General features: G+C 38.7%; 1 protein-coding gene across 2 annotated transcripts; it reads right to left on the bottom strand.

Annotated features, from left to right (window-relative positions):
* Positions 1–276: 276 nt before the first annotated feature.
* On the bottom strand, positions 277–78,532 carry wscd2 (WSC domain sialate O sulfotransferase 2). 2 transcript variants are annotated; one of them, XM_088617933.1, is made up of 9 exons: positions 77,808–78,532; positions 40,715–41,696; positions 31,208–31,322; positions 28,699–28,883; positions 23,850–23,971; positions 22,487–22,661; positions 16,754–16,918; positions 14,898–15,098; positions 277–7,956 (listed from the first exon to the last, which is right to left on the bottom strand). In XM_088617933.1, exons 2-9 carry the CDS (start codon positions 41,079–41,081, stop codon positions 7,604–7,606), a joined length of 1,683 nt encoding a protein of 560 aa, XP_088474059.1. In that variant the 5' UTR covers positions 41,082–41,696; positions 77,808–78,532; the 3' UTR covers positions 277–7,603. The 2 variants fall into 2 exon arrangements, with proteins under 2 accessions (XP_088474059.1, XP_088474060.1); XM_088617934.1 differs by lacking the exon at positions 77,808–78,532 and adding an exon at positions 68,042–68,112.
* Positions 78,533–122,996: the final 44,464 nt, after the last annotated feature.

Here is a 122,996-nt window from a genome sequence, read left to right on the forward strand (position 1 = left end):
CTACACCTTTTTTGCTACACTGTGGCCTTGACGTTCCACATTGTCTAGGAGAGCAGAGGGAGAATTTAGGAACATCAGGACATCTTAATGTAGCAGTAAAGTATATGTCTTCAGTTCATAGTCACAACATTCTGACTGAATCTGTATTATAGTCAACTATGCTCATAGCACTTGCTGTACTTGTAAGTTTAGAATAAATAAAGAAGATGACTCTTCACAGAATGCTAACATCAATTTAAAGTTCTGGTGTGCTTCAAAAGGACACAAAACACTCGATTGGAAGATTAGGAAACATTTAATTACAGGTACAACCTGAGGATAATCCAGGCAAGTGCAATACCTTAACATTATATAAAAATTGAACAGATAATTTATTTCCTTTCTCAGGAAATGAACATGTGCATTTGGTCAAGCATGTCAGAAACATAATCTGCAAGACTGCGCAACATATCCCATTAGCATACTTCTGGGGTTTTATTTCTTTGTTTTGCTTAACGTTTTTGGTAAAAACATATTACATTCATTCCATACAAAATACATTCAATGAAATACCCCCCAGTATAGTACCAAGCCAAGATCAGTGGTAGCATGACACATTCAAAAGTAGCCCATGTCAAAAAAATAAGTTACAACTCTGAAAATCCCCATTTATTTTGGTTCTATAAATCTTTTTAAATCCTTTATTGAATGATCCATACAAAAATATACAGATTTATTTTTTATTTTATATGTCCTTTTTTGTTGGAGTGTAATATTAAATGGAAGGCTCTGTAACGTAAGGATAAAGAAGAAATATTTGTAGTCTGCAGTTGCTCACAATGAAATGCCTTCTGTAACATAAATGCAGACACAGAGGGCTGATCAACATTCGTAACAGTTGCTAAACTTACAGTATATCGGAAAGCCTCGTGCACCTTTATTTATGCATCTGAAGGTAATTTGGGGGGTTTCTGTTCTCACTGAATTTAGATAATCCCATATAGATTGGATTATGCAAATATCCTGTAGTTGTCAACACAGTGTATTGTGTAACCCACATATAGAAGAATATGAAAAGAGAAATGGTGACCACATCCATGATCACAAAATGTGATACATGACATGTCACTTCACTCTCTTTAAGAAAGCAGGGTGCATGTACAACCAAGCCATATCTAAAGAATCTCAAATTGTGAAAATATCAGAGTCGATTATTAGGGAAGCTTGTATTTAATGATAGGGAGGTATTTTATGCAAATGTAAAAGCAGTTTCATCAAAACAGCAAGAGAAGAGTTGTTTTTTTCTGTTACTATAGCTGTGGTATCTGAAGTGAGGGATCAATTCCATATACAGATGTTCCTTTCTAAAATTCATAAACATAATAAAATTGCAATGCATGGATCGATTTATCTTTTTTAGTGTTAGATTTTACTGAGAGAAACTGACTTACTGCAATAAACCAATGAGAGATACAGGTAGATGTGGAAAGAGACTCAAAATATAGTTTTTAGAATATGCTGTATCCTTCTCACTGCAGTCATTTCAGGGGGGGTATTTTTGATTTAACAGGAAATTTGTAAAGGAAAAGTCCCGTCATTTCACTTTGTTTTTATGTAACCAAGAATTAATAGTTTACACATTGAGCTGCCATATTACATCTGACAGAAACCCTGGCTAGTCTTGAAAAATGGTAGTAAAGAACATGCAAGTAAGAACCTAAACATTAATGGCTCAAACAACTTGTTTGGGTTTTAGTAGCGAGTTGATGAGAGAAGCTCACACTTCATGAAATAAGCCAGGGTATTGGCTTCAACAGCATGGCTGGTTTTCTGCTTCCACTCAACCCCACAAAAGCTTTGAATATACAGTACAGTGCATTCTCAGCACCGTAGTGCATAGAGCCAAAAAAAGAAAGAATATCAGATGCCAATTTTGTCCAAGCCCTCAAACATTTTGAGAATAACAGGATCTGTTGTTGGTAACAAAAGCTAATTTTAACTAAAGCGACATAAAAAACCAACATAACCTGCATAACCTGAGTCAGGACTACTGAAAGGAACACAATTCTTCAATAGTGACAAACTGTATCAGCTCAACATACTGTATGAATAGTCCCAACAGTGTGTGTTTATTTGAATTTTTTTGTCACTATTTTCAGTGTAAAAGATTACCCGAGAGGTTACTCAGCTCCGGTCATGAGGATGGAGAGCAATTTGTCACCATTACTGTCTTTGTGGATGTGTGAGGCTAAGCAAGTACATCCCTGTTAAAAAAAAAAACATCTCTTAGCAACTGTGACCTCTGCAGAGCTGGTTGTTAAAATTCAATATTAACAAAATAGCAATTCTCCACCAGTTATTTTTAATTCCACTTACTTTACCTCAGAAAGAAATATGAGTAAAACACAAAGAATAGGGAATGTTCCTAGACCTTCAGTGACGCCCTCAAATTCTACACCAGATGAATTACTCTGATTTGTATCATGCCAGAAATACCTAATTCAAAATCCAGAACCTTCCTTTTCTGTAGGCTCACAAGACTCATTGCTCAGAGGGGAATCAACCAGAGATTTATTTTCTCCCTTTGGGAGTTTTTCTTTTTCTCGTTTCCATGCCCACTGGCCTACTTTACCTGTACCTGTGTTGCAACTTGTCGCAAAAGCACCTACTGTACATGCTATTAGAAAGAGATTGATACAGCAGAAGTATTATCCAGTGTCTCCTTGAGTCACAGGTTCTTTTCTGGTTTTTCTGGTTAGAAAGGTATAAATATTGGAGCAAAGGCTACATAGATTGAATTTGTATGTTGAATAACATTTTAGGAGTGACACGAACTGAAGCACTTTCAGAAGCAAAAAAACACAAGTATTTTTTTTTCTGTGTGGAAATGGGAATCTCTTGAAAGAACTACTGGGAATTGTATCTCCTTATCTAGTAAAATGGATTCTCAATTCAAGTGTTATGAGCTGTGCTAGGGTAACCGCTGGGACTGCTGGTGTGCATTTTACTGCTGTTGTACCTAAACTGTTTTATCACTTACTGCAGGTCAGCTCACAACACGTCTTACCACAGTGAGGTTTTGGCAGATTTCTATAAAGGCCATCTAAAATAAACTGGGATTCAGCTGTAAGATCCTGGGTTGTGTTTTTGTACTTTTAATCTTTTACAATTTTTCAATTCTTTTTTCAATTAAAAAAATGAAATCTTACACGACTCAAGTTCAAGAAGGTACTGAAAAGGAAGCCATAAGGGAAACACTTCGTATTTTGTTTTTAGTTCGAATGCTGGAGTGTGCTGGGCTGCATTTTCCTTCTAATAATGAAATGTTGAGCTCATACAATGTCACCCCCTCTTATTCAGCTTCACCAGTTTTCAGTTTAAGATTAAACTCAGGTCAGTTTCAGTTTTCAACATGATTGTTTTATCTGATTCTCTATATTCCTCCTGGCAGTACCTGAATACATGGCTATTTAAATTTCTTACAAACATAGAATAACTTCAAATTAGAGTTTTGATACTAATGGAAAGTACCTAAAATCTATTCTGCACGAGGCACTAAAATTTGCAAAGAAACATGAATCTAATTACAAATTGCTATTTAATTCTAGAGACAAAGAGGTCTAAAATTGTGAAAATATCTGCATAATTGCTGGGTAATTGCACAATCAATTCAACATACACTGTGCAAGTCAATACAGTTGGCAAGCTGGGGCCTTAATTACTCTGTCAGATGTTAAGGAAACTGTCTGAAGAAGATTAGATAAATCAATAAAATGAAACTTATGTAAGGCAAACCAAAACATAATTCTAGTTTTCAAATGTCATCACAGCAATGTGTTTTCTTTTTGTTGCAGTATCACATTGATTGAATTTAGTCTGACTTCACTATTCTAGACAATGACATTCATTGCTACAAGAATAATCATTTCTTGCATTTATGTAGCACCTTTTGTCCTAAACATTTTCAATTCACTTTGGCATGTGCCAAAAAGTATCTACTTCAAAAATTGGGTTTTCAGTAGCTGGGTTAGATCCTAATGAACGCAAAACAAGAGGTCATTTAGGCGACTCACTTAGCTGAGGGAATTGCTACTGTAGTCACAATCTCCCCCTCACTGTTGCAAAACTGATCTAGGGAGCAGCTACTAGGCTGCAGATGGGGTAGTGAGAGATGTGTGAAAGGAAGTCCCAGGTGTAAAATAAATACATATACTGTATGTAGAAGAGAAGAAGTGGACAAAAATTAGGAAATTTGAGAAAAGCCAGATTGTATAAGCCTGGAGTAGAATTCAACCAGGACACTCCTGTTAACTCTTCTGCTCTTGGGTCTTATTCAGGGGACAGCTACTAAGGACAGTGCAAAATATATGTGCAAAAATGAAGGGGTACTGTGCAATTACAGGGGCTCAGGGGAATTGTGGGGGACTAAACATACAGGTTCAAGTGGATTCCTATAGGTGAGAAAAGAATTAGTCACTCTGCAAGCACCTCACAGGAGAGTTGGCAACAACTGGAGGGTTGATGCATCTCTCACTGTTGTCACTGCAACCCTGCAGGTTCCCAATAAGTTTCAGGAATAGGCTTTGTATCGAGAATTACGTAAGTGGAACCTGACCGACTTGGCTTCATGTCCATTGAAGCACAGTTGGAATTCCAGTCACAGTATGCTAGTGACGTGACTCAGGCTCAGGCTAGCTACGTTTGAGCCACAGGGCTTGAACTGTCATCTGTACAAGTACTATTACTAATTGAACCAATCTGGAGCCCCGTTCACTTTTTTTGCAGTTTCACTGCAATGCTCATACTTGTGAATACAAAGTAAAATTCCGCAGTGCAGACATAGAGGCAACACAGTAATTTGTAGCGTGGAAGAAGAACGCAGCACAAAGGTTTTCTAGTTTTCAGTTCCTCATTTTTGTTCCGGCGTTCATATGGGACTTGCCGTATTGCACTCCACAGGAAATTGCTTTTTGCGTTGTCCCCAGTTTTTGGAATTTACTCATTTTAAATGAAATAAGCAATATCACGGTTATGGGGTCTTGTGTCAGTGAGGGTGTCCTGAGACTTGCCAGGTACTGAGCTTACAGTGATGTCAGTGGGAACTGCATCTCACTCACAACTGGGGCAGCTCAATAGTGGGCACATCACATGACAGTGTGCAGACAACATACAATAGTTGTTTATCAACTGGCAATTTACCATCACTAATAAATATAGATCTATCTGGCCAAAGCTTTTAAGCAAAAAAATCACAGAGGTATTTATTATATCTATTACTAGTCATCTAAGATATCTAATTTTCCAACCACTAATCACTGCTCCGAGCTGCCCACCATTGGGTGGGGATAAAACAATAATAAAATTATATATTTTTAAAAACGTACAATCTTAACCCATGAAAAAGCTGGCATTTAAAATATTGCTTTATGAAAAACAAGAACTTCTTTGTTTTATGTTTTCTTTTAGTTTCCTGCTGGAGTGTAAAAATGAATATTAAGAATTAATGTGCAGCTCCATACTGTGGGCTTTATGAAATAAAAAAACGTAACACATAAGTGCTGTTGTAAGATCAGCCCTTCAGATTACATTAACACACCACAAAAGTCAGGGAAAAGTGACCTAAGGAAGCCTTTGGTTGAAAACATCTTCCACTACAATATTAACAAGAAAACATAACCTGACAACACACTAATGCCCCAGAAGAATTTAGAAATCAATAATCTTTTCTATTGCAGCAGGATAGTGACATCCAGATTATACATTTCTAACAGGGAATTAGAAAGATAAGGAATTAATAATGGAAGAAGATGAACTAAGAACAGAATGCCTGTAGAAACCTACAGAAGTTCTAATAATTATTAATAATAATAATAATAATTGCTTACACTTATATAGCGCTTTTCTGGACACTCCACTCAAAGCGCTTTACAGGTAATGGGGACTCCCCTCCACCACCACCATTGGTAAGGTGGATACATTGGTTTAAAAATGGTGATGAGAGAGTGGGATGTATTGTGATGTAATCACTGTTATAGAAGTAAAAGCAATAGTGGAAAAAGTATTTTTTCTTAGCGAACTATGTTTGCTGATCTTACTGTTCTTTGAAAGAGAAGGAAGCAGAGCAGAAATGTGTAAGTATGACTTAGTCACCCACTCAGCCGTCCAGAAAGTCTTGCTTCATACCTTTCTCTTAGTCACAGTCTGTACCTTAGTCACAGACTGGTAATGGGTCAAATTGAAAGTGAGCCACCCATACTGAAAACATACATATTGTGGAAAATAAGTATATTTGGGAAAGTACCATTTTTACCATGAATTTGACCAAATTTAACAGTGTATCATTGCTTGATCTATTTCATAAGACATGTACAGTATGTTGAATTTTGCAATCGGAAAGCGTACAGTAAATGGTCTGTGTACATACTTTAGTTTGTATTCAGAATATTTTAAATATATATTTAGAAAAGAGCAAATATGTTCTATGTATGGGTAATAGCAGCACAGAAACATATATATATATATTCAAATAACTTTTTTTTTCTATTTTCCACCCACTGAGTGGAAAAAAAACTTCAGCTGGAATTAAATCAGCCATAAATTGTTATGTGGACATACTTCCGAATACTGATACTTTAATAACATTAGAGTAGTTACAGATTTCTAATACTTAAGGCATGATCTTAACACAACCTGACACTGAGGAGGAATTAAATGTTGACGTTACATCCTTTGTGCAACGTTGTGAGATCATTTAACTGATTGGTATGGAGTTCTTTACTGACACTGCTGCACAGTGGGATATACAGTAGGAGGCTTTAATCAATGCTATAATCGATATCAATATATCAATGCTACAGTAAGGGATTAAAGTAAATTGTTTGATTGGGATTCTTGGATCATTAGATCCAGGTGCTAGACTTGTCAAAAGCCAACTCTTCTCATATTTTTTCTATTATATGTTTTTGTATCCTCAATTATAGGAGTCAGTGTGCTGGAATTATACGTCATAGTGTAACACTGTTACACTGGGCAACAACATGACAATTTTGAGAAACACCATCACATGACAATATTAAAAAATGATGGAATAGCTAGTCCAGAGAAATAGTGGTTTCATCCTTAACTGAGTCCCACTGATTTCTACCTACAGCACTTCTCTATCTTGAGCCCAAGTGGCCATTGTATTTAAGATCTTCATTTTTAAATGTATTCAATAATTCAAAATGTTGTTTATTTTTTATTTGTCCTCTGCATTGCTTATTAATTCTAAATTGTTACGTGGAGCAGGCTGGGTGTCTGCTCTTGACAGATTACAACGTCAGTTGCTAGGGCACTGAGAAGTAGTTTGAAAGGGAAATATAGGCAGAATATGGTCGCGAGGCCTAAAGCATGCCAGCAGCTTGTCCTGTGCTATAAGTGAGCCTCAAGGACCTAACATGAGAAAAAGTGCTTCCTGTTCTTAACCATCATTTCCCCTTCATAGAGCATGGTGTTAACTGCATGTTACTGGTATTGCAAACTTGTAACAACAGTTCATTATTAGCGTATCAGTATTTTGAAGTGTGTCCACCTATTAAGCTTTCTTCGTGAAGAAGTCGGGTGGAGAGCGAAAGACGGAGCTGTATCATCTCGGGCGGTAGTCCTCCGGCACTCCGGGCAGCCGCCTCTCCTTCAGGGCCGCATCGACAGTCTTGATGAAACCGTTGATCAGGTTCTTCATCTCTGGGGTGTAGGGGTCGTACTCCAGCTTGCGTAGCCCCGAGCGCTTGAAGTTGCCATCTTTCTGTCCTTCCACACATAGCAGCCGGTCCTCAGACACCTCCAGTCCCAGGAAAGTCACCATCCCCTTCAGCTGGTTGAAGAGGGCCTTCTTGAGGTCTTCAAAGTGGACCACGTGCACGTTTTTCCCATACTTCAACCAATCCAAAGTATGGGAAGCCCACCATGGGGCGTAGTTTTTCACAAATTCTGGCCACTCTAGGGAAAAACAAACAAAAAATATAAACTGAGTTGAACATGGCACTGTACGTGATATTTTAGATACCCTCTGTATACTATAGGTTCAGTTGATTGTACATGCAACTGAGAGAGTTACAGTAGTGATTGTTATATCGGGAAGGCAGTGATCTGTCAGTCCCCCTGTGTGCCACGACGTATTTCATACATCAGAAAGACCACCGAAACTAAAATTATTCTGCAGCTACACTAGGATCACACATTCTCCCTTCTCTTAACGACAGACTACTGTTCTTTTAAATTTTCTCCATTCATTGGAAGTTTCATTTCACACCTCTCTGCACCCATTCTGACTTCACACCTCTTGATTGGCCTCTCTTTCTGTCCCCTGCTCCCGCCTCTCACTCCTCCTCCCTCCCAACCTTTGTTCTCCATTTATTTGTTCATCTCTAGCATCTCAGTAATGGTAACAGCTCTGGCTGTAACTACAGTAGGTGATCACAAGCAGAAAACAGTTTGATGACACTCATACACATCAGACACTTTAGTAAAAAAAAAGGCATATGTTATTGCCAATTTGAAGGAAAAAATAAATAATAAATACAGTTAAAAAAAAAACAGAAGAGAACATGAGACCTGCAGTCTGCTGCAGTCTCACTAATATCAATCCTACTGTACCTGACTTCCTCATCAGGTCTCTGTGTGGTGGCCCGATCACTGGGTCATGTGTAAAACTAGTCAAATCCCTGAAGAATCATCAAGCACTGAATTTATTTCATTAAACAGATACTACACAAATCACCTAATGTAATCACAGCACATAAAGCTTAACTTTGAAACGGCCCAACAGAGATTAAATTAATGACGTGGAACAAAGTATTTTTTAAGAGATACCTTAAGCATGAATTAACACAAAATTTATTGCAGGGGACTGGTATAGTTAGAGGGTCTCTAGGCTTTTTTATCCCTTTGATTTTGCACTTTCTAAGCTGCTGAAGATAAATAATCATTTCAATTTTTTGAGTTACGGGACTATTGATATACAGATATGCCCTTTAACGTGTATGTGTATGATTCTGTTAAGGTCAGAAAGATCACAGTTAAAGAGAAAAAATTAAACTGAAAGAGAAATTGCTGCTGGTATGTTCCCACTGGTTAATGCACGTATTTGCATGTGGTAGATACTTCAAATTGGTTGAAGGAGGCTCACATTTGGAGTCGTCCAGTTAAGGTTAATTTCTTGGTTAGTGTTTCCAGTAAGTTAATAGTTAAGATCAGTCTCTCTGCTGCAAGCGATTTTAGATGGGTAGGTTTTGAATTAGAAAGATTTCATATCCCCTTAGGAACCAGTGAAGCTCAGGGTGAAACTGAAGGCTGGGAATCCAGTCCTGGAGCAGCAAAGGCCCACAAAAATCCAGTTGCAAGAAAAAAAGACATTTTCAAACTTGTGTAGCTATGAAACATCAAGTTTTGGGTTGTGAGTCACAGATAGAAGGTGGCCATGGCGCTCACAGTGGTAACAAGTGGAGACTGTTAAACTACCACATTACTTCTTCTCAATGATAAATCCTCCATGGAACAATCATCCTTGATGGAAACCACAACATTCCGCCCTGCAACACTTGATTCTGGTGACCACCCCTGATGAAAAGTCCTCACCCCAACAATTCGTCACTGGGGTGAACACCACACGCTGATGAACTAGAGACCGATATCTTTTTAACATGCGGACTGTTTCACAAATACTTAACTTCTCTTCTAGTTCCTAATAAACTGCAATGGATAACTCTCCTGCTTTTGTTGGCATGTAAAATAGCACGTGTTCAGATGTTGGAGCCCACAGTAAAAGGTTTGTCACCTAATGAAGTTTGTTTTATTCCATGCATTATTAATTTTGTTTACTCAATGTTAATTTAATGTATACATGTGCCATACAGGGCCACTGTATATAGGGGTGGCAGCACTGTGAGGATTATGTTTTTTGATGTCTCCGGTGCTTTTAACACTTTTAACACTATCCAGCCCTTATTGCTAGGAAGGAAACTGGAAGAGACGCAAGTGGGTGCCTCCATGATCTGACAGGCAGGCCACAGTTTGTGAGACTGCAGAACTATTTGTCTGAGCAGGTGGTGAGTGATACAGGTGCTCCTCAGGGGACGGTTCTACTCCGTTCTTCTTCACCCTCTATACTTTGGATTTTAAGTTCGACTCGAAGTTGTGCCACCTGGAGAAGTTCTTAGATGACTCTGCGACTCTGCGACTCTGCGATGACTGCATCAGCTACAGTCCTGTGAGTGTGCGGGCTTTACATTAGTTTCTGTCTCAATCAGATTTCTACTTTCCAATTCATCAGATTTAAAAAAGTGGCCACATATGGCAGGCACAATCACATCCCGGAGCAATGCTCATGTAGGTCCTTTTCCCTGGAGGTGTTGCACAGCTTTGCAAAACAAGACAAAAGCTGTGCACGGCACAGTGCATTATAGTGTCCTATAAAATTGACATGAAAAAGCGAAGTATTCCCAGTTGTCACTGGGTTTAGTGTGTGGGTGATTTGACAGAATCGGCTCTTGGATCCTGTTTCTGAGTCACGATACCGATAGCTGAAAAACATCTGGTGCACCAACGTGTTGTGCATTCCAAGGGCATCTACCCGCTTGATGGATTTTTTTTTTTTATCATAATACTCTTGAATACCTTCCAAAGGCATAGATCACAGACATTCTGCTGATTGTTTGACAAATCACAAACTGGCACTCGCAAACATGAATTTCCAGCCTTATAACTCCTAGGCCACTCCCTCGGCGTTGATTTGCACACACAGGAGACACAAGCAGAGATCAGAAAGTCAGTATCTTGCACAGATCACACTGACGACATTATTAACATTAACGTAAAATCGAGAGGCACCTGCACTTCAAAGATGATATCACATTACTGTGTACTATTTGTTGTAGCTGCGTAAGATGGTTAGGATAAGTCAGAGGTGTGTGACTATAACCTACAGTATATGTCCTGCTGTGTAATTACATATGGACAGCATTAAACAAGCCCAATTACTGATGTTGTGATTGACATTTTAACTCCTCAGAAATGCACTGGTGTTGTTTCTATGACAGCAGAGGCAGTTTGCAACGGTTTGTTGCAGCAGTCCACTTCAAACTATACTGTATGTCAATGTTATCTGAACATTTTTTTCCTGACATATACAGTACTGTATGGCCCTATACAGTACATTGTCCTGAAGGGGACTTTTGTCTAATTTGCCCTAAAATCAAAAGTTTGGAAGAAATTGATGACACTAATCAAAGCTCTTGCATTTTGTATTTAATGTACATGTATTTTTTAGAAATGAAACCATAATTTATTAGGTATTCCTGCCTTTTACCGTAGCTAAACCTGATACCAGGCTCAGTGAGAACACCATTCAACACAAAAGTTCCGATTAACAGTATAGTATCTGAAACTTGATTATTTCATCACTGGGCAATCAAAGTGTCCCATACAAAGCGTTTTCTTGAATATTTTGTTGTTCAACTTGTCTTCTTAAATACTGCAGCACTAACAATATTTAGATCTATATCCATGTTCTCTGCATGTTGGGTTCAAGGAGTCTGAGACTCTGTCCTTCTTGAATGCTGTCCTTTCTCATCCTTTTACTTGCAAATACTGTATGTGTGAAATACAAAAACTGAATAATGTGTTAAGAAATCAGCTAAGTGTTTTCTGGCTTTTTGGTGCAGCATATAAGCTATCTGACTCATGATATTTTAAAGCAAATGACAAGTTTTATGTGAACTCTTGCAGTCTCTATCTTCCAAAATCATGTATGCTTAGTAAACTGTGTATTAAAAAACCTCAACTTCCTTTGATGATAGTGTGATGTGTTTTTACACAGTTAGACCAAACCCACGTGTTTTATAGCTGATTGGTACTTTCAACCACAAGCTTCAACATTACCTCTTGCCGAGAAAAGCCAAGATAGGGCACAGTATGCTGGTAAAAGCAGCTCTAGCATGAAAAATATCTGACCAAAAAATAGCTTATCTGACCATCAGGTTCTAGTACAATATTATGTAACTGGTGAGGTTAAATCTGACAGCACAGTAATTACAATGTGATGTACACATATCCTGAGAGGCATTAGAAATGCAACACAAATTGCATTTCAAGGTGGTTCTGAATCTCATTTGTTGTATTTCATTGCCTCTCAGTACATGATACAAGAGGCAAAACCCAGTTGTGAAGGATTCCTCTGCACTGGTTTTGAAAACATGACTTGACCGAATATCCCCACGTTTGTAAAAACAAAACAAGCAAGTAAATAAACAATTAGCCATTATAAAAGCTCAGTGGCATACCAAGCGCAGACAGGTATGGTTGAGCATGAAACAAACCAAAGAAAAACGTCACGGAAGCTGTGGGCAACTTACTGTAATTATTCTACTTTCACAGTGACAAACTTATCACATGATATTATGATATAATAACAAGCGTACTTATATATAAGCTTTAATATTTAATATTTAATATTTAATTATATTAGCTTTAATCTGCTTTTACTGGAAAAGGTCCAGTCAGAATGATCAAATTAAATTTCAGTTTTATATATATATAAAGTACATGTGCGGTATTGAATAAACGTGCTATTGAATTTACATCCATGTATCAATAAGAACCCTTTCACTGTAAACGTGCAGACCAAGTAAGAAGTAAGGATGCTGTGGCTTTTTTGTGAAGACACAAAAAAGTGTCTTCTCTTTTTTGTTCCAACCTCAGTAGTCAATTAAACAATTAACCTAATTGTTTTCTAAATCTAAAGATTTTTTTTTTAATCCTTAACTGTTTAATACATAACGCATTCACTTTATTGAAGATGCAGTACCCTATCAATCATCCCAGAGCCTGGTTAGACAATTATGCAGCTAATTAAATAATTACACCAAGTATGTGTAATCACATCACTAATATGATGGCACAGCAGACAGACCAGATGGCAGCCCTTGTCTACGGTCCATTCCCCAGAAAGCTCCACGGTCATCTGACCAGTTACTGAAAGACAATTGGTCAGGTGACAGTTTAAAATGCAGCAAGTCAATGTTTTTTTTTTGTTTTGTTTATCCTGTTGGGTAACTGATGTTTGGAGGACAAAGGGCAGAGTCAAAGGGCAATGCCAAAAAACCAAATCAGCAGAGAACTGGGAGTAGGAAGTGACTGAGTGAGGGACAAAGACATTTTTGAGAGAAACTAGTCTTTTGAGAAGAGTAAGCAGCCAGCTGCATGGCAATATTGGCAGGGAGGGATTTTCTGAAAGAGTCAAGGTAGCCTCTCATAAAAGAGCTAGGCTTTTGGTTTTGGTTTCTATTTTTCTGCACTGAAAGTTATTTTTTTATTTCCCGAGCTTATCAAAGTAAAAGATTGGTTTACTATATGGCAAGCCAACCCCTAGTGAGTTTCACAAGTTATAAATGGATAATGGGCAAAAACCAGCAATCACCCTTTCACATCCTTCCTAATCCAGGTTCCTGTGACCCCAGTGTCTGCTCATTTTTGTTCTAGTTGAAATCTATCACTATTGAGTTAAAGCCCTGATTTAGTTAACTTACCAAGTGGACCAAATTAGTTGATTCCAGTCATTGAACTGTCAGCCTACAAAAATCATACCTTGAGAGCTTAATTTTCTCTAGTGGAGTGGAAAAGAATGAAAAAAGTCTCAATTTGATCTAATTACAGTAAGAACACAAGGGCATAAGAAATTTCCCTGATGGGAGGGGGTCCATCTAGCTCAGGGGTCTCCAACCTTGGTCCTGAAAAGGCCTAATCCTGCGGGTTTTATTGGTCATTAAATCTTCAATTTCTACAAATCTTTAACAATTCTATTACAGTCATATAAAGAGGTGATTTGTTCAATTAAGTAACTTGGAGATCACATTGGACTAAAATCTAAGTACACTTCAGCCCTCAAGAACCAGACTTCTCTTCTGCTCTCTGAACAGATTATTGCTTGATTCATCAATAATACACAGGAGTCACCGATCTTTAAAAACAGGTGACTTACAGTATAAGACTAAACAGACTGGGGCTTTGGGGTTTTCCAGGAGTAGGGCCGGAGACCCCTAATCTCATCTAACTCGTTTGGTTTTTGGTAGCAAATTGAAGATGTCCCCAAACACTATTTTGAAAATAAGAACGGTGATCACACTGGCTTCAACAACATTGGTAGTGTAGTAGCTTGTTCCAAACTCCCATAATTCTTTGCATTATGTAGCACCTCCTGTTCTCTGTTTAAAGGTACTTCGCCTCCGTTTCTATTTGTGTTGGTGTCTCACTGTTGATTAAAGTTCATAGCGCATGTACTGTAGCTCCCATTCATTCAATTAAGGGTTCTGTTATATCCAGTAGATGGACTGAAAACCAGATAACTTTGGGATCACCAGGATTAGGAAGCTTCACAGCTCCCTATCAGAAGCATCAACAGCTATGTGTAGGGAGGGCAGGGGTTTCTACAGCCTTGCTCTCACAGCAATCCCATATCTGTACCAGACTGCCATTTCACAAAGCAGGCACTCCATCTGTATATACCTATGTGCGTTTTGCACATATTTTATTGTTTTACAGTGACTATGAGCATATTTTGCACACACCTAACTCTATATATTTATTTTGTATTGCTGTACTTTTTAAAAATTTTTCATCTATTCTAATGTCTGTCTTTGCTTGTCTTGGGCTGGACTGCTGTAACACCTCAATTTCCCTTCAGGATCAGTAAAGTCTGATCTATACTGTCACATCCGTCTGAAGCAATCGGAGCGGTACTGTCCAGCTGAGATTCATTCTTAAAAGAAAGAACTGCAAGGTGTGCTACCAATATGTTCTTGAGTGAACAACACCTCTGAGGTTTGCCCAACGTTTGCTCCCAACTCCGAGAGAGCTGGAAAAGAGAGACCTTGACTTGCTCGTACCTTTCCCTTTCCAGTGGGCCTGGGAGGCAAATCCAATATGGCCGCCATATTTCCGGTTGAACTCCGCCATCAGCGCTTTGTAAGGGTTGCGTATCATCAGGATGCTGGAGTCAAAGGCCTCGATTTCCTTCTGGCCGCTCTCATGGGTTTTAATGCAGATCGTCCTTCCACTCCTCCAGTGATCTCGTTCCCCCTTAAAACCTAGTTTTCAAAAAGGAACAATGCATTGGAAGGAGCTGACAAGTGTAAGAGCAAATGGGCAGTACACTTTAATTCTTTAATTTGCCAGGATTGTAAAGGCTGATGGTTGTGGACACCTGGCGTTCCTTCACTACATCTTTACAGCTCTGACTATACATTATTTACATATTTACTCTGGATGGAAGTTATTTAGTTTTAAGCCGCATTGATTAAAGAATTAAAAGAGTTTTGCTACCATCCATTATTATCATCTGACTTCAAACAGCAGGCCGGAAAACAGTCTTCATTAAATTTACCACCGAGATTCACTTTGGATAACAATCACAGAAAAATGTGTGTATTTGGAAATACAATAAGTGTGAATTTGTAATGCAAATGAATATGAGGTAATGCATCCCACAGAAATAATATGAAATGCACTCTAAGTCAGGTTGAAATCATGGATTCATCTGTTTTTGTGTAATCTTAAAGACTTAATTATGAAAAGATGCTTATCCTGATTGATACAGTATAGCTAGCAAAAATATGTTGATGCAAGTCTCACTGTCACAGAAAAATGACCAAATTCTGATATAACAAACTGCAAGTTATATGAATTCCTATATTTTATTTGTCAATAACATCATTACTGTACATCAAAGACCCAAGAGTCAGAAACTGAAGATAATGAATTGAGTTTTTTAAACTGTAGTGACTAAAAAATGAGACAGTTCCAAAACATGAATTCTCACATCTTGCAACTAGTTCTATATTGTACAGTATACTGTACGTAGAATGAGGAAGTTTCACATGTTGCATTTTACTTTAGCTTACATCACCCTTTCTTTATCTGCAAGACATGAGGTACAATTGTACCAATCAGGAGAGATGCCCATTATGCATTACATTGTACATTCCTGACAAGAAACCAGAAACCCACATTTTCACAGGTCTCTTTGAAAATGGAGAAAGGACATTTAGAGCAAAAAAATAAAATTGAATGTACCTACCTATAAATAAACCACTTCAAGCTGATAGTAACATTTTGCTGTGTGATCATACCAAATATAACAGCAGTACTGAAGTTTACTTGTTTCTAAATAATCTTAGCTCAGTGGCAAAAAACCACAATGACCTCAGAATGTTCCCCATACCCTACATTATTCTTTCCCACATTCATAAGCTGTGTTTCTAGCCTGTCATTTCACTGGAACATAACATTGAGACTCTAGTTCATTAACTTTTTACCACCTTTTCTGATGCAGTGCTGAACACGCCACGTAAACAGCAGCTACGTTATACATGAACAATTTGCATATTTTTGAGACTCAGTCAATAGAAGCCTTAATGTGTGGCACTTAATAACCTGTGAATCACAACAATACCTCTCCGACGTAAAGTTTAGGAGGGTTAATAGAATGTAAACAAGAATCAACCATGCATATTGAAAAAGACGTCTCAAAATGTTTACAGCCTTTAACAGCTTAGTCCACTCCACCCGAAGTCATCAATGAATCTCTGCGAGGCTGTGACGCTCATAGGTCCTGTTGTTAACAAAAGGTTAGGGTCAGTTAAACTCTTCTGCCAGAACCATCCCTAGTGGTGAGTGAGGAAGCTGTGTAGAGCTGATCTGGGATTTAGCTCGTCTCTGAGCTGTGTGAGAAAGACCTTCTCACCTTTGTTGTAGAGGGACCCATCAAAGTAGTAGCTCCCAGTGTAGAAACCAGTGGCCAGCTCTATCAGGTGTCTGGCCCAGGTGTTGCCTGCCCCAGGGAAACTAGCCAGAGCGATGAGCTGCTTGGATCGGGTGGGCAGGAAGCGTCTGTCCATGCACCGGTTATCTAGACAGGAGAGGGGAATGTTAGAGAAAGTAAATCAAGCAGGACCCAGTGTCTGCAAGCTCATTTTTATTCATGAGCAAAGACCCCTAGTCTTCGGTTTTCAACCCCTCAATTAAAGAGGCTGATTTCCAATCTCCCCAGGGGCTCTCCGAATTTAAATAATAATGAGCGATAACCTGTCACTTACACTGACATCTCTGTAGTCATCAACAAAACGACAAGTACGACATGCGCTTTCATTTTTTTAATAAAACGACTGTAGTTGCGTCTTGAAAACCCAGAGAAGGAAAAAAAGCAGAGAGGTGTGTGTGTTAAACAGCTGTTTTTGTTAATATCAGGTAAGAAGTGAGGTTTGCCGATTTATCGTGTTAAGAAAACATGAGCATTGGTAGGTTTTTGGAATTTATTCCAAGAAACTGTAGGAATAGAAATATGACCAAAAATGTGAAGTTGTCCCTCAACACTGATTGGATACAAATGACATCTTAAGATTTTTTTGCTCAGGTCACCGTTCTATACTGAATGTTTCTTATTGAGAAATTATACAATGATTTCCACCTGTCTTCTTCACTGTTCTATTATTAGTATATCTGGTGCAATCACATACGGAGCATCAAATTTCATGTTCCACAACAATTTCACAAAGTTATTAGCAGGAAGATGAGATGATTAACATTGATCATCAACAGGATGATCAGTAGAGAATATATTGTGAAAATCACAAACTAGCAGCGTGTGTGGCCACCATTGGAAACAATACAAGCTACACCAGGTTGCAAATACTGTCATGAGGGATTGTGTCCCATTCCTCTCATAGATCCCAAACATGTGCTTGTTCATTGTTCTCTGAGCCCTTGGAGCCACACATCATCCCAACGAATGCAAGAAATGTTCAATGGGGCTTAGGTCTAGCTTGTAGGGCATCCACGACTTAACTGTCACACAGTTATCTCGAAAGAGAGCCGTTGCTACACAAGTGGCTTATGGATATTTGTTGTCCTGCTGGAATGTTGTCATTTCAGGATGAACCCACAGAATGGGCCACGAGTGAGTTCCCAGGACTTAATAAGTGTAGCAATGTGCAGTCAGTCTGCCATCAATCACTACAAGTGGAGTTCTGCAGTGACTAGACACTCCTGGAAAGAACATCACACCTGAGTCTTTGTATCTGTTGGTGTGGTGTACAATTTGTTGCAGAAGTTCTAAATGTTTGCACCAGACTCACTCACATCCATCAAGGTGGTATATACAGTACAAAACCTTGTTTGTTTTTTTTACTCTGTGGGAGAGTTCAACAAAGGTATTGCTCCAACATACTGTACAGAAGCATAAAGGCATATTGGTTCCTTTCTGTGTTCATTTCCTGAAGAATGTCCTATGCCCAACAATCTCTCTCTAATGAAGTAGTTTAGTCCTTATTCCACAATCAGAATCACTAGAGTGTGCCACAGGCATGAATGACCAATTAATCAAAATTATACCAAACAATTATCAGTTTCCCCTCCTTTTGTTTTCTAAAGACATCCATCCTTTTTGTAATCTGATTTTCCAGGACAGAATCCTAGAAGGAGCTGGAGCCTAGCCCAGAGTAATACACCCCGAACGGGACACCAGTCCATCGCAGGACACACACACTCACTCACAGTGGGCCAATTTTCCCAGAAGCCAATTAATCTATCAGTATGTCTTTGGACTGTGGGAGGAAACCCATACAAACTTGAGGAGAACATACAAACCCCATGCAGACAGCAGATAGTCCAGGGCCTCAGCACTCAAGGCAGCAGTACTAATCACTGTGCTGCCTTTCTAAAAACATACATGCAGCGATGGAGTGATAAGCTTCTCTTGATGCTTAATATTGCTTTTATTTTCAAATCACAATGAATTTAAAGTGATCATATAGCTTTTTAAACAATTCTTACTGGGAACGTGTAATGTGTATTCAGTACTCCAAAAAAAGAATGTTGACCAGGGCAATACTTTGAGTTTACACTTACAGCTTGTCCAAGGTCATTCATTATTAATACTATTAGTAATATCTTCGTTAAAGACTGATGGCCACAGCTCAAACATGAGAGGTTGAGCTTTATTAGCTCCACCTTGCGGAAATTCCGGATACTATTATTTTGCTTGTCGTATTATAGGAGAATTTACGGTAACTAGCGGTATTTACCGGTGACTCGCGGTATTTACCGGTAGCTTGCGGTAGACTGCGTACAGCGTACCGGAAAATAATGCAGTATCGCCCGCGCATTTTGAATGGCTGCATCTGTACAGAAGCCACCCCATTCCCCAAAAAATACAATATCAAAATGCCATTTTATTGTGTGGGAGAGGATATTTATTTAATTGAACCGAAGCTTTTTGTACAGTTTCATGTTTAAAAGAAGAATTTAAAGAACCTTACTGTAGTAAATCCAGCCATTAAGAGAGCAGAAAACAGCTATAAATCTTTTAGAAAGGTAGGTCTAGTGACAAGCCGCAACACAGGTTAATCCACTCTAGCAAGGACAGATTCAAATCTGGCTCTGTAAGCACTCCATGTAATGCTAAAAAGGGAGAAAAACATAGGGAAGTTAATGAGTAAGTCTGATTAATGGCAACTTGAACATGTGGTGGCCCCTTGTGATCTGCTTCTGAATTGCATTTTAGGAAGTGAAAGGACTGAGTCAATTCACTTAGAGGCTCTAGTAAAGATTGCTTTTTACAGGCTGTCTGAAGGACCCACTGCTTCCTAGTTACAAGAGCTTTTGATTGCTTATGTAAATACAAAGAGACTGCAGAGCAATGTTGACACTTAAATGATTGGCTTCCTTCATCCCAGTTAGAAACAGAGGGTACTATTCAAGACAGGCCTTTGACCAAAACGGAGAAAGCAGCAGCATACCAGAACATAAAAAAAACACCTGGTAAGTACAGTAGGTTTAAACCTTTAGAAATGGGTTTTCCAGGAGAATTATATTTATTCATTTTTAGATTACTCAAATTGGAATATCCATTTATTCCAGCACCACTACTGCAGCATTATACTGTTTATAAAGAGAGCAAACTAACGTCCTTTAGGAAATTAGATTCCTCTTCTTATCCTCCATCCTGGACAGCCACAATACATCAAGGTTTATAGCTCACTTCTAATTGTCAATGGACAAGAAGACTTGGGTTCAATAAATTATTATACTTGTTTGGGTAATTTAATAAAATCAGATTTGGCCAGCTCTTGGGCAGCTGCAGAGTGCTGGTGATTTTCTTGCAAAGTGAAATCATTCCATGTCAATAAATTACAGACTTAGAGATGATTATAAAATCTACTAAATTGTGACTCTCTAGAAAAAAGTGTTGGTCATCCCCCTAATGCACCAAGCTTTCCACTTTTATACTCTGATCCTAGAACATGGCTTCACTGCTTTAATGGAAAACACAGAAAAGACACATTGCTCTTCCTGATAGCATTCAGTGCTGTAGGTACACAGCCAGCACCACCATGATGGTGTGTGCTAGATCAAGATTCCTCTTCCTCACTGCAACACAACCCTCACAGTATACCACAAATAATGCTTTGAATGATGAATTGGATGAATTGCACAACCTGGACCTGAACCTGAACCCACAACCTCCAGCAATAAGAGTAAAGTAAAAATACACATTTTAAAACATTTTTGCCTGCTGTTAAAATTGAAACAAACTGCATTTTGATGCAAAACCCTTTTAACCATTGAAGTGCAGTAAAATACAGCAACATCAGCAGTTACAGTATGTTCCGTAAAAAAACAATGTACCCAATTGAAAGCATTACATCCTGAGAAAACAAGCAATTATTGCTTAACAAATTTACACAGAAAAACATCTGGCTGTTTTCTGTATTCATTCTTAATGGCAAGAAGCAGATCATACCTAATAGACTTACAGTGTCCTCCATAAGCATTGGGGCAATAAAGTCAAAATTGTCACAGATATATTTTAACATTTAAAATAATACTGCTTTTTGTGTTCTATTCCCCCATTTTAGGTGACCATGAGTAGTGGGACAAATTAACTTAAAGTAAATTGAAGTAGTATAAAATGTAGTATTTGGTTGCAAATCCTTTGGATGCAGTAACTGCATCAAGCTTGCAACTCATGGACCTCACCAAACTCTTGTTTTGGTCTTTTGCGATGCTTTACCAAGTCTTTGCTACAGCCATTTTCAGTTCCTGTTAGTTTGGGGGGGGGCTGACTTTAGTCTCCCTTTCAGCCAGTGAATTCTAGTTCGATTAGATTTAAGTCAGTTTAAGACTTTCTTCTTTATTCCCCTCATGAACTCCTTGGTTGTGTTGGCAGTGTGTTTTAGTTAGGCCATTGTTTTGCTGCATGATGAAGCCTTGGTCAATGCATCTGTAGGCATTTTCTTGTACATAGACAGGCAAGACGTTCCTGCACACATCTGAAGTCATTCTGCTGCTACAATCATTAGTTCCTGTACATCAATAAAGATGAGTGAGCCAGTTTTGGAGGTGGCCATGCATGCCCAAGCCATGACACCACCTATGGAAGACTCTGTTTGTTTAGACGCATAAGTCAAATAAGAAAAAGGCTCCAATCAATAAGTGCACCTGACGGTATTGAGCATCTAAACATAATGACATAATAAAGTGTAAATACCTCTGAGACATGGCAAAGAGCGTGTGCTCTAGCGCAGAAGATAGAATGTGTAAAAGCATTTTTTTTTGTAAAATAGTCTAAAATATTAATTTAAACTAATATTCTGGGTTTCACCGTTATTTCCTCTTCCCGTTTCATTTAATAAGATCTGCAAGGAGTGCCTCAGTGTTAAAGAAGCCACTCATGCTGCACAGCAGCTATCTGTATGAAGATTCGCAGTGCATAACTTCTCCTTTTCATCTCTGCAAAAGTGCATGAAATTCAGGTGGACCTCATACTGCAGCTCGAAAGTTTTTTTTTTATGATTACTGTGTGTGTGTCGTCTCCCACATTAGCTCGATCTTTATTGTTCGAATATATTAGAATGTGTTTAGCATATTCAACATGGAATACAGAATATCATTTTGCGCCCCTTATCTTTGGCTTATACGCTTTTTGCGAACAAGGTCCTAAGCGTCTAAATTAAGTGTTTGAGGTTAGAGTGAAGAGGCATGTGTAGGATTGGTCTTGTATAAAACAAAAATAAGTTTTGGAGGAAGCACGCCAAACGTTCAAACCTCTCCAGGGCATGTCAACGTGCGGACGGAAGGTGGACATCAGAAGCCACCGTGATTTTGGCTTTGTTGTGTAAAAATACACTTGCACTAAAAAGTGACTTGAATAGAAAAATTAGACGTGTTACAGTGCTTGGCTGGAAGCAGTCAGAGAAGACTGATGAAGGTGTGTCTGAAGGGGCAGAGGAAGCAGGACCGATAATGAGGAAGAGACGCAAATGTATGCTTGGATAATACACCGTTGTGGAGAATGGAGAATGGAGAACGGTGATGACGGCCAAGTTGGACATCAGGAGGGGGTGTGAAGCACTGAGTATAACAGTCCTACATCTTGTGGAGCGCGAACGAGCTCTCGGACGCCGCGGGCAAGTCTTACCTTGGGCCTGCGTCTGATACACCACGAAATAGACGGCGGTGCCGCAGCCCTCGAACTCCTCCCCCGCGCAGCGCTGCAGGCAGAGCTCCTCGTCCTCGCGCTCGTGGAGCGAGAAGAGAGGCGTGGGGAAGCCGCAGCGGCAGCTCTGGCCCGCCAGCACCGCCAGCGAGTACTCCTGAGGACGAGAGAGGTGCTTCAGCACGCAGGGAGCTGTCTCCTCAAGGGCCGGCCCTCGACGAGAGCTCCTCCAACCTGCAACCCACTTACAGATCATCTCCCGCACAAGTGCTTCCGAAGCTTTGATGCTCTTCATCCTGCTTCACCCTGAGTTTGCCCACAGTAATTACTAGCCATTCCACAAACGCTCACACATGTTAATTGAGGATGACGGCTCCAATTTCTTGGAGGTTGAGGTGGATTCAAGCTTTCATTTCACCTCAGATCTTAATTACTCCACTGGATTAATTATTTAAATTACACCGTTAAATTAATCAGTTTTTGCTCATATTAAGCAGCTCATAATTGAAATATACCTAGAAAACCAACAGGAGTACAGGTTCTGAGGTCTGGATGTCCAGATAAGAGAGAGGCCTCTTGCAATAGAAAAGATAACAAAAAGGCAATACTGCAGTAAGGGCATGACACAATGTACTAGATTGTACTATTTACAAAGTTTTCTAGAAACCCATGTTTAACTGAGATATATATCTTCTTAATTACGGGAAAATAACAAAATACAAGTTATTCATCATTTGAAAAGAAACGGTGCAAATATATTGAGTATCTCCTTCGAAATGTAGCACAAAACCAGATTTTGAGAGGGTCAGAGGTCTGAAGTGAAATGTGGATCTCTGAAGACTTCCAAGGACATTTGCAGCTAATGATATTTCTTGAAAAAAAATCAGCACAAACATCTTCCATTCAATGAGAATTAAACCCCCAAAGGTTGATTTGTTAAACTGATATCCAGCATTTCAAAAGCTTCTGTGCACTGCATCTCAAATGTATAGTCTAAGAAAAAGATCAATAGAGTCCAAGGGCAGTATTGACATAGAAGCTGCTATTTTAACAACTAGACTAAAACATACTGTAAACAGCATATACTGCACTTATGAGTCTGAGCATATTTATCCTGATTACGTGAAGTGCAGATTTTGCCCACTGTTGTCACCATGTCTGCACATTCACTCTACTTTACTACCAACCCACCTGTCAGCTTTAACAAGAGTGAGTGTGTTTCTGCAGTTCTCAAAGGTCTGAATGGGACAAAAAGAGTGTTTCTGGTTTGGGTTTTAAAAGCTGAGAAAAACTGGTGATTCTAAATATCAATTGAAAAGAAAAACAGGCTGAAAGCATTTCTCACCTTTTCGGTACAGAAATCCACACATTTATCCACCGACATGTTCAGTATGACTGCATGGACTGGTAAGGCGAAGGAGACGTTTTCTGGTTTCCTGAAACACCCCTTAAAGATTGCACTTCCATCTGAAGAACAAACATACAACACAGAAAACAAAATGTGGAATTCTTGAACACAGTGTTCATTGCTCATTGCAATGAAGAGCAGACGTATTGGATTTACAAGACACACAGAGCCAAGCTTTGTTAATAAATAAGAATTTCAAAGGCATCTTTGTGCCATGGGCCAAAACTCTGTGGCAGCCTCTTAGAACTTTCATGCAGGAGATGTACTAGGAATAGGGAAGAGCCAGCCCTACAAAAGGAAGATATGAATGAAGAGAATACTCATCTAATTGCACACTCATCCTAATGGTAATTAGAGTCTAAGTACAGATGGCATGGTTGAAAAATGGATGGAATTAGTCATCATGAGTGGGCTGGCGATGATGCCTTTGGAAGTGACAGAAACAGCCATTAGATGGTCTATTTATATCAGACGGAACTTGGAATTAAACCGCCTTTGGTAGCGCTCACCCCACAACCCTTCACATTGATAGCGTGCTCTCTTGACAATGAAATTCTTTGTCCCAGCATGCTCTTCTTGTGACTCCCTGGGTTTCTCACTTTGTAATGTGGCCACCATAGCTCCCTTCTCCTGAGTGCATATGCTTTTAAGTCTATTCATTCTATCGCATGTCTAGCTCATTCACACACACGCACAAACCATTTATTTGATTCAGTCAGAAAAGTGCATTTGTACTTTTCTGAAAAATAACAGCCTGGACTGAAAAGCAGTGCCTATAAGCTGAGTGAGTCAGCAAATGCTATTCTTCCCCTAGGATGTAACCAGCTTTCATAGGTCACAAATGTCAGGCAAAAGCAAAGGCTAGACATGTCTATCCCTTTTCTCTTCCTGGTGTAATGACCATTGACCAGACATGCACTTAGAGAATTGCCACTGGTCAACCCTTGAACAATGTTTTTTAAATGACCAGTAACACTAAATGAGACGATACCTGACCATAGCGCACCAGTTGCTAGATAAAATGTATGTGCTTCTGCTTTGCAGTCTTTGAGGTGTTTTGAGTACTGCTCTAGAGTCTGGGAACAGTCACATTTTCAGTCATTTACATGCTGATCATCAGCTTGTGTGTTGTGACCTGTGTCTGCTAACATTGCTTGAACTACAAATATCTATTCTAAATATATCAGAAGTTAATTATGCCAACCAACGAACATGATTACAAATCAAGTGTCAGCTACCACAAGATAAAACTGCATATTAATTCCTTTTATAATAAGCGGCTTGCTTGATCCAGACCTTGCATATTGGGTACGCCACCTATAAAAGCATTTAGCCAGCTTTATAAATTCATGAAGAAGGTCTATGCATTGGAATTTCAAAAAACACATTTCGCAAAATCAGTTGCTGCTGAAATAAGTACATGCACTGAACTGAAAGGTAAGGAAGTGAATCTTGCTTCTCAGTTGGTGCGCTATTGCCAAAGTCTTTTTAAGTTTAAAGTTTTTTTGAGAGTTACCGGTCAGTTTCAGAGGTGTTTAAAGGCTTGACATGTGGTTAATGCCTACCAAAAGCAGATGCCAGCTGTGATTTATCCAGGAAACAATAGTTTGTAGAAATGTGCAGATGATACTAGGAAGTCCTGTAAAGTCCAGGTGATATCTCTCTAACATTGCTATGTGATACTCATATTGCATAGCTCTATACCATATGGGGAAAAAAAATAATACAAAGGGTCTGGTGTAGGCGTGCACCTTGTAATTTGTAAAGTCATGTGAAAGGTCCTGAATTCTGTTTAATTGCAGGTTTTTAAAGTGCACATCATTAAATTTTGGCAGTAAATTCATGACTCAAAACTCTTTCTAAAAACTATTAATTGTGCTAGAAGACAGGTTTGTAATTATAGTTCTTGGGCAAAGTTCAGCAATCTAAGTGCTTCCTTGTTACTTTGAAACACTTAATTCATCAAATTCCTACGTGAATCCAGTCGATCCTTTAACAATTAAGTAATGACAGTCCTGGTAGGCATGAAAGACTGAATCGAAAGACTCAAGTTTGCCACTCTCTAGTGGAATGTCACAAGGAATTAACAATGATCCTACAAGAATCTGGTGGAATTAACTGCAACTCTCCAGTCACCAGTAACAAACACCCTGGGATATGCAGACAGATTAAGACGTATAGTATGAGGAATACCAATATTTCTCGCTGTCATTCACATCACATGTAAAAATATGTTTTTAGCTAGAGTTTATCCTCTAAATTTCAAGGTTTGCTACTTTACGGCTAGGGAAGAAACAGACGGACAAAGCACACTTTCATTAGGATCGAATTCTGGACACGTATCATAAGAACATAAGAAAGGTTCCAAACAAGAGACGACTATTTGGCCCATCTATCCTGTTTGCTAGTTAGTAGTTAATCGATCCAAGGATCTCATCCAGCCATTTCTTGAAAGAAACCAGGCTATCGGCTTCAACAAAATTGCTAGCATGTCAACCATTTTATGAGAACAAAATAAAATTCCTCCTTCTCTAGAACTCAGGAGGAGATAGGAGACAGAAGAAAGAGATTCCTTAATCAGAGCACAGCCTAGACCCTGGAGTTTATCGTATCTAATTTATCTCACAGGAGACAATGAGGGATTGGACCCTAAGCACAGACATCATTAGCTGTTAATGGGCTGGCTGCACAGTTGTGGCACCAAGGACAATGGGGAACACAATTAGTAGAGCTGCATGTCTGAAACCGTTAAAGTCATTGGTGCTGACTGAGATTCACAGCAGTCAATCACACCAGCAATTAATTTCCCTCTAAATATGGGTCAAAAGCACCATAAATATTGATTGGCACACTTTTCTGCAAAGACTAGAGACTGTGTTTGTTTTGTCACTAATTTCATTTAGACAGAAAAAAACGACCTCTGGAAGCCAAATGAGAAGAAGCCAAAAGCAGAATATCAATCCATGAAACTAAATGAGCTCATTATTTCAGTGCTAAATTAATTGTCTTAATTTCCCTGTTCGGTTTAAACATACAAAAACAAAAACAGAGCCTTTGTTTCAATAATGGTCTTTTTGGTTGGATTTTCTGCTAAATAAATCTGCACTGATGCTGTGCTGGGGGTTACATTTCAAAGAACTTGTTGCAGAAAACAAAATGGCAAAACCACGAAACAAAAAACCTATTAATTGTACCACAACTAAAAAGTTTGTAATTAGTGTTTCTACAACCCAAAAAACAAAAGTGTGATATCTCCCTCAGCTGACCTGGTTTTCAGACAAGGGCATATTGCTTGCACCCACCATATTCACTTTGGGAGTGACAATCCAACTTAGAAAACATAGTCCACAGCTAGGTACAGTGATGCTTATACTGTACACGTCTGTGTACTTTTAATATAAAACCCCATTTCAAACATGCATAAATGGGTCATTATGCGGTATAACGCATCCTGTGGGCTGCTCTGCTCACAAATGTAGTCTCCAACAGCTGAGACAGATGGAGAGGGCCTGAGCTCAGCCTTGTGGGCACAATGTGCAACTGTAACCTCATGATTCAGGAGCAAGAGTGTAACATCTTCAGCCTCCATCACAGCGTGTTGTCAGTTTGGAAGCTTTACAGACAGAAGCTCCATTTTACACCGAAAAGACATTTGTGTTTAGACATGCAATTTCATTTTAAAAATGCATTCTTTTGTGATAAGACCCTCGCAGGCAAAAAGGGCAAAATGTCCCTTCTTGAGTTCCAATATGGAAGCAGATCTATAATCGAAGTTGCAAATTGAGAATTACTAACCTTGCTTTCTTAGCTTTTATTTTCATTTTCTTTTTCTCACTTTCAGTTTTCCAGCTAGCTAGGTGCCTTGGGTTTCAGTTGAACTCCCATTAGGGTTTTGTATCTGAACCAGCCATTGTAAACAGCAGCTCAATAATTTATATTTAATTTGCTTCACAAGTTAACGCACCTTACAAAGGTTGCGTTGTTCACCTCAACACAGATATTACTTAGTTTACTGGCGAAGCAAAACTTTAAGGCCAGCTGACAACATTTTAAGGATTTTTCTCTTTATAATAGTCCTGCATACAGAGAGACACTGTATGTTATAGAAACATATTGTATATACTGTAGATAAGATGTTTATATTATTTTGGGCATAATTTAAGCTAACCTAAAGTGTCTAAATTGGAGTAAAACCATAAGAATAAATGTTTTTCTATCTTTGATTTCTAGACACCATATTTTTAATTTTCTTTCTAACAAAAGGGCCTGCGTTTTCATACAGTACTTATTTTTAGCAGTTAGATTTTCATATAACAAAGGAGAGACCGTCATAGCGGAAGAGAATACACCGTTCTTGTAGGATGACCTCCCACGACACAGCTGCTCTGTGCATGTCCTTAAAATTTTTCTTGTCAATTTAACTTGTTAACTTCCAAACTAGAGTAAACAGGTTACTTAATCATAACCAAGTACCAGTGTTCTTGCTTTGATGATTTACAGTAGGGGTCTGTTTGGGTAAAAATATGTCAGACTTGGTCATTTCCTACACCTTAGGAACAAATCAGAAGGTTTCAAATGTAAATTAATTAAAATTTCATTTTACCTTAAGAAAAGGTTTTTCAAAAACGAGAATTTTAAGGATTTAATTGTTACATAGAAAGATGGATGTATTTTAACAAAAAAATAGCACCTTAACTTAGGTACAAAAAAGCGACATTATTTATTTTTTTTTACTTTAGAAGCTGATCTTGTCAACATTAGCCAACAAGTGCGAAAATGTACTCACACCGCCGGGCTGACTCCTGGCTCAGCTCCAGCCTGTAGATGGAGAGACGGTTCGCCCCTCCACAGGTGTTGGTCTTCTCGCCCTTACACTCCATGTTACAATCACTTTCGCTGGTGTTGGGCGCCTGGATCTTGTGCCCACAGTAACACTCGGCCCCAAACTCCAACCCAGCGTACATGTAGCCTCTGTTACGGGGCATGAAGGGGAGACAACAACAGCGGATGAAAAACAATCTGGTGATGGCGGCTACCACATGCCTGTGGCAATTTCATATTCTGCACACATACTGTACAAGTACATCGTGTTTCTTTTTGCGGCCCCGGTCTTATCCTTGAGATTCTAGCAACAGAGGTTGCGCACCATCTCTCAAACTGTGTGCTGAAATGCTGAGACACCTGTATTGCTCCTCACTTCCATTCCCCCAGATAACAGAACTTGTTTTGGAAAAAGCAGCCTATCTGTTTAAAAAACGCTCTGCCTTGGAACATCATAATTCCGATGTCGGCATTACCCAAACTGACAAACGTTACCACCCTCACGATTCATTTTATTGGAGCTTTCTAAAATTTGTTTTTGCTTCCTCTGGTGGTAAGCCATCCAGGACCAGAAGGCAGCCTTTTCCTGGTCAGTTTCACCCATAGCCTGTCCCAGACGTTTAGGAAGCAAGGCAAGACTACAGCCTCGATGCCACAGTGAGTCCATTTAAGGACACATTCAAAGAGACAAGGACAATTTAGGGAAATCGCTAGCCTGCAGTTCTTTGGAAGGTTTGAGGAAAACTCACAGCGCCTGCAGAAAACCAGAACAAACTCAGGGATGCAAAATCCATGGAGAAGGCATCGCAATCCAGAATCAAATCCAGCATCCAAGAAATGTGAGATAGCAGTGCTAAGCACCATGACACCACCACCCCCCATGGTGTTGCCTGATGTTAAAAAAGAATCACCCAGACATACCCACGGGCTGCTTTTGAATTTTGCATTTCAGAGAGGATACAACAAAGCTAATATGTAAGTGTTACAGAAGAGGGAACAAGTGAGTGCCCAAAGGTATTATACTTTTACTACTTTGTAATAAAATCGGGCTTTAAAAAGGTTTAAGGGCTCCCATATGGCTCGTGTGCACAGTTTGAAGCTCTGCTTTCCAGACATTGGCAGTTCAGGCCTTGACTGCTGTATGTCAATAGGTGACTGTAACTGGAGCCCTGATCTGTAGGGCAGAATTGGTAGGATGGAGAGGCTTGAGTTGGCCAGGTCATCCTGGACTTTGCCCACTAATGAGCCCTGTGACTCGCCGGGTGCCTGCAGTTTGCAGTGCTTTCAATGAGAGCTGCATCACTCCTTCAGTGGATGCTAACTCTTCTGCTGGCACTGTGGTTCTCAGAACATGGTGAAGTGGAGGTGAGTCAGAGAAATGCATCATCCTCATCACACTGACAGGAGGTACATTGCCAGCAGATGCCCTAAAAGACAATTGGCAGTTCCAATTTGGGGATGGAGAAGCATATAACGAGAAAACAATTGATTATCTCAAATTTAAAAACTCGAGAATCACATAATATGGTTGAATTTGTTTTGTTTTTTTTTTCACAATCCGGACGTGAGTGTAAGCTTAGAAAGCTGAGATACGCCTAGAAAATGCTTTGGAAAAATGAAGGTATACGTGTTAAAAAATGTAGAGAGCAAAATTCTCAATTGTACATTGTCAATTGATTTCACTGATATTATTTTGCCTCTACAAAGTATAAAACATCCTGCACAGGAACAAAAATACTACATGGATAGTCTGAAAGTAGGAGAGGGGGTTTGCTTACATATATGGCTTATTTGGCTGGAGAAAGCTCCAGGATGCTGCAGTCTGAGAAAGAAGAAATAACAAGAACGTTGTGGATCTTTTCTTTTAGTTTTAGTAGTCTTTCATGGTTATCCTTGTGTAGACGCAGCAGTATAAGCAATGGAGCGAGAGGGAAAATCAGAAATGTGTTCAATGTCTGAGAATAGGTTTACTAGCTACACAAACATAAAGCAGGCAATTCATGTTCCACGTGCTGTTCTATAATGAGGTACGGTCACAGTCTCCGAATTACTGCAGGAGGCCACTTAACAAATGCCTTTGTCATTGTTACAGAAAACTAAAATCACGGTTTTAAATGCAGCCTCGAATAATTATGTAACTAGTCAACTGAGGAACTTGTGCCTTTGTACTACTGTGAAAACCAAGAAACCTGATAACTAGTGATGGTAACACTTTACATTTCAAAATGAGAAATGTTACTTTTACTTCTGACGTTTTCATTTTTACTGGCATGATCCTGACAAACAGAAATGGCTGCGTGTGTCAGTTTTTCTGCTTTTGTGACAGAAAATGTTAAATCTCTTTAGGGTAGTTTCTGAAGTCACTCGTTTCCCAAACAAGCCAGCTAACTTCAAGCAGTAGCAGTATTTTAAGGTAATTGTGAAAAAATAACAGTAAATAGTAAACACTTTAAATTAAGTCTTCAGAGGCCTACCTTTCAGCACAGTTGTCCTGGCAACGAAAAACCGTCATTTTCCTGTAGTCAAAAAAAGAAGCTCCCCTGAGTGCTCTCTTTTGTGTATCATCAGTATAACAGCCAATATATTTTGCTGTGGAAACACAAAAACAAGAATTTAAGATGTACAATTGTAAAAATGCCTGAGTGCTTTCACTATACTTGCTTGGAGCTGAGTGAAGTCACAGCCATAGCTGGTTCACAGATTATAAGACTGCACAATTTGCAACGGACACTTTCATAGGCTTACTTGTCAGTTTATTGATTATGGGTTTGTACAAAATTCCCAACATAAAACAAAAATGTCAGTTCATCAGGTATGAAATTCCTCATTTTAGAAATTTCAGTTAAACAAAAAAAATGACACAGCATCATAGTATCTGATAAAGTAAGAGTATTTATACAGTAATTCAGCAGAGACGCAATAAAACATTCGATTACTTCCAAAATCATTGTTCTCATCCAAACACATTGAGAAAGAAGTGAAGATGCCTAAACATACAGCAGCTCTAGAGGGCTTTATGTGTTGTGGCATTTTAAGCAATCATTTATAAAATATCTATGCAGTGTTATATTGAAAGCCAGCATGTTTTACAAACAATAGGATGGTTTTTCTATTTAGAATAACACGCGCACGGCGTGCTGCTGTTATTGCTGATACAGCTTTAGTGCCATATCTACAGTGCAGACACACACCAGCACAGAACAAGTCTGGACCTGGTGGCTGAATACTGCAGACTTGAAGGATTGGCCAGCCAAATGCTCATTGTCTTCTTAAGTGGTGGGTCAGCAACCTTGAACGAAAGCACTGTGCGTGCTGATCATCTCTTTTTGAAGATGGTTTTCTGAACACAAGCTGACAATTACCAAGAACTACAGTATAGAGCAAGTGCTTCGGTTACTGAGCTGATGGCGACTGATTCCCTGGTCAATGTCATGGGGTGGGAATTCATATTACAACACAACCAGAATGGACTGTGCCAGCATATTTGATATGAAAGGTAAAAAAAAATTATTGCACTGTTAAGACACAAAATATCATTGTCTAGGTTAACAGTACAAATTTGATCAATTTGAAATTTTACTTTGAAAACAGTTTTCTACAGTTACAGCTGGAACGCTATTTTGCAGCAGCACAATTACTTTAGACAATTAAAAATTGCCAGACTTTAGTGTTTCCCAAATGGGAAAATAAAGTTCATATCTCTCTTATTTTATTAATACATGTACTAAACATTGTTTTAACATATTCAAATGAGATCTACCATACAGTACACACTGTATGCGGGTCTAAACAGATCTACACAATAGTTAAGAGTGCAAAAGACATGGTCTGTTAAGCCGCATTTTACAGCAGAACTAGTCAACTCAAAGTATTGTAGAACACATGGTATAGAGTAAAGCATATGAAACAAATCGAACAATAAAAAAAACAGAACAGAATTGAACAAGCATACAGTAAATGTCTCCTATCATTTAAGTTCAATTCAATGTAATAAAAATGTCAAAAGTGCTCAGCAGATGTGATTTTACAGTTTTCAGGTCTTTTGCTAAGTCTAAAGAAGCCTGTAAACAAGTTCATACTACCTTCTGGTGGTCTTGTGTTGTAACAGCAGTTTTTTTTCTTTAGTTTCATAAAGTAAATGGCAACAAATAGTCTCAAAGCTGGCCACTTAGTTGATTAATTTTATCCATTTTCATCAATCTACCCATGTTGTCAGGTCCATATTATACCTTAAACTTCCTTTGCGACTGACCTTCATGTAATCAATACATTACATATTGTGCTTCAATGTTTTCATTAAAATCTTGTAGAGACATTTATTTCAAAATGTGGTTAAAACTATAGTTACGTAGTAGGTGTTCACCACTACACAAGCCTGAGGTGATTTTTATTCAGAGACATTTAACTTGCTTTGCCAGAAAGTAGGGTGCAGATTTAAAAAGGTTTAGCTCTAACACAAAGGATTCTTCAGGTTTTCCAGAACTCCCTGCTGCTTTCAGAACCTCAGACTGATAAACTGCAAGATTACCCTGGATCGCTTCCTTTCTCTCACCCCAAAAAATGCCAGCAATGACAAAAGAAAAAATCAAAGCCCATATTCTCTCTTGCCAGAGCTTTTTCCTTTAAGCAGAATCCCTGAAGAATACTTGGAGTATTATAAAATAACTTCTGAAGTGTGATATTACTGTACATCGTGGCTGTACTGGAGGTAATGTGCTAGCAATGTCAACAAAAGTGTTTTGATCAAGATTTCTCACATGATAAATAATCCTTAGCTCTGCATATTTCTTACAGTGACTGTAATCTTTTAAATGTTTAGTGGTCCTAAAGAATCAGACCATCCCTGTTTGCCAGAAGATCCCATGTACAGTACCATTTGATGGCTTAAGGCCTCCTAATCTTTCTGTCTCACATTTGTTTTGCAATGGTGACAAAGCCAGCATTGCGTTATTTTTTACATAGTAGAATCTGCTGCACTCAAACAATATCAAGCAAAATTAGTTTTTTTTTACTCCATTGCATTTTTTGGTCAATACAGAAAGAAAACAGGCTCGGCTCCACTGAATGAACTGAACAAAACCATAGAAACTATGGAAACTATGACAAATGCTCATTAAGTAAAACAGCATACTGCACATCAAAATAAACATCAAAATGATTGCAAAAGTACTGCAAACAAGCCGGATCATAAAAGCAAGGGGGCACTGATATTCAAAGTTTTGAAACGAAAAGAGTGCCAAGAATTGCAGTCAAGGATCTCAGCAGCTGTCTGGAAGGTCTGGAAAAGTCAAGTGCAGTAGCTAAGCCTGCTGCTTTCTATAAACCTCCAGAGTCTTAATCCTGCTCAGTCTTGCATACACCAATACAGAGGGCAAAACATATGATGAGGGTTCATTACAGATGCTTCGCTCTGCGCAATGTTTCAGCACAATCTACTACTCATTGTTCAAAGTCAGAGAAAATCTCTTCTAAATAGATTATTACAAGACTCAAGACTGTGCTCTTCAGATTTTTGGCTGTCACCGAAACTCTTCATTGAGTAACCTCAAAGCTGCTACAATACTGCAGACTTCCAATCCCTCCCCCTTAAAAAATATCCTGGCTTCATCATACAATTGATTCACTCTCCTTCTCTGTCACTCTCTCAGAAAGGGTAAAGGTCCCTTGTAGTGTTGACTGTATTAGTGTGTGTGTGGTTAGATATTGCATGCTTTTGTATCAATCTGCACCAAGAAAGATTAAGCAGGAGTGAACAGGTTTTATACAGTATGTACTATATATGATTAAGTAATAGGTTTATTCCATGCTGAAAAAAAAGAAGAAAGAGAACACAACGTTTCGGCCGTGGAGCCTTCTTCAGGTGTGGACACCTGAAGAAGGCTCCACGGCCGAAACGTTGTGTTCTCTTTCTTCTTTTTTTTCAGCATGGAATAAACCTATTACTTGTTCCTTTGCAGCCTACGCATGCTGACGCAGCTACCCACCTGAACTATATATGATTAGCCAGCTGTGAATTTGCTATCTGGATTTTGAATCACCGGTTCTGTTGTTTTATCTTTCTGGTTATAGCTATGAACCTCACTGCACATGAGGGAGAAAGAGGAAGCCTGGACAGACTTTCTGATCCAGCCAGCTTTCAGTCACTGTATTTTCCAACGTGCCACAGCCAACAGAACTCCATACGGGAGGTTCACTGCTGACCGCAAAAGAGGCACATTCCTCACCGACAGCAATGCAAGCCTGCAGGTGACTAAGGAGCTACTGTACAGTGGTCATTGTATTGCTTGGAGCCAAGAGAGCCCTGGCTGACTACCCAACAGAATTCTTCGCAGTGCAACATTACAGCTGATATGATGTGGTGGCATGATCCAGACTCGAAACTGTGATGTCAGGTTCATAGAGCTCAACCTTCACTCAGACAAGCATCTTGACTGGTCAAGACAATTAGAATGCCCCTCTACTTGTAATTTCTTAATAAATGCAATACGTTTTAAAAAAGACACAAATGCCTACAGTCCCACATTTAAAAGCTTCTCTTCGTCTCCCACTTGTTGCAAGACGGGGAGTGATCTAGGAACCACAAGCACTATAAAAGAAATGATCACTTCTGTACGTGCCACATATTCTCCACAACCCCTGGGTATAATCTCAAGGGTATGCATTTTACAGAGTGTAAAATGTGAGAGAAACATTAACGAGTACATAGCGACTCAGAAAGCTGATGGTCCAAGTGCAAAGTCGCCGGTGGGCAGGAAGCACATGCTCACTCTCTTGTGACAAAGAGCAGATGACGGTGCAAAAAGGCTGTAGGTCCCAAGGTGCCCCCCAACGGCTCCCGTCGAAGACTATGGAAGACCCCTGTTTTTGATGAGAAGATGATTCTACACATGAATAGAGCAACACTTCCAGCAAAGGAAAGAGTGCGGGTTCCGAAGTCTAAATTTCTGCACATCCCGTCATCTGCCAGAGTGGCAAGAGACCAACCGGGGGAGAGGCAGATAGAAAGAAGGAAACCCCAGCATAAGAAGTTCATGGTTTGTCAGCGCTTGGCAGCACTGCCAGGGGAGGTGAATGCAAATCTGAAAATTAATGCGCTGATAAAGTTCTGGAACACCGCACAATCACATACAAAACGCTCCTACCAGATATGAGCCTTGTGATTTACCATCTTATCAAATACAGGTTGTGTTAACATGTTTACACAGCAATGCACTCGGGAAGCAGCTGCAGTTTCTCCGATGCTCCAGTTACACCCTCGACTTGCAAAACATTCCCCACAGATCTGACATTTTTAGACCTATCATTTTAGCATTAAGACTTCATAAACGTCCGCTGATCTGCCTGTAATCTACCTGTGTACAGTAGCTGTGTTTGCAGCTGTGCCTAAATGCAGAATGTAAAGAAAAGAGATCTGCATTCCAAATAGTACTCCTTGCAGGAAACAACAGTCTGAGTCAACGGGGACTGAAGTGAACTTACAGTAGCTGACCCTATTATGATTCAAACGAATCAGACTGTCAGGTAAAAAGAGATGCTCTAAATGGACTCAGTCTGAAAGGTCAAATTTCAAGACGTTTAAAAACAAGGAAAAAAAACCTGAAGAATCAGACACACTCATACAAATACAACAAGGATTTTAAAATTTGTACCTGGATCTGGACTCTAGTGCAGATGTACAAACTAGCCTTCTTGGATTATGAGTGATGAGTAGCAATAATGTTGAAGGTTACGAGTTGATGGTCTGGATTATGGAGTGTGAATTATTTTACGGGCGGCACATTTATGGCGCAGTGGTTAGCACTGCTGCCTTGCAGAGCTGGGATGCTGGGTTCAATTCCTGACCTGGGGTACTATGTGGGTGGAGTTTATACGTTCTCCCCGTGTTCACATGGGCTTCCTCTGGATGCTCTGCTTTCCTCCCACAGGCCAAAAACATACTAGCTGGTTAGTTGACTTCTGGGAAAATTGGCCCTGGCATGAGTGTGTACATGTCTGTTTGTCTGTATGTGCCCTGTGATAGACTGGTGTCCAGTCCAGGGTGTACCCCACCTTGAGCCTGTCACTTGCCCCTTGTGACCCTGAATTAGATGAAGTGGTTAGAAAATGGATGGATGTTTTCTCAATAAGTGCAATGAAGTGATTTCAGACCTATGTACCAGTACAAATGACTGACCATGACATACCAGTACTAATGACTGTAAATAATATATTTAATGACTTCTCTTTCCCATTTGCCTAGTTTATTTTTAAACTGTTGGATCATTCCTAAATGATTAAAATGATTTTTTCCAAGGTCATAAGAATCAGTGTTATCTTTAAAGCATTTTTGCCAGATAATAGAAATAAATGCTCCTCAAACAATCACCCATGACTTTCAACATGTTCACTGGAAATATATGTCATAAATGGTTGGTTTCAAAGATATAGTAAACTAATCTGATTTTCCTTGCGGCAGAGCTGGACATAAATATATTTTTTGTCCCTGACTTCCCAGTTAGATTTTATTTTATATAGGGAACATAATTATATTCTGGGGACGAACCATCAAACAGTACAGTGCAGAGACAGGCTATGTAGGAACTGTAGTTTCACTGTGGGACTTTGACCTATCAAGTACTCTACCTTAACACGTCCTTAATTACAGTACATAATTGACTATGCCTCTGAGGATTACTAAAATAATTAAGGTAGAGCTGGGACAAAGGCTTGCAATGGAGATGAATTTAAGTAGCAAGATTGCTTTTCTCTGATCTAGAGTATCCCTCCAATCAGAAGACAAACATTCCAGCTAACATCTTTACCTGCTGTAGGTTAATGTACTGTAATCCTTGCCACAGCATCTCCTGAGGGTATCATTGTACTAGCAAGGGTTTGTACTAGAGCTCTATCTGTCTTTTCAGTCTTTGAAAAGACCTTTAGGTTTTTCTCTGGTTCCATTGCGCCAGGGTGGACTATGTGAATGAGTTTAATTGAGACTCCCAAGGGCTCTAACACTAAAAAAATGAGTTTTGGGACTAGCTGGTTCTTCAGGAACAATAATGCCTGGATAATCTCCCAATGACAACATTAATTTCTGTCACTTAGAGGACGAAGCTGTTTTGTCAGAGGTTAATTGCTCTGGACACATTACATGTAGACCGGAAAAAAGGTGCTGTGTGGTTTTACAGTGACTCGAAATTTACACTTCGAAACCATCTGCTAGGAGTTCTTAAAATGTCAGTTCTGATTAGCCTAATGAACAGAGAGTGATAGAATCTTCAAATTCAGTTTTTTTTCTATTAATGGGTCCTTCCTTAATTTGTCAGACAGCACTGAATATGAAGGCCCTGTACGTGATTATGAGTGGACTGCAAGCCAGGTATTCACAGAGGTTATTAAAACACTCCCAATATCTTAAATGGAAAAAAAATGAACATGGGGATTATCAGAATTTAAGCAAAGTAAAGGCAACACAATGCTGTAGAATGAGTTATAGTTTAAATATATCCTGAGTTATAGTTTAAAACCAGGTTACATCAAAATTTAGACACAACAATCAATCACATCTCACAAACCCAGTGCTTGATGCTTGATGCAGCACTCCTGCATGTGACGAACTTGGTTTTACCCATTGGAACCTCACCATTATGTAACTGACTTGTATTCTGTGATTACTTGAGCATTAAATGTAATAAATGCTGTTATCAACAAAATGTGGCACCTTTGTGATAAGCCTTACAGTACTGAAAAAATTATAACCAAATGTTTGATATATGATCTATGCTGTGACATATACACCAAGTTGGTACAATATAACACATCCACTTACTACATACAGTACTGTGCACAGTATGCACAGTACAAATGTGCTGTTACAGCAATATAATGCAGAGCCATTGCAGTGACTCTTACAGCAACTGTGATGTACACATTTGATAATGCAATAAGTTTGAGGAATATAAGGGAGTGTATTTCAAACAAAAGTGAAAAAAGAAACTCAACAATAGTTGAGGTGCTGTCCAATACACCTCAGTAAAGACAGCCAATTAAGCTTGCACACTTTTTCTTTTTTTATTAGAACTCATCGATGTTTTGGGACAGCATACAGCACACAAACCTTCAGCAGGACACACATTTCCAGTGTGTGAAAGCTTATCTTATCTGTCAGCAGGGAGAGAATTCAGGAAGAGTACAACATTCTTTAGGATAAGTGATTTGAGGTTTAGAGGGGTATGTTTAAAAAATGTGAATTTGCTTAATGCCCAGGAAGCTGGGGGGCTTCTACTAGTCCAGCAGTAATGAGATTTGAATAGAAAAAGGCAAATGACACTAATGCGATTTAAAAAAAAAACTGACAAACTGCAAAGGACAATTACTGCAGTTTGAAGCCAAAACCTGTTGTGTGAGAACCTCTGTGCTCTTTTCTTATTCGAAGTTATTCAAAGGTTTGGTAAAGTGAAGCCGAGCAAATACAGTATGCTAGACCTTACTGCCATTAGATAAATGATAATACAGCAGCAATTTCCCTAAATACCAATGCCATCCATTATGCTGCTGTCACAAATTCAATGTACTATATCAGTATGTGACTGTACTGTGCCTCTTGTCACTGACCCACTTTATTAATGACAACAAATTGCAACCACATGCATGGTCCCATGAGGAAAGAAGAGAACAAGCTGTTTCAAAGAGCTGTGAACTGTGGCAATCTGCTCACTATATTCTTATAATGCATATTGATTCACATCAAAAACGTCTGCCTTCAATGATGATAAATAGCTCTGGAAGCAGCCTGATGTTTACCTGGGATCTGGGAATAATTCTGAGTTCCAGCCTTTCCAATGAGATAGTAACAAAATCTGGGATTGCTGCTACTACTAGCCAGTGAAGTGACAGTAAAAAAACATTGAGACTTTGTAGTTCATGCATCGCAGGTAAAGGATATAGTAAAGGCATTTGTCTCTATAAGAAAGGAGCTTTAAAAATGCATCCAATGAAGAATTATGTCCGTTTCACCACTATGAGAACCAGTTATTGCTTATAAATTTAAATATTCCTGTAATTCACAGAACAGTCATTGAGTGTGCTTACTGACTCTCCGGTTAGCTCCAAAAGCTTTTAAAATACATGCAGGCAATAGGTTTATGTAGGTTCAGCAGAGATGTTGTAATCTCTTATCAGTGACTTCTCCTGACAGTTACCTTGATTTACAATAATGCAGAGTCACTCAGAACAGAAAATGTACAGTATTAGGATCCCTGTATTATCCAACACAGCTGCACTGTGGCACAGTGTTAAGCATTGCTGCCTTGCAGATTTGGCTTCAGGGTTCATTTCCAGGCCGGAGGTGCTATCTGTGTGTTTTTGTGTTCTCGTGTTCACGTTGGTTTCCTCGGGGTGCTCTGGGAAAATGGCCCTAAGTGCGAATGGGTTTTAAGTTCATCCCTACATGTTGCAGTTCAGTTTGAACAGGGGATACACTTGTTGTTTTTTTTAGTTTGGAAAAACGCTGGCGTCGTCTCAGCTGTTACCGAAAGGTGGATAACCTGCACCGAGTGACAAAATGAAGGACTCCACCTGTGTGAAGTACTCCTCATTAGCACTCAGTGGGTCACTTGAATTCTTGGGCACTGCTGAAGGGAAAAATGGCCAAAACTGATAAACCCTCCTGTAGCACCACAGACAGCAACGTCGTAATAACGTTCCTGATTTTCTCCTCATAGGCTCTGTCTGCCAACGCTTTCATTCTTATCTTCACGGCCACCTTTAGCTCATACAATAAAAAAGCTGAAGTTAATGTTTCAGTGCTGTGCAGTGTGGCTTTATCTTTTAAAAATGTCATTAGATCCTTTTGTTCCATTTCTTTTTTTTTTTGCAAGGGGTATGGGCTGGAGAATTCCCGGTAGACTAAAAGTTACTCCAAAGGGACTTTCTGCATGGAACAATTGTTTGCCTGATAACAAATATCAGGGAATGGTGGGAAAAGTCAAGGCGCTACTTACCTCTGCTTTCCTCCAGATCCTTCGTATTCCTTCCTTTGAGTGCCCGATTCCACCTGTTGGCATAGTCCCCTCCTCTCCCTCTTTCTGGAGCATCCAGGGAAGCTGGCTTCAACCAGGGTGGGCTATACCGCCTTGGCGGTCTCTGGGTCTCCTTGAAGACCCTACCAATGAGGCCCAGGTTCTGTGCATCAGGTCCGTTTGCTGTCTCTCCAGCCGCTGGCCCCTTACTGGCCTCGGCAGTCTCCCCGGCAAAGCCAGAGTGCAGGAACACGAGGCTGCCCGCCGTCAAGTACAGAATGATGAAGGAGAAGAAGCGTACCGGCTTCCTTCGGAAGTAGCGCTGGAGCTTCAGCAGTAACCTAGCCATCCTTTGCCCCTCTGCCCCTCAAACTCTGGATGCTGGGACCAAACATAAAGCAGTCAGCCTAGTGAAAAAGGTACTTGTCGCCCAGTTAAAAGGATAGTCCCCACAAAACAAACAAACAAAAGAAGGTAAAACTCAAAGAGCTCGGCGGAAACTCTGTGCACTTGATATTCCACTTCAGAAAAAAAAAAAAGAAGAAAATTCTGTTGACATCAAAAGATGACCACTTTCTCCTGTGTCGTTCTGCGGTTTGCATAGTATCTGTTTCCCATGGTTAAATGTATCCTGTGTCGCTCCGTCTGAAAACCACCCCCCCTATTTAAGTTCCTGCAGAAAGCCCAGGAGACAGGGCTGATGGAGGGTTCATGTCGTGAAAAATGAGCGCTCGCCGGTGGTTTGAAAGATGATCAGTTGATGCAGCTCCTGCTCTGTTATCAAGGCAGGGACACAGCTCCTTCGGAGCATTTTTTCCCTCCTTCTAATGAGAATGGCTTTGTCTGCACTCCTCTGCCAGCGCACCCGGATGCTGATTCCCATGTACAAAGTGCTGACTGATATCCTTTAGTTTTAATAAGACGCCATTCAGGATGCCTCAGCCGGGGGGGATGAGTTCAGCATCTGCAGGCAAAATCAGATCTGTCAGTTTGTTTTGTCCCCCATGTAATTGCTTGACTTTACCTGATCTGTGTTCCTCTCTGGATTTGGGGGAAAAGATCCAATTCAGAAGCCACAACAAAAAAGTAAACAAAAGATGTTAAGGAATGACACTGACACCTTTGTTTTGCCTACAATTTTCAGGAGAGTCCATTCTTGGTTGAATGGTATTATGATTCGATCACCCTAACAAATCTTTATTTGTGGAAGGGAAGAGGTGTCATGTGATACATGAGCTTTGAAAGATATAAAATATCCAGATAGCAATACTGACCACACAGGGGCATTGTGTTGATCTGGCTTTAATTGTCTTCGGCTGTAATTAATGAAGTCAAAGTAGAGTGTAATTAACAAAAACACTTTGTCTGAGTGTAACATAAAAAAACAAGTTAAGTGATTCACTTATACTGGTAGTTTGTCTTAAGTACAGTACCAAAAAAGGTACATTTTATTCTTGATTTTTAAATATGAGATTTCCACAGCACAGAACACAAACAGATTTTAAAGAAGAATTTTTCCTTTTGACTGAAAACCACAGGCTGTTCTCCCTTACTATAACACGGACATAAACTAAGTCGTGCAAGGTAAATGACACCTTCAGACTGCTAAGGCCCCTCATCTTCAGCTTTATTGCGTAATATATGCTATATAAATCCAATTGCTCAAATTAGTTATGAGAAAAGTGAGAATGTAAGGCTTCAGAAACTCTAGCAACAAATGAAATGAAGCCACTAAGCTCCTGACTGTTTACCTGACTCCTAGTGCATAAATTATTCTCGAACTTAAGGTCAGAGTTCAGGGGTTAAGTTTAGGGCCTTGGATGTTTTAATGTTAAGTGCTTTTTGGACTAGTACGTCCTCTGATCATAAAACATTTTTCCTACTAAATTTGGACTTTGAATAATAGTTTACTGTAAAAAGACATTTGCATAATTTCTTTGTGAGACTGTCCAGGTTGACATCTGACTGGGTGTAAAGTCAAGTCTGCACCTTCACTTGAAAGTGATTTTCAGTTTTTATTATCTTATGAATATCAGACTTGCTAAAAATAGCATGTCACTGAGCCCTCTTAAAATACCTTCAATTATCCTTACTATATTGTACATTTACATCAGAATATGTAACTTTGTAAGAGCACATCAGCATAAATCCACTGAAACACATTGTCATGTCAAGAGGACCTACAGTACACAACATTTGTACATGTTTTTACAAGAACTGTATCTCAAAGCCATTCAAGATTACATACTGTATAAATTATTTTTTAAGACTGATACAGTAATTGTTGTTGAATTGTAGCACAAACCTTCAGAGTTCCCTATTTTCTATCCTTTCTGCAAGGGACAGAATGATGGTTGCTAGCCAACATACCAATGAGCCATGCCATAATTTGTCTGTCCTCTGCACTGTATACCATCTGTTTCAGGTGCTTTTTAACATGGCCAGCTTTTAATGCATTTTTGATGGCTGTTGTGTGATGGGTTTATTACAAGATGAGTTGGATGTGATGTGCATCATCTTCTAATGAATGGCTTTCACAACAAAACTTGGAAGAAATTTGAATGTGTAACAGTCTAATGGACTTTACCTTGAAGCCCCAGATAATCTTGTCTCGTTTTTGGTCTCGACACTAGAGCTCAATTGCTATAAAAAAGCAGAGTGGTTTTGCTTTAGCCAACTCTATCTTGCTGCTCCTCACATTCCAAACACTGTTGGCAGCTCACTGGGAAAGTCACACAGTCATCTCCTCCTAAACATGATTTAAAATTTTGAAGTGGTGTTGTCAGGGTGAGAGTTCCCACAGGAATGGAGGTTTCCAATTGGCTCAACAACACTGGCTGCTATTGCACACTGTTTGCTCCAGCACACCCAGCAGAGCACCTGTATTACCTGATACTATACTCCCCCAGTCTCACTGCCATGACTGCAAGGGAACCAAAAAGTCAGAACTCCTAGGGCTAGCATGTAACCTTTGAAGCGTTCAACCTTTGAAGATACGAGGTTGGTGTATGGATACCAGAACCCAGCTTTGATCTCTGGAGCCCATCACTGATGCCTGACACAGGCTTGAAAAGTTGATTGAGTCTGGTGATCTTTGAAAGAAACATTAGAATCCTGAGCCATTATTACACAACCTACTGTAAGTGCTTTGTTTATAGCAAACCCACACGTTTTTCTCAGATATTTTTTCATTCCTACTGTCTTTTGTTCTTTCATTCATTTTAGTCTATCTTTGACATTGACATGCCACAGACGGTATGCAATTTGATTGCATGTTCATCCACACCACTGTTTTTCTGTATCAAGGTTGACCAACCCGGGTCACTGAGGGCTCCCGTGCCTGGTTTTAAAACAGCAGAGCTGCGAGAGATGGTTAAATTAGTCCAATTAAGCCAATTAATGAGCTGATTGGGGTCATTAAGAGCTGAGCTGGAATGGAATGAATATCTGGAGACACATACCATCTCTCATGGATGAGGACTGCATAGCCTTTCTCTCTCAGTGTAGCAGCTTCTTTCAAAGGAAATTTCAAAAATAGCCCTCGTCCAACTCTTCTGAGAAACAACAGACATGTCTGTCAGGCTAGACATACCGTGTTATTATTATGTGATAAATTAGGAAATCATCCTATCAGTGAGAGCTTAAATAAATGTCATTCTTTTTTTTCTGAATGTGCATGAAGTTATGTAAAACATTTGCTTGACTTGTCATTATTTGTTTCCACACAAATCAAACCTACATCACTGGTAATGAAAGAAAGAGAAGCAAAATAGGTTGTTCAAGTTGAAATGATAAAAATCTTTTCATGGACACGACACATATTAGGGAAACATAACACCCTTGAGTCACAAATGAAACAAGTCAGCTTTATTTTCAACTCAGAGTTAGCCTGAATTGCCAATTCACAATGCTTCCAGTGATGTGCTTGTAACCGTCCAAAATCCTTAACTATTGCAGGAAAGAAAGCCATTTAATTACTGGCAATCAAAACTGTGACAAAATTATTTGAATTACACACCTGTTTCCTGTAAATATGATAGCATTCCAATTTCCAAAGGAAAGATTAACAGAGAGCAAGAATACCGTAAACTATCAAAACTGCATTACAAGTAATAAAATGTACCTTTTAAAAAAGTTATTAGGTGTAACTAATTAATTTTTCATAATCTAGATTTCATTAAAATTCACTACTGTGAGTTTTATATTTAATGCCAATCTTATTTCTTCCCATAAAAAAACATTGATCTAAGGCTTCCTGCTCAAAACAGCAAATGAACGTCCTGATTAACGTCCGGGAGTCAGGAGCCCTGTCATCGCCTTCCACCCAGCCACAGCTCTGTCCCAGGGAATCTTATCTTTGATAGATCAAACCATCCACAACCTCAATCACATGAAATGATAAAAAGCTGTGGCTGTCTAGGTGCAGTCTTTTCATCATCTCTCTGCTGACAAAACTCCTGTTCTGCCTCCCTCCCAGTGTTTACAGCATTTTTTATCTCGCCGGGGAAATTAAGTGGGACCATGGACTCACACCCCACACTCAATTCATTTTTGTTCTTATGTTCTTATCCTTTTGTTCTTATGTGAGCACAACAGGAAGAATAAGACAGATGAGAACTATAAAACAATTACTATCTAATAGAAGTAATGATAATAATAATAATAATAATAATAATAATAATAATAACTGCTTACACTTATATGCACTTTTCTGCACTCCACACAAAGCGCTTTACAGGTAATGGGGATCCCCTCCTCCACCACCAATGTGCACCAATCTAATAGAAGCATAGCCATTACAATCTTCACAAGCCTAGGACAGGGGGTGGGTGCTACAGTACGATGTTCAGACATCATACAGTATAGTTATTTTCCACTGATGATGGGATAGATATCAGCGCAGAAGGGGGGTGTAGAAATTCCCTGTTGATGGTAAAGCATTTTGGAGAGAGTAAGGGGGGGATAAACCAACTCACTGGTGTGTACATGAATGAAAAATACATTTCAGAATTTGTTCTGGAAGAAGAGAAGACTTTACTGCTTGGGATCATCATTTTCAGAGCTGTTTTGTGAACAAGGAATGGTGTTTTTGTTTCTTGAAAAAATCCAGCAGGATTTATTGTTGCAGACCTTTGTATCTGGATTGCTTTCATACAGTGCATTACCACGTTCAGGGTTCAAGCTTAATAAAAAGAAGACATAAAAACACAAAAAGTGATTATTCTGCATAGCCTCTTCTAGATTCTTTTTTCTTGCCCATGCTAGTAACACATTTTTGTCTTTCCATGCAGACAAAATACAATATTTTCTTATTACCTGCCAAGTCTATGTCGCCTTTAGGCATGCACTTCTTACAGACGCTCAATAAGATTTAAGTCCAAAGGCCATTAAGGCAGTGTTGGAGGTTGTTTTGAGGCTGTACAGACATCTCACATGATGGATAGGAGTCTTGTCACCTCTGAAAATTGCCATCTCACATCCATAGCCAGTGTAGCACAATGTACAAGTGGAAAACACCAACACGACAGAAACACCTACAGTAGGGATTAGAGCGGGCACTGAGAGTTGTGAAAATGCTAGCCATTCCTAAAAATGCTGTACTCCCGTGAAATGCCTGGAACAGACCTGATGAGCATTTCAAAAACCTTGATTTTAATTTTGGTTTGAAAACAACATCCTTTTGAATTTATTTGAGCTGTGAGACCTCTTTCAAACATCTCTGGATCCATGAATTCCTAGACTGATGTAGGAAGAAACCACAAAATAGATGCTTCTGATTTGTTTATTGTTCAAATTCTATTTACCAGCTGCACAGTTAGTCATAAATGACTCAAACCTGCTTGTTAAGAAGCCTATAGTACCATAAACTGCCTCTGTTAATAAAAAAACAATTGAACCCTGAGCTTGTTGGACCCCTTGAGTGAGAATTTAAAGCTCTTCAAACACACTTAAAAACAAGTTTGAAAGTAAAGAGGGTGAAAGGATTTTAGCAGCCAAGACACGGCAAAGCCATCAGTCTACAACCACAGGCAGAAACCTCTGATTGGTCATTAATTCAGATTCATAATAAATGAGCCAGCAAATATTTAATCAAAGTGGATTTCGGGAGAAAATGTCAGAGTTAATCATCACACACAGTCCGTGAGATCGTGCGCAAAATGAAGACAGGAACTCTATAAATATACTTTTATCTGTCACAAGGCACTTGAGTTTAGTGACAATCCACTCTCCACAGAAAAACAAAACTGGAAGTTTTTTTTTTACTCTTCCTTCAAGACAAATTGAATTAATCAAGACTTTTGAAAAACCATCAGCTGTACGAAATCTAGCATGCCTCTCTTTTTCCATCTGAAGTTAGTCGAAGCAAAATGTATTTAGGTGGCAATACATCAGGGTTGGTGGTGAGTTAACATCATCAAAATGAATACAGCTCTGTGTGCACTTGTGCGTTTTCCAAAAAGCAAAACTTGAAACCACGATCATTTGTCACAAAGAACATATAGCCAGAATGCTTGCACATAGCAGTGATTTCTAACCCTTCCCAAAGACAGAATCAGATTATGATTCAGGGATATAAACTTCAAGATTAAACTTCCTGGACTGCTTCTTTTATTGTTTCTTCTCACAAAATCAGCTCTCCTCCTCACAGTGTCCACAGGGCTGTTCTCATGGCTGGCTGAGATATGACTGATTACTAATGTTAACAGCAGGAGATTCAAGATGAAAAATGTTAGAAAGGTTTAAGCAGTTTCAAAAGATGTTTGACTCTTTTGGTTAAATTAATTTCTTTCCAGTTTTATATTGTATCTGATTATGGATATTCTCTTTGTTTCTTAATTTACCTTTCTCTTATATTATTCACTCTACCTCATACGATGCCCAATAACAATATACAATTATATGCTTACAATGTTCTATAAGCATGTGATTAGCTTTGTATCAAGAAAGAGGTGATAAAATAAGCGAATGTTTGAGACAAAAGCTACTTATTGAATGGTTAAGCACTGAGAAATGTGACCAAACCACCCCACCTCTTACAAAAACAATGTCTTGCTGGTAATGAAACCCAGCAAGGACTTCAATTAGGAAGCTCACAATAGGTCTACAAAGGAAACCCAACTGAGTTCATGTTCAGTGCAGGATTGCCTTACTGTTTTGTTGTTTACTTATTTTCAAAAATCCTTCCTGCTTTGGATCCCTGCTAACGAGAGCGAGAGGTGTTCAGCCTGAAGAAAAGCACGGAGTTTTTAAAAAGGTCTTCTAGTGAGGTTAAAAAAAAAATTATAGTAGCATGTTGTTTGGGAAGCATGAGGCTAAAGAGCAGCCTCAGAGAAAGGGTTATAGGTTTCACATTTCTTTCAGATGACCCTACTGGGTCCCATTTCTTCACATTACATCAAAAGGGCATACAGTATTAAGAGTTCAAAAGGAAGAGAGAGGGAGATTGTGGGGAAGACTTGAGGTGGGTAACTTATAAGAGAATATGCATTTTACCATTGAGGGCTGCGATTTCAATGAACCCATCGTTCATGGGGTTTAATGCTTAAGACTATGAGATATTCACAAAATAGATATAGTGCCAAGTACTCTGTGCTGTATATACAGTATATGTGAATTTATGTGTATATGATGATTTAAGCTCACTTCTTAGGTTTCATACAAATTCGTAAAATGTAAACTCGTATAACTGCCATAAATCAATGGAAAAGTTCGGTTTTGTGTGATTCCAACCACAGGTATTATTTCTGACTAGTGCTTCCTTCCGTCCACTATTTAATCCATGAGTTTTTAATTGTATTTCTTCTGAGTCTGCCTTGCATTGATTGCAGACTATAGAGTACAGTATTCATTACATTACAAAATGTTTCCATGTCAGGTGAGGGCATAAGTCAATGTCTGTATGAGATTATACCCAAGACAAGGTTTCAGACTGGTATATTTGACACGGAATTTGCCAGCCTCCCAGGACATCTAACCCTCGAGTTTAATGCTGATGTTTGAGATAACTTGTGACCTTGCAGAAAACTGACCATTCTCGGGCAAATTAACAAAACAGCTATGCTAAAGAAAAAGGGAACTTTGTCCCCTGATTTCCTTGACGTTAATCTTTTTTCCCCAACAAACAAGCATATATAAGTTGTATAAGCCTCAGTTCCTGGCTGAGTAACCAAATCTGAACTATCCATGGGGAGACAAGTGGCTATTCTAGAGACCAACATGGGCCAGGTGTAGTTTGAGTAGATCACTTACACAAGCTACCATAATTTAAGAAGCTTCACAATATACTGTAGGTCAATCAGCTTTTGGAAAAGTTAGTACAGATCAGGAACTTAGTAAGTAAGTTCAGGTACTGACTATGACAGTATTCCCATTAACCACTGTGGTATTAGCCAACCTGTATACACACAGCCTTAAAGATTAATGATAGGGCTTCAAATGCCTGTCAAAGAACAGACACTTTTATTCTTTATCTATTAGCCCTTTAGCATAGGTCTGTTTATCTTGAGTGACCTTCAAATGCCACAGAGTGACTTATAATAGGATGTTGGCATTACATCGTATTCAAAAACCAAAGATTATTTTTTGCTAATATTCATAGTAAAATAAATCACATGACACAGATAATCTATGCAGATAATCTATCTGTTTCTAAAGGAATGTATACAGAACGTTATCATTAGATACAATGCTTTGTTAAAGATATCCAAGACAATGTTCTCAGAATGCACCTAGTGTAAGTGGGATCAGTTCATAAAAATGTAAAATGTCCCGCATTACAAACAAAAAGCAATAAAGAAGAAAAGTCTTGTAGAGGCCAGTAACAACATTAAGCAATACCTGCTCCAAAACAGACATTATGAAAGCAAACAATTGGATTTTACCATTGTAACCCATCTCAATCGGATGTTAGCACTTTTTCTGTCAGAAGCACGCCCTGCCTTTCAATAATGGTTTGCTCTCTGCTGAGGAGACCTCTTTGACCTAATGTAGTATTTAAATTACAGGTTTGCTGCCACTTTTGTAACCATCAAGTCAAATTACTGCATTTAAAAAGATTTCAGCTCGCACCGATCTGAATGATGATATGTTTACATTTCCACGCTGCAAGTTACAGTAATTGTCACCCTCGAGCCCTTTCCCCATTGCACAATTGCTCCTTTAAATCACATGAAGCATGTTCAACATATTTATTCTCAGGGAGATCCCACCAGCAGTTAGAGACAAAGCTCTGGGAGACTGTGTCATGAAATAATGGCCTACTTTAAAGTATAGTCTTCCATTGAGCCTGGCGCCCATCCACAACACATCATGATTACAATGAGATCATTTGTTTCCTGTGCAAGAGAGGTAACATATGCAAAAAAGCACATTGTACTGTAAGTGCAGGCAATAAAGACCCACAGAAAATGAGAACAGCTTGGCATTATCAGCCCAACAGAATAGCATTGCACCATTTCATTCTGCCACAGTATACAGTATTTTATTAATAGCAGCCTTTCCCACCTGTTGGCATCCCTCATGCTGAAAACCCCCTGAAGGCTTTTCGTCTACTTACTCATTAAGCTTAAACAACACAAATGTTTCAGATCCGTTCTGGCAGAATAATCTTCGTTTCAGCGATTCTGGATCCTCAAATACATGTGGATTCTCATATTCCTCACACAGCATTTCTCTCTTACAGTATATTACAACCAGATTGAATCAGACTTATAACTTGAAAACAGAGATGATCCTGGGAATTGAATCTGTACTTTCCTTAATTTCCTGTAATAAGCAGTGAGCAAGTGAGCTCTCAGACACACTGCTCCAATATGCCTGTCTGTCACAGCCCTTTGTCATCTGAGACCCTGTGAGCTCCACAGACTCATACACGAGAGTTAACACTGACTGGAGGAGCCATGTCTCAGTGATTGTACTACATGCTTGCAGGAGACTCATAATGCACAGCAGCCTTACCTACTGAAGAAAGATCTAGTGTACAAAGCTGAAGGCAGTATGTCATGTTTGCGTCCTTGTTTTTTAATCTGCACCACGCGAGGAGTAGTATTTTTGATTGATCTAAATTATTAGCCGTTTGGGCTCATCCGCTGCAGTTGTAACAAGATGCTCAATTTTAAAGAGGTCCCACAAATTGGTGGTGTAGAAAAGGGGACTCTTACCACCTGATGAGTCTCACGTCACAGTCGGCTCATGCCATGACGCAGGTTTGTGACACTGGCAATACACTGAGTTAAAACTAGTTAGAGCTCTTTGAATGAGGGGGGCAGATCGTACTGGCAAACTGACAGAAGTTAGTCTTGTGCTGCTGCAAGTACAGCCAAACCCTGGCAGCATTCTCATTTATTTGTACTCACCTGAGCAATCATGGTTACAATTAAGCTAATAATATGGAACAAAATTGAGCAATTTCTGAATTATGGGACACAGCCTTTGATCTGAACAAGCCCCCCCACTGCTCAGACACTCGGGAGTAACTATTTTGTGGCACATTTTATTAAAACTGAAAATAATATGGTTGACATACATGACGCCACAAATACTAAGAAGTTTCATGTTTACAAACGGGATCTGTGGGGCTTTGGAAAGCAAAAGCACAGCTCTCTGCTGTGCCTGGCAACAGGACTCCCTGCACAATGGGACTTGCACCTCCGCCAACCATTTTAATTAGGAAAATTTCTGATTGTATCGCATGTCATGTAGTGTCCAGTGCCAGGTACAATTAATTACTGGCCCTAATTCAATGAGTTTGGCAACGTGTTCCATTCGACATTGCCAACTTTGCAATCTCAGAAAAGTTCAGAAGTCTCCTGGGTAGAGTTTTTAGCTCTTTCTGATCATAAGAAGTTATTTTCTTGATCTTTCCATAATATACATTGCAGTACTGTACATATGCAGTATTCAATTCTAGGTTGACTTTTGAATCTCATGTGCAGAATCGCATTGTTTTTTTCACCTGAGGAACGCTGTCAGGCTGCTTCCTATGCTGTCTGCAGCTGAAAAATTGATTCATGTTTTTGTTTTTCTGGGATTTATTATTGTAACACTCTACTTGTAAAAATCAATCAAATTACATTTAAGAAGTTACACCATGTTCAAATTCAGCATCAAAAGTCCTGATGAGATTATGCACAAGCGATCATAGGCTTGAGCTGCAATGTCCATGCACTGTCTAGCAGTTCATGCATTGGCTTCCTATCACATTTTACTGATATACAAAATCTCCTTCTTCTGTGGGTCAGAGATCTATGGCAGTCAAGCAGTAGAGTATTTTATTTACCGATGAATGCTGATTTGCCCGTGACAGATCTAATAGAAGACAATGTGTGGAGGCATCATGATGGGCGTTCACAGAGTAGTGATTTCGTGGCTAAGGATCTGTGCCTGTGGCTGGAAGGTTACCAGTTCAAATCCCATGGCTGGCAGTGGAATCCTACTCTGTTGGGCCCCTGAGGAAGGCCCTTAACCTCAATTGCTCCAGGGGTACTGTACAATGGCTGACCCTGTGCTCTGACCCCAAGCTTCTCTCCCTGTCTGTGTCTCACGGAGAGCAAGCTGGGGTTTGTGAAAAGATGAATTCCTAATGCAAGAAATTGTATATGGCTAATAAACTGATCTTATCTTATCTCTTACTGTTGACTTGTTCAATCAAACCAGTAAAATGGTATAAGTGGGATGAGATATGAAGGAATGCTTTAACACAAGAATGCCTTTTGTTCATAGCTGTACATTAAATTTAATCTTTTCCCTTGAACCAACAGTTTTTCCATTCCTGCAAGCGAATCCATGAGTGTGGATTTTCCAACAGGACAGTGCAAAATACACAGCATTACAATGACACAACTTCAGGAAAACAACGTTGACGTTTTAATGTTTGTGGACAGCTGTTTTTCTGTAACTATGTTTGAAAGATTGAATTAAATGCATTGAAGACTGCATTTCTTTTGTGAATCAGTACAGTATGTTTTGGTGTTTCGTGGTCTTTTATGCTAATAGGTCTTATCTCATTTACAGTTTATTTCTTACTGAGATGAGTAAAGAGGGATTTGCTTTGAAACAAACATACGGGAAGCAATTGCAGAAGTGAATAAAAGAGGATCTTTTACCCCCAGAGACCTGCCAGTGCTTCCGAACAACTGAGATTCATCTTGATCTGGTAAAATAAACTTATAAATTTAGAATTAGAATAAAATTAGACCAAACTAAACCCAGCCTTAGTAACACAATTTCCTTTTCTTGTGCTATTGAATAAATATATGAACACATAGCTGAAATATTTGCATCCGAAACACATTTATAAAAAGAAAAACATTTCACTTCCTAATTATCAGTCATGTTTGTTTTATGCAGTTACTCTGAGTTAATTAATAATGCACACGCACTTTTCCAAAATCCCTCTTACAACCTAACATTAAGACAATTTCATTTATTTCCAAAGTGCTCTGAGCTATCAAAGGAACATTGGACAGAGATACTGCATTAACCAGAAGAAAAAGAAGAAAGTAGGCATGCATTATTCTGTAGTTATTCAGTATCCACAAATCTTCAGGGTATAATCTAGAGAGAGATTAGGAAGTATAAAGTGATTTATATATTCTAATAGGACACTAAATGCCAATTGTGGAGAGTATTTTTTCTCTTTCAAGTGATGTAAAAGCACATTTTCAGTGGAGGTAACGATAATGATCACTCCTAACTGATAAGACTTTTCTTAGGAGGAACTGGGCCACCAGATGTAGATAAGCAGATTTTATAATCCTGATTTGGCCAAAGGCGCCAACAGGAAAAAAGGTGGGCAAGGAGAAAAAACATCAAAGACAGGTGCTCTTATCCTTTACCTTTTGCCTCACAGCATCCCAGACTTCCTGAAAATTGAGAATTATCTGGCAAACACTAGCCATCATCTACTGTATTTAAAAGGTGAAAAAATGCATCCCCACTTTAACTCACATTATGTGTATGGTACAAAATACAAAATACTTCGACTACTCCGAATACCTCGACTCACAACTGCGGAAAAAGCAAATTGCTGTTTTAGCCTTAGTTGCTGTAGTCAGTAATGTAGCAAACTAAATTGGTTCGAAAAAGCAGTATTTCTCACTTTTGATCTACCGTACCATTTTTTTACATAGCCTTCTTCAATATTTAGTCTCATGATACAAAACCCTATTTTTGCCGCATTTATTTAAAAGCTCAAAATTAAGTCTGGGATGGTTCATTGTAATCCTTATAATAGATTAACCTAAAATCCCCACTTACTTTTGAAATATTGGAGTTCCACAGCACAATATAGTATAAAAATATTACTGAGGCCTTTTAAGAGATTGAATTGATTTCAATGGACCCATTAGTGCCACTGGGTGCTCTGAGATAAAACAAAGCAGCCTTTATACCTATAATCCTCCGTTAGAAATATGGCGCTAACCGAAATAGGAATGTGGGCGACACTAAAGGTTTGTACTGTAGGTCCTCTGAAGTCATAAAGAAGTAAGACTGAAAATATAGGGTAGTCAAATGCAATTAAATCAATTGAAAAATTCAATACCTCTTTACCAAATAAATTAAAGTGTTTTTTTTTTTTAGGAAAACCTAATAAACCAGAGTGGCATCAGCCTACATGATGAAAAGGTTACAAAATATATTACTCTTTCTGTAAAACCTTTCTGTACCCCGGAGCTTTTTCAGAGGACAAAGGAAATAATCTGTGCTTATGCAAAACCCTTCACGTGAATCCAAATCACAGACTAAATGTCCTTCTGAACCTTGTGAAGAGGGTCTTTTCAGTCTACAGTCTTGTAAACCTTCTCTCAGACTCCTAGAATCTAGCCTTTTCTTCACACTGCTAGCCATTCTCCAATAATCTAATAATTGACAGAAATTTAAAACAATCACAGTATCAACCCAGTTTAATGATTTCCTCAAAGACGTAATTATCTGCAAAGCCTTTGAATTTGAAAGTCTATCAGTGCAAGATCAAATAATGCTTAACACTGTCTGGCAAGAACAAAGCATGTTATTTAAGTCCAACAGAACAACTGTATCTGCAAAGAGATGACTTTATGTTGAGCCTGGGCACACCCTCTTTGATCTTTCATTAAAAACATATATTCTACATTTTATGCATTAATATATGTAATTAGCTCATAGATTTTTGCATTTTGTGAAACTTTCCAACCATTATCAGAGAAACACTTATCCTGGTACAGGCAGTGGTGCCCCAAACCCACCTACACACAGGGAGAAAAGTGAAAATACCAGCTACATAAAATGAGAAATAATTGGAGAATGTTTAACTGGACAGTATGCAGGAATGTTGCAGGAAAAACTGAAGGTCGAGTGAACAAACCTTAAACATTGAGACATTATAATGAAATAACGATAAATTATATTAATCTTAGAAGGTAGCATAGATAGCTTAGCTTTCTAACAGTAGAGAAAAATGGCCAACACTGCCACTTAGGAAAAATTGCTTTATTATCCTTAGGTCAACAAATAAGAGGAAGAATCTAAAAATAAAGAGAAGAATCTATTCAGTGTATCCCAGAGTTCATAAAGGCATACTGTACCTATAGAAACAATGAGAAAGCTGAATGAGCAAACATAGTTCTCTAAAATCTGTTCGCTGAGTCATTTTGCTTTCTCATACATCAGAACAGTTACAAGTCCATAGAAGCTGAACATGAGAACCCTTTTCAGCCTTCACATAAGACAATGGCTGTTATTTGAGATTCAAGATCCATCAGCCCAGCTTTTTAAATAAATGCAGAATTCTTTGTCTGGTTAACTCCATTTTGACTCAGAACTCTTTTAATAATTTTGCAAACCAAAGAATGATATAATTGCATAATTAAATATACAATTAAGTTTTCCATTCAAACAGACTTCCTGGTGAAGTGAATGCATCATTCATTTATTTAAAATATTATGCTGGTATATGTCGGGAAGCCATTTTGAAAAGATAATAAAAAAGACTTTAGGAAAAATCTGAAAGCATTTCATTGCTTTAGAAAGCAAACATTAAATTACGTACTTGAGAATACATTTGAGTAATAACCAATAATAATTTGCACTGCCTAGCAGGTCTGTGAATTATGCTCACAATGAGTATCTTAATTTAGAATGAAATTTAAGAAATCTTTAGGTGGTTAACACCTTGTATTCCTTTAACATTCCTAAATATTGGAATCAAACTCAAACAATTTCAGACACATTTCTATACTGTTAGTTCCAAGGCTATCAATTGGTAATTATAGGTCATATATGGGATTACGGTAGCCTTTTCAAACAACGTAGCAACAGCATGAACATCTAGCCATGACCAAAAGGATAATATTGGCTATAATTAGCACAGCTCAATTACCTGGGGACAAGGCTGTCAGCGTATAACAGGGCTAAGTATGGAAGAGCCATTTACAGAAGATGACAATACCACCCTTAACACCTAGACTTAGAAATCCTGCCAGTTATGTTCCAGAGAAGCCCTCAGTTACAAAATTGAACCCTTAATAGACTTAAAGATATGATTAATATGAACTGTTTTCAGCTCTTGGACATGCATTTAACTATTGCATTGTCTAAAAAGCAAATAATTCCAGCCTTCTGAGTTGAAAAAACACTTGCAAATGTTGCAATCAAGCAACTTACAGTATTAGTTCAATTAAGACTTCAATCACTCAATTTAATTCAGCCGGAATTAAAAAACAGCAGGTGCATGAGCCTCCGGGACCAGAAATGGGCACCCCTGCACAAATTCTTTACATCACTACACTTCTCAGTATGTTGCTCCAGATGCTATCGGTCACAAGCTCCTTACTAAGACCTGTGGCACAGATCACACAGTAACCTGCCCAGTGATGTTTTGCCAAAACAGATTTATTTACTATTGTGCTGCTCTTTTCTTAAGCTTGTTTTCTCTTAGCACACAGGCCACAATGTGCAGTTGAGATTGGGTGCAACTCAACTGCGAATGCTGGTATTGTTGGCGCTGGATTTGCTCTTTATTCCTATATCTGGGGTTAAGTTATATCGTCCTTCAAAACTGTGGCTGTGCAGTTCATTCTGTCAACTGACTGTGTTGAAAAAAAGGCTTGTTCTGCTTGCCAAGTTAGTTTGCTAAACCACAAGCCAGCTTAAGTTTTTTCAGTGGAAAACATCTTTCAGAGTCCCCGTTAGTTTTTGATTCCTGAAGCCTGGAGTTAACTGAGCATTCAGCCTACCAAACAAATGCAAAATTCAAAACATGTCACTTGATAGCAACTGATTGTTAAAGGCTTCTTGTGCCTGCCTGAAAAGGACAGCTGCCATCAAGCACTGGAACTGTTGGGTGTCCAGGGGATTTGACTTAATCTGATTATAAAAGAGAAGAGATTATGTTCCTCTGTCCTCCTTATTTACAGAACAAGTGCTGGATTTCTCAATTTCATCTTTGAAAATTATCATCCATGTCTCTTCTATTCCATTGACACCCTCCAACACATTACAAATAAGAATAAATTCACTACGCTGGATGGGTCTTGCTCACCTAAACATAGACTTGCAGATAGGAATTAACTTAAGCAAGACTATTACCTGTGAATATGGTTTTGCCCTTCCTGATGGAATAATAATACTCCAATGCTGTATCATAAAATACATTTTCTAGCCCCCTTGAGATATGGTAATCTTTTTGCTAATCCTCTGGTAAAAGTTTAGTAATAATTAAATAATTCAGAGTTTAATAAGTGACACATGAATAATAGTGCCTTCTTTGCTGTGCATTCTGTTCTATACAATATCTTTGTGTGCAAAGACAAATCGGCCTTTGTTAAGGTAATGGGTCTAAAAAAATTGTGTTATTCTATATTCTGAACTGAATTTCCCAAAAGCTCAGCATGTTTGCTTCTTCTATTACAGAATAATGAAGAGATTCTGTAGGAATTTGTTGTCTGCAACAATGAATCAACCATGAGGAAAAGGCCTAAGATGTCTTGATGGTGTGTCTGTACATCTGGAATATAAATGTGCACAATGTTTCAATAAAAGACGCCACATGGCTAATATTTTCAAAGGAAAAAAATACCAGTCTAAATGTGGCTTGGATGTGTCTGAAAAATATACTGAGTTATATTTATATTGTTTCTAAGTGGTGGCATCAGAATGTCCCTCAAACAATGTTGCCATGAATTTATTGCACGTTTTACAGAAGATTAAACGTTTAAATGTATTCTTGTATTGATTTAATTGCTATACACCTATTGAAAAACAAATTCTGGTGACATTCTGTGTGCTATCACATTATACAGCTACCTTTAATTTGGTAAGCAAACAACAACTGATATTGCTGTAACTACAATGTGATTTTGTCCGCCAGAAAACAAATATCTCTGTTTTTGGTCATCATAGTGTCTTGAGACACATTACAAGACGCCATCATTCCCTTTTAACATCAACATCACTTTAGTAGCCCTATACAATTTCTTGCATTAGAAATTCATCTTTTCACATACCCCAGCTTGCTCTCCACGAGACACAGACACACAGAAAAGCTTGGGGTCAGAGCACAGGGTCAGCACCCCTGGAGCAGCTGGGGTTAAGGCCCAACAGGGATTCCTCTGCCTGCTGCAGGATTTGAACCAGCAACCTTCCACCCAGAAGGGCAGATCCTTAGCCAGAGTGCCACCACTCCATGGTACAGGGATGGTTATTCATCAGTCAAAATGCTCCTAAGGAAAGGTGAAGTTCAAATCAGACTCTGTGCTTAAATCAGAGGGTTGTGAATTCTTTTAGAGACAATCACCACCGTTGACTGTCACCCAGAGGGAAGGAACTGTTCATTTATAAGCACCAGAACATCACTGTGCTACAAATTTAAAACAAGTCTGACCTGTGCCTTTTAAATAATTAATCAGGGCACAAGCTAACCTGGATTTGTAGTTTATAACCTCCCTATTCTTCTCAAATGTTATTTTGTACATAATCGTTTTTACTCTTGACATTCACTTCTTTTACATGAAATTAATGTTTCAGGATCTTTGTTTTTTTTTTCCAAAATGTCCCCTGAGGTACTAGAAGTTGCGTGTCAGCCAGTATGTCCAATATTGAAACATTCTCAAAACCAAGTCTTTTATTCTTTAAAAAACCTTTTAAGAAGCTACAGCCATTTGTAGATTGATGTTGATAACATGCACAATACTGTATGCCTGATACTGCTAAGACTACTAATGTCTCAGACACAACACATTTAAAAATACTAGAGAAATACCAATGCCTGAACTTCAAAATTTCATAAACTCCCTTGATTACAAGATGTAGGTTTATAAAAAATAATGCTTATCAATTGGCCATACCATCCAAAAGATGATCAATTGTATTCTTTAATATTTTTGTCTTAATACAACATATCATCTCTCAGGGACAGCACAGTGGCACAGTGGTTACTATTAATATCTTGCAGCCCCAGGGTCAATTCTGAAATCTGCTTGGAATCTGTATGTTCTCCCTGTGTTCATGTGGGCTTCCTCCCACAGTCCAAAAGCTTACTGGTACAGTAGGTTAACTGGATGATGGGAAAATTAGCCCTGCATGTCTGTCTGTCCTGTGATGAACTAGCATCCAGTCTGGGGTGTACCCTATGTTGCGCCCGATTCTTGTCCAGCGAGTCTGAAAAGGGGATTAACATTATCTCCTTGAATATTGTATTGTTACAATATATATGTATGCTGCAGTATCAAAAGTCAAAATACAGTATACTTTGTATACATACAGTAAGTATTCATTGATCAGACCTACTAACTGAATTCTTGGTCAGTGTATGGCTGAGACACCATGGGGAATGTTTTCTCCATATGCTCTTGATCAACAAGCACATCTATCAAGCATCTAGAGCTGACATACAGAACAGTGTCAGAAAAATGTTGATGTTTTTACTGCATTTTTTTTCTGTGAATGGCAACAGGATACAGAAGATAGCAGATTTCAGGGCACACACAGCCATTGCCTGGATTGAAACGCAGCTTTAACTTTTTCATTTAAACTCCAGCTCCTCTGTCAGTCATGCAGTTAGAAGGAAGAAGAACTAGACTCTCCTCATTATCCGCATTCTAGCCATTAAAGGTACAACATGCGGCTTGCCGCCAGTGAAATGTCTTCAATAAATTCAATTTTTTTTTGCAAAACACTCCTTACTCTTACATACTGTAGGCGCTTACATTAATGTATGCCCATGATGATGTACGTATTCTTTGTAGATTAAAATGAAGGTAAAGCAGTCACATATTTTCGCAGTTTAACAGTAAAGCAGTGAGATTTAATCTTACTCAAAATGAGAGGTGTTCCTTAGAGGGACATAATAGCACATGGAACTCTGAACATAAGTTATGCGGTAGAGAACCACTAACTAAACAAGATCTGGACAACTCTTCTTTTCTTAAACCAGGCCCCTCCTAAAAACTGCTGTTTTCTCTAACACGGCAATCAAAACGTTTCTAATGTGTTGCAAGCTGCAAACCAAATATGTTTGACTCAAATTTTACACTGTGTTAATTAACTTAATTACCTTTTAAGTAGACGGCTTGTTGGTTGATGTGTTTTTTTTCAGAGGACTGTCACGAGGTGATGATTTAGCAAAGGTTCAGAATTGCCCGTGTTGAGATGTAGTACTGATTATAAAACATAAGGAGCTTTTGCACCAATGTCTCCATCTGATCAACTCAACAGAGACCCAGCACTGGCTAAGGCTAAGAAGAACGGGGATTAGTTGGTGTTTTAAGGTTAAATCCCTAAACCTTCATTCAGTGGAAGAAATCTTCTAATTCTCCTCACATCTCCAAGCACAGGCCAAGAGTCACAACATGACGTCATAACTAAAAAGGTCCACATTAATGAGAAATGCGAAATTGGAGAGAATTTCTGGCAGGTGCCAATTTTCTGGAATCCGGTTCTTTCCAGGATGACTTTCCAGGGTCAGTAGCTCAGGAGTGTTTTTTTCACCATCTTGAGTGTTCAACAAAAAAAAAAGTACAGGATCTGATCAGCTGCCATACAAAAATTACTCTTTCAGAAACAACTAAAAGCATTTCCCCTTTTTTGTTCCTTGAAATGTTCAGCTGAAGCACAATGCTGTCTTACTCTTTGGAGGTTTTTTTTTCCTGTTACCTAGCAACCGGTAAAACCGCAGGAAAAAAAAAGTGGCATTTGCCAAGACACACAAAAATAAAGGGATCATTACTTTCACCCGTATAAAATGTTTTTTTCACACATCCACGGACGTTACAAATAGAACTTCCCCCTTGCGGCTGTTCTAGAGAACAGTCTTGACCCTCTTGGTATCCAATGCGTTTTTGCTGAATGAATCACGTAAATGTCCCCCCGATACAGAGAACATAACACATTAACACCAATGTGTTTATTGTTTTCGTTCTAAAACAAGTACCTGCCTACACTGGGAATCATTCACATAAAAGACTGTAGAACACAACGTTTCGGCCGTGGAGCCTTCTTCAGGTGAAGAAGGCTCCACGGCCGAAACGTTGTGTTCTCTTTCTTCTTTTTTTCAGCATGGAATAATTATTACTTGTTCCTTTGCAGCCTACGCATGCTGACGCAGCTACCCACCTGAACTACATAAAAGACTGTGACTACAAGGCTTAGTAGCAGCAGTACAGGCCCAGAAGATGGTTCTGGTGATCAGGTCTGAACGCGCCCCTTCCTGAAATGTCTATATTGTGAACATTTTTTTATTAGCTTCCAGTGGGCAGCATGGCATGGTGGGGCTGTGTTTGCCACTATTGCCTTGCGGTGCTGGAGCTCCGGGTTCAGTTCTGGACATGTGTGCTATCAGTGTTTAATCAAGGTTCCCAGCTTTCCTCCCACCATCTAAAGACACAATGGTGAGTGAATTGGTTTCTGGGAAAATTGGCACTGGTGTGAATGTGTCTGCCCTGCAGTGGACTAGTGTCCTGTCCAGGGTGTACAGGTGCTTGCTGGGATATGCTCCTGTGAGCCTGACTTGGATGAACTGGTTAGAAAATGGATGGATGGAATGACGAATGAACCTACAGTCCCAAATTTTTTTCCTGCCTCCCTTCCTTTTTCCAACACTAGTAGACGAATTTGTTCGTGACTGGGTCAATGAATGCCATCTCTAACTCTGGGATGGAATTACAAAACCACCACCACCAAAGAAAAATTATTTTTGTAAGGACGCTTGGTGGAAAACTTTATTTAAAATGCGAGATGACATTTGTAATGTTTTCTCGATTAAAACCAATAAAATGTCTGTTAGTGCCATGTTATTTCTTATTCAGAATATGAAAGTATAAGTAAGGTTATAGACAAGAGGAGGCCATTAAGCCTATCAAGCTCATTTGGTTTGCTAGTACCTATTTGATGCAGGATCTCGTCCAACTGTATCGTGATGTCAGCTTCAACAACATGGCTGGGTAGCTTGTTCCAGACCCCCACAATCCTTTGTGTAAAACACTTCCTCCTTATCTCAATTTTAATTGCACTTCCACATAGCTTTCATTTGTGTCCCCATTTCACAGATGCTTCTGAAGTCTAAAGTCCATTGGGTTGACTTTGCTTCTTTGTTTTCACCGTAGCACTACCTCAGTTTAAAAATGCTGGCAAATCAACTTCAAATGTACTGTAGTGTCACTCAAAAAGTATGATTCAAGTGAGAACAACATTTACAGATACTGTAGAGATTGAAGTGAAACTTTGATCTCAGAAATCAGCATAGCCTTTTTTCACTTGCGACTCTCATGTTGTTGCAATAATTTTTGCTCCAAACACCAGATTTCAACTGCTTTGAAAAATTGTTTCACAAGCAGTGTTCAAGGACGTTTTGGTCAATTAACTGCAAACGTGATAGACACCCTTCTAGTGATAATACTAAAGAGAAAATCCAGACCGTAATAGACTGTTATGGCTCCCCAACTACCATTGTATTCTCAAACATGAAAATACTGCAGTCTCAAGAGCAAATAAATGAGAGTTATTAATTCAATGACATCGCATTAAAGTATCAGAATTGCACCTCACATATTACAGCGCCACTTTTACACTCACAGTGGGTCATTACCTCTTTTGCATAATATGACCACCAGGTATTCAGAAACACGATGGTGAATGAGCTCCAAACTTGGTAGGTTTCATAATGCCATTTAAATATTGCCAAATGATGTTCCCAGACAGCATTCTCACTACCACTGTTTTGTGGAAATCTAAACTATTTTAGTCTTAGGAACCACTGCTCCAGTTGACTTGAATCTTTTGAGTTTTTTTCAACACTCAAACCTACATCAGATTTGTACCTGATACATTGCAGGAATACATTCTATACCCATTCATCCCCTACTTAAAGGAACAGTCTGTAAGAAAAACTGGGCCAACTATTTGGGAAAGAAATATTGTCTCCCCAATTAACCCCAAACTCAGTAGGCTGGGGCATGCTTGGAAACTTTCAGAACTGCTGGCAGATTTCTATCTGTACTGTGCAGGCACTCCTTATTTTAAAATACGAACAGCTGCTTGGGCTTCTGCAAGGTTTCCTGCTGCAGTGGCAGTAGTTGATTCATTTAATTGAACTGACAGATGCATGTAAATGAGCCCGTTCGGAATGTTATCATTTTCCTTGGTATCATGAAACAAAACCAAATAGCATAAGGTTTATTTCCCATTTCTAAGGCTTTTCACAGTAATTCTCAGTGCATTACCTAAATGACCCCACTGTTAACAAGATTTTGTGTACTGCAGGAACTTAATCTGAATTGGCTCAAAGAGATATGTATTTTGGGTAAAAAAACTAGCCTCCAAAGTCCTCTTTGGAAGATAAAAGAAATATCACTTTCTAAAACCACAAAAGATGATTCCAGTACTCCAGTAAATGGCATGTTACTCCATTGGTAATTAGGCATAAACTGAGATACAAGGTTTTTTAATTATTATAGATTTTTTATGTAACCCATACTGTATGTATGTACGGCTCTTTTAGGTTGACGACATTTGAAAACCATTTACACAAGTGGGTTCTCCAGAGCAAAGCACACAATGTAGTCACTGGATCACTGTGCCACCGGCCACTGTATCCCATTTGATTCCAAAGCTTCGGATGCTCGTCAGGAATCCCAGTGGAAGATTCATTCACTTGGTTAGTTCTCAGCAGGGTATCCTTCTTCCCAGAAATACAGAATGCAGCAAATCTGCATTTCACATCTTCAAGGATTATAGTGTTAATGTAGGTGTAAACTTAAATAGCATGCAACCAACTCCAATTCTCTGTGTGAGCACAGAATAGCTCCTTATGAACACTAACCAACAGAATAAGCCCGGCAGTTTGTGTTGTGGGTTTTATTTTGAGTGCATGAAGCTGAAACTCAAATAAGGTTCAATTAAATCTTTTTTTCCTTTTATGTAGGAGCAGAAGGGAGTAAAGTGTTACAGTGTCTGACAATAACAGAGCAAGAGGCAAAAAAGCCCTCTTCATAACGTGTGATTGTACCTCACCCAGCCTCATGGCTGCCAAGAGTTTTGGTTTACATTGCTGAAAGAGTTCACAAAATGAATAAAATATGAACTTCAGGTACAGTGGTTGTCCCAGCTGCATCAGAATATGAAGAAAGTCTCGAAGACACTGAAGCAAATTCTGCAACTGCTCAGCTACCTGAATCAACTGTAGACCTGTGTAATAAACCACACGTTATGCCAATTGCTTCTACGAAGTGTTTTCAGCAGGTTTATAGATAAATATGTAGGAAAAGGCAGAGCCAAAACAATATAAAATCTGATCATGATGATGTAAAATGCTTTTAAACTACAAATGTCTTGATGCTTTTTCATAGTCGGATGAGGAATCGTATATCTGCCAATGTGTTTTTCCCCAATCCCCAGCAACCTGCTTTGAAATTAATGCAGGGTTCTTCTTTCTACAGTGGAAATTATCCGAGTTGTGCCTTGGTCAGCCTCAGTTAGAGTAGCAGGTTAGAAAGAAAAACAACTGTTATGAACATTATTTTCTCCCGCAAAAAATAAAAGCAAACTAAATAATTCAATTTCTAAAAATGTACATATTACTCCAGCTCTGTCTACATTCATTTTTACAGTCATGGTATTTTCACTGCATTGCCAAAGAGATGACCTTGCTTTTTTTGAACTTCGAAATGGGTAAAAAGTGTCATCAGCAAATGTACTAGAGTACAAATAGTATTACAGGAACAAGATAAGAGGTTAGCTTAAAGCTTCTTTTTATAGACATCAAAGCCTACAATGACTATGTATTTTTTTTTCTATTCCCCTACCAGACTCCTTCAAGGCTTAATGGTAGCTCATAAATTATTACTTTTCTTTACCCATATGAAATCCTACTATCATCCTTATGCATATCCTAAAGGGAAAGAATCCCTAAAAACCTTTAATATGATTGTAGGGAACTAAGCGAAAGCTGGCTCTAAAAGCCTTAGTCCTCACAAAAGCGTAGCATGCACAATCCATTTACAACATCTAGCAGATATGCACGACTTCAACGAAAGGACAATGTACAGAGTTCCTTCAGAGATTGAATATTGGGGATTTAATATCCAGATTTTCCTTCCCCAAGAGGCATGGGTTGGCTTCCGGAGATAATTAAGAGGAATGTTATCCTATCGGATGACTCCAAGGTTTTGAAATACATATCCATAAGTACTGTCGACATCTTCCCTGCAAAATCAAGCTTGACACCCAATATTACATAGGATTAGCAATACAGTAAGGACACACAGGGCAGATAAATATTCCTCGACTGACTCTCCATATATTCTCATAAAACAGAAAGAGACTAATCTTTGGATTCATGGTGCCCAAGCCGATAGGAAAAAAAATTACTGCTGATTGGAAAACTCGTCTTAAATCTTTCTTAATTCAAGTGAATCCTATTTCATGCTCTGCTTTTGAAGGGTGCTTTCCATGTTCTGGGCCCCTGTGTCACAGAAATCTGTAATTACAGAATCCAGACAGCAAGGAGACCAGCTTTCAAATTCCCAACCCGCTGATTAAACAAGCAAGCCTCTGCAAGACTTAGGCCTGCTTTCAAACCTCTTGTATGGAACTGTAGCAGTGCAATCCAATAATTACCTTTCTGCTCTAGGAATCTGTACTCTTTGTAGCCCCACATGAAACATCCTTTGAAAGCACTGGTGATAGTAGGTCTGTCGATAATGGAGGGGGAAATGAATGCACTAGTTCCCTCTTTATTCTGATGTAATATCATTCAGAGAAAGATTGAGTCTGATTCAACAAAATTCAACAGGCACTGTTACAAAATGTATGACATGCTTTTAAAACAAAAATCAAGATCTTAGTAAGTCAGTAGTCTAGTGATTAGGGGCCTCTAGACCTTTCCCCTGAAGTGAGTGCTCTAAGAGTGCTTCTCCACCCTTAATTCAAAATTAACTCAACTTTAACAGCATCAGAGACAAAAGTTAATAAAAAAGCACTTTATCTGTACTTAAATGGTATATTTAAAACTTTGCTTCCTTTCCTTCTACTGTTTCTAGTTCCTAGTCCTTAAACTTATCTATTATATCTCTAGGACGTAGCTTTAAAGAGGCCTAATGGAAAACGAAGCCACAGGACCTGAAATTGAGCTATCTCGCCTCGCCAAGCCTAGTTGCTAACTTACTCAAAGCACTCCAATAGTGATATATTGTAATACAAGAGGCTGTATGACACTGGCAAAGCTTAGAAGGTTACTGGTGACAAAAACATTATTTAAGAATTTATTGTTCTGCTCATATTTCACCTGTTGTTTTGTTAATTAGAAAACACAACAATTCATTTTTTACAGTGCCACTTAAATATTTCAGCATGCCAATTTAACTGTCCCTGCTTATTTGTTAAATTATTACATCGCATTAAAAGATTTCCCTTTGTAAAAAGAGGCACAGCTTCTAGTGCATTGCAGATACAGTCTAAAAACTAACCCAGGTCCATGAAATAGCAGTGGCTCAAGATATGGGAGAAGACCAGACACCTGAACTGACAGTATTGGCCAGCAGGCAACAGAAACAAATGCTGTACTATATTTAAAAAACTAAAGGAAAACTATCAATTCTGGAGAATAACACTGTATCTATTGTACAGGGAAGTCTGGAACTGAACAGTAGTTAAAAGTAACCTCTGTTTGTCTTATTTTGTTTCCTTTTTAAATTATGAGCTGCCCGCCTTTTCAAAAGACATTAACTGGGGAATTCATTTGTGAAATTAAACATGAAGGAATAAATACGGGAATGCTCCTTGGAGCTACACCACCGATATAAAACAGGGCTTTCATCTGTGACCCATGATGACTTCAGATATGGACAAAGCTCAAAGATGAATGCCATCCATGGAGAGAAACACAAATGTTGTTTTGTACAGTTCTCTGGTAACTTCATCGCTCAGTCGCCAGCAGTGTAAACAGAACCCATGGGTAATATTTTCCAGGATGAAAAAAAAAAAACATGGCCAGCCTTCGTGAATGAACAATGCTCGTTCAGTTTGATATTAAAATTCCAGCTTTAAGATAGCAAGCCTTTCAGTGCCCTTTTCCAAGTGCAACCCCAGGCTGGTTGAGAGCAGTCTGCTATTCTAGGTAAATGATTACTAATCTCAAGTCACTGATAAGTTTAATCCTCATTAATGGCCTTATCTTTAAGCAGACTTAAAAAAAAACATTTGCAGGGCGATTAATAAGGCTAGCCACCTTTTTCTTTGTGCAGCCCAAAGTCAAGTGGTCTCCCTTTGCCTGTGTTTTTGGACTCGGAGGTCTACACAGTTGTGGGAGTCAGAATCTTAATACAGTGTGTCACATAATGCTGTACCACTGCATTTTCAGGCAACAAGGAGACATGAAAGTCATAAATCACAACAGTTCTGGAGTTCTGTATTAGTCTGCATTAATGACTCCCCAATATGCACTGTCACCCTATCAATAGTGATTCACCAGTAGCCTGCTGTGAAGTGGGCGATACAGGTTGCTGAACTACTCAGGCAGCCTAATACAGCTCACCAGTGCATGACTGTCTCATTAAATTTCATCTGCAATATCTGCTCAATGTGGTTCTCATGCATAAGCAGCTTATAGGTAGCTATTGTTGAAAAATGAATGTACCTCAAGCCCATTATAATGCAGATGGACTATGAGAGTGGCAGTGTGTGGATTATATTAATATAAACGCCTTGAAGCCAACAGTAGGACATTGCTATGAAGGGTAATTGTCGGGCCATAGCAGGCTAATTGGAAAACAGACGTTATCAAAATCCATGTGTCTTTGAACGTTGGGGTAAAGGCTGTTGATGAACTATGACACTCACAGTTGCTGTTTCAATTACATTCAAAATCCACTCCAGAGGCAGTGTACAGTAACACAGAACTGTTGCACCTGACAAAACAATAGAAATAGAATATAAATAAGAAATTGAGATAGGTAAATTAGAGAGGACTAAACAATTCAAATGTGAACAATATACTGTATATCCCTATGCATGGCATGGGAGTGCCATAACAGCCTATTATTGAGCACTTACTTTTGAACTATATCACAATTTTCCTCTATGTTTAAGGGCCTAAAGCACTTAACAGGTGACCCGTAAACCAAATGTTACCCACCAGGGCTTTCTGTGTGACCTGTCAGCTCAAAAATGTCATTTAAAATATTTAGGATTCAATTTACAAACAATGATACACTACTTGTGTTTTGCCTATGGATTCCTTTGTACTTCACTTGTTAATTCTTCCAAAAGCCACCAGCTCTGATGAGCAACCCATTTTTGCAATTGTGATGGAAATAGGTAGTAACGAAAGCAGCAAAGTCAACAACAAAAACTGAGCTTTAATTTACCAAGGCACTGTATGCATCGCTACAGTAGTAAATATAAATGTTAAGGCACTACTTCAAATTCCACTCTCACAACATCAGCAACTGTACAGGAAAAAAACATAGTGGCTTCTCTTTGAGTAAGGTAAGCACTGGCTAAAAAGCAGAAGCCTTTCCTGGACAATGATCTTGTAAAATAGTGCATGTTGGAAAATGCTAGAGGAGTTTTGTTTTTCTGCAGATAAAAACAAAGATGACATTGTGAGCTATGCAGAGCAAGTTCTCCTGTCTGTCTACATGGCAATATGAAATCAGGGGTAATTCTACAAGGATTGTCTGTCCGAACTGCTTTTCAATTTAAGAAACACCAAGCATACCATGTGCCTGTTGCAGTGGGCAAATCATGAGATACTGTATATGTGATGCTGCCCAGCAACTGCTGCACATTTTCAGTGGGGGGTTCTCTAGTGTATATCAAGGTAGAGGTCGTTATTGCAAAGATAAAAGGATTTTTTTAATTGAAAGGTTCTAATCCACGGAATGTAAACTTGCTTGGAAAAGAGAAGAGGTTCATCAATAACAGGGAAGAGATATATTTCATGTTTCAAAGAAATTTTTTCTTTTTTCTTAGTCAATTAATCAGGTTTAGGTTCAGCTAGGATATATATTATATTTTAATGCTCCACAAGTCAGATGTCCTGAAATCACAATTCTGAGAAAAGGACATTTCTGATATCTGGACCCCCTGTGTAAATTGATTTCAGCATTGCAAGAATATTGTCATTGTCATTCAACAATGTTCAGTTCAATGTACCTCTGTGCATGACCATTATAAAAGCCAACAGCCCTACGACTTGACACTAGAGAATCCTTAGCATAACTTGAGCCTTGCCCTGGCCTACAGCCCACTCTGCAAAAGTTTGCCATAGATGTGCCACAAACGCAGGTTAAAACACAAATACTTACAGAATGTCACAATAATGGCCTTTATATATTGACAGCTGATTTATTTTGTCAGCCTTCTGTGCAGATGGCCCACCTCCTGAGATAAAATTCTTAAATCAAACCACGAACAGTTCTAACCAAGTTACATCAACAATTGTTACAGCAACACTCTGTAAAAATAGCAGGAACAAAAGAAAAACTGTTACAGAGAAGAACAGAAACATCCTCCGTGTCATGTGGTATCTGAATATAGTTTCTCAAGCCATTTTTTTTCCAGTATTCCCCCTTCCCTCTCTTCAACAACTGTTCTTAATTAAAAAAGCAATTAGTATCACAAAAAGAGTAAACAAATCTAGCATAACAATACAAAAAGAAATTCCCACGCACTCCAGCACTGCTAGTACTAATACCGTTATTACTGACAATTAGAATAAGGACAATAACCACAAAAAGAAACCTATGGCTCACTTGTGTCTCTCCAAGGCATTAATCCCAGTAGGCAGCTTGCTCACAGCTGATCCATCATCTCTGCAGCAACAAGTCACTAATGGGTTAGTACTGCCTGAGATGTTGACAAAGCGAAGTGACAGCCTTCACGGCACAGAAGCCACTTTATAATTCACTACAGCTGTGCTCAGTAAACCAAAACCACTGTGCTGCCTCAGTGAAGTAGATCCCTTGCCTTCCCCAGTGAATGCAAACACAGAGAAAGTGCCTCCAAATTGACTAGAAGCAAGCACCACTGTGCAAAGATGCCATATTTGCATTTCCAGGGCACATGCCAGCAGCGAAGCAGGTGTTATTTAGAATATCCAGACCTTTTCACATTCCTTAACAAGGATATGCTGATGAAAGAGTAAAACAGTAGGCAACGCTTTCAAAGCACTTAAATAAAACATAATTAGCATAATTACATGGCAAGAAAAAAATCGAGTGAAAGGAAAAGGTCTAGGGGCAGCCTGTAATTGCGTTCCCGGGTTATTTATTTTGAAAAGACAAAAAAAAAAGATTTTGCTATTTCATCACTAGATTTATTTTTTATTTCTCCACTCAGTTTGGAATAACTGATCGTTACCCAGCACGGCCTTAATGCTTCAGACCTTGTACTAGCACACGGGGGAGAAGGACGGAGCACACTGTTGTCAGGGGTATCAGCCATCTTTGTCACAACGCAATCCCACAGTGCCTCTAACTGAGATCTTGCTTCTATCTCAAGGTCGATGCGTTCTTTACTGACAACAGGTCAGCGACATTGTAACAGGTGCCCAGCAAATTACTGAAGTCGCTGTTTAGCAGCGAGCCAAGGATAGTGGCAGTCCAGCCTGCCTCATCAGCACTTCAGCATTTGTGCACCTCTGCTCGGTGAATCTTAGGCACACTCAGCTAATGACATAGCCCTGGCTCAATCAGCAATATGAGCCTCGACGTGCACTCTCAAAGAGTGCCCTTAGTAGCTGTGACACTCACGACCCCTAGTTATTTCATTTTTTAACGGTAAGCGATAGCTGCAATAATGCAATACAATAACGCTGGCTGTAAATATCTCACTGAACAAGCTCGCTGTAAAACAGGCCTCTTTTTTTGAAGAACCATCTGGCACGAAGTTGCCTGTCTGCTTCCTAGCGGGCTGAGAACTCCAGAACTTCACACAGTGAATACTGCAGCAGCTTGCCTGTCTGCTTTCAGGTTGCCTGTCTTCTTCTGGGCTGAGAACTCCAAAACGTCACATAGTAGATAACAGCTTTCACTTCATAATAAGTGATTTAAAAAGTACCATAAAAAAATTAGACTAAAAATAAACAAGGACATACAGGATACAATATAGGGCAATCAGACAAGCCCTATAGGTGAGTTTTGAGTTGAAATGTTAATACAGTCAAAGAATTTGTCTCTTGCAGAGCCAGAAAAAGGGCATTCCAATCTAATAAATAACAAAGCAGCAGCAGCGGAAAAGACAGGGTCAACAAAAGTTCGAGATGTAGTCCTGGGTATAATGAGCAAAAGGCAAGCCTCAACTAAATGGATCCTACAGGAGGGATTTTAAGCATTTAAAGACTGGCAAAACACCAAGGAAGCACAGAAGGGGCTCCAAACATTCTTCACAGGTACCACTGCATTTCTAGTTAACTGTTTGTCAATCTTATGTTCCTGCCCATTTTATAGGCTTTCAGTAAAACAAAGCCATCTGTCTGGACAACAATAGCTTTAGAATTACACAATGGAAACTGCCCATTGTCTTAGATTACACTGCCTGCCGGAAAGCATGTACATACACCTAAAACAGGGTTATAAATAATGCCATGCAGTGATTTAAAAACATTAGCAAAATAAACATACCTTTTAACACCATGACATAATATATCATTAATAGCCTATAATATAGGATTATAGCCAATGCAGCAATTTACATTTCAAACACCAGTTTTCCAAAGCAAATTTAAGCTACATACTGTAGCATTTATTATTCCAAAGCCCATAACAAAGACACACTAGTCAGATATACAGCAATAAAATAAGAATGACAGTACAGGATGAGTAAGTCCCATCTATACAGTCCTTATTGCTATGCCTACATGTAAAATGCCCTGTAATCATAACCAAACATCATGGATTTACTGTACAGTATATACTGTACCGTGACAGTTACAACTCTTAAAAAGCTAATATATAAGGAGCCATTTACACACTGCCTTTTTGTAAATAATATTGACTCTCAATAGATACTAATGATATAACTTAAGACAGACTGTACACAAACATTGTCTTAGCATATTGTTCAGATGGGGGTGGCTGAAGGCACAACTCTCATGACATTCTGGACAGATTCAGAATCTCTAACACATTCCAAAATAATTTGTATAGTCACTGATTCCACCGGCCTGTGGAATGAAACCAACATCAGTTCTCAACCTCCTAAAGAGTTTCAAAATAGGTTTAATGAACCTGAACTGAATTTGTGGAAGTATGAAAAGAAGCTCTGAGAAAGTATATTTAGTGTGATGTTTATTCTGCATGCATAAAGAATAAAGGTACAAAAAGGTGGGGTTTTTTGCAACACCTTTCAGTCCTTTAAAAAATTAACAAGAGCATAGCCATCTATCTTCTAACCTCTTTATCCAGAGCACACACAGACACTGACATGCACACACTCAGTCCAGGGCCAAGTTTCTCAGAAGCCAATTATCTTCCCAGTATGTCTCTGGCCTCTGAGTAGAAACCAGAGGGCCCAGGGGAAACCTATAGTATGCAAATATGTGGAGAACATACAAACTCCACACAGACAGCATCCCCAGTCTGGAATTGAACCCAGAGCTGCAGTGTTGCAAGGCACTTATGCCAACCACTGCACCACCCACAACAATCTATCACAGATTTTAATTATTTCTGGAAGCAGATTTAGAATTTTATTCATGGGTAAATGCACAGCTTGCTATCATTTTTATATCCGTTTGACAAGTTTTGTGCCTAAGCTGGGGTTTTTTTTGGCATTGCCTGCCTACCACTTGACTTTGTGAGGCTATTCAGACAAAACGCCTGGCCCCCTTTCCTGACTCCATGAGCAAACATCATTTAATATATGCAGCACTGAGCACCCAAGCCTCAGTCAAATGCTCCTGACCTGCAGCCTGACAGCAAATTGCCTGGCTAACAGTCTTGCTCTCTGACTACTCAACTGCTTCCACAAACCTTCCGCTGTTTAATGTTTTAGCTAGTCTGGGTTGTAAATCGTGGCTTCAAAATATCAGAAGGCAAGCATTTCATTGGTGGGCAAACAACATTTAGTCGATTGAAAAGCAGTATTATTTCTTTTATTTTTTTCATTTATTCTACTCTCTCATCAGTTTATACTCCAGTAACTACAACTGAGCTCTTCCTTTTGAAGTGCTGAAGTTCAAATATGTCTCCTAGTAGCTAACTTTTCAATGCTGTCTTCCAGTTAGATATGATCTCTGCAGCATTACATTAATAAAGAAACACTAAATTGACGTATGATCTGACTCCTTTGTAGCTTTAAAGAAATGTTTTAAATACTAGGCAGTGTAATAACACACTGCCACAAACCCCTGTTTCTACTAAAATCTAAGACAATTTTACTTCTCCTATCTACTTTTTTTACAGTGAAATGGCTCCAGTACTGTTTAATGCTATGCAGTTTATGGATTCACTTTGCAAAATGTAACATAAATCATTAAAATGCACTGCAGTTTCCTTGCGGCGACTGTGATAACTAATTTCGTCAAGTTGTTGGTCTGCTGTGCCTTTTCATAATGTGGCTTATTAAGGATTGCAGTGTTGTTGTGGCAAAACAGCTCCACAGATTCTGTTTCTGGAAAGGGAATTAGAGCTATTGTTTCAAGGAGTTATTGTTTCAAAGGCAAACAAGATGCCACCAGTAGACCCCAAACACCCTTCCTTGCCCTGTCAGGTTCAGTTGAAATACCAAAAAAAGGATGTTTTAGATTAGTGGCTTTCTTCACAAAAACTATTTTAGTCAAAGCTGACCAGTATTGCGTCAGGATCCAACTAAATGTCCAAACACAGGAACTTGCTATCACGAGTGCTTGGACACATATTTATTTATTTTTAAAATTATGGCTTGTGGCTTATATCCTACTTGAGGAATATTGCCATCATACATTTTAGTTTGCAGGTCTATTAATAAGGCAACAGTCATAAAATCTTTCCCCACTGAAAGTCCTCATAAAACCCTCTCCCACTGCAAGCCATAAAAGTAAAATACTATTCATTATGCTGAACAAAACAGACAGCATTAACACTTTTTCATATGTAAACAAATATAACTTGCAGCTATTCCTTTTACAATAGGTTATTGCTTATTGTTCTGTAAATATACAGTATGGATATACAGTAGGCACATTAATAGAAATATACAATAATAAAAATATACAAAGCTATCCATACAATTGAGTGTAAATTATTACCAGGATTTTCATGAAATAATCTAACTAATGTCCATGATGAGGATACGCTTATGACCATGAAATATAACGAGTGAATTGTTTTCTTTATGGGGTTTTGTTTTCTTACATTTCGTGTTTTGGTTTAACATTCCATACCAGTGTCAGGAAACTGTTAGTCAGGACTTCAGGAAGAGTCCTGAGGAGGTTACAGCCAACGTCACAAAGGGGTCGGGAGCATGACATGTTTCGATTTTCTTTACAGCTTCTGAGAAAAAGAAAAGGTGCTGAGCAAGTTTGCGTACTTTTTACTACATCTGATAGTTCAGCTTTCCCAGGCACTCGGTGCATCATGTGCACAAGCTCAAAAACATTCTTGTTTACAAGCTCTTTTACCATGTTTTTCCCTGTACAGCAAATATGAGAAAAAAAAACATATATCTTTCATATTGCTCAGTAAAATTCCCTGCAATCTGGTATCTGCCGTGTTTTGAGAGTAACGGGAAGACTACTGTGTTTAGGAAACAATGTCTTGTTTTCCAACGATTATGTTTAGAACTACACAAATATCTCCATAATATCTCCAGATATTTTTCCTTTTATCTGACCACATGCATATTTCTTGTATTGACTGAATAGTGCAGCAATATCAAAGCTAACATGTCCACTGAATCATACAGAATGCTTTCCTGGTACTGTCATTCCCATTGCCTTTTTGAAAATTCTTCCTAAAGCAAAAAGCAGTATTATCTACTGTTGTGAATGCATATGGTCTTGGCACGGCCACTGCCAAAAGTAGTCCAAAGCGTGTCAGATCCGCTGTCTTGCTCAGCCTTCACTGAAGGAACATGCAGACATTATCCTTTACTGAACCGTCATTGTACACGGCCGTCAGCTGCTTAATGATTTAATTTGTCAAAGTGAATGACTGCTAATTCATGCGACTCACCTCTTTCACACTTAAGCTAAGAAATTTGTTGGACACCAAAAGAAACATGTTTTTTTTTCCCTCAAGTGCTTTCCAATGTCCGAACATATCAAGCATTCAGAAAACCCTGCCTTTATGTAGGGGACAGTGCACAGGTCTGCTCACACTTGCAACATCTCAGTAGAATCAAAGCGATATCGTTCCCCCCCCCGAGCAACATAGGAATCAGATTTTAAGATCTTGGGATTCCAGAGAATGACACAGGACTTTTTTTAAGAGGACGTGCAAGATAATAAAAATGGATTTCTGCACAGGTAAGCTGAGTTCCCCAGATAAAACTCAAATGGACGTGGCAGGCAGATAGAGTCCTGAATAACTCCACTCACCATCTCCCCAAGGTGTGTTAACCTCAGCTGTATGTCCATTTTGCAGCTTTGCCTGTCTATCAAAAGAAGCCCTCTAGACAGATCTCTATACAAAGTGCCAACCTGCAGTGTCATTTGGACAGAACTCACATTGGGGATTGCGTCTTACTGCCAAGGGCAAGTACCCTACATGTTGATAAACCACTCACAGGAAGTGTCTAATTAGAAAGCAGCAATGTAAGAAAAGCAGAAGTTAATTGGAAGAAGTGATGATTCCCAGAGTTACCTGTTATTTTGACACCATTAAAAACAAGTCAGCAAAGACAATATTTCATCCTAAATCACAAGTACTGGTTGATCTGGAATTGCCTTAATAAATTCATCGTTGAATATACATATTTATATTAATAAAAGGAATGACACTAGACGTGTCATGAAGATATGGAGTGTTGTCTGCAATGAAAAAATAAAATAACCACAATAAAACAGGCACTAATTTAAAATAGCCACATCCTGTAATAGTGTGCTTTCTGCAGAACGTGTTTTCACGATCACTAATTCTGTATTTCAGTTGTAAGCACGTACAGTACAGTAGAAAGAACGTGGTGTGGCTACTGCAAAGTCTCTCCTTCTCAACTGAAATCAAACAAATGAGAGAAATATGTTGTTGGGGTGGTTGTTGTGTTGTGTTGGTTTGAATCTCGTGTAAAATGCAAGTCACCGCTTCTTTTCACGTTTTGTTATTTACTTGTTACTTACGAAAGATCTTTAGCTTTCAACCTTTACTTATTAACCCTGCCCCTTTCGGGTGACCACACAATCAATTCATTTGACGCAGAAATCGTTGAACACTAACATAATTTCAATAACCCCTACGGCGCATGAAAGGAACATTTTATAAAGTATTAACATATTGGTGTCCGTCTTTACCCTTCTCTTCAGCTACTCAGGTGACTACAGAAGGTAACTTCTTATGGTGAATTAAGGATTAATTAGAGTGAAGTATTGCCGATAGTCTATCCCATTACATTTAGTTTTAATCAGCTAGTTTACAGTTAAAGCTAATTTATACACCCTGTAGCTTAGAAGAAGCGCAAATTGTTACGACCGTTTAGAGAATGCAGAGAAAAAAACAATAATAATGTTACTGTATATCTTCAGCTCCAGAAGTGAGGCTTTTTACTGTACGTACTGTTTGATTTTTAACTGACGTTTTAGACCAGAATCCTGGAATATAAGCAAATTTACCACAAAACCCAAACAAGCCAACTTTATAACACATTTGTCAATTGCAAAAGACTAGACTAACACATTGGGGGTGGCAAAAAGATTTCCACCGAATGTAACAGATAAATTCACAGAATATTCAACATGGAGAACAGCATGTACCCAACCGCCTAGAATTTGCGCAATTGGAAGAGAATACAATATTTATGGAGAGTGCTTAATTTTGCTTTTCAGCCTCCTCTCATTTGCCACGAATATTTTCACTAATTTCCAGACGTGGACTTGTGTCAATTATTCCAAATCCCAGCTCCAATTCCAATTGCATGTATTTTCTACTGAAAGCATTAGACTTCACACTTAAGAAGAGGGATCAATGCTATAATTCATTTTAGAAGTGAAAAAAAAAGAATTAGCTATTGCGGATCCCCGAGGAAAGCACAGAAGAGTGCTTCTCCTTTAAATCAGAATTTCACAAGAAATGCCAATGGAGTGGTTAGAATATATTCAAATCCGGAAACATCACTCAAAGTATCGGTGTTGCTCCACATACAGTACTATAGATATAACAGTCTGGAGAACACCAGCCGGTTATTAAAGTTAAACCAAATCAATGTGACCCAATAAATTTTAGCAACTGACACAAGCAAAAATCACAATGTCTTAAATTAACACTTTAAGTGATGTACACAGCTCCCTGAGTTTCAGAATTGAAGAGGAGCGCGTTACAACTCACCTGTGAAATGGTTAAGTCTATTGGCAGAGGTTGAGTTTTTGAGATAGTGACCAAGATAATTTTTCTATAAATGGGACGCCGCTACTGTCTTTGTGGACAGTACATCGTTTTAACGTTATTATCTTATTATCATTTGTATTACATACCTCTTTAAAGACAGGGCTCCGTTTTTCTAACGGGAGCACTGAGCAGAACTCCAGTCACCAAATGCTGGTCCGCTTTCTCCTCAATGCTGTCAAAACATTTCTCCGGCAGCGAACAGTTCAGTTAGATCGAAAGGCTGTGCAGTACTAACTCAGGAACCTTGAAGCGGACAAAGCTTACAGCCATCAGTTTGAAAATGCCCTTCCGTCTTATTGTCTTTCCTGTAATCTTGGTGCTTTCTTTCTTAATGTGAGAACAACGATGAGACGCTTTTCAGATCCCCGACTCCCGTTCCCATTTTCACATCGCGGTTAATTCTACTTATTTTCACATCAGAGACCGCTTGCTCGCACAGCGCTGTTCAATCCCGGTGAGCTGTACTGTACGCTCCCCTTCTGCTCTGCTTTAATACAGCGATGACTGGGTGCTGCAGAGACACACCGGCAATACGAAAAATTCTTTTTATAAAGACCCTCACTCACTGTCCTGCCTGGAAAAAACAGGGGGGCTGTGGGGGGGGGGTAAAGTCTTTAAAAAACCACCTCGACAAGGGATCCTACAAACTAATCAGGTCAGATGCGATCTCCACACTTCTGATGTAGCCGGTCTTGGTAAAAGATCTGTCCCTTTCTCGGGATCCTAAGTGCATGCTAGACAACCCCGCAGCTGCCTGCACACATCCACATCCACATCACTGAGAAGACAGAACCGGGAGCGCTCTACACAGGCCCACAGCACTGCCTACAGTATTTAAAGAGATACTGTACAGCATTAGGATTTAGGCTGGCCAAAATAACATGAAAAAACGACCAAGTGTCTGAATTTCTAAAAATAAAATCTACCTGGATTTCGCAAGTATGAGAAGCGCATCCTCGCTTTCTTTCAAGTGCGTCTTTTCTCACCCACATTCGCATACCTTTAGTTCATTAGTCTTACTTATTAATGAACTAAACTCATTTAAGAAGTCAGTATTCACGGAAGCTTGTGGGTACTCCGGTTAGAATCATTTTTATGAAAACAGGAGGCGAAATCCCCTCATTTTCATTTTCGTTTACAGTATTGAGCTGTAAAAAATAAGAATACGATTTAATATGGCCTGTAGGAATAACTGAGTAACGATTTTCATGTTCATATAAATTTGACAGTTTTTTAACTGGTTCGGGTTCTGACAGTTTCTGTTGAAAGTGCTGTTAGAAGGGGAGAACATAGTTTACAGCGACGCTGAAAATAAGTTTATTTTTAGAAACTGATCTTATTGAACTATTTCAAAATTAAATGCAAATCAAATCTTCTCACCTGCGTATAGTTTCTCAATAAGTACAAATTTCGGTCTAAGTGAGCCGTAATTCAGCTGCAGTCAGACTTAAAATTTTAAAATGCTTACTACTTTTCATTCTGCAAACTGTCACATAAATGTACTGTAAGCATGGAATTATCTCGTCCTCACTGGGTGAAACTGAAGACCTCCACACTAACAGTCATGGAGGACAAATATGTTTTTTCCTACTTGGAAACATTGTCTTTGGTTACATGAATGTTACGCAACCCATAAACCATAGACTATAATAGAATAGACTATTCCTGGTCATGCCATAGAAATCAACAGTGATTCCATGACTTGACACTTTTCTTCTCAAAGTACAGTAGGCATTGTTTTTAGATCTCAGTTTAAGATTACAGTCTACTGGCTGGTTTTCGTTTTGCCCACTGTATGCTATCAAAAGATAATGCAGTGGTTAAAAGACCATGGAGGTCTGAAATCCTTTATTTTACATTTCACCATCGAAACAACTCCAGATGGGTTGAGGTGTTAAACTGGTCCAGTTAAGCCAATAATAAGCTTGATTAAGGTAGCTCAGGTACAAGAAGGACAAGCAGATACTGAAGCCCTATAGGACTTCTTATTTATCTGGGGAGTAGTTTCTAAAGGGCGGCACAATTGCACAGTGCTCAGCGTTGCTGCAATGGGCAGAGTAGCATTGCTGGGGCACAGGATTGAGTTCCAGACCTGGGGTGCTATCTGTGTGGAGTTCTTCCTGAGTTTGTGTGGGTTTCCTCCCACAGTCCAAAAACATGCTGATAGGTTAATTGGTTGAGATTGGATGGATGGGTTAGTTTTTGAAATAAATATATACTGTGCATCTGAATGTTACCAATTTCTGTACCCTCCTAATCCAAACGAAATATGTAAATCCAATAGTTTTGAAATTGTTTGATTCAATGACTATTCCTTCTAAGTAACTGTTCTGCCATTGTGGACTGAGCTGAGGGTTCCCTGTTCTGAATTTCTTGTTCTCTGCAGAAATATATTCCTACTGGAGACTGACACTCTACCTTTGAAGGCTTGGTTGTGATGCATGACGTTTCATCTGGCTGCTACATCAAAGATGGATTCTTAGCATCGTGTCTGAGCGCTCCCAAATAACCTTCTAGCAAAGAAAATTAAAATACTAAATTAAAGCATGGTGAAGTCCTTTAGGGAAATATGAAAAGCAGCTGAAGTACTTTATCTGTTTGAGTATTTCGTCTGCAAGAATGGGAATATGTTAATGTAGCTAAAAGGAATGTTAACAGAACTGCGTAAAAGGTGCTTTTTGAATACAATGTACTATACATGTATATACTATATGTATATACTATACATTCGCCAGCAGCCATATCACCCTGCAACTCACAACTGGCAACCCACTGAAGCTAAGCAGGTGTGAGCCTGGTCAGTACCTGGATGGGAGACCTCCTGGGAAAAACTAAGGTTGCTGCTGGAAGAGGTGTTAGTGGGGCCAGCAGGGGGCGCTCACCCTGCGGTCCATGTGGGTCCTAATGCCCCAGTATAGTGACGGGGACACTATACTGTAAACAGGCGCCGTCCTTCGGATGAGACGTAAAACCGAGGTCCTGACTCTCTGTGGTCATTAAAAAATCCCAGGGCTCTTCTCGAAAAGAGTAGGGGTGTAACCCCGGTGTCCTGGCCAAATTTCCAATTGGCCCTTACTAATCATGGCCTCCTAATAATCCCCCTCTATGAATTGGCTACATTACTCTGCTCTCCTCCCCACTGATAGCTGATGTGTGGTGAGCGTTCTGGCGCACTATGGCTGCCGTCGCATCATCCAGGTGGATGCTGCACATTGGTGGTGATGGAGGGGAGTCCCCATTACCTGTAAAGCGCTTTGAGTGGAGTGTCCAGAAAAGCGCTATATAAGTGTAAGCAATTATTATTATTATTATTATACAAGTAACACAATGCAAATGTCTTTTTTATTCAGCAACAAAAGGATTTTTTTTTCTCATCAGCCTAAGGATAGGACTTCTTGTTGTACAGTTAGTGAAGAGATGATCATTCTAGTAGAAAAGTTAATTGAGAACATTTTCAGTCTCCTATGAATTTCAATTACAGTTTCCCCAGGAAAAAAAAGAGAACTACGTAGTAAGACATTAAGAATAAACCTATTTTGAAATTTCATTTTAATGTACGTCTATTAAACATATTTTTCATTATACGTTGTTCTATTGAACTATCAAAACATTTTGTTCTTCCTAATACATGTTTCCCTGTTTTGGGATGGGATGAAAAACCTTTTAAGCTACATGTTTGTGATAAAAAGGAGACTACTCACAAGTCGGTGTTTATTTTACCTATATTTGTATTTTATCTATACGTATCTTTATTTGTGTATTTTATCAGTGTAACCCATGACAGAAAGACGGTCGATAGTTTAATCTGTCTTCGGCAATTAGAAGATGCCAAGACAATGCAAGAAACAACATTGTACAGAACCTCACATATCTTTCTCCAGCCTCAGACACAGTACCTCATAGTTCACTGTTGTCTGTTTCTTGTAATACAGATTACCCATACTTGCAATCTGCAGAATTGAGAAGGCGAAATTAAATTGATGCGATCAACCACAGAAATCTTCATAGATAAAAAATGATTTTCTAATATGCAGTCCTGGACCTATAAATAATAGAAATGAGCAGAAGGCGATATGTTGTGGGGATACCCCCCCTTTTTTTCCTCAACTCAGACCCCTGTTTTAAAAGCATTAAGTAGCCCTCTCATTGAAAATATGTAACAGAATATAATCAGAGCTTTGCCCTCTGCAATAAATTCCCCACTGTTTCAGACTGACAGGAGAAAGTTTATTATAATATTTAATATTTAGACATTGATATCAAGACAGTTATTGGCTACAGTATCTTAAACCAATGGATGTTTGTTAGTGTTTGAAAAAAAGGAGAAAATAAGGCTCTAACACATCATTATGTCGTTGAAAATGTATATATTTTTTAGAACCCATGTGCATGTCTTATGTGTCTATTTAAAGTCTGCATTGTTTTTTAAACTAATTAGCTCAAACCTTTGTAAATACAAGATATGTCTGACAGTAGTAATGGTTTTGAATGAAGATGATAGTATATTTATAATACACAGTCACAGAAAATTGCAAATACGTTATAATTATGTGCTTCTTTGTGAAGGATTATGTAACAATTTAAGGGAGAAGCTTTATTTCTGTTTACTCTCTCCTTCTCTCTGAGTAGATGTGGCTCCGAAATGTAACGTCTGCCGATTTTCTGCAGAAAAAACAAATACATGTACCCACACTGAACATTGGAGACCCATAGCAATTTCCAGCAGCTAAATAATCCAATAGATATCATATGGACATTATCTGATTGTTGGCATACTACTGTTGAAGTATAATACATGTAAATGTGAATAAATCTAACTGTCCCAGAATTATCACTCGTGTCACAATAAAACAGTTCAGCATCCAACAGGTAATTTTGTAAGGACAATGTTATCCTATTCCAGTATGTGTGTTGGCTCAGTTGGGCCTTTGCATTGAGGTTATTCAGACAGGTGTCCTTTTTACATAGCTACAACTAAGCAAGGGTATCGTCTAGCATGATCTTACAAAGGGCTCCATTCACTTCACTGCCAGCCAAGGAACTGCTTTAAAGTAATTGGCAGCAACGCAGTGCCTGGTGTCACAGAGGTTCATTTGTGCACAGCTGTTTTTAATGCAGATGTAAGGCAATTATTATTCAGGTGATGCACTACACTAACTAGGTGGCTTTCCCCAAAATGTTCTGCAAAGTATCATTTACTCATTTTCTATATAATAGTATTAACGCAATTCCCAAGTAGCTCAGCAATTGATTGTGCTCATTCTAATGGAGCACTTACAGTCCTGAAATCACTGGTTCCATTTTGGGCTACATTATTAGCAGACTGTGTAGTCCCCAGCACTAGCAGGAAGGTCATGAAAGCTGGACACTGCATTTATTAGTGAGAGCCACACCACTCCTCCATCTGATGCTCGTCCAGCTGTTTGCTCTGCACGACCCAGTGTAAAAATGGAGCAGATCACTGGACAGCACTAATTTCCTTGCTGGTAGGAGGGCCGTACAAGTGAGATGTGTTTGGTTGACAGCCAGCTAATCCTCATCGAGGAATATGGAAAAAATAATTGTTAATTTCAATTCCAGCATTGTCCACATTGAATAAAAGAACTAATACTGTAACTTCCACGGCCTTCAGAGTACATAGTAATCAGAACTGTAGCAGAAAGTTCTTAGGAGTCACCTTGTTCCCTTGTTTAAGCATATCTGATTTCTTGTGTTCCTAAGAATTCTGATTAAACTGTCAGCCGCAGAGGAAATGTTTGTAAGTGCAGCTCTTGCAATGTTACACTTAATAAACAGCTGCTATCCTTGTGCAAATCTTGGCTGAGGTACAGTTTTTTTTTGCTTTACATAATTAACATAATTTCGTGTTGTGAAAAGAAATTATTTTTAAGCAAAGCATGTGAAGCAAATAATGCTGCAATAAGGACAGTGAAACTGTTTAATCTTAAAATAAAGGTTTGTCTTCTTGTACTTTTGCATAGCTCAATACACTGTCCCATGTACAGTCTAAGGAAATAGCAGTCATATACTGTACAGTATGGTGTGTTTCCCCAGGCTTGACGCTGTCTCACCACAGGTTTCTACTGCTGTTTTAGTTGCTGTTAGCCAGAAGCACTAACTCCCTGCAATTCTTAAAAAAAGGGGAAAATGCTGTAATGATGTAGGCCCACTCAAATTAGCAGAGGCGTTGGTAGAATAGAAAAATGCAATGAAAAGTAACATATACAGTATTCCATTCCTCATCCCTGCACAGAAAACAAACATTAAAAACTGTCCCAGTCCTTCCTTATCCTGAAATAACTTGTTTTTTTTTGTGTTTTATCTGAAAAGTTTACTAATTATATGTCACCTGTTCTGAGTAAAGTCTCAGATTATTTATTTGCACTTTATTTAATTCTGAAGCATAACTGGAAGGTATTTCTTGATTATGTGGATGACCGAGTGAAAGACCGAGTGAAAGAATGGTCGTATTGTGACTCATCAATCTGTCGAAAAACAGTAATGTGCCCTATTCCCTCTCAATTCAGGGTTCACTTGATTCACTTGGTTAATGTGGCATGAGGATGTGTTAGCTGAAAAACAAAAGCTGACAAAATCAGATTTATGCATATTACAGCACATACAGAAGGAGAAAGGTTTCACTGACGTAACCAGTTGAGGGATTCACATGCAGAAAAAAGGAATTGTTTTGAAAATGCTGAACTACTGATATGAGACATTGCACCTTATGAAGATGTACTGGCTGATGTTTGCCTAATGCAGAAATGCCTGTATCTTGTTTCATTATTTTCTATATACTGTATACACAGATTACATTTGATTATATTACTGTTACTTTCGTGGTTCTGTATAAACACATTTGATTCTTTTCACTGCTGCGAGTATTTTTCAGCTTTATGAATTATTAGCACTCTACATCTTGATACGAAAAGAGGCATATTTCATAGCACATTGCTTTGTGCACAATTTGCTGTGGTTACCGTTGCCTGTGTTATGAAAAGGAGTTATTATTTAAGCTTACGTTTTTTCACAAACAACACACCGCTGAGAAGATAAATTGCATTCTTTCATTTTTTTCTGCACTGTTCGGCTCAGATACTTATATATTCATTTTTCTGTAGAAATATACTTGCAGTGCTCTTTTGAGAATAGTATTTGTTTTTTACTTTTTTCCCAAACATTTGGAATTAAATACAGACACATCTCGTGTTGTGAAGATGTCGTTCTCTCCATGTTTTGTGCTTTCGGTACCGTAGGTATGGTCAGAACAGAGGTGGTTTATATGGTTGCCTCACAGGTCCTGGGCCCAGTGTTTGATCGCAACCTTCCGTGAGGTGTTTGCATGTTTGCCCCCAGGCAAACCTAAAAAGGGTTTCTATTTTCTCAAGTGTTGTAGGTTTACTTGCTCTGTTTTAATGAGGACTCTTGAGCTATATCCAGTCTGTGCATCGCATGTTGTTGTTCTAGCTATTTTCTGTTCTAGGAGATGGAACTGCTTACTTTACTGATTTTAAACTGAGTGCGCTGGTTTCCTCTCATACCTGATGGACATTCCAGGTTAAGTGGCATCTCTAAACCATTCGAGTAGGTAGCTACGTCAGCATGCGTAGGCTGCAAAAGAACAGGTAATGGGTTTTATTCCAGTCTGAAAAGAAAAGAAAGGAAACGACGTTTCGGCAGAAACAGACAAAATGTTGTGTTTCCTTTCTTTTCTTTTCTCTTCGGCGTGGAATAAACCCGTTACCTGTTCCTTTGCATCTCTAAACCATGATGGTCATGTGGGTGAAATACTTGAGTCCACCTGGGTGTGCCCTACATTGACCCGGCATCCTGCCCAAGCTGATTGTGCCCAGTCTAACAGGTTAGCCTCTACCTCACCTCAAGCCTGTGCTGGACCTGCTCTTACTGAAAAAGGATAAGTGATGGATGTCAGGTATGGACAGCTCAAAACTCATTGGCAAAGACCTGATAAACACAACTATAAAAATGAGACTCCACAGAACATAACAAGCATGTATTTATAGACAACAATAAAGATTTGAATCATTTCTAAAATCTGTGATCATATAACACGCACACCCAAGAGTTTATTCTGAGTTTCTGGTGAGCTTTCCCAAATAAACAGAAATAAGGTTTGCTGCTTCAGGCTTCTATTTCTCTACACTGGAATCTGAAATGCTGCACTATAATAAAGCGATTCTATTTTCTCATGTGCTCTAGGTTTGCTTGTTCTGTTTTAATGATGTAAAAAGATCATTAAAACTGATATCATAGATCATCTTGAACTGATATCATAGCTATATCCAGTCTGTGCATCACATGTTGTTGTTCTTGCTAGGAGATGGAACTGCTTTCTAACGTTCTACTACTTCCCTGGGCTTTGACTTTCACCACTTTTGTGTGTTTTGTTCTTCTCAAAATCCTTTGCATTCCTCAGATCATTCCCTGCTAAGCCAGGACGGCAAGTACTGAGAAAGGAAATCAGTCTTCAGGCTGAGCATCTTGAGAATTCCTAGCACATATGCACCACAGCGTAGCTTGCATTAACCTTGCATAAACAAGGCATTGCAGTGGCTTTGAAATTCACGCTGATGTAATTGTAAAGGAAAATTTTCATCTGAATGTCTTTCTCATTTATTGGATTGAATCTGCTCCCTGAGCAAACTCATCTAATTAGGTGAAAATTCAGCCTCACGGTATGGAAGAGGCCATTTCTATTAAATGAATATGCAAATACGATTTAGTGGCAATACTGTACACTGGTGTTGAAGAATCCGAGGGAGAATACGGGGTCTGAAACAGTTTCTGTGCTGTCTGACCCACATCTTTTTACAAGCTCCTACATCCTGAAGCTTCTGACAAACTAATAGAATACATTTCCAAGATACATTGTGCCTTAAAAAACAGACCTATTTAAGCAAACACATTTTGTAATGTTTCTAACAATTTGGTTTCCAGAATTATTTTTGGCTGATGATGTATTAGGTAATTACATATTCCAGTCCCTTCTTCCTTCCTTGAGATGAGGGAAGATTCAATAGTTGATGAGTAAATCGTGTGTGGGTGAATCACCCTTTTCTTCCTTGTGGTACAGGAATATTATACCATATCAGGAATTAAAAGCTTTCTGGCAGTGGATGGAACAGTGGATTTGTTGCTTACAAGCCACTGTTTCACTTTGTATTGACGTCAGTAGATAAATCTGATTTTTAGGAGTGAAGATAGTATTTTAGGTTTAGAAAAGCTAAAAGGGTCATTCATGATCACATTGTAAGTAAACATTGTAAAGCATGTTATCTTTAAAAGATTCTGGGATCGATCTCCGGCATCAAGGCATAAAAATTAAGAGAATGTTTGGCTAGTTTAATTTATTTCATATGCATAGCAGAAGCCAGCAACATACTGTAGCTAGCAACATAGGACTAAATAAACTACTGATACACACCAAACCCACAGTGATAAATTCATTCTGCAGCCATTTTTGCACACAAGGATGAGACATAGCACATTTTAAAAGGGTCTTCTTTCTGTGCTTGGTATCCTGAATTGTCACCTCCAATCAATCATCTCTTTAGCACGGTAAATGCACTCAATAAGCAGAAAAGAGCCACAGTGTTGTAAGATCTCTCCAGTGGCACAGGCAATCCAAACAGAAATCCATCAGGATTTTCATCCAGTACACAGCAGCATGCCTGTTTCTCAGTCCCAGATTTGGGTTAGAATGTATAAGTTGTGCTGCTTGGTAGGCAAGGAGTGCTATTGAGTGAACCCCGATGCTCTGATCTTGGGTATTGCCCTTCTGTGACCTAGAGCTGAGGATTTACATGAAACACAACCCCAGTTTTTGGTTTTCTATCCCACAGACATGGGAATCTATACTGATAAATGTCTCAGAGAGAACAAGCATTCAGTGTTCAGAAGCTGAGCAACACCGGTGCAGCTCATAATTAACTTAATACACAATACTGCAATGCATTTTCCACTAGGCAATTGTTTATTCATTTGATCTCTGAAACTGGAAAATACAGTACATAAATGCACACTCTGTATCTGGGCTGCTAACAGATTTTATGTTGCGTGCCCTGCGTATCTTATTTTAATGAGCTCAGATTGAAATCCTTTCCATAGCTGCGATTCTGTTGAATTAATTGATTTACTTATTTATTTGTCCTTCATGGTTTCGGTGCCTTGTCCTCTCCGGTGCAATGTCAAAGGAAGTTGGGTGGTATGGATTTGGGGTGAGGTGGGAGTGTTTTATATTATTTTTCTTTTTTATTTATCTCATTGAAAATCAGTCAATAAACCTGGGGAAAAAAAATTCACATCGTCTGTCTATAGCTATTCTGTCACAAAAGACACACCGGCCTAAAGAGAGATTGCAAAAGTCTTGTTCCTCTTCTGGGGTGTGCACCTTTTTGTTACTCCTGTACTAAAGGTATAGAAAGCATTAAGCATTATTTAAATCGTAGCTTTTATTACAGCACAAAGGACAGTAATCACCTCTTTGGCTATTGTAAGTACAGCATAAGGATTATTGTATTAAGAAAACAGATTAGATCAGTTTTCGCCCTTTGGCAAGGTTGCAGCACTCTTCCGAGAGCTTCAGTCCCAGTAGGGAATACAATATTATTGTAATTAACACCAGGGAAATATCAGTAATGAGTAATGGTCACCCCACAGGTGCAAAGCAATGCTTTTCGTTTCCATTTGGCACCAATGATTTTGTAGGGGAGACACGAGCGAGAAGATATTTATTTGAAGGGCTGCGTCACTTGACTTGAGGGGAAAACAAGCATTTTGTGATAAATAACTCCCACAGGGATCTGTATCCGCTAACTATTATTACCAAGTCAAGATAATTATTGCCAGCATTATGCCTTTATCCAAAGTGACTTATGTTCATAACAAGAATTTTAATAATTGTAATTCCTGTATCAATCATTGAATTAAAAGTATAAAGTAATCTTAGTGTGTCCACACAAACAATAGGCTGACATTATCTTCATTATGAGATGTGTTGGTTTTATGAGTGCTTTTTTTTAAATACACATAACTGCCAATTATTTATTTTGGAAACAAAACAAACATTAAATGAACATACGAACAACAATCCAATTCCTCCCATAACTTCCTCCTCCCCACCCCAACCCTTGGAATAAACCCCTTTTCCATCTTCCTTAAAATCCTCTCTACCGCAGATGGCACGTCCCAAGGATTACATAAAACCCACCCAGCAACTAAGGAATGCTAAAGAGACCAACGATGCTTTCAATTGTTTTCAAGACTTTTCTAGTAGAGACCTAGGATTTCTTCCCCAGCACCAGGGACTGCGCTCCATTTGTGCAACATGAACAAAGGCAAGGACTGACTGTGGGGGCTGCCGATGACACACAAATAATTGCCAATTATTTTTATGTTGTACCCATTCAATTTGGCATAACCAGTTGTGTGTTTTTCATGTCTCAGCTATCAGCTACAAACCTCGTGACCACACACGGGCTAGAATTAGGAAGTGAAGAGTAGGCAGACTCTTCTAACATCTAACCCCAACCTTAAACCACCTTCAAGCACTTGTGACTTGTACTGTATGTCACAGCCAGCACAGCCTCGTACCTGAAGTTCAGCGCCAGTTAGAGGAGAGGCACGTCCCAAACCAGCAACCCAAGTGAGCGCCAAGGACTACCTGGGTCTCTGTGTCACCCCGTCTCGCTCTGTCAGTTTTGCACCTCCATGTGGGGATCCCCAGTCACTGTCAGCTATTGACATGGCCCAGTCTCCAAACTGTTATCATTGAGCTTTACCAGTTCAGTCACTTATTGGCCCATGATTGCTTTTAAGTAAGCGATATCAAATGAAGCTTAAAAGTACTGTAAAGTTCATTTATACTGCAGGAAGGGAGTGCTCACTGCAGTTACAGTACTGGCAGACATCCACAAGCACCAGTTGCTTCCTTCTTTGTTAGCTGGAGGGACAGTATACATAAAACATTTCTTAATCTGCAGTAGTCATTGGCAAGAAGCATACTGTAGGACAGAAATGTGGTAATGCAAATTAAGAGGGAATATTGTCAAAAGATTCTTTACACTGCTGACGCAACCAAAATATAACTCTAACACAGTGCTTCAGCAATTTTCACTTGTCACCTCAAGATTTTGTAACATTCTGACACCTCGCCTAATCAGACATCTCACTGGCAATGTACAAAACAATGCCAAATGATGTCTCCTGACATAATAATTCTAAATATTGTAAATCTGTCTGTAACATGTCTCTTACAACAATAAACATGAAAGTTCAGTACCAACACCCAGTGAACCTTCAGCACCATTTGGAAATGCTGTTAGAACATATTGTGATAATTTGCAAGACACCTCAGTTTTGCATCCTTTCACAGCACATTGTGTTTAATATGAAGAGCAGAGAGTGCCATGCAGTACAGCAGTGAAAATCTTAAAAAGAAATCGCTGGAGCAAATCACCCATTAACGTTGATGTCAGAAAGGGAAAAAACTGATGGCGCACATAGAGGTAATGTTCTTGATACAGGAGACAGATTCTAAACTTCAGCATTCTGAGCAAATTCCCCTCAAGGCATCAAGTTTTCTTATGTATTCCCTAATGTTGCACTGTGCCTCCTTTTAGAAGCGTTGTTGAACAGCAATGTTATGGCTTTGAGATCATAAAATAAAAATGCCTCAATCTATTACACACTGAAAGCCAAAAACATTACAGCTTTCTTTCTACAGCTTCATAACAGAGAAGTAGTAAGAAGTAATGTAGATAAAATTTCACTGATTTGGCTGATAAGTTATCTTTTATAGATAGCTGTCGTAATGTGTAATGATAGAATGGTATAACAAAAAAAAATCAGATATATTAATAAAGTTTACCAAACATCTACTATACAAAGAAGAAAATAAAAAATGGCTCCAAGTGTGTCCTAGCTCACCTCGACTGTCTTTAAAGATTTATTGGGCCTGATTTATCAATGGCCTTTTTCCAGCATTAAGCTGTAAAAAAAAAACAGCTAAAACAAAGAAAAAAATCCTTTAATGTGAAATTTTGAGTGAAAATCAGAGTAGAAATAGAGTAAAAAAAAATACATTGTGGTATGTAGTTTTCCTTTTCAATACGAAATGCTGAAAGAACCGGATAATTCATGGCCTGAATATTAGAACATAAGAAAGATACAAATGAGAGTTGGCCATCTATGGTGTTTAGTTGCTAGTACTGATCCAAGGATCTCATCCAGCTGTTTCTTGAAAGAGGCCAAGGTCAGAGCTTCCACAACATGGCTCGGTAGCTTGTTCCAGACTCCCACAGCCCTTTGCATAAAAACCTGATTGGTGTTCTCAAATTCCACATGGGCTCCCCTGTAGATTTCATGTATCATGTTTCCTTGGTACTTCTGATGATATCGCCAAAAATCTAGATCAGTGATAGAAATTAGTAAGAGATCTGGACCTAACACAGGTCCATGTGATATTCCATGAATGACTGGACCCCAGTTTGAGCAGCTGACAGTTAATTCAGCTCTGGTTTCCATCTTTTAAACAGATCTTAGTCCAAACACATATAATACCTAAATGCCTACTGCGTCCTCCTCAAGAACTAATCTTTAATAAGAAAGTCTGATTAAAAACCTTTTATAAATCTAAATATCATATGGTATGTTCTGTTTGTATCCGTTACAGTTGATGCTTGCTCAAAGAACAAATTAGTTAGAAACCTACCTTTTTATCTATGCTGACTATCCCCTGGAATTATGATAACATACAGATAATAACTCCATCTACCATTATCATTTCCATAACCTTACACAGAACACAGAGTAAGACTTATCAGTCTATAATTACCTTTCCTGAATGAGTGGCAGAAGAATTTTTCTTATTTCCTTAAGTGCGAATTGTAGAATATCAATACCTTCAGGCCCAAGAGATTTGTTTATTTTAATTGCTTCTAATACCCATAACACTTCTGCCTCTTCTGTGCTAATGCAATTTAATACAGAACTTTGTTTCTGCTCAGCCTTGAGCATGTTGTTAATTTCTTCCTCAGTAAACATCCAAGTGACATATTCATTGGATATACAGGTATCAGATCCCTCAATTTCATTGCCTAAATGTTGTCCATTATTATCTTCAATAATATTCCACAACATAATACCTATTTCTCTAATACAACTCACAGAAAATCCCTTGAAAGCCAAGTCATCGATAATATCCAAGTGTAAGATTCTCCATGCATGCTGCATGCTGATCTTGTTTCTTGGATAGTTCCCTCAACTCCCCTTACTCCAGTTTCCAACAGCTCTTGTTAACGGAGAGGGGACCCTTCAAGAGCCACTTGCTCTGCTGGCTTTTCATTTATTACTTTTCAGTCTTTCATCATTTTTTCTTTGCTGTCCAGATGATTTCACTTGGACAGCTGAAGCGATAGAACAGTGTGTTCCAAAGGACAAAGCTTCAGGCTCAGATACAGTACGCTGTCATTAGAGATGCATTATTGATCTGGCACTCTGTTTTTGGCAGTGGAGTGGGGGCTGTTCACCAAGTACGAGAAAGCCTGTAATAATGCTGCAATTATGTTTCATTACATATAAATGTATTTCACATTCAACCAGAAAACTTCTGATTATTGGTTTTTGTCTGGGCTGAGTTGATCTCAATATTTTATCAGAAGCTCAGACCAGAACTAGAGGAACAAATTGAACAATCTTCAAAATGCCCCCTATTATCTGATCATAAAATACAGTATTTTATAGTATGTTTGCGTAAATACTACTCTTATCTCCAGTTTGGAGGACTACAAGTCTATTGCACTGTACAAATTAAGAGTGTGTTTTCGACCTGCAGAAGTAATGCTTTATAACACTAGTGCTAAACTCTAAGATAAAGGGCATACAAAAGCATAATGAACCATATAGCATGAGTGGAAAAGGAAATCATTCATTTCTCTCCAGGTATGCAAGAATCTTATGCATTCAAAGGATGATTTGCCCTCGATTACTCTTTCTCCTTTTTTTCCAACTTACCTTTGCAGACACTGAAAGATAGACACTGCTACTGTTCACACCTCCTACAGAGATCCCATCTCCTGAAAATGCCATTTTGAACCTGGCCCCGAATCTTGTTCAACAGGCAGAGCTCACCAGTAAGTGTTCACTTTTACATTTTTTTTTTCTGATTGGAAGAAAGGAAGCTTCATGCAGAAGGCCTTAACCTCAAGCACTGTTCCAATCGAAACTGCATTGGTTTGTTCCTGAGCTGTTCTGGCTTTCGAATCCCAGGCCCAGATCAATCACTGTGCAGAGAGGAAGAGACATGCTGCGTCTTCATGAATGGAGCTCTATCTTGACATGATGGATGGCACAAGCTGCAGAGATGAGTACATCTCCTGTCTTCTCACAATGTGCACTCTCTCTCCTCAGGCACCAAGAGGCAAAGACAGTTTTGTTTTTGCCCATTCACCATCGCTGCAATCGCAGAATATTTTCCAGCATCGCTGCTGCGGCTCGTGAATGCCCTGTTTGTATTAAATATGCCTTGTTTATACACTTAAGAGCAGGGAGCCAGCTTTTTCCCCTCTACGCAATGGAGACATTTTGTACCCACATCATAATGAAACTGGAAAACATGTTGACCTTCCACTAGATGTAAGTAAACAAATTACACACATATCCAAAAAACTCAAATGAGCAGGGAAGAGGCACTCTGATGTATATTAATTGCTAAAGGCTTTGGCAGTCTTTCAGAAGAGTTCTTTTTTTTTTTTAGTTTTAAATTCACTCTGCCCAAAATCTTGGAATATTTACAAAAAGTTTGTCTGTGTTGCCCATGAAGAGCAACTCTTTGCCACTGTTTTGGTGGCTACCCTCTTTTCAGCTGTAATCGAAACTGTCTGCAAAGCAAAAGGCACAGCACCAAAATATTCTAGATCTCCTTCCAGTTGCTATACCTCTTAGTACATCATTCCTGTAAAATGCCAGAAAGCTTATGTTTATGAGGCCAGTGAAAATAACATCACTCCTATTGGAGCTGTGAGACCTGCAGTGTGTAAAATTGGGACTGGCTCTGACAAGGCTTGTTTCAGAGGAACATGTGCTGGTGTGCCAGTAAAAACATTGTGGGAAGCAAACGTTTTTATAAATACAAATTATAGAGTAGCACCGGAAAAATAATTGCTATTTCCAAATTTTAGGGGAAAAAATAATACAAAAAATTACAGACATCGCTCTCTAGATACCACGCACCCTAGTAGCTAAAGCATGGGAATATGTAAGAGTTTATTTTCTTTCTCAGGCATTCTCAGATGGTGCCACACTACAACTACAGTGGAGAATGTCATCAATCGTTTTTTCTGGAAATGAGATTTAATTAGAATTGTTTCTGTTATTCCCTGAGCATGGCAATGAAAATATCACTTGTCTCAACCAATTAACACGGAGCCCGTTAATAACAGGAACAGTATGTTCATATTCCAGAAAGGAGAATGCAGACAATCATTTACTATACAAAACCCATTTCAATTTAATATTCTCCGACATTGTGATAAATACTATCTATGACACAAAACAAGCAATTTATTTTTATGTTTGTATACTTTTGAGATATTACCTAGACATTTGAATTTCAGATTTCCATTTCTTCGTTTTAAAACAAACCTGTACAGTACATTGCCCAAATCTTCGCTAACTCATCTTTCAATGAGCAGAATTCCCAAATATCTGAACCAGTGATTGATGAAACCATGATGCCGATCTGCTTGTTTGCATCACTACGGCTTCAGAAAATAAATAACACAAATGGTGGATTGGGAAAGGCAGAGCTCTAAGCTTGCAGGTTATGTTTTCATTTAATATGTGCTGTTTCCATCTAATGAAAACATTCCATCATTCCACTCAGTGAGATTTCTCACTGCAAACTCTGGGCTATCAGCAGTGTGAGACTGACAGGGATTATTTATAACAGCTCTTCTCTGGCTCTGGGGACAATTTCTTAATGGATTCTAAAAAGACAGGAGATTTGATGGTGCTGGCCCAGTCTTGATTTGGAAGAATGGAAATATAAAGTTGAAATTTGCCATCTCACAGTTGTCACCTCTTAGTGTGACTCTGTTTGAATCTGGGATGACTATGAAATACTCTGAACACTCACTCTGGTGTTATTTTGTGTAATCTGGAAGTAAAATAAAGATCAAGAGTAGGTTCAGGATGCTCCTAATCCAACTGTTTAGTTTCTGAAGGCCAGATAAATGCAAATATTTCTAAATCTATCATGTTAGCCTACCCAGATGTTGGGCTCAGCTTCATTAGCAATAGGGTTACAGCTATGAGCCAGTGTTACATTCCTCATTGGAATTACTTTGACCCAAGTGCATTGATCCAGCACTATCAGATAACCATGAACATTAATTAAAATCCAGGCAATATTAAACTGGCATTTGCCCAGAGCTATTGTCTTACAGGACATACAGCCTATTATGATTGTACTCTAACACAAAGTCTGTCTGCCAGCGTGAAACAGATTTTATTCCTAATGCTGGACACCAGCTACAATCAACCACAAACAATACTGATAATATTATTCCAGTGATCACTGTCTTCCTGAGCTTGGCTTTGTGGTGGCCTTTGATATTTAACACACCATTAAATGTGTCCATAATTTTTGTACTGAGGATATATCGTATAGGGTTCCTCTCTTTTTATATTAAGTGAGCAACATTGTAATACTTCTGCCCTTTTCATACTGACCTTTTGTCTCAGTTTTCTATTATGGATATCCATGGATTTCTTTAGATAAGACAAACTACACTGTATCTTTATCTTAAATGACTTAATATCCCTCCAACAGCAAACTGCCTGAATGTAATCATACAACTAACTCTGGATCCTACAATTACTGATTATCTAATACACAATTAAAGGGAACATTTGACTTTTTGTAATTGTTTAATACTAGTGTGTCTGAGACTATAGTCATATACACAATTAATTCACCATCTCTAACCATGAAAACACTTCAAGCTCTCATAGAGTTATGCTACTCAGTGATCTATTTAGATTCTGGAATGTAAAATCTGTCTTGCGCACAAGTAATTGGAAGGCCGTCTTATAGGAAACACTGCTGCTTGTTCCAAAGGTTCTCCCTCTGAGTAAGCTTTGTGCAAACCTTTTTTGGAATACACAGTGCCTGGCTGAGCCTCCTCTCATGACAAAACATCATATTTAACGTTTGAAAGAAGTGGGCAGCAAACCTAAATTTAGCCAGCCCTTGGAGAATGACAAAGGACAGAGCATAGGTTTACATCATAGATGGAGAATAGCCATGGAAACTGAGCTTGATAAGATAAAACAGTCCCACAGGGCTCAGGGATTTGCCTGCAGCCATCCTATTTTGGTTCCCGATCGTTTCAGATACCAGAAACTACACAAAGTTGGACATAACCTGTACTTGGAAGGTACATTTCATGCACATAGCAGCTGTGAGACAATTTGAAGTATTCTGCTTCTCTGCTCTCAAATTACAAAGCTAATACCTGGATGTATCCAATAGTCTTTAAGGTATACTGTAGGCATTGTTCGGCGGTTGTGCCTTATTGGTTTCGCTGGAATCAAAGCAAAAGCAAGACTCTTTTTTCCCCCTCTAAGTTTTCAAATAAAAATAATCATCATGTACTATCGTTCCCACTTGAGAAAGTCAGTGTTTTATACTTGAGCTTTTGGTGAGGGAAAAAGAACTCTTTCTGTACAATTCAAACATAGGAAAACTGAGAGAAAGTCTGGGGCATCCGGAGAATACGTCCATTGACAGCAGCACCTGGAAGCTTATGTCTTATATTTTTTCAATTATATTATGTTATATTTTTTCTCATTTTCAATTAAAACAAAATTCATAAAGGCTTCATAAGTCCTTTTTACGTGTATTTATTTACAGCTGGATGACAAAACTAAATTTCCTGTTCTGGAAAAACAGTTGCTTGGTTCACCATATTGAGATTAAAGTTTAACTCACCCTAATGACAAAGCCCTGAAATTATGTTGCCAGAGTTTCCGCATCACCATCATTTCCGGCCTGCTTAATCTGTGTTGCTTTAGTAATCATGATTCTTTCATTTATACATCACATCTGTGTTCTAGGCTATAGATGTACAACTCTCATTCCTTTCTTTGCACTTTGCAAAACATGATGAGTACACCTCGTTTATATGTAGTACAAAGTAATGACATTTGTACTGCCTTTATCGCTGTTCAATTTCCCAATACATAAACAGTGTGCTGTTTGACATCAATGCACTACTGTATGTTTATGTATCATGTAAAGTTGTGGCATGGCATTTTTGTATTATTCTCGTTAATATTAGGATTCGTTTTTTTCTCACCATTTCCCTTGTTATTGGGTCAAAACCTCTGTAACATCAAGTTCGAGGTTAGAGTAATTATCTCTGTTAGGTTGTTAAATGTAGACTCCCTGTGTTGTGGTTAAAATGTCACAGAAATCCAATAGAGAGATGTCAGATAGTCAGTTGAAAGCATTCTAAAAAGATAAGAGAGAGAAGGAATCTGGCCTTAAGAACCTCTGAATAATTGGCCAGAAATGGCCAAAACTCATAAAATTGGAACAGAGGCTTTCTTGATTATACCGTACGTACAGAAGCACACAGTATTATTTTTGGATTACTCCTTCTTGTTATTTTATTATCTATCTTCTGTCCTTAATGCGCAAAATAATTCAAACATTGCATTTCAGTTTTCTCTGCGATCTGAACCAAAAGCCATGCAGGCATGGCTCCTGGCTTTAATTTGATTCTGTGTGGATTAGCTCTGCTCAAGGCATTGCTATGGAGTCAAGCTTCTGGCTTCACGCGGTGCAGGTAAATAAAAATCAATCATACTAATTAAGCTAACCTTATCAGAAGGGGGTATGCTCACTTGAGCTACAGCTGAGTTAATGACTGTTAAGAGGAACTCCTAATGTCTGAGGACAATTAGTTATTTTGGGGTGTTATTTCGTCTCACACTGATAAAATATACTGTACTGTATTCTGCATTTACAGTATGCACTGCAATGCTATTCCTGTTTTTTTATATATGAATAAAGCACAGTGACTATCAAAAATATTTACCTCCCATTGAACTTTGTCACATTTTATTGGGTTACAATATGAAATCATAATGGATTTAATTGGGATTTCAAATAGATATCAAATCCTGAATATCAAATAGATAAATATGTATTTCTTCAGTATTCAGTGTATTTATATAGTACTGTTGCCTATTGTTATTTAATTTAAATTGGAAATATCTTGGACAGATAAAGCTACAGGGAGGCCATAAGAAATATTACAAATAAAAATGAGGAGACCATTTGCTGTAGTCTGTTCCATGCTTCCACAGCATGGTGTAAGGAAACATCACTCATTCTTAGTATTAGATTCACTTTCACATAGTTTCCATTTGTGTCCTTTTTTCTCATGGTTCAACATGTGAATCAATATCTGCTCAATCAAAAAAAGAGTCATGGTGCTCTTCTGGTTTCATAAACCCTCCATATCAGCATGAAAACTCAATTTCAAGAGTACTTTAAATACACCCCCACTGCAATGTCATGGAATACTAGTTTCTGTGATTTTATTTTAATTAATATGTTTTTCACCCTTAAAGTCAATATCACAGATTATCACAGATTCTATTGTTGTTTAAGTTTACTTCAAGTAGGAGTTACATGTTATGTAGCAATGTGTGTATTGTTAATTATCTGGCTGCAAAAGAGATAATCATATATATTGGAATCACAGCAGAGCGCATATGTACAAAATGCTTATTTTGGATTCTGGTCTTAATGTCTCTGGAGAGCAGTATTAGCTCTTTACTGTATATCTACAAATTGGAGTGTTGTTTTAAAATTTCTTCACACTGTACAGTATTCCTGGCAGCTCAAACACAAATTAGAATATCTTTGAATATTTCCACATTGTTTCATTCTAGTTGCAAAACTGCATTTTAATAACTGGCGCAGGCTCTTGTTTGTAAGGCCTTTTGAAAGCTGCGTTCTGTCTAACATAAAAAAGGTTTTCAGCAAGAGTCACTGCAAGGCCTGATTTCCAGGCATACTTTGAAAGGCATTTGAGGCAAATTTGCAAAATGACATTAAGCTTTCTCATCCTCACTTCCAGTTCGTTTGACAGCACGCAGGAGTGGTATCTAAACATAGAGTAAAATCGGCATTTGTGTCATTATGGAATCGGTGAAACTTTTTCACTCACTGCTGATTCCCTTTTCCAGCACATTCCTTACTAACATTCCTATAGATCCTGATACCTTAGGTCTATATTCACTGATCACTTACAGCCAAAGGCAACATCTAACCTTTGTCTTGTTATATACAGCGCCTGCTGTTTTCTTTTAATTCTCTGACAGTCGAATCTTGCCTTACCTATACGTGCTTTCGGAACACATACAGTCTTCCCTTTTAATATCTAAGTGCCCAGCTTTGGCTTGTCCCAAGGGAGCAATCATACTGTGTGTCCTGAAATGAATAAATAAAATAAGGAGCACTACAAAACAGACTGAAAGGAAAGCCTCCTGGAAGAGGGACAATCAGATCTTTCTGAGAAGGTTAACCTTGACAAGGCATTGTCACCCTGCCTGCACGTCGCCTTTAACTTTGCGCATGGGAATCCACATGAGACAGGTCCCGGCGAGCAACGCTGTGGTCTGCCTGGAGAGATGCTGCTTGACAGCAGCTGTCACTTCGTACAGCACTCTGCCCCGCGAGTCCAGTGGAATTCACAGCTAATGAAACAGAACTAAGAGAGGTGGAGCTGCGGCAGCATCTTCATCTGAAGGGCACGGGGGGAAAGGGCCCAGGCAACTGATACTGCCGTCATATTGTCATATTGTGATCACACCAGCTTCGCACGCACGTGTGAGAAGGGAAATTGTGCTCGGATTGGAGCGAGGCTGAGGAATGAGTAGATCACAAGCACGAAGAGATTGAAAATGAACTGCAGGTGAGAATGGGGAGAGGAACGACGGGACAGTTCAGATTTTGGCTCATCTGCACTTTTATTCAATCGAGTGAGATGAAGCCAGCGCTCAACATTTTTTGCGGCTTCAGTTTTTGAAATAACAATAATGTGCAACAAGTACTTGAAGAAACGGATATGCCACGAGATTCTTCTTGAAACAACTTTAAGGATTTTAAATTGCTTAAAGTTGTCTCACCAGAATTGTTTCTGTGAGTCACCCGTGTCTGAGAGCAATAAAGCTGCTTTTCAATCACATCTACTGCGTTCACTCTCTCTGCTCATTGAGATCCATTGGCAGGGCATGATCAGTGGAATATTTAGGTTATAAGGGATCAAGAGAACAGGAACGGTGACAAAAATTGGAGCCATCAGAGCAGTAAAGATTATTTTAAATTGCTCCTGTAGCTCTCAGTTGAAAATCGCAATGTCATGTCTATTGATTAGAGGGTGATTTATTGCATGTCTGGGGGACACAAGCCTCCAGGGACTCGATTTGTTTCTGTCAGGGAAACGTCCCGGACGACTGCTCAGCCCCGTTCTTTTCCTCCACTCCATACACTGTGAGCTCCAGCCTCTCTTGATCGATATCACGTTACACAATATGTTTTTATTGACGGCCTCTGCTACTGGGGAGGCATGCTAAGGCTGAGTGGCAACGTGCCACTGGAGATTAGCAGCCGGGTGGTCCACTTCCGGTTCTGTGTGCCAGCCCGACATTTATGGCCATATTTTGGGCTGCTGCATGAGAAATGGCCTGGATATTCAGAACATACACGGACTTAAAAAAGGAAATGTACCCAAAGACAACGAAAGCCATCACTTCAATTGCTAGAATTCCATATTGAAATGGTAATGCTGTTAAAAAATAATAATAATGATCATCATCATTATCATCATCATCATCCTAACACTTATGTAGGGTGTTCCTGAGCACTACAATCAAAGTGTTTTACAGGTAGTGGGGACTCCCCTCCACCCCTCCTGGATGAGGTGGGTAGAAATCACTGCACCTATAGAATTCATTGCACCTGTAGAATCCACTGCTCCTATAGAACGTATTGCACCTGTAGAATTCACTGCACCTATACAATTCATTGCACCTGTGCTGGCCAACCAGGGAGCTAGTGACTGATGCAATCATGTTTTATGAGGTAAATAATGTTTATTATTGGTTTTATCTGCATTGATGGCTATTGGAACTGAAGCCCATCATCACTGCAGAGAGGTGGAAGAAACAAGCCCAAGGCCTTATCGCACGTTTTCATGTTAATTGCTCTGTAGTGACCTTTAAGCTTTTTTGCCTACCCTGTGTCCAACTTCAGCTTGATTTTTTTTCCATACATAAATTTGTCAAAACATGGGTCCCTCTGTTTTTCTTCTTCAAGCACCATTTAACCACCACTGAATCATAATGAAGTGGACCTCCTAAAAATAAAACAGTTTTTCCTTCCTCGTTCAGTGGCCTGAAATTCTTCTAAATGACGCAGTTCCGCCTCAAGAGGAAGCAGCATGGGCCAACAGCATAACATGCCCCTGTTTCGGTTCATTTTGAAAACAATAGCTTTAATGGACTGATAGCAAAAAGTCAAGTTAATGATTATATATATTATCCTGTTGTACAATACTTCAGAGTTTCTCAGACTGAGCTCTTAAATCCTGCTGACAGAAGTGAAAGTAGAGTTTTAAATTGAGCATTTCAAAATACACCACCAGGATGCATTTTAGTAAAACTGGAATTTTTTACTCATCGACTATACAGTTCTTTAACCCTGTGTCACTGAGAGTCTGGAAACAGTAGAAATGGGCTCACACGTACTAAATAGAGAAGATATTCTTGTTTAATTATCTGATGTGGCATTCCTTCATGATTTATCAAGGAGAACACGCATTTCTAAACATTACATTAAACATCTTATTTAATCCGAGTGCTGTTCAGTGTAGATGCATTACCTCACAGACCATTTGCTGAAACCATTTGGATTAGGTCCAATACATCAGTCTTACCAAACTTCAAAGCCAGAGCTACTGTGTATATTACTGTGTATGTTGTGTCAACAAATCATTAACCAAGGTTATTATTTTTGTCAGTATTCTGAGTAAAGAAAGTATTACAGAGATCCCTACCAAAAATTATTTTCTGTCTTTATGAACCATATAGTATGCATTAATTAAATAAATAAATTACAAAACATGTGCCCCGGAACAAAAATGAAAAGATTAAAAATTGGACCCACGGCTCTCTCGCTGCCTTACTGTACATCTTTGGCTTTATTTTTATGTGATATTCATTTTATGCAGACTTTTAAATTAAGGGGCTAGGGAATAAGGACAACCTTGGCAAAATGTTTGTTAAACATCATTCTCCAGGAAGGTTTGTGAAAGAGTGCTGAAAAGCTCAACAGCCCAAGCAATGACCTTGCTCTTATGATTGACAGACTTGTACATAACTCCTAAAGGTGCACAGAGCACGCCGGAGCAAGCTCTGGTCTGGCAGCTCTCCCTCATGGCTGGCAATATTACTAATATTATTAGCTTCGCAGCACACAGGAGTTTAAAGTCATTACTTCACTGTCTCGGGTACACAAATCCTAAAGCCGTTCGTTTCCGCTCCAACATGCATCTTCTTGGAATGGGCTTTTTTAGTTTTATTTCTCAAGAGCTTCATTAGAAATTGCAATTTCCCAGTCTCCAGCTCAGTATTATAAATCGCTATCATGAAAAGGATGACATTTTTAAAGTTGTTTACAGTGTACTTGCATGCCGTGTTCTTGCGTGTTTTTATAGGTTTATATATCCAGTATACAGAGTACACAGACCAATTCTTCTGGTTCAAAGGTGCCTGAGTGGTATGACGTGGCCAGCCGATGTTTGCCTGGAGTCCTGTCACTTCCTATCAGAGTGCAAGTTGTGCTGTAGTTGGGTTCTGCCTTGCAGGCCAGCATTAGAGACGGCAATATGACCTTTTGGTTCTGTCACTTAGGCTCATACATGGAAATTGTGATTTTCAAGTCATTTGCGGTGGTCTTCTTTCCTTAAAGTGAGGAAACAGACTTTGAAATAGCATTGCCAGATACAGTACAAAGGCTGGGCTTCTAATGCTCTGAGTCACATTGATGCTTATAATGTCAGGTGCAGCAAAAGTGAAGTTGAAAGGAGAAAAGCCCTAATTCAACTGATAAAAAGCATTTACTGAATTGTTTTTCATCCACTGCATAAATTTACTTATTCTGTAAATTTCAAGACAGTTCTCATTTTCCTTTTTATTTTAAAAGTGACAGCTTTCTCTGTAGGGCTGTCTTTATTTGCCACTGCAAGAGATTTGTGCTAATTAATTGAGGAACTATATTCTCTTATATTGTAATACTGAAAATTAAAACATTTATTACTTCAAAAAAGCCTTTAAACTTTTTATTACCATGATTACATGGTAGTAAAAAGTTAAAAGTGCAATGAGAGAAAATAACCAGGATTTTCTAGCAACAGAAATATGCTGTTTATGCCTTTTGAGAAGCCAGGTTTCATGAAAAAATTAAAAACAGGTATACTGAAATGTATGGTTCTATTGTCCATTGATTTAAACAAATAATCACAGGCTATGTACAACATTTAGAAAGGTTTCCATTATCTAATTATAAAAACATTTTCCATTAACATTTATTTGCAATTTTTGAAACTTTGGCTCTGAAAATCCAAAAGAAGTGACTTTTACTTTATTTCTTCCTCAGAGTTAGGGCAAAGAGTTTTGAGAAGCCCAAACTTGTCAGCTAAAGTTTGTAGTTTTGGTCTGGCCCGTTTTCAGGAGAAGACGACATTTCCAGGTGGGCAAAGAGAGCGCTGATGAGTTTGTTTCCTAGGTGACAAGGCTCAGCTGTTAATGGTTAGCTTGTGGATAGCAAACACATGCCTCTGGTGGTTGTTTGGAAGATCTGGTTGATGGTGTGTTTCTGTAGATGGCATGAAGAGTGAAAGGAAGGAAGGAAGGAAGGAAGGAAGGGAGGGAGGAAGGAAGGAAGGAAGGAAGGAAGGAAGGAAGGAAGTGCATAGCAAATACATTTTGTGAGAGAGCAAGATGGAGGTATAGTGTACTGTGCTAAAAAGTGAAAAACCAAAGACTTATCCAGGGTTCTAAAGATGGAGCTGTTTTGTTTAGATTTGAGTCTGGTATTAGTCTGGAACATGACGCATGTGCTGGATGTGCATGGTAAAGTAAATCATAGAGAATCCATTCTTTTATTGGGGCTAGTTTTCCTGCCTTGCAGCTAAAAGAGTGGGAGATCAGAGGACTGTGCTGAAGCTGTTGCAGCACTGTTGATTCACCTACCTTTCACAGAAATTAAATGAACAAGTAAAGAGCCTCTTGTCCTTGCACTGATTTGCTTCACATTGGTGCTTCTTCAGCTAAATTGAATTGCTAAAAATGTGCAAAAAGGGGAAATTGGCTTGTCAAATCCGCTGCAGAGATAAAAAAAACCTAACTTAAAAATGAGTGAGAATTAAAATTTCAGCAATGGGGAGTAAAAAAAAAATGCCTGTGCGCTCTTAATAAGCTGCTGAGTCTACCTTGATGACAAGTCTACAGTGAAATTTGTGAAAGCTTGATGAGTCATCACAGCCTTTCTGCTGTGAGGCAAATAATTAAATCCCTCTTACAAAAATCCCTTTTCTTCCTTTCCCTAATTCCACTGCTTTAACCAAACAGACGGAGAGGCTATTATTGAGACATGCTTAGGACTCGCAGAACACAGAGGTGCCTCAGACATTAAAGGGTTGTCCTAATTACTTGGTCATTAAAGATCCTGTGGCAATGTCCATTAACCCAGGTGTCCAAGCTGAATTCCATTCTGGTTTGTTCAGTCAGGAATTTCCACCTTAATGCGAAAGTAATTTATTTTGTCTGCAATCTGGTTCTTTAGGGTGAAAAGTTCTATGCACAAATGCAAAGGATTATTACAGGTATTAATTATCATCATTATCATCCATCCATCTATGCCATCATCCATTTTGCAGAGCCCTGTGGTTTCTCTTTTTGTATGAGTCCTGGGGATTCTGATGCTGAATATTAAAAAACAGATCTGAGAAACTCTGTATAGTAGATGTAATACGGATAAGCAAATGGTAGCATTGGATTTATCAGAAAATGAGATTCTTAATCATGTTGGAGGGAATAAAAAGGAGGATTCACCCTTCTTGTTTTTTTCTACAAGTACTTCCAAACACAGATACTGATGCCTAACAAAGCCTGACCTAATAAATGAAGATGATTAATGTTCTTATTGCTTTTAAACAGTCCAAACACATCTTTTAAGAGCAGCAAATGAAATGCATCAGAAACTCACACCCTTTTTTAAATATCTTGAGTTCTGCAATTAATCATTGCCTCTGACAGTGGCACTTGGTTGCTTTTCTGCATCTTCTGTGCATGTCCTGACAACTCTGATTAACATCCAAAGTAAAGCAAGATCAGAATTTAAAATTGTGTAGCATGACATCTCATTAAAGTGATTTAATCAACCTAATACATTTTATACTCTTCACTGTTCAGATTAGAGCTGTGAAAAAAATCACAGCCCAAGTGCCTCTCAGCAAAGCTAAAGGGAGAACTGAAAGTCAGATTTCTACAGTTGCACTGATTTGGGCTTGATTTGGAGGTTTTGGTAAATCCCACATTCATGGAGGTCTGTACCCCTCGTCTTCACAGCAACGCAGAGAACTGATCCCAGATTGTCAACAGAAGAAAAATACTGCAGCCTTTCCTGACTGCCCATCTATGATATGTCATCACCAAACAGAACCTGGACACAGCCAAAATATGGAATATGGAAGCTCAAGACCCCAGTTCACAGCACAGCATCATCAGAGATGGTGAAGAACACACTACATGTAAATAATGGGCACTTTGAAACCAGGGTATGTTCTGGACATATTAAATCATTAAACAAAGAGCCAGTGATTAGGAATGATTGTAGTGATTAGAATGAATCCTAGCAGAATGCAAAAAGATAAAAGGTGTGCCTTTCAGATTCTACAGTTTTTAATATTATACACCGACAACAGTGGCTTCTTGAAAGCATTTTTCTATCTTTTGTTTTTCCTGGATTGTGTAGAAATGTAACTGTTGACAGGGTCTCATGGAGATTATGGTGGATTACAGCCTAGTTTTACTCATCTGCAGTTTTTAGTGCCACACAATAGTATAATAAATAATGCATTATGATATCAACTCATTTTGCACAGGAAATCTGACCATCTGTGCATTCTGTTTTTTTCCAACAGTCATTTAGGACTTCCATCAGTGGATAATTGTTTTTGTTTCATTTAGGTCGGGATATTCATGTGACTCTTTTAAAACACCCTCTTGATGTGAAGTCAGAAAACGGTTTTATAGTATGAGCTGTTAGCGGCAGCAGACATGGTTTCTACTTCTCCTGCATCTTGATTTTGGTTAAGCTGAATTCGTATATATCATTTATAAAAAAACAAGAGCATTAAGGAGTGGGGGGAGCTCGATTCTTCATGTTACAAAGTTAAAGCTAGTAACTGTGATAAGCCCTGAGAGAAATTAAGAGCCTTAATATCTGAAAAATCAAAATGCCAGAATGAGAAGTCACAAATCAGTTCTGTTTCTCCTAGTTTTGCGATTGTAAATGATCAATTAATATTCATACCCGTAAGTCAGTGCATGAGCCTGCACTGTGTGTGCTGCATAGACTGCAAAGGAACAAGTTGAGTTTATTCCGTGCTGAAAAAAAGAGAAGAAAAGAAACACAACAGTTCAGCTGTGGAGCCTTCTTCTGGTGCGGGTTAGGGGTTGACTGCTATGAGAAATCATTACGTCGAGAGCCTACTGTTTTTTTTTTGTCCGTGATCATCACCAGGGCAAGCTGTCTGAAACGGATGGATGTTTGTTCTTTTGAAAGGAAAACCCAAATCACTTTTAATTCATGCAAAGTCTGTGACCCCACTGTAAATGGTCCTTGGCCCAGCAGAAGTACAGTACAACTTACAGTAGGTGAAATGAAGAGGAATAAGAATAGGATGTATATTCTGTTAAAAAACATTAACATTTCGGATGTCCAATCCCTGACCTTAATAACATGTGTTTGCCTTATTACTGTCTATTCCCTTGTGAAATTATTTTGTCCTTTTCTGCCTCAATGTCAAACAGATTGCTTCTTCTCTCGTGGTGTCTTTGCTGTCCCAGCCACGTTGCTGAAACCGATACTCTTTCAAGAAAGGACTGAATGATCAATTAGCTACTTCTAGCAAAGGAGCTACAGTATATGGGATAAATAGCCTCCTTTTTGTCTGTAACTGCTCCTTTGTTCTTATGAAAGTGGCCAGGGCCCCTGTGATCAGGATGCAGTCTGGCTCTGGAGTGGTCATCTTCCATCCATCCATTTTCTATCCACTTCATCCAATTCAGGGTCATGGGGGAGCTGGAGCCTATTCTGGCCAACACCAGGCAGGGTGCACGCTGGGCAAGCCTCCATTGCAAGGCACACACACACTCACACCAGGGCCAATTGTCCCAGAAGCCGAACCTACCAGTTTGTCTGGACTGTGAGAGAAAACCCCAGCTCCTGGAGGAAACCTACAAGAACACAGGGAGAACATACGAACTCCACACAGATAGCACCCCAGGGCCCCAATGCTGTGCAATGCCAGCGCTGTGCCACTGTGCTGCCCATGCATTGTCATTTTGTCCCTTTAAACTTGACATGCAATTTCAAAGAGTGCAGTGCTACTGTCATTCTCACTTTCATTGACCCTCTCCTAGTCCTTCAGGTGGAAGCTGCCTGCTCAAAGTGTTTTTTCCAATATGCAAGGCTCAAGCCAGCGAGTTACAGCTTATTGAAGTTCTAGCGCAAGTGAAAGAGCCTGTCCCATGCTCGAACCCAGAAATCACATATGACCTATATGCTATATGACCATTAAATATAGCACAAATATATCTAATTTTATTTCACACCCCTCAGAATAAAATCTTTGGCATCATAAAAGTTTGTGGCCAAGAAAATGGAAGGAGAAATAATTTCCAGACTCCAGTCTACTGAGCTACAGTAAAAGAATGTACTGTGGGGACATTTGATCTGGTCTTTTTTCATGTGTGGGTGATAAATGGATTCTAAAATCTTCAGAAAAAGCACTTTGTTCTTGCAAAGTGCTGTGTTAGAATATCAATTTAAAAATGTGGTTTAGATAAGAAGAATGAGGCTATATAAGAAAACAGGTTCACAAAAATCCTTTTGCAGGTTATGATGTTAAAAAGAGCTATATTTATTTAGCATTTATTAGCCTCAATGAAAGCTGTTTGGATATATAATTCATTGCCCTCACTCAGAGAGCTACAAAAATAAGCTATGAATTATAAAACGTGCATGCAGATTTAATTAGCAGGAAAATGAATTAATAATTAGATTATCTTAAATGCTTGACTGTTATCAGTACTAGGGTTTCACTGTTCAGAAGACAGGTTAGTTCCCTTAATGGCTAAGCCAAAATGAAATGTAAATTAAAGTCAATGATTTCCAATCAGAAAATGACACTTTGCAGACTCAAATGGACATTACATCTTTTGACTTTCAATTGGATCATGGTGAAAGGACCTAATTACTATTGTGTAAGCTATCTTAACATGTTTCTTTACTCAACACGAATCTCTGACTTTTAAGTATTATGCTAAGTAACCTTTTTATTATTTCTTTTACTTTCCCTGCTGAAATTACCAGGCCATTCACAGAATAAAATGTTGCCATTCAAAGGTTAGCTTGCTTAAATCTAGCTTTGCATTCTGTTCTATTGAATATATGTTAATTAAATATCCATGATCACGGGTTGTATGTACTGGAAGTGGTTTAAGCCAGATACGTCCGGTCATGTTCCCCTCTGATTTATGTATTTAATTGCAGACACTTTATCCCAATTGCATTACAGTTTCATGTATTTACAAAGTTTGGAATTTTATGAGACAATTTAGGTGACGTTACTTGCTTAGGGACACAACAGCAGTGTCTCACTTAACATCTGAACTCTTAACTTTCCAATCACAAGTCCAGAATCCTAAACACTTGCTCTCTCCAAAAAATGGTTCATCATTTCAGAAAATATGTCAAACATTTAAAGCAAAATCATTTCATCTAACCCCGACAAAGAAATGTATTCCTAAGTCCATCCATCCATTTTCCGACCACTTTATCCAATACAGGGTCATGGTGCAGCCAGAGCCATTTTTTAACAACAAATAAAGCTTACTCCATTGCTGACAAAGATAAATGATTTCTCATCATAAAAAAGTAAGAACTGTTCTCTTCCCCCATCTATTCCGATATAAGCTTTCACCTCTCATCCATGTTGTAGTGAGGACTGGTTGAGTGTCGTGTATGATCTCTCCAGCAGCTGTAGCACTCAGTGTTCAACAAACTGCCACTTAATTAGATTGACTTTCAATCACCCTTGCGAGACATCAAAGAACAACAACACCGCACCCCCCCCCCCCCCCCCCCTTTCAGCACCATTAACTATTAACAAAGACTTGGACTTCACAATAAAGGCTTGACTGAACCAGCAACACAAGTGCACTTCAGCCACCTGCGAGATGGACATTATAAAGCTATTTTATGCCAGTCCAAGGCACAAATAGGAACAGTCAGAAAGGGGGGCAGTGACTTTGTTCTGAATTGATCATCATCCTGCTCCTTCACTCTTTGCTGCTTTGAATAGTTAACAGGACAGTTCAATAACATGGAATTACATGCAAGTTAATACGTTTCCTAACATCATTTTTAATGTGCCTGCTGTTGTTGTTTTCATTGTTTTATCTACATTTACCACTTTCCCAAAGCTCATTTGGTGACCTGCTTTGAGATTTTCATTTATCCGTGTGGTTGCCTCTCTCTCCCTTTAATGAAACTCACTGGGCATTGTATTGATTTGTCTAGCAATATTTTGAATAAATAACTGTGGGAAATCAATAGTTTAGAGAGAAGCTCTTTTACTGTACGATATCCACATCTTGCGCCTTTTAATCATGAAATCGTAAGTTGTTTTAAAAAACCATTCCCCCTACCTCTGTTTCCTAATCACCATAAAGTTTCAATTGGCCTTTAGAAAGAATATTCATTCTCCTCAGAGACCACTCTAAGGCCTGACCTTTTCAAATCTAAGTAAATTCATGAACCTGCATTACTAACTGCTAACGCCCAGGAAGGAATATTATTGCTCACACAGAACATCAGCTTCCTGTCACTGAGTAGTCAGGATAGGAAGTTATTAATTATAGCCAAAGACTGCAAGCCAGAAAGCCAATTACAGTCCTTTCAGGAGCCTTGTTAAAAAGCAAGCCTTTCATCTGAGATTGCCATGCCACGCAGAACAATACAGTGGTACTGATGTTTTGCAAAAGTCTCCAAGGTTTAAAGAAAACTATCATAAAAAGACATAATGGAGTCAGATATGTCTTGTTCAATACAATTAATTAATTTTACTTAGCGTGACCATATTAGATTTGTTTATGTACTACACCATGTGTCTGAGACCAGTCCAAATAAACAAACATAAAAAAGAATTGAAATGAAACAACAAAAAATTGTTTCGGGTTAATATGGGCCATAGTGTGCATGAACACTTCCTGTTATAGTAATATACAGGAAAGAATTATTAATGCAGCAAATAAGTATTGGAATCAATTGCATCTGTTATATTTTTAATGTCTCTCAGTATAAGTACAACTTAGTACGATACAAACAAGGTTAAAATCCGGAACGAGATACGGAACAGGGACAGGGAATAAAACCAAGGTAACAAGGCCAGGAGCTCCAACCCCGGACTCAGATGGTCAGGACACCGGGTCTCTCCTGGACCCGCTGGTAGGCGGGCTTCCGGACGTCCATCTTCCAATGCTTAAGAGGAGGGATCCCAATCGTGACAGGGTCTTTCTCTTCTATTCATTAAACAGATTTAAGCTTGCCAGTTAACTTTGTGCCTCTCCTGTTGTTCTGTATTGTAAGGTTCTCTTCCGATTAGTTTTTTGCTATTCATAGGGTCTTAAAGGATTTTTTATAACCACCATAGACAACGATGAAATCTTCACATTTCTGCTTGTGCATGCCAGTATACATGAAGGCATGCGTAAGAGCTATGGCAGTTTAAGTCAATAAAACAGAATAAGGAAACATCAATTCAAGCCAGAAGGATGGACAACAGCAATAGGAAATGTCAAAAACAGAATACAGTACGTGCCCTAGTCTGATCCACTAATGATTAAAGAGCAGCTGTAAGTGTCAGTACTGCTGTCTTTTGAGAGCATTGACTTGCTGATCATCTAATTAGGATCGCTTAATACAGGTTAATAAGCATAAAGAGGTTAAGAGGTCTTTGCAGGTCAGCCAAGGAATAGAGTGAGGAGACTGACTGTTCATAAGCTCATTAACACAATCCTGCTGGATCTGTTTCTCTGTTGTCAATTTCTTTTTAAAGAAATCAAAGAAGAAAAAGACTATTGGCAGCATGAAATGGGCTACATTTTATGCTACTGGGAATGGCAGGAACACAGCACATTCTATGGCCTTAGCAAAACACTACAGGATTCTCTGTGCCTTCACAAAGTGCCTAGTGTGGGGCAGTGCATCAGGAGTTCATGTAGAGAAATCAACATTGCAACTCTAGCTTTGCATGAATGCTTGTCCTCATTTAGATTTTCCCTAAATGGATTTGCTCAGTCAAATACTACTGAGCACATACTACTCACCAGGATTGCTATCCCAGTAGGATCATTAGGAATGAACAAATGATTTAATTACCTACAACTAAATGAGAAAATACAGAAAACCATCTTATAAAAATTATAACTAAGCCATACAGTGTGATAATCTACTTAAGTCTCACATTACCCAAGGAGTGACAACTGGAGCAGAGAAATGGCTACACAAAGAAATTTGTTGTTTTGCTTTTCAAAAATCCTTAAAAACAACAAAAAATGTTTTTCACTGACAGTTGTCAGTCACTTGGGTTCTGAGTTCTACTTTGAAGTGGGGGTCTTATTTTTCCCGTTATGAGCTGTATCAAAATAGTATAAGAAGAGCTTTAAACTGAAAGAAAAGGACAGTTTATTTTAAACATTTATGTAGACAATTCAAATAGCAAAGTGTTCATATGGATTATTTTTTAGATTTATCTTTAGCTCAAGTGGCTGAGTCCCTGTTGAGTGATGCCGGAGGCCCGGGTTTGAGTCCTGATGGTGGGGGGCCACACCCACATGAACCTGAGAGTGCTACATTGGTGTCAGAGTGGGGTGGGATAGCCCTTTGCAGAGGATGGTGAATTAAGTGGGGGAGAGTGTAACACATATGGCCACCATTGGTTGTGAGAGCTGGCTTACCAGTGCAGTGATGTCACTGTCCTTCCCTGTGAATAGCAGGGACCGCAGCTGATGGGACATTTCCCTTTAGCTCAAGTGGCTGGGTCCCTGTTGAGTGACGCTGGAGGCCCGGGTTCGAGTCCCCTACGATAGGGGGCCGACCTGAGGCGGCAGAGGCGAGGGCGTATACCCGTTGTGAACCCGAGAGCACTACAATATATTATCTGAGTTCATTTGAAAAGATCTCATCTATGATTAATGCCTTTTCAAATTTATGTAAAAATTTTAGTATTTTAAATTCCGCAGGGATTTCATATAAGAATATATTAGTTCTGTCAAGTAATTTTAATAGATTTTATACTTTGCATTTTCTCACATAAGAATATGAACTCCCCAAACACATCAGAATGAAAATTTCAAAATGTTTTATTTAACCAGGGCTGAACCCTTAATATTCAGAACCAGAGAAAGCTTGAGTCCTGTTCAATCCGAATGAATCTTTTTAAAGTGCAATTACACAAGCAGTACTCTTTAGTAATCCTAAATTACTTATAGTCCCCATAAGCCTATATTCCAGTCATCTGAGGCAATCTTTGCACAGAAATCCAGCTTATTTGAAGCTTAGATAATTTGCTGTCATTGGCAAAGACCTGTGTCTTCTATTTCTTTTTCTGTCCCCATTCAGAACTTAGTATTAATCTAGAAACTCCTCTTTAAAAACACCTCAACTGTATTTGTTTTACTGGGCATTTATACTAAGAATATCCATCCATATAATGATACGCTTCCATTTGCAACTGTTTTCCAGACATTTGACGTGACCTGAATGGAAAATGATTTACTTCTTTTGAGTTGTGCTTGATGGATTCATCTTACTTCCAAACTAAAAATGCAGGTAACTCTTGAATCAGAATCAGGAAATCATTATTGTTGTTCCAGTCAATTCCTGTTAACACCAGGCTTGAGATTTTTTTTTAAACTTCTGCTTCTAAATTCTCATTATTTTTGAATGCACCAATGCTGAATGAACTTGGAATATTTGGTACAGGCACCCAGAACTGAGAACACATGACTGTATACAACATATTGCTCAGGCCTGTAGCTAAAACAATAACGATAAAGAAAAAAAACAAATAAATCAAAAGGGCCATTCTTGAAACATCAAACATTTTTGACATGATAAAAGCTTCAAAGAAGGCTTCCGGAAGTTTCTCATGTACCTTTTTAACATGCTACCATAACGCACTATAGTAGTTTTCACTATTATCATTTGTATTAAAAGTCTGCTAGGTATCATTTTCTGATTTACAAAAACGCTTGAATGAATTTCAGGAAACAGAAGTAAAAATATCTGTCTTGACATAAACATTTGACTCATCTGAAACTAACTCCCTCTAAATGTTGAAAACTGATTGGAAAATGTTGAATTAATAAATGATAATTCATTCACCTGTTTGTGATTTGGGATCGTTGGACTGTATTACAATGGGTATTGAAAATGTACCATCTTCTTTTTCTTTGTTAATTTGGATGTCAAATGTCAAAATCACTTATGTTATACTGGCTTCCTGTTCTGTTTCACACAGATGTTATGGTATTATCCATGACTTTGAGGACAGTGAAAGGAATCACCCCCTTAATGATTTTATCAACATGTGTTGAGAGCATACTGATATATTTTGTTTGATTCTTTTGTTCAGATTTTGTTTTCACTGTAAAGATCTTTGAGATAATGCATAATGAAAGGTCTAAATAAAATGTATTACTGAGCATTACTGACACGAGAGCATTCTGGCAAAAGGAAAGCCAGCTGTACCTCACTGTTGTTGTAGATCTTCTGATCACATTTGTATCTTTGAGTGAGATGACACTGAAGCAACGCTCCCAACTGGTGTGAATGATCATGTCAGATCAGAAGGTGGAGAAGGTGGCAGGAGAATTAAATAATCCAACAAAAGCAAAAAAGCATTACAGGTACATTGCCATTAATTAGTCTGTCAAACCGATAAAAAGATTACACGTCAATAACCAAAGCATTGATTGCCATTAAAAATTTAAATGTATTCTAGTGGGTGCTTTTGTGTTCATTGCATTAGTTCCAAAGTTAACAAGGCAATTTGTTAATTTAACAGCATGATGCATTACAGAGGCCCTAAATAGAAGTCACTGGGGAAACAACTAATCCGGCTTGTTAAGGGTTGAAAAGGAGAAGGAGGAGGCACATGATAATACCCATCCAGTATTTATCTGATTCTACGTAAACTCATATTAGGATTACGAGATGTTATTTCATCCAAAGGCTCAATATAATAAACCCTACTGCCTCTGTATTTCAGTATGATGAACCGTAGTGCCTTGAGGTATTAGTTTCAATCTAAACATTGTTAATTGTAGACTTTAACTGGAAGGCCATGGGGGGCAATGAGTTGGCTACAGGGCTGGAGTTGGATCATTGATTTAAAACAACAACAGGTCCCTGTTGGAATTGTCTGTGCAGGTACTAGTGGGGTGTGCCCTCCTGTTGGCACGTGGACTCTGCTGCTACTATGCTGGTACACACAGAGGAAAAATGACACATAGATTATGAGCACGCATAGCGCCAGTTTTCTTCAGTTTGCTATCATGAGCAGGATGACTTATTTTCTAAAAGAAAAAACAAGTGCGAACTATTAAAGGCCCAGGCTCAGTTCTTTTTTCTGCAATGAAAAAAACGACATCAAGACGATGCACAGCCTGCCATTGCTTGTATAATTGTAGCTGCTAATGCATTCATTTCCTGAAGGCATATATGCATACAAGACAAATACATGTGTGAAATAATTGCTGAATGATAAAAATCAGACAACATAATCTCTAACTTTCTTTACCTGATCAGGAAGCCAAAGGATTGCCTTGAAAAGATTTAAAAAATGGTGGAATTCTTTCACACCTCCAGCTATGTTCTAATTATCCACTAGAAATCTTGTTCAGCCTGTCTCACACCCTCTCTGTCAGTTCTTCCAAGACCCTGGTAAATTTGGGAAGGCCCCCTGTTGATCACCTCTCTCCACTGTCCTTGACACAAGCGAGCAATCTGATCCCAGTACTCCTCCAAAAAGGAAATGAACCCTCATTAATTTAAAAAAAATCGAAAAAGAAAGAGCACCGAGAACTGAGCTATCAAAAGCACACATCTACATATGAATAGATGTCTGCCCACCCTTATTAGCATTTTAATAGCAGTCTGAGAAAAAAAAACAGCTGGGCTCTTCTCAAATGTGTAGGAGCGAGACATTTATATTTCATCTGACGGACCGCTTCAGTCTTTCTCAGATTGTTTGAAACTACCCACGGTAACGACGATGTAGACTGGTGTCAAAAGTGCAGCATGCAGAAACACACAGAGACCCCTCTCTGCACACCTTAACCCTGGGGTTACTTTCTCTTAATGGAGTCTGAGAGTGCTAGTGCCTCAACTACATTGTGTTTAACATCTTGCACTGATTATGAAGATGAAGTATTGAATCGTGTTTTGTCAGCTTATCTTTCTGACACATTAAAGCATTTCTGAAAGTATTATTAATGTAACCATACCCATATCCTTGTTATTTTTATTCTCTTTTATCACTACATGGCTTAGAGGTTAGAATGGTTGGGGACTGGAGATGATGCAAGTAACTGAGATGCACTTTAGTACTTTATTTATGAATAGAGCTTTTATTTCTCATAACGTACCAAATAATCTATTTATATTTTACCAATGACTTTCAGAAGAGTATAAGTCTGCCTGCTACAAGATGTTTGCAAGAAAGACCTTGAGGGCCAATATCTGTATATAGGAACAAATGGAGGTTAATTCCAATTGTCATCTTTTCCTCAAACTTTTGAACATTGAATTAAATTGTACTTGTTCCTTTGCACTTTATGTCAACTCAGCTCTTCACATGAAGATATACAGTATATTCGTTTTCTATTAATTATGGAATATATTAATATTAGCTGTGTCTCTTAATAGCTCTGACTGTATTCAAGAAAGAGTTGAACTGTCTAAAGAGTCTATAGAAACCTCTGAATTACAGCATTTTATAACGAATGAGATGCTCTCACAGGACATGGTGGGATTATAGACTGCATTGGAATTGTGATAAATGAAAATGATCCAGTACTGTACTTTCAACAGATATTCTGTCAACAGATAAGAGCATGAGAAAAAGCTCTTTATATTTTCAAGTCAACATCACTTTCCTAACGCTGTCCATTTTAAAACATTGGCCTGAGACCAGTGTGAACCTTAACAGCCTCCGATTAAAGCCATTCCAGAATGAATTAAGAGCCTGTATAAGATGACTAGCTGAATAATGTCCTTGCCAAAGGGTTATAAAAGCAGGTGTTTGAAAGCTGACTGCCTAGCCTTCCTATTACATGTACGTATCTCCTGCAGGGAATCTGTTTTGAACAGTAAATACATACAGAAACCTATTGATTCCTGCCCTTGAACATCAGGTGTAAATGAAGCACAGATTCTAGGTGACAAACACATTAACAAAATGCCACATTTCAGTAGTTTGGATAAATCCTAATTCAAGCACAGCAGCGTCAGAACACATTAAAAGTTTACTAGGCATGACTTGCCCGTCTGAGGGAACGATAAGCCTCACTGGACTCCTCATCTCGTCACAAGGAATGAGCCAGGGAGCTGCTGCAGGAGTGAGGGTGGGATGAGGTGGGGTGGGGATATGGTGCAAAAAGAATCATGAAGGGGGTGTTCAGCAGGAGATATATTTATACAGAAGAGAGCAGAAAGGGTGATATTAGGAGTCTCAACATCTCCCAAACTTCTGTTTTTACATAAAAATATTTGTAACATGGGGGAAAGGCAGCATGCAAATCAAGTGCATCAAATTCATTACCACAGTAATTGGCTGGAAGACTTTATAAATAAAGAGTTCAATATCGTGCGGTTTCCATTCTCTAATTGCAATCTGTTCTAATTTGCCCAAATTCTGATTCAGTACACGGGAGGCAACCATAAAGTAAATTAAAAGCTTTGAGTGCTGAGAATTTGCCTCCAATCAAGATCAAGTGGGACAGAGGCGGTGTATAAAAACAGCTCCTTTACATTCATCAACAATCACCGTAAAAGGATTAATCAAGCTGAATTACACCAAGGATTATTAAAGAAAACATCTTAAGCAACTATAAATCCTTTAGGTATTTCGCCGTTCCTTGAGGAAGTCACAAGAGCAGAAATTCAGTTGCCGTTAATGTTGTTAATGTTTTTTGTGCATTTGGTATATACAGTACTGTTAGTGATCGAGACCACGGGTCAAAAACAGCGTGCGCATGGCTGACCGGAAGTTATTTTATTTTGTAGCATCCTAAAGCACTTAGCAAAATTGTATGCTGCGTTGTAGCAATTTGGTCTTTAGAATGCAATTTCATATTTCTCGCTTTGATTCATCTGTACTTTGTTTCTATGGAAGAATATTTGGGAAACTTAAAAAGCATTACGCTGTCTTTGTATCAGCTATTTTAGGAAACATGGCAAGCACCGCTGAGCTCTGTCGTACAGCTGTCGGTGGCTTTGATAAAATAGGGAATAAAAACTCTTCCTGCACTAGCTTGTCGAGAGGCTGCTGGTTTTTGGGTGACAGCCCAAGCACCTTTTGGTGAGCCATCCCAACAGCACAGCTCCTGGTCACCATTAAATTTGTGACACCGTCTTGAGAGCACTAAAAAAAAAAAAAAAAAAAAGAAAACACAATTGGGGGAAAACTAAAACGGGATGGATTCCAATACACGACAACAAAAACGAGAAAAAACATTTCCAGGATCACAAGAGATCAGAACACCTAAAGACATGAAATCCTAACAGAATCCTGGAGAAGTGCAGAGAGTACAGATGATGCCTGATTGATCACAGCCATTAATCTTTATCTGGGGATGACCTGCAAGATATAAGGGGCAATTCAGAGGAGCAGGAATGTGTGCAAAGTGTTTTAAAGGAAAAATGGGTCATACAGCCTTCCCCAGATAGATAGACCATGAGAATAAAAATATATATCCTATGGTAGGAGTCTCTAATTGCCATTAGCTGTATCCCAGAAAAACTAGTTCCTGTCAAATCAAGACTGATCCCAGAAATGTGCTCAGAAGGTGGAATGTAAGGTTACCAAGCTACAATGCTATGTATGGAAGCACTTCTGTGTTTTGACACCGCGGATATTGAAAGGCATTCTTTAACGAAAAAAGTTGTTGGATTCAAACCCTGAATCCAACAGGGGGGTAAATATCCGAGCCAGAAAACTGAGAGACCTGTTCCCTCATACATTCTTTACAGAAATTATTTCTTCAGAATTATTATATTTAATAAGTATGATTATTATATATTAAATTAATATTTTATATTATTATCATCATCATCTTTGCACTTATATAGAGCTTTAATGCATGCTCCACTCAAAGCCCTTTACAGTAATGGGGGCTCCCCTCCACCACCACCATTATATAGCCCTCACCTGTAAGATGTGATGGCAGCCTTAGAATACCAGTACACTCACATAACACCAGCTCTCAGTGCGGAGGAGATCAGAGTCGTGGAGTCAGTTCATGGTTGGGGATTATTAGTTGGCCATGATTAGTAAAGGCCGGGGGAAGTTTGGCCAGGACACCTGTTCTTTCAAGACATGCCCTGGAAGTCCATAGCATGACCACAGATAGTCAGGAACTCAAGTGTTTGACAAGGTTATGGGACCAACAATGATGTTTTATATGAAAATGTAATGTATATTTGAGCAAGCACTATTTTACTCATGTTCCTGTTTCATGTCATTGCACCTGACTATCTTTGTAGAAATTGTGCTTGTTTTTTATGTGTACGTTTCGGCATTGTAACTTATCATTCTGTTGCACGTACACAGGTCTACATTTTTTGGATAAATTCCAAGAGGATAGGCTTTTTATTTTACTGCATAGATTTTGATCACACTGTACGTATACATTTTGTTCTGTAAAATTACATCCATTTATTGAAATAACAGTGTTTCTTAAACTTCTTTTACTGGTTTTTTTTCTATCTTATCTCAGATTCCTTTTGTTTGGTTATTTTAGGACCTAATACTCAAAAGTGATTTTGAGAGTGTTTGTTTTAAAGATCTGTTTTCAGAGCATGTTAGTTTAGCAGCCTTTAAGAGAGGAGCTTTCAAAGCCTGATAAGTTTAAATTAATTATGTGTTCAAAATGGTTGCTTAAGCCAGGTCTAGGGATTTTCCAAACACTATGTCGGTAAATGTTTGTGTGACTAAACTGCCTGACAGAAATTTCAGGGCTGTTCACAACAGTCGTACAAATATAGGCAGGACACAAAAATAATGTGTAAAACCAGTGGCTATTTATTTTTTGCTCTTCTGCCAGGAAAAATATTTTCAAAAGAAGAAGACAAAACATGTAACAATAGTTACAAAATTGCAATTTCAAACAAACCAAGCTGTGTTGTAGCACATAGACCAGGTTACAGTCAGAGACTCACAATGCTTTGAATGCTCAAATACATACCCTACACCCCACCCCTGGCAATACTGTGAAGCCACAAAAGATCATTCTAAATTAAAAAAATACTAATCCGTGAAAATCATACTTACACAATAACAATAATGAAAATCCAAATATTGTATGTCCTTCCTCTACATATCCTGGAATGACAGTCAGGCGGAAACAGATAAGTGAATAGAGATTATGATCTCATGAGAGGTCAGGGTGTTCTATAGCCTTTCATTAACAGTTTCTCATTATCTTTATATATTTTGATTACCAATCTATTCCTGTGTAAGTGTTCATGATTATTGAGCAAAATTTATTTCAATGTAATTTTTAAAGCTCTGCAGAATCACAAGGAACATTAAAAAACACTTAAATCTTGAGCTTAGGAAATTAGTTTGTAGATATATGACAGCTTAACAATCAATTAACAATCAACTGAAGCAACTGTGTGTTTTAGTTACCTTACTGTACCTCTGCTGATAACCGTGCAGCTAATCATTGGTGGAGACCAGTTATACTCTGTTGAGTGTGGTTTATGGTTATAAAGATTTAATTTTCAGCTCCAGTTCTGAATTGTTACCAAAAAGTAGTCACTCTTTTGCTGTTGACCTTCTTTGGAAAGTGACTTTGTACTCTGACCTGTAACTGTAGACTTCGCAATAGAAACTAGCTTTACTGTGCAGTAAACACCAGGATGTGTTCTTTGCAGCTCCTAAAGTTTAAAATTGATTTCCCGGCTCTTTTGTTCACTTTCCAAGTCCTTGGGCCTTAGCTTTGTCCTCCCTAAAGAGTTGCGGTTTCTGTGTGCTGTTTTTAGACATGGCAAAACAGCTGATTACACTGGGGCTTCTGAAATGTCCATTCAGACAACAGCTGTGTTTCTCCATTGCTGCCTGAGTTGTGGAACTCAACCACAGTAAAAGAGCAGATTGTTTCTTGGACGTTATTTCACGGCAAACTTGTTCAAATGGGGCATTTCACAGTGATGCGTGCAACTGGTCCCAACACATGTTCTGCGTTGTGTGCATAACCCTGTGGAAGAGTCTGCTGCATTGTATTAAAATGTTTTCTTCCTGCTGACATGACAGAATTCTAATTGGTTAAAGATGGGGAGAAAGTAAGTGATGCACAATGAGCTTCATCCCTGAAATGACCTCCCTGTTTCCTTCATTGAGCACAAGGCAAGTGCTATTTCACTTGTCTGATTCCTTGCAGCGAAGGACTGATTTAGCTGCCCGGTGTTAAACTCATCTGGGCCGTGCCCTGCAGCTTTTGTTTTTGTCTCCCTGTGCTGTTGATCTCCCATCCTTCATAAACGGCAAATCTCATCCGCAAAATAACAGAAGGAAAAAAAGGGAATTTGACTGGTATCAAAGACCACTTCTGAGGGATGTCAGCATCGGATGTAATAATAGAGGAAGCAAGTGGCTACTTGTAATTTCCTTGATATAACCTCTCCACCAACTCCCTGTGTGTGCTTATTTAAAGCAACACTTGAGAGAGCAACAGCACCAGAGTGAATTCCAGAAGTCATTTGGAAACTACAGTACTTCCACCTCCCAAGTCATATAAATTGAATGGATGGGGAGCTGACATCTCCCAGCATAATACTTAACGGGTCATCATGGAAGCCACATCAAGGCAGTGTCATAAACCCCAGCTTTTAATCGGCACCCAAAGATTCTGATTGTACAAAGATGTGGTTGTTTGGGGCTGGCTGACATTGCACTGTAGCCACATGTTACAGCATCTTGATATTTACAACGCCAAGTGTCTTTCACTGTATTGTCCTATAGGTGGCTGGTCAATATCATGGAATTGTCCTCTGGGCACCCAGGAACAGGAGCTCTGAAGAACTGAATCACGGTCACAGACTGCCCTGCACTGGCCCACTCGGTTCAAAAGCGAAAGGAATGCCAGAGATCTATACTTCAAAATGAATGGATCACATGCCATCCAAGCAGTACACTGGCTTAGGAATCAATTGAAATTGAGCTCCAGAACATAGAAAATGTAAAGGAATCACCGTATGTGAGAAAAACAAGGGAACTGAGGCATCATGAACGAAGTGTTTTGTGTTGTTGTAGTTGTTTTTAGTGGTGGCGAAAAAGCTATAAAACTTTAACATAATGTAGGTGGAGAAGACACCGTGGGTTTTATTATTACGTCTCTGGTAGTAAACATTTAGCTCGGCAGAGTTCAACTGTGTGACGTGCATAATCTAGTGTACAGTAACCTAAGGTTTTGCAGAAAGTGTTTTTCATTGTCTGGAATTTTAGAAGTCATTCTGTTGCTGTTTTATTGCTTTACCCTCAACAGCTGAGGCTCAAAGCAGAATGACACTGGCCAACTCATTACAGAACATCACTGTCACTCCTTCAGCCGGAGCTCATCACAGAGGTCCCAGCACCTTGTGTTCTCAGCTGACGTCAAACACAGATGAAAAGAAAGAGATGGTTTTTCATGGTGGCCTGTTCTGATTCTGCTTGTCTATGTTGTTTTACTGGCCTCACTGTGAAGAGTAAATCTCTATTGATTTTAAAGCAATGCTAGCTGTAAATTACTGCCCATGACACACTTTGTCATATTGGAACAGGGAAGTGTATTGATCTGAATACAGCCCTACTCGGGGGATCCAAAATCTAATTAGTGAACCAGGGGGGAAAAATCCATACAAAGCACAGGAGTAAAAAAGCAAAGACTATAGCTTAATACAAAGGGATTTTAACATTAGTAGGTTTATTTTTAGCATCTATTTCATTTCATTTTAGTATTTTACAATACAACATTCCAGATAAAAAGTATAATATAAGTGGTATAGAAACTATAAAATAATCAGCAAGCTCGAAAAATAGATGAGAAGATTTAAAAAATGAATTAAGAACTCAACACTTTAATTCATAGGTAAAATGGACTTGATTGTGTGTTAATCACCATACTGTTGTGTAACCTGTGCATTTCAATGTTTTTGATAATGCAGTTGTTCTGAACAGACTAGCTCTTTTGAGAGCTCTGTCAATTTGAAAGCCTTTGCAACAGTGAGTCCATTTAAGCAGTGTCTCAGTCCCGAACATATAGCACTCAATCATTCTGTAATTGTATCATCTTATTATGTGCTGCACAGAATCATTATTGTGTGGTTAGTTAAATTATTGCTTGATGGATCGTCTGAATGGTACATTTTGTATCACACAACTGTTAATTGGCTGCAGTCCCCTGGGAATCACTCTGAATAAGAATGTAACGGGTTCTCTCATCGAGTGAGGTTATGAAATACTGAGTCACTGATATTTCACATGGACAGAGACCACGTTGATAGAATTCACAAGACAGTGGCAGTCCTGTTATTCTTCATATTGTTCTTTTTTCTTAAA

Source organism: Lepisosteus platostomus, chromosome 24 (assembly GCF_059453375.1).
Source record: "Lepisosteus platostomus isolate fLepPlt1 chromosome 24, fLepPlt1.hap1, whole genome shotgun sequence".
Lineage (NCBI taxonomy): Eukaryota > Metazoa > Chordata > Actinopteri > Semionotiformes > Lepisosteidae > Lepisosteus > Lepisosteus platostomus.

Bases quoted from the DNA above. Each gene is read 5' to 3' on its own strand.
- wscd2 (XM_088617933.1), bottom strand. From the start codon at position 41,081: ATGGCTAGGTTACTGCTGAAGCTCCAGCGCTACTTCCGAAGGAAGCCG. The intron at 15,099-16,753 runs GTGAGAAGGTCT...TTTGAAAACTAG, and splicing joins TGGGTCCCTCTACAACAAAG to GTTTTAAGGGGGAACGAGAT. The intron at 7,957-14,897 runs GTACGAGCAAGT...GTTTTTCCCTAG, and splicing joins GGCCCACTGGAAAGGGAAAG to AGTGGCCAGAATTTGTGAAA.